The sequence below is a fragment of the Aphis gossypii genome, chromosome X (assembly GCF_020184175.1).
Source record: "Aphis gossypii isolate Hap1 chromosome X, ASM2018417v2, whole genome shotgun sequence".
Classification (NCBI taxonomy): Eukaryota; Metazoa; Arthropoda; class Insecta; order Hemiptera; family Aphididae; genus Aphis; species Aphis gossypii.
Window position 1 is genome coordinate 2,136,127 of NC_065533.1, and position 144,179 is coordinate 2,280,305.

The 144,179-nt window shown below is 35.0% G+C and overlaps 13 protein-coding genes and 4 pseudogenes across 16 annotated transcripts in view; 7 read left to right on the forward strand and 10 right to left on the reverse strand.

Moving 5' to 3' along the window:
* Positions 1-4,229: 4,229 nt before the first annotated feature.
* On the reverse strand, positions 4,230-4,782 carry LOC126552271 (uncharacterized). The gene has a single exon (XM_050206966.1). The coding sequence runs from the start codon at positions 4,680-4,682 to the stop codon at positions 4,230-4,232; it is 453 nt and encodes a 150-aa protein (XP_050062923.1). The 5' UTR covers positions 4,683-4,782.
* A 479-nt stretch (positions 4,783-5,261) lies between these two features.
* Positions 5,262-6,310, reverse strand: LOC126552272 (uncharacterized; annotated as a pseudogene).
* Positions 6,311-16,315: 10,005 nt separating this feature from the next.
* On the forward strand, positions 16,316-30,596 carry LOC126552273 (zinc finger MYM-type protein 1-like). Its single transcript, XM_050206967.1, has 7 exons — positions 16,316-16,453; positions 16,566-16,616; positions 17,968-17,987; positions 19,353-19,972; positions 20,639-20,812; positions 30,334-30,345; positions 30,421-30,596. The coding sequence occupies exons 1-7, from the start codon at positions 16,316-16,318 to the stop codon at positions 30,594-30,596; spliced, it is 1,191 nt and encodes a 396-aa protein (XP_050062924.1).
* Positions 30,597-31,461: 865 nt separating this feature from the next.
* Positions 31,462-34,851, forward strand: LOC126552274 (52 kDa repressor of the inhibitor of the protein kinase-like). The gene is made up of 11 exons (XM_050206968.1): positions 31,462-31,551; positions 31,659-31,757; positions 31,979-32,071; positions 32,132-32,383; positions 32,477-32,595; positions 32,675-32,790; positions 32,895-33,254; positions 33,325-33,824; positions 33,914-34,072; positions 34,148-34,343; positions 34,475-34,851. Exons 1-11 carry the CDS (start codon positions 31,462-31,464, stop codon positions 34,849-34,851), a joined length of 2,361 nt encoding a protein of 786 aa, XP_050062925.1.
* Positions 34,852-40,477: 5,626 nt separating this feature from the next.
* LOC126552275 (uncharacterized) lies at positions 40,478-42,576 on the reverse strand. The gene is made up of 2 exons (XM_050206969.1): positions 41,204-42,576; positions 40,478-41,045 (listed from the first exon to the last, which is right to left on the reverse strand). The coding sequence occupies exons 1-2, from the start codon at positions 42,574-42,576 to the stop codon at positions 40,478-40,480; spliced, it is 1,941 nt and encodes a 646-aa protein (XP_050062926.1).
* Positions 42,577-46,771: 4,195 nt separating this feature from the next.
* LOC126552178 (uncharacterized) lies at positions 46,772-47,582 on the forward strand (annotated as a pseudogene).
* A 161-nt stretch (positions 47,583-47,743) lies between these two features.
* Positions 47,744-48,240, forward strand: LOC126552179 (uncharacterized). Its single transcript, XM_050206842.1, has one exon. The coding sequence runs from the start codon at positions 47,815-47,817 to the stop codon at positions 48,238-48,240; it is 426 nt and encodes a 141-aa protein (XP_050062799.1). The 5' UTR covers positions 47,744-47,814.
* Positions 48,241-55,759: 7,519 nt separating this feature from the next.
* On the reverse strand, positions 55,760-57,896 carry LOC126552276 (zinc finger MYM-type protein 1-like). The gene is made up of 7 exons (XM_050206970.1): positions 57,891-57,896; positions 57,456-57,557; positions 57,237-57,353; positions 57,088-57,164; positions 56,576-56,868; positions 56,124-56,430; positions 55,760-55,976 (listed from the first exon to the last, which is right to left on the reverse strand). The coding sequence occupies exons 1-7, from the start codon at positions 57,894-57,896 to the stop codon at positions 55,760-55,762; spliced, it is 1,119 nt and encodes a 372-aa protein (XP_050062927.1).
* A 312-nt stretch (positions 57,897-58,208) lies between these two features.
* Positions 58,209-61,925, forward strand: LOC126552864 (uncharacterized). The gene is made up of 2 exons (XM_050207956.1): positions 58,209-58,404; positions 60,070-61,925. Exons 1-2 carry the CDS (start codon positions 58,269-58,271, stop codon positions 61,158-61,160), a joined length of 1,227 nt encoding a protein of 408 aa, XP_050063913.1. The 5' UTR covers positions 58,209-58,268; the 3' UTR covers positions 61,161-61,925.
* Positions 61,926-66,561: 4,636 nt separating this feature from the next.
* Positions 66,562-68,115, reverse strand: LOC126552277 (uncharacterized). The gene has a single exon (XM_050206971.1). It carries the CDS (start codon positions 68,113-68,115, stop codon positions 66,562-66,564), a length of 1,554 nt encoding a protein of 517 aa, XP_050062928.1.
* A 1,219-nt stretch (positions 68,116-69,334) lies between these two features.
* On the reverse strand, positions 69,335-71,045 carry LOC126552278 (uncharacterized). Its single transcript, XM_050206972.1, has 4 exons — positions 70,360-71,045; positions 69,738-70,239; positions 69,531-69,656; positions 69,335-69,429 (listed from the first exon to the last, which is right to left on the reverse strand). Exons 1-4 carry the CDS (start codon positions 70,837-70,839, stop codon positions 69,335-69,337), a joined length of 1,203 nt encoding a protein of 400 aa, XP_050062929.1. The 5' UTR covers positions 70,840-71,045.
* An 11,029-nt stretch (positions 71,046-82,074) lies between these two features.
* Positions 82,075-83,024, reverse strand: LOC126551979 (uncharacterized; annotated as a pseudogene).
* A 1,763-nt stretch (positions 83,025-84,787) lies between these two features.
* On the forward strand, positions 84,788-86,143 carry LOC126551980 (uncharacterized). Its single transcript, XM_050206406.1, has 2 exons — positions 84,788-85,706; positions 85,786-86,143. The coding sequence occupies exon 1, from the start codon at positions 84,866-84,868 to the stop codon at positions 85,472-85,474; it is 609 nt and encodes a 202-aa protein (XP_050062363.1). The 5' UTR covers positions 84,788-84,865; the 3' UTR covers positions 85,475-85,706; positions 85,786-86,143.
* Positions 86,144-87,073: 930 nt separating this feature from the next.
* On the reverse strand, positions 87,074-88,765 carry LOC126552279 (uncharacterized). Its single transcript, XM_050206974.1, has 3 exons — positions 87,642-88,765; positions 87,328-87,554; positions 87,074-87,276 (listed from the first exon to the last, which is right to left on the reverse strand). The coding sequence occupies exons 1-3, from the start codon at positions 88,763-88,765 to the stop codon at positions 87,074-87,076; spliced, it is 1,554 nt and encodes a 517-aa protein (XP_050062931.1).
* A 3,368-nt stretch (positions 88,766-92,133) lies between these two features.
* Positions 92,134-96,964, reverse strand: LOC126551981 (death-associated inhibitor of apoptosis 1-like). 4 transcript variants are annotated; one of them, XR_007605846.1, is made up of 3 exons: positions 96,009-96,188; positions 93,009-93,607; positions 92,134-92,844 (listed from the first exon to the last, which is right to left on the reverse strand). XR_007605846.1 is itself a non-coding variant. In XM_050206408.1 (3 exons), the coding sequence occupies exons 1-3, from the start codon at positions 96,600-96,602 to the stop codon at positions 94,803-94,805; spliced, it is 420 nt and encodes a 139-aa protein (XP_050062365.1). In that variant the 5' UTR covers positions 96,603-96,964; the 3' UTR covers positions 94,698-94,802. The 4 variants fall into 4 exon arrangements, 2 of the variants coding, with proteins under 2 accessions (XP_050062365.1, XP_050062364.1); XR_007605845.1 differs by lacking the exon at positions 96,009-96,188 and having other exon boundaries at positions 93,009-93,139; positions 93,243-93,741; XM_050206408.1 differs by lacking the exons at positions 92,134-92,844; positions 93,009-93,607 and adding exons at positions 94,698-94,835; positions 96,233-96,964 and having other exon boundaries at positions 96,009-96,025.
* Positions 96,965-133,184: 36,220 nt separating this feature from the next.
* On the reverse strand, positions 133,185-133,922 carry LOC126552280 (uncharacterized; annotated as a pseudogene).
* A 9,944-nt stretch (positions 133,923-143,866) lies between these two features.
* The window catches only part of LOC114132892 (uncharacterized), a 1,993-nt gene continuing 1,680 nt past the window's right edge, over positions 143,867-144,179 (forward strand). The window contains exon 1 of the mRNA XM_050206397.1: positions 143,867-143,954. The gene's annotated coding sequence lies outside the window, so the exon portion shown is untranslated. The remainder of the gene's footprint in view (positions 143,955-144,179) is intronic.

Sequence of the window (144,179 nt, forward strand, 5' to 3'; positions counted from 1 at the left end):
TTTACCCTTATGAGTATACGGATGGTTGGAACAAGCTGGTGCAAACCAATTTACTAGAGAAAGCAGATTTCTACAGTACACCAACAGAATCAAATAAACAAGAAGAAGATTATGAACATGCAAAAACTGTTTGGAGTCACTTTGGATGCAAGACTTTGGGTGAATACAGTGATCTATATCTGAAAATTGATGTTTTATTGTTGGCTGACGTGTTTGAGAACTTCAGAGACCTATGTTTAACCACATACTGTTTGGACCCATCTTTTTACTATACAGCACCAGGATTCTCCTTTGATTGTATGTTAAAATATACCAGAGTCAAATTAGAGTTACTCACAGAGTATGATATGCTGTTGATGATTGAAAAGGGTAATTATAATAATTATATAAAAAAATTTACATTTATAATATATAAATTTTTTATAGGAACTCGAGGCGGTTTGACACAAGCAAGTATGAGGTATGCTAAAGCTAATAATGAAAAGTCCCCAGATTATGATCCAACAAAGTCCAAATCATGGTTAATTTATCAAAATTGTAAGTATACATATACATATATTTTAATTATTTTTTTTTAATATTAATTTATTTTTTTAGGTAATAATCTATACGGTTGGGCAATGTTGTAACCTAACCATGTCATGAAGGTCCGGCATTGGGTGAGCATCCGACTCCGTCTGCATGTTCAGACGGCGATAGTCAACGCAAAATCTGCGTGAACCATCCTTTTTCTTCACGAGTACTACCGGTGCAGCCCATGGAGATATGCTAGGTTCAACAAACCCCTGTTCCTCCATGTCTCGCACCATCTCGGCAATTACCTCGTTTTTCCTCGGGAGTACCCGTAAGCATTTAGAGCCACCGGATTTGGATCCTTGAGACGGATCTGGTGCTCTATCACCCGAGTTCTGCCTACCTCTCCGGAGAACACCTCCGGATATTGGCATAAGACTTCTTTGACCCGCGTACCGTACTCTCCTTCCGGTAAAACTGCGGTCGTTAAGTCCACTCCTACGGTGACCGGAGTTACTGGATTTCTCCAACTCACGGAAACCCGTCTTCTTTCCCCAAATGGATTATGCAACCACTATAGTCCCAAGCGACTTGTTGCTCCACGAGGAAATCGTGGCCTAGGAAGACATCGCCAATGAGATCGTCTAACACTGCTGCCTTGAAGCTTACCTCCATATCCACTATCCGGGCCCGAAATTCGGAAAACTCCGTAATTTCTCGGGTCCGACCGTCCGCCATCCGGACAATCTCCGGTTTCTTCGGTAAAACTTCGGCCGAACTTCTTTGCTACCCACGGTTTGACATAAGTCCTCGCCGCCTGGGAGTCCAATAGCGCTACTACTGCCCCGAGTGCAAACTCAAGTTCTATGGCCGGTACCGGAACATCCGATACCCTAGTTTTCCCCGTTGACACCGTTGCAATGGCTGGAGACTCAAACGCTTCCGTCCGCAGATCCGAGAAGCGTTGCCGCAACTCAAACTTTGAGTCCGTATCTGAGTCTCTCCTTTTGCACACCTTCCGTGGATAAGGAACTATTTCCTCGGGAAAATCTTCGGATGTGACCGGACAATTAACAACTGCTGTGTTAACTTATCTTGTTCCGCATCACTTGAAATGCTGTTCGCGACATTTTTATCGGAAGGATAACTCACCTCGGTGATATTTTCACATTTGTCCGAAACATTTTCAATCCTGTTCGATTTTCCATACCTCTTGTCCGGGTGGTTCAACCACCTCTCGTCGATTTGCCATTTGCCCGACTCATTGTCACGAACTGTGTTCCTTTTCCGGAACATCGCTTTCAATGAGTTTTCTCGGGTGGCTACGGCGTTTTCTCCGGTGTTTCCCCGGAGGCTCGACGGTTTTCCACCGGACAACTTCTCACTCCGGACGTCCACTTCGGGTAACCGAAGTTTTCCTCCGGAGGATTTCTGTTCTTACCGGTTTTCTCCGGTCCAGAACTCTTTTGATCCGATTTATTCGGATCCTTTCCCGAGTCTCCGGTCCGTAACGCTCCGAAGTTCCATTTCTTCGGGTCAGTTTCTTGTAATTTGTGGTTTCTGTACGAAACGTTACTCACTGACCGAGTTGAACTTCGTTGCTTACCACTCTTCGGACGACTCGTGACTTTTCCGCCGGTTACTTCCTGGCCGGCCGGGACCCGGCGGTCCCGCCGGTCGTCCTGGCGTTTCCCGACTCCGACTTTCTTTTCGGACATGCAGCTTGCCAGTGGTCATGACTACCACATACTCTGCATCCTGCACCCGAAGATAGTCGTCCTCGGCTAGGCACCTGGGATTTGCTAGCATCCAGCTTTTCTCCTATCCAACCATTTTAATTTTGGTGGTCCGCTGGTGCTCTCTCCCGCCTTATCCGGTACTACGGTCTTACTACCATCCAAAATATGTGCAAGCGCACGTAGTTCACTGAACGATTTCAGCCGTTCCAATGCGTGCATGAATTCTAAATTCATCACGCATGAGCCCAATCACCGTCATCACCACCGCTTCTTCAGTCAGACCAAGATTTAACCTCCGATACAACTGGTACTTGTGAAGGACATACCCTCCCAGTGTTTCGGCCTTGGTCTGGGCGGTACTTAACAGTTCCGATTGTAAGCTCGACTGTAATTCGTCCCCGTTGAACTTTTCCAAAAGCTCAAACTTGAACTCTTGCCATGGCAAGTCCAACGCCCTCATGTTCCCCACCATGTACCTCCTGTGCCTTTAGCTGAGGGGCCAACACGGTCACCCATCGAGCCATGTGGATACCAGTTTCTTCAAGTATTGCTTCGGCCTGGAGCAAAAACCACACCGGGTCTTCCTCCCTCTTGCCAGCAAACTCTGGTATCGACGCACGGGCCATATTCAACTCATTTTGAGGATGAGCAGGCTGTCCGCGAAGTGAACACGTTTTCCACCGGAGAGATTACTCCGTAACGCTTCCCCATCACTTCTACCGGACACTTCGCCGGACACTCCGGACAGATCACCGAAGACACCGGACATTTCACCGGACACTCCGGACCGGTTACCGGAAACTCCGGATACTTCCCGATTTCTCGGGTTTTCCCCGGCCAATCTGCTCCGTATGTTCGCCCAACGGCTCTCAAAACTCACACCTTGAGTTTTGACCGGAAGATTTTGACTTTTGCCCGGGCAATTTTGATTTTCTCCGGACAAAATGCTGGTGGAAGGTTTGGGGGAAACCCCACGGCATGCGCAACTTGCTTGCGCCACCCGTTCGGTCGACCTAAGCTTTTCTTCGGCTAACTCCCGCTCCAAGCGTCCCACGCTCTCGCTGAGAGTAGCTATTGTTAGCTGCTGCTTGTCGACCGTTGTTTCCAACCCCTCCAGTCTATCTAACATCTGTTCCATAAAGTGGTTTATCAAATCTCCGTCGGATTTTCCCTCTTCACCACTGTTCTGGACCTCCGATGTATTATCTTCCAGTACCTGGGCTGACGTCCCGTCAGTTACCCCAAACCGTACTGATCTTGGATCCATGTTTTCCTTAGACCTAATATACTCCTCTAGTGCTAAGAGTTTATCGGCCTTGGACCCCCCGGTCTCAATACCACGTATCGACAATTCCCGGTTAATTTCTACAATATTTAACTCACTAATGCATTTCGTAACCATTGTGGAGATTAAATTTAATTGTAATTATCTATCTAATTAAATTACGATGGATACGAAATTACGTAACTCGGGCTATCGCTGGTAGAGATATGTACTTTCCAATCTATAAATAGCCAACACGCAGTTTAGCCCAGTAGGAATTAAGCTAAATTATGCAAATTTTGCCAAAATTTACCACCTTAGATTGGATAAGCCCTTAATATTTTATTCAAAATAAAAAAAAAATATAAATAATTTGAATAAAACTATTTAGGAACCGGTATGATCAGGACACCTATTGTAGGTTCTTTTAACCCGATATGTGCTAATTTACTTTAATTTAAGTAAAATTATTTTTATTAAAATTAGCACTTACCTTACTCCTTTTCCGACTGCGCCAATGTAGGTGTATTAAGGTTCGGAATAGAATAACGACACGGTTGTAACGTCGGAAACACACTTTATTATACTATTAACAATAAACGACGCGAGTGTGTCGGCGACGACGGTTTTGCAAAAGCTGAAGCTCGTCGCCGCCGCCGACCGGGCCGTCGGCCGTGCCTTGAGGCGGCGGCCAGACCGGTTGTCCAGTCGCGTTATCGCGGACGAGAAAAGGCAGCCGCGGTTGTTGCGATAACGACCGCGACAGTAACGTATGTTTCTTCTGTCCGACTTCTAAGAAGAACATACACCATTGGGAACGATACACTCTTAAATGCCACTTGAAAAGTCAGAAAACTTCTCAAGTCTGCAGGAGTTGCAGGAACAGTCTTGAAAGTCCCGTCAATTCCAACTGTTGTAACTGTGGCCAACTCTTCTCTAAATATCCTAATTGCATCCAGGTTTTCAAAAATAATTCCTTCGCTTGATCCATTGACTAGAAGTTCTTGTTGGAAGAAATTTGACAGTGGTGTCTGAAGCGTTTGACTGTAGGCAGCATTCTCTGGTCGGGTCAATGCTTCAGCAAGCTCATGGATGTCTTCGGGAATGCGTCCACCGTTTGGTTGACGTGACCTCTGCATCCTCTTCCATCTTCTCTGTCCTTGCATAAATGTGTAATTGTTAGCAGCTTCTGGATACCTAAAAAAATTCAATAAAATTTTTTTTAATTTGTTCAATACAATTGTTTATTTCACTATAAACTTACTGTCAAACCACATTTTTAACTACTAATACTAATATTGTAAAATAGTTTTAGGTATTTTAAGAGGAAACTGATGATAATGTATAGTTGTTTGACAATTGTACAACGATGATAAGTACAACATAACCGAGACCTAATTGATTTATTTATTATGTAAAGCTTATAACATATTATAATAACTACTAACCCATTAAATTAAAAGAAATATACCAAATAACATATAATATATTATTATTATATACTATATTATTTATATATTATTATTATTTTTTCTATATTATAGAATTGGAAAATTAGTTGTATTAAATTCAACAGTGCCTCTTAATAATAAATAACCAAGTAAATAACTTAGAACAAGGAATGTTTAACAACTTTATCATAATACTTGCAAATTTATCAGTTACCTACCTAACTGTGATTAAAATATATAAGTAAGCGAATAATGTTTAAATAAACGAAATAGTTAGTTAAATAAAATATTAATTCAAAAACTTACTGAACAATGCATTGTTGTATGCAGTCCTAACTGAAACAGACATGTTTTCAGGATCAATGCCCCTTGCACCAATTGCTTCTCCAAAAAGGCACAGTAAATTGATATCTGCAGTTCGTGGTTGTGTCGATTTCGAATTCTAATTCTATTGTCAACAGGTTCTGTACTTACCGATGCTGTACAAGGACAATAATCATGTACCTGACTTTTTTGCCTTTCACATACCAAATATATCCGGTTAATTCTGGCTTCGCGCTTGTAGTACTTAAAACCTAAATTATCAATATAAACCCTAGAACCATGATGAACCCCGGCGGGATCAGTCTGTAAGTAACTGGTACTTGATTCAAAGGATTATCTTCTGGATCTTCTTCTTCAAGCACTTCTTCATCTGCTGGAACTCTTTCATTTTCAAGTACTTTACTTCTTCATCGGTGAGTTCTTCATTCGGGTTGTTCTCGTAAACAACTGGACGAAAATAATCATGATCCAACAAATGAGCTGGGAGACCGACTTCTTCGTGATTGGCTGGAATGACATAGTCATGATCTCTCAATGCCATTTTACTATGCTAAACAAAACTTAAAAAATATTAAACAAACAAAAGAAATATATGTATAAATATAAAGTCGGTTGGTTTTAAGAAAAACCTTTTATATATACTTATAGGCAAGTCACAGAGATTGGTCTTGAGAAAAACCGTTTATTTCTTTTACTTACAGTAAAATCGCAGAAGTTAGTCTTAAAAAAAACTGTTTTTTTTTTTCTCGTAGGTAAGTGGCAGGTAAATGGTAGATATATCAGGCTATAAAATAAATTTAAAAATTTGTGTTAGTATCACAGTCATTCACAGATATGATAAAATATCTAATTAACATAATTATTTGTTTTGTTACATTTACATAATATTAACAACTCTTAAAATAATTCATTAATAATTATTCACTTTACATAAACTGAAGCTATTTCAGTTAGAACACATAGGTACATAATTTAGGTAATAAAAATAGAGATTAATTGTTAATCTTATTTTCAGTGTCTTCCACAGTTAATAATTTATGAATTATTAATAGAAAAGTTTTAAGTTATTTGATATGCTTTAAAATATTTGACTTAACAACATTGCAGATTCTTCCAGCCATAACTGCCATGCAATTTTTCAGACATATTCAATTTTCCTGAACAGAATAACTGTATAGTTATTAAAATATTCATAAAAATATGTGTAACTGTTTAATAAAAAAGACAAAGTTATGGTTAAGTTAAGTATTGCAATTTTCAAGATGTCATCAAAATAGCTATCATTATTGATTATACATAGTATTATACTATGTATAATCAATGCTATCATCAACCAATGATCATCACAACAAAATCCATGGTGTTTACTGCATTCAATATATTTGGAAGATTTTTGTAAGCAGCATTCAGTATTTTCAAATCTGTAATTATAGAAAATTAGAATATTTTAAACATTGTGACAATCAATCTGCAGAATTCTGTTCAAGTAATGATGATCAAAAGCACTGGTATTTAATTTAGATAGTGGCAATAGAAAAACTAAGTGATCAGTGATAGTTTTAAAATAATACATTATGATCTTTATTAATCAATAAAAATAACAATAATATTAATTCTTTTATTTCCCAACTATAGTTTAACAATTTATAAGATAAACAAAATTAAATTTCAGTTGTTAGACATTTCTAAGCCATTGGCTGTGTTCATAAAAATATTAAAAGTCTAAACAATATAATAACAACAATAATATTAATATATAATAATGTTGGTTAATACATATTAAAGAAATAAGTAAAAAGATAATGAGCAACAGAGCATGAAAAATAATTTTTGATTTAAAATAATAGAATGACAATATCTTTAATGTTTAATGTAGTTGGATAAACTTATGCTAAGCTAATTATATTAATAATAATAGTTTTTTTAAGATGATGAAAATTATAAAAGCTATGAGGGTTAATTTTAAATTTAATAACACCTAATGGAAATTGGAAGTGTGTTATTTGTAACATGTAAAGTATTATATGTAACATGTAAAGTATTATATTATTTACATTGTAAAAATAAGGAAATTATTTACTTTATAAGTATAATGATATATATTAAGCTGTTAATGTACAAAATACAAATAAATAATTATGTTGAAATTGTTTTACAAAAACGTGGTATTTGAGTCTATAGTTAGGTACGTAAATGTAGTACTTCCTAGTCGAAAAACTTATTAATTAGGAGTGCACATGCTATTAAGAAATATTTAATATTATCTAATAAACAATAAGAATAAAAAGATATATTACAAACAATAATTCATCTAAGAACATATTATTAAGGTAAAAATTAAAAAATATAAGTTTTACTTACGTTAAGATGAACCAAATACCAACTTCCTAATAAAAGCGACAAAGACAAACGTAAAATGACCGTTAAAGTTATTATAGACGGTTATTTGCTATTTAAAATTTTAACGGACGAAATTATTGATTAAACTGATTAAAACCTAACTTCACCAATATTAAAAGCTAACTAAACAGAGTTTTATTTTATAGGAGATTAAATTTCTCGGTATGAATTTTTGGAAAAATCACGATTGGTATTAAACTGATATTTAAATTTTTTATTTAATCTCTAGTAAACGATATGGGAATTGGAATTTTGTAGGTTGGTATGAGCCTTTTTTTTTTTTCTTATCAGGTTATTGTTTCAGTTATCATTTTCAAAATCGGGTGTAAACCCGCCCCCCCCCCTCAGATACTTGGCCCTACTGCGGACCTGCAGTCGTTGATTCTTTATAATCAGCTTGCCGCCCAGAAGTGTCCTACCCCTGCCCGTAACGAGCGTCTGGAGACAGCACCCTCGGAGCAGTTTTCCTTATCACAATACCATTATCAATCTAACCAACCAAATAACCGGTTACGTACGTTTGTCATACCATTCCTTTGGTTAATACTTTAATCAGTATAAATATTCCCTGGTTAAACTTTAAATATTAAATTATTTAAATTATTCCCATAACCCGCCACACAGGCACACAGCGATTCCCATTATTCCCAACCTCGGGTCTCGACCCAAATTACTAATTAGGATCGCAGAGGTTTTTATGATGGTCGCGAAATCATTACATACGTCTTACAATTTATATATTATTTATTTTATTTAAGTATTTTAGAATAGAATATAGATTATAGATAGATAATCAATAAATATAATAAATAATATATATATTTAACGAATTTGATGATAATAATAAATTAATTAATATTGAGTTTGCAATTAGGATTTTTTTTATGGGGGGGGGGGTCACCAAAAGTTGAATTAAAAATATTAGGGTATTGTTTACAGTGGTGTGCCCAGGAAATTTCAATGGGGGGGGGGGGGATATTTTTATAAATTTTTTGGTAAAAGTACATTTAAATTAATTATGGTTATCCAAATACAAAAATTGCTAAACATTATATGTTCATTCATGCATAATGAGTATCATTCTACATTAGAATTAATTTATGATTATTAGTAACTACAAATTACAATACAATGGCAAAACAGGACACATTAATTTAATTTAATAAGGCGGGATATTTTTACTATGAAATACATAATTATATACATAATTTAATTTTATCCCTCTGTGTTGAAGAATTTTAGTAGATGAGCATATTTATTTCCTCTCTTTCCAATCATTAAATACTACAATTAATTAACAAAATATTTATATATAATGTTATTAGTTTATTACTTCATCATAAATATAATGTACATTGTCAAAATAATCTAAATTATATACCTATATATAATATATTACATACCTATTTCACACTATCCAATAATTTTTAAGGCACGTTTCCCTATATTTTTTCTATTATTACCTAAAATAGTTATGTACTGCATTGTCTGCAGTATTGACATACCTACACACAGCATTTAATTAATACAGGTAAAACCTCTTTACAACTGTTATCTATATTACTTTTTATTACCTGTGGAAACTTTCTGATTTATAAATGTAACATTTTCTATATGAATACTTTGTTGTATGTCTGAATAATATTGGTTCTTAAATATTTTAGTAAATCGTTTTTTAATTTGATAATTTTTAAATATTTTAGCACATTGATTTTTGATATATTTTTTTAATTATGTATTTTGAAAGTGCATACTGTAGTATCCAATTTAAAAAAAAATATAATTTAGCTCGACATATAAAAGTTACCCACTTCACTGGAATTGAGAAAAATAATCCTCAGTTAGAAATAACTTCTCATAATTTTGCTTCATTACAAGGTAAAATATATGATGTACATTATATTTATGATGAAGTAATAACATTATATAAACATTTTTGTTAATTAATTGTAGAATTTAATGATTGGAAAGAGAGGGAAGAAATATGCTCATCTACTAAATTTGTTCAACACAGAGGGATAAAATTTAATAAAACTAAAACTGTAGCTACAAGAAAGTACTATTGTCATCGTTCAGGAGTATTTCATAGTAAAAATATGGGGAAACGTGCCTTAAAAATTACTGGATCGTGCAAAATAGGTATGTGTTATTATAACGAGGGGTACAAATAATTCAATTTATATCCTTAATAATAGATCAGATTATATAGATAACTTTAAACATTAAATGCTTTATTTTTCTAATTGGACTATTAGATCAATCCTGTCCTTCTTTTATTCGAACAGTAGTCACCGATAATAACGTTGTTGTAACTTATTGTAAGACACATCATGGACATCAGAATGATATAAAATTTCTCCCAATTCCTTCTTCTGTTCAGGAAACAATTGCTGGTAACTGTAACATTTTAATTACATTTTAATGTAATATCTACTATTTACTTATAACTTTTCTTATACATTACCAGATAAAATTAAAAATGGAGTGCCTTCTAATGTCATTATTGATCAAATCCGTGACAACTTTGATAATACAATTGAAAAAAAAACATCATAACTAGGAAAGATGTTTACAACATTTCCACTAAGTTTGGATTACTTCACAAGTATAAATTACACGATATTGATGCTCTGAGTGTGGATCTTCAAGTAAAAAAATTTGCCGAAAGTTCTTCAAATCCAATTTTTCTTTATAAAACCCAAGGAACAGAATATCATCCATTAGACTTAACGATTTTATGTTAATAATCCTTACTGAAGCTCAAAAAGCTGTTTTGCATAAATTTAGTAATGGAAAATTGTGTATAGATTCTACACATGGCACCAATCAATACAATTTTAATTTAACTACAATTGTAGTAATTGATGAATTTGGAGAAGGATACCCAGCTGCATTTTGTATAAGCACAAAAATTGACGAAGTACATATGAAAGTTTTTTTTTCAAAAATTAGGGAGGTAATTGGTTGCCTAACTCCAATGTATTTATGAGTGATGATGCGCCAGCATTTTGGAATGCATGGGTTAACACAATGTCGCCTACTCCTCAATATCATTTGTTGTGTAAGTGGCATGTTGACAATAACTGGCGCAAGAACTTAAAAAAAATCGCTGGTTCTCAAAATATAAAAGCTTATATTTATAAAACGCTTCGTGTATTACTAGAAGAACCAAATGAAAATCTGTTTGAAGAACTTTTAACTTCTTTTCTTAATAAATTAGAAGAGGAGCCAACATTGCATAATTTTAAAGCATACTTTGAGCGAACATATGTACATAGGAAAAAGTTATGGGCAGCTTGCTATCGGCATCAAATAATGCTTAATACAAATATGGTTTTAGAAGCTTTCCATAAAATTTAAAACATGTATATTTAAAGGGAAAAAAAATCAACGCCTTGATGTGTTACTATGGCATTTACTAAAATCATTGCGTGATAAAAACTTTGAACGACTAATAAAACTGTGCAATGGTGGAAAAGTTAATCACTACGTAAATGCTATTAATAGTCGTCATCGTTCTGCTGCTCATATTAATCTTCTGGAATTCAACAAATATCTGAAATCACTTGGTCTGTAACATCTGAAACTTTAAATCAAAATTATCTTGTTAAGAAACGTGAACCATGTGCATGTAAAATTATGTGTGTTGCATGTAAAGTGTGTGTTCATTTGTTTTCTTGTACCTGTTATGATTACACAATTAAGAATAATATGTGCAAGCATATCCATGCTGTAAAAATGAATATGGTTGACGATGAAGTTGTAATTTCAACAAGTGATGTATGTAATCCCATGATAACTGATGAAGTATGTATGAAAATTCCAATGACTCAACAACTGACTTCTGTATCCAAGGAATCCATTGGTAACAAACTTCAAGAATTTTATCACATGTTTGTGTCACAAGCAGGCACATTAAGTCCACAACAACTAATGAAAATCAATGCTTCTATTGATACCGGTTTAAGCATATTATATGAAGGAGAAAATAATTTAATAAAAAATGTAGAAAATCAAGAACCTGTTAATAAGAACGCAAAAAAACAGTTGCGGTTTTTTCAACCAAAAACAAAGGATAAAAGCACCAGAAGAACAGAGATTAAATAAACCTACACAAACAATAAAAAATCAAATTATAGATGATTTGAAAGGAAAAAACAAAACTCTCTACGTTCATACTGATTTTGACCACTCTTATACAAAATAAGATTACTAATTTAATAATTTAAACAATTTTAATTTTAGACTTCAGTGAAGAATAATTATTTTTTATATTTTTTTAATGACTTACCATATTTATTAATGTGAGTTTAGTGTTTAGTAAAACAATGTTGAATTATTATACAAAATTGAAATAAGTATTGTAATTTGTAGTAACTAATAATCATGACAAAATGACAAAATAATTATATAATATCAATATGTATTGGTATTTTCAATTTTGTTAAAGTTGCTAAAAACGTTAATATGCCCTTATGCCTTATGGTAATAAATAATAATTTAAATTTAATATCAATTATACTGATAAAGTATTAACCAAAGGAATGGTATTAAACATTGTAACCGGTATCTTGGTTGGTTATGTGATAATGGTATTGTGATAAGAAAAACTGCTCCGAGGGTGCTGTCTCCAGACGCTCGTCTGCCCGTACGCCGCGCTGTTATCTGCGAAATCGTCGCGGTACGAAAGGCAAGTGTTCGGCGGGGTGGTGTTACGTTATGTAATTACTTCCCAAGCCGTTTCACGGTTATTCTCAGTCGCTCGGAATTCCCTGTACGTACTATAATACTTTTTACGTAATCATTAACTTGGGAATCCTAGCTAACCGGAAAAACACACTTCTGGCTAAAATATCTTAATACTAATATAATATAAGCAATTTACCCGAGGTATGTGTCAGCGTTAAAAGAAAACGCTTACCTTTCTGAAGTCTTGCTGACGTTTGACTGGGAAGATTCCTCTTCGGGGAGCCAATTTGACACGACCTGATGATGGTAGTAGCGGCGCAGGTCGGTCGCGACGAGCAATGTGATTAAAGAATGAAGGTAACCCAAAGCCAACAAACAAAACACAACATCGTGGTGGATTCTACGCGTGGTAGAATTTATTATACGCACAGGGCGTGTAGCGATCACGAGTGTGAAATAAAAACAAAAAAACAATCAAACAAAAAAAAACTGTGTTAACACACGAAAATGTAGCCGTTGAAAAACGTGGTTGTAGTGTCGAACGATGACAATAGGTCGGAACAAAAAAAAATCATACGGAACGATGTTGTCCGGGTCACGGGCTTTGCAAAAGAGGCCGATCGCCGACGGCCGGCACTCGTCAGGCCCGACTTGTCTTCCCGTCCCGCCTAGCCTTTGCGGCGTAGAGGGAGAGTCGACGATGTCGCGTCATCGTCACCCGTGGTGGTGGTTGATAAAGTCGTAGACCGGTCGCTGCGGTGCCTGTACTTTGTACTGGCAGCCGTTGCGTACCGTGTCATAGTGCCCATCTGGTTAACTTGGAATTGGTATTTTTGGCACTATTTAGCCATAGCCGAGTTGTCGGTGAATAGGTCAAAGTGGCGGGCTTCTAAGTATGGTCTAAACTTGTCGGTCGCCCAGATTATCACGAGGCACTCGCGTTCTACCGCGGCGTACCTAGTCTGCGTGTCACTAAACTTTTTGTTTGCGTAGGCGATTATCCCTCTTTCCTCCGGTTTGTTACCCAGTTGGAAAAGAACGGCACCTGCTCTTATTTTGCTAGCATCGGTTTGTTGGCAGAACGGTTTTCCGTAATCTGGTGTCAACAGTTTCGGCGAATCGTACAATGTGTGTTTTATTTTAATAAATGCCGCCTGTTCTTTCGGTCCACGACCATTTAGTTCCCGGTTTGAACCTATTCGTTAGGGGTGCTATGGTGTCCTCGTAGTTGTCTACAAACTGGCTGTACCAGTTGCAGACGCCCAGGAACTTCCGTAAGTCCCTTATTTTAGTGGGTGGGGGAAATTGAATGATGCACTCTAGTTTTCCGGTTTTTTGTCTGTACAGTCGGTGTTAACTAGGTGTCCGAGAAATGCGATTTCGGTCGATCCGAAAGTGCATTTTTCGGTGTTGCAAGTTAGCCCTCCTTAGGAAAAATAACTATTACAGATCAATAGTTAACTACTTAAATTCAGTAGTTAACTACTCAAAATGAATAGTTCTTGTATAGTTATTACTAAACGCAAATAGTTAACTACTAAGTGGTTAATAGTTAGCTAGTCGTAAACTACTCATAACTAGTAATTGACTTATTAACTATTCACAATTTATAGTGAACTAGTATTAATTAGCATTAATTAATTAAATCTCCTAGTGTTCTCTTTGTCAATTTGTGACGCAACGCGAATGCAAGAAGAAGTAGTCCACTCTCCTCAGTTGTTACTTGCAGTTACTTAATAAATTATTTGATGGTATCATCTACAAGATCACTATCGTCCTATTACATATTTTAAAAATATGCATTGTAATTAATATGTAATAAATCACAATTGTTATACATAAGGTATTTGTTTACTAATTGTTTTATTACCAAAAATTCTTGTCGTGTATTATCATTATCTTCAATATTTTGGTCAATTAATGTATTAGGTACTTAAAACTCTATCAGAAACATTTAAATCTATTGTTAAAGTATCAGACCCATCTGTAAGATTTTCATTATTGTGCTGTAAAAATATAAATAGGTACATTATTACTAATTATTATGCAAACAAATAATACATAGGTAGTTGAATTCAAAATCTATTGGTGAAATAATTTATTATTTGTATAAACAAGTATTATAGGTACTGTATTTTAAATTAAGTAGGTAGGTACTCTATTTGAATTAACTAAACAAAAATATATTTAGGTATATGTTGTATTTTGTAAGTTGTACGTAACTTACAGATAATAAACAATAATAACTTATTTAATATACCTAGGCATATATCCAATTTCTTACATAGACAATATTTATAAAATTAAATTAATAAAAAAAAAAGCGGGCAAGTGAGTACCGCTCTGCTGTACATTAGGTGCCGTATGGATCATTATTATATATTATAGGAGTGTTAAATTTGAATCCAATGATAGTTATCATCGTATACGAAAAACGATTCTGAACGAAGATGATTTGTCAGCCTAGGATATAATTTCTAGTGGTTGGTGAAAAAGGTGGTTTATGTTTTAATGGCCTGAATACAACAATTTAAGTTCTTTTATAATAATTGTAAGCTAAACTTATGAAAAACCTTGTATTAAATTTTCAACTCTTAGCTACTTATAAAAAAATTTTTATGAAATATACCTACAAAATAATTTGCAAGTATTCATAGTTTTGACGAATTTTTGTCAAATTTGAACTTCAAATGCTAATTAAAAAAAATGTGCCTATGTATTCTTATAATTTTTAATCACTATAAGAATAACATATGAGGAACTTTGTATAAAATTTTCAAGTATTTTGATAAGGCCAAAAAGATTTTATCGACCCTTCAAAACAATTTCAGAAAATTGAAAATTTCAGTTGTCTATAAATACCTCAAAAAACTCAAGTATTTTGAAAATTAAATCAAGTAAATAAAATGCCAATCTAAATAACTGGTAAAATTTTCAAGTAACTACGACTTATACTTTTTGAATTATAACAAATATCAAAAATCGTTTGAGGCTAAATCGTTATTTAGCGCGGTTTTGTAAAAATTTCAAACACTCATAAAAATTTTTTGTCTGAATCCGGTACTTAGAGTTTTTTTACAGATATTTGAAGGAAAATGTATGGGAACCTTGTACCACATTTTCAAAACTTAGTTATAAAAGAAAAAATTTTATGATTTTTCAACTTCAAAATTACTTGCAAATTTTCGCGTTTTCGACAGATTTCGTAAAAATTGAACTATAAATGTTATAAAAAAAATTGGACTAACGATTTTAATTTTTTTTAGCACAAAAAAAGCAACTCATAAGAACCTTGTATTAAATTTTCAAAACTTTTTGGTCATCCAAAAATTTTTTATCCACTTTAAAATAATTTCTCAAAAAAATCGAAAAATTTCAGTAGTCAATAAATAACTCAAAAAAGTCAAAATTTTTTGAAATTTAACTATATACGGATACTACTGACATTAACATTTGGTGAAAATTTCAAGTATTTTCAGTGATTAGTTTTTGATTAAAACCATAAAAAAAAATCGATTTGGTCGAAAACTGGTTTTGCGGTAAATTGCCGTTTTTCCGTCATTTTTTTTTTGTTTTTTTCTCGATTTTTTTGAAAACTGTTGGAAAATGTTAACTTTTTACCTCTATAATGCACCAAGGATATTCACTTTTACATCGGAAACCACCCCCATAGTTTGAAATTGGAGCATTATTTCGACTAGTTATGCTGTACACAGACACAAAAACAAAAAAACACACACCATTGTAAAATCAATACATTCATCACTTCGTTCAGAATCTAAAAAATAATAAATAATATAATTTACTGATAATTCTTGATGATCCACATCAATGATTGAATTGATGTTCAAGTTGCAATTATCATTACCATTATTGTAAACAATTGGAACATTGTCTGCATTTTAATTTCTGCTTCTTTAAAAGCTAGAGCTAATATGTCTTCAGAATCTGTGATATCAAAGATGACTAATAATAATTCAGTTAAACAGAATGTTTGCAAGGTTGCTACTGTGGATTTATGTTACCAAATGTCACAAGAGTTGGTTCCAAATCAACCGTCCAATATACTGAAGGTGGGTTAAGAATAGTATAAAGATACATTTTATTCATTTAATGTTTTGTTTTATAAAGGTTAAATTTATTTGTATAGTTATGTTTTGTTAATTTAATTAAAGGATTGAAAAGGACACAGTTCTTGAAGATATTGCTTCTAGTGTCATTATAGACCAATCTAAGGTATTTGGTATACTAAGTTTGCACTAATATTTGTATGATTATTTATAACTATAATAATAAATATATATAAACTATTAAAATTAAGTAAATTACAATCTTTATTATATTAACTTCATTTTTTATAGATTCAGCTCATTTATTCTTTTATTTTTAAAAGGTTAAATTTATTTATATAGTTATGTTTTGTTCATTTATTTTAAGGATTCAAATGAAACTCGGAAAGCTGTTAGTAGTATAAATATAGGGCGTCTGGCTCCATTTTTCAGCGGAGATGAAAAAAGTTTGAGGGGGTATGGTCCCCTTGCAGTGTAAGAAATTCCCGCTGTAAAATGGAGTCAGACACCCCATAGTTTTTCTGAAAAAACGTGGGGCGTCTGGCTCCATTTTACAGCGGGGAATTTTTTACTAGGTAAGTAATTTTCCCTTCCACACGTTATTTGATTTGATTTCACATGCATTTCAATTTTTTTAATATAATCAGTTTAGTATATAACTATACATGCACAAGTAATATACTTAGTTTATAAATATGCGTTGAAACGATCATATCTGTGTAAATAGCATCTGTGTTTCACGTTTATTTAAGTTATTACATTTATTTCTATTCGTGATTAATTTAAAACATTTAGTTTGTTACTAACAGTTGAACAATTAAGTCGTGTTATATTTTTTTTATTATTTCTCTGGTAAATTAACTTATTGATTTGTTTTTTTAAAGTATTTATCTTGAGCTTTATTGAAACCATGAATTTACAGAGATTTTCCAACGATTTTCCATCTTAAGTTTATTTAGTACGAAATAATTCATATCCAGTACATTCAGATTATACCACATTTATGTCAAGATTAAAAACATATAACTCATATCCATCTACTTCATGTCAAAATAAATATTCGTTATCTGAATCTGGTTTAAAATATACCGGTGTAAGTGATATAGTTGAATGTTTTTTCTGTGGACTTGTCTTACAAAAATGGTCAAACGATGATATACCATGGGTCGAACACGCAAAATGGAATCCTAAATGTATATTTGTATTACTATGTAAAGGAAATGAATTTATAGAAAATGTAAAAACGAATATGTAAAAGCTAGCCATGTTTGTGATTGTAAGTCTAAATCAAATGATATTACTTGCTAGTTTACTTTGATGTTTCTTATTACTTTTATAATTTATTTGTATTTCAAAATAAATATTATAATAAATATAATTATATTATATTTTATTTATTTTTTTAATATATTCAACTTAATTGTGTTAATATTTGATTTTATACCTCGTGAACTAGTTGTCAAGTAAGATAACGCGTCTAATTATAATTAAATATATTAGATTTAAAAAAATTGCAGTTTCGGGTTCGACAGATCAGGTAAGTAATTCTCCCTTCCACACGTTATTTGATTTGATTTCACGTTCACTTAAATTTTTTTAATGTTAATCTTAATCAGTTTAGTATATAACCACACATGTACAAGTAATACACTTAGTTTATAAATATGTGTTGTAACGATCATATATGTGTAAATAACATCTGTGTTTTACGTTTATTTCTATTCGTTTTTAAAAATTATCATCAGAAATCGTCTATATCAAAAAGATCACGTCGTCATACAATCTGATTCCTTCACAGTGGCGTATCCACGGGGGGAGGGTTGGGGGGTTAGAACCCCCCCCGCCATGAACCTAATATATTAAATTAACTTTTATATAAAACACAGGTTTTTCTTTAACACTTTATATTTTTTAAATTTGACTTGGAAATCATATTAAAAGATTATATAAACGTATTATACACAAGCGACAGTGCGACACACACACACACACACACACACACACACACACACACACACGCTATACGCGTACAAATAATTGCTATCGGATTGCTATCGGTCGTCTAGTCCAGATAACGGCGATATCATTATTTGTATTCTAAGTTTATTTATAGGTTCCTATTGCGATTGTGGCTGGACACTCATTTGACAAAACTACACAAGCACATTATTGTGTACAGCTGTAGCTAGTTGGTACCTCACTGTTTTACTTCATTTAATATCGTTTGTATTATATTATACTCTTAAATAATTTTGTTTTATTTTAATTTGATATCATTCCAATAAGACAATATATAAGCAGACTGTGGACGTCTAAACATTCCATCATGGTAAGATATTTTGAAAATTTAATTTTAAATAACATATAAAATTATAAAATAATATAAATAATAAAATATTTTGCATATTATAAATATATAAAATACGTAATATTATTTTATTGATTTCCTAATGGTTATTATTATAGGCAAATTCTCAAACAAATAAGCAGACTAGAAAAATTAATTCTTTTTTTTTACCTGAGTCCAAAAAACTTATGTCAACTAAACATCCAAATACCGAAAACGTTGGAATTGGTTGGCCTATTCTGAAAAAGATGATGGCGCGTACTGTAAATATTGTGTTTTGTTTGCTGAAGAGGGCGGAGGTGTTGGTAAACAACCTTTTGGTAGTTTGATAAAGAAACCGTTTAAAAACTGGAAATCTGCTATTGAAGTATTTAATAATCATACAAATTGTGAATATCATAAAACTTGTACTCTAAAAGGAACATGTGCCAAACAAGTTTTAGAAAATAAAGTTGAACCTATAGATATCCAAATAGATTTGGGAATAAAACGTTAAATAATTGAAAATAGAAAAAATCTTATTCCCATCATTGAAACAATCGTTTTTTGTGGCAGACAAAATCTTTCTTTAAGAGGTCATAGAGATAGTGGTCCCTTGTATTTAACGGAGCCTAATGAAAATGATGGAAATTTTCGTTCATTGTTGAGATGTCGTGCTAATAGTGGTGATTTAGCATTAAAAACACATTTAGAAACATGTTCTAAAAATGCTCCCTATACGAGTCCAATGATTGCTAATGAAATAATTTCAACATGTGGGGACGTTATTTTAAAACAAATAGTCAGTAAAATTAATGAAGCAAAATGTTTTTCGATATTAGCAGATGAAACATCTGATATTTCTGGTATCGAACAATTTTCTTTGAGTGCGAGATATTTTAATAATGGTCAAATTAATGAGGACTTTCTACTGTTTGTTCCGGTTACTGATGTCACGGGAAAAGGCCTTGCTAGCACTCTGTTAGCTACGCTTGATTTGATCGGGATAGATCGCAAATACATGATTGGCCAAGGGTATGATGGTGCTGCCGCTATGAGTGATGTATTTCATGGTGCTCACGTTTATGTTCAAAAAAAATGTCCACTAGCAATATATGTACATTGTGCATCTCATAGTTTAAATCTTGCTATTTCTGACGCGTGTAATATTACTTCAATAAGAAACTGTTTAGGAAGTATTGAGTCAATTTATAATTTTTTCAACTCACCAAAAAGACAAAATATTTTAACAACATCTATTCAAAATATTGTACCTATTTCATCTCATCAAAAGATAAAAAAAATTATGTCCAACACGTTGGGTTCAGCGGCATGATTCAGTAATAATTTACCTAGAGTTACAAGATGCTGTAATTGATGCTTTAAAAAAAATAGCAGTTGGGTCGAAAAAAATACATCTTCGTCAGCAAATCAATTGCATTTTGAGATTAATAACTTTGAATTCCAGATTACTATACACATAATATCAACAGTATTTGCTGTAAGTTTACCACTAAGTAAACTTTTACAAACACCTGGATTTGATTTATCTCATGTTATAAATATGGCTGATAATTCTATTAATATTTTAAAAGAAATAAGAAAAAATGTTGAAAAAGAATTTAAATTAATATTTGAAAGAGCAGAAATATTTTGTAAGAATTCCAATATCAATATTTCTTTGCCTCGTCGAGTTAGTAAACAAGTACATCGAGATAATACACCTGCAAATACGCTTGAGGAATATTACCGAGTGACAATATTTATTCCATATTTAGATAATTTTATAACAATAATAAGTGATCGTTTATTAAAACATAAATCTTTATTGATGAACTTTAATTGTTTGTTTCCGATTAAAGAGAATAATATTCCAGATACTTTTGAAAATAACATAACAGATTTAGTACAAAAATATTCTCAATTATTACCATCTTTTTCTTCTTTAGTAGTTATTGCAGAACATAGATTATGGTGGACTTCTCTACAAAATTTTTCTAAAATTCCATCTAATTTATCAGAATTACTAAATAATTGTAATGAAAATTATTATTCAAATGTTTACAAACTTTTAAAAATCGTGGCAACTTTACCCATTACAACAGCTACTGCAGAAAGGTCATTTTCCACATTACGACGATTGAAAACCTATCTCAGAAATACCATGGCAGAGAACCGTTTAAATAGATTAGCTCATCTGAATATCCACAGGACAATTGAAGTTAATCCAGAAGAAGTGTTGAATGAATTGGCAAAAAGAAAAAGAAAAATTGATTTAGTATTGTAATTAGGTGATAACTATTTTAACCCTCAAATTTTCATTATAATATGTATATGAATTGTATAAATAATTTTTAATAATTTTTATTTGTTTAAACACAATAAATTGATCTATTTAATTGTTTTAACATAATATATTATATTTTTACAATTAAGTAAATTTAAATTAACTGAAACCCCCCCCATAAAAAGTTCCTGGATACGCACCTGTTCCTTCAATTGTTGTCGCAAAATCAATATTCTGTATTGGACCTTTTAACAAGAAAATTGTAACGGTTGGATTTTTGGTTAATAAAACGATTTCTGTTATTGTAATTCTAGAATGTAATGTTACTAAAAAATTGTTAACCTTCGATTTACTTCAGTGGTGTACACTAATGTGTGATAGCAATTATAGTTCAATAACTAATAACCTACATACTAATTGTAAACGTGTGAAAATAACTGATAACAAATATTATTCAGTCAATTTAAATCAGTTAACTATTAAATTGCATGTTAATGATCATTTTATTACCTTATCATATACTGATTTACATCGTTTAAAACAATTATAACAATGTATCGATTCACATATTATAGAAAAGCAGAAAAAGTTGGTTTCATATCAGTCAACTTTTGATACCGTATATTCATTAATTAAAGCAGACATCAATAGAATATTGATACCATCATCTTGTCAGCTAAATGATTTTACTAATCAGTATATTCAAAATTTTGACTTAACCATGTGTTGTATACAGAACGATGATTCTTGTTTTATATATGAAATACTTCAATTCCACAATAATTCACTATTTCACTATCAGATATGATATTATATGATTTAATGACGATTTAAAATAAAATTTGTATTGAACTTTATACCATTATAATTGTTATAATTACTCTAAGAATTGATTTCAATATTATAGTAAAAAAATAAGATTAATTAATTTTATCAATTTTAATAATTTTATTAAATGTTATAATTTATATTATCAATAAATAGTTTTCACTTTTCACATTATAATATATTTGCATTTTATTTTTTGCTGTTTTTTACAATCTTTCGTTTTGGATCTGATGAACATCGATTCAAAATTGAACGAATAAGTTCGTTTATTTTATTTGATATTTCATTATCAGCAGGATAGGTATTGCAAGTATACAACTTCACGCTAGCTTCAGAATGTTTCCATCTATTATAAAAAATCATTATTTAATAATATTCGTAATATGTTTTATTATTTAATCATGTTATAGTTAAATATCAACGATAAAATCCTCAATCTTATTATTTTAATTAGAATTTAATAATTTATTAGTGTTGAATAATAATAGGTAACGGTCAAATTAAAAAAAATAATCTGGTGATCAATAAATGATTGTATCGCTGTTGTTTAACTATAGTTCATCATTTAATCATTGGTTTTTTTTATTATGGTTTTTACCTTTCAAGTGACGGAATGTCCTTTATAGCACTAGTTTTATAATGTTGGATGACGTATTAGTCATCGCATTTTGGCACTACTGAACACCGAATCGTATACGTGTAATTTCCTTCCGTCAATGTTATTGAGTTTGAAAAGTTATCTTCAATATTTCCTTTCGAAATTACACTAGCTAAGGCATCCTTGTACGTATTTCTTTTATCTATTGATTCTGTTCGCTGCTATACATTCATATATATTTATATTAAAAATGAATGTGTGTGTGTGTGTGTGTAAAAAAATAATACAATACAAATTATTACCTTTCCAGCCTTAGACATTTTAACTTTTGGTTCAGTATCATTTTTTCTTTTTTTATTCTGCATTTTTACCGGTTTTAAAGAAGATGATAGTGTTAATAGCATATTACTTTCGTTCTATTATCTCCTTATATAATAAAGCGTGAAGAAGTTCGTTTCCTTATAAAAAGAATGCGCCTCGGTCGCCGTTTTTATGCTCCATGGCCCGCCGCCGTCGTTATCGAAAACGGACGGTTCTCCCGCCCCCGTCTGGATAACGCGTTTTTCTTACGTTAGGTTCGATTATTACGCGGGTTTTCGACGATTTTAACGTTTTTTTTTTTTTTTTTTTATCGGCTGTTTGTTATATTATAAAACGTTATATTAAACAGACAATTAATATTAATATAAGCTTCATTACACACGAATTATACGGAATTTTTTTATTTATTCACACACACACATACATATAAAATTGATATGTTTCTTAATATAAAAGCAGTTAGGTACAGGTATAGTCAAAGTTGTAATTGCAAATATTCTTAATCATACCTAAGAGTTTATGACACTTTTCTTATAGTATTTTATTATGCGTGTCCTTTAAATTGATTATGATGGAATGTGTAATACGTTTTAATGTATACTGTAACAATTTCTCTGAATAAATTATATATATTTAAATATTGTTATATATTGTATTGTACAATTGATACCTATTTGATTTGTTTTAATGTTTTGCCTAATATATTGGACTATGATGTAATATTATAATAGATACCTACAACACACTGACACTATACATAATATGCGGTGTTCTCTGCGGTCCGGAAACGGCTTAAGGGCTCGACGTTCGACTCGATTTCCCTTCTCAAACTGTAGTCGATGGGTTTAGGCGTTAGGTCCCCGTGCTGGATTGTCAGGTTCGAATCCCGCTCCGGGCGGTTTCGTGGTCGATCCGACGGCGGCGCTTTAAAACGCATGGCCGCCCGGACTCACTCGATTTTTTGCATTTTTTTCCGATTTTTTTTTTCGTTCTTTCGTTTGATTGTCGAGAGTTAAACACCGTTTAATAATATATTACACATACCTACGTATATTACTGGAATATTATATATTTTATAGTTTCCCATATATTTACTACCTATACGCTATTTATGTATATTTATTATTTTTTGAACTCTGCAATATTGTATACATGGGTAATTATATAATTTAGGCGGATTTGTTATTCAATTCCGATATTCCACTCATTCGAGTGTATGTTGTAGTTGGATTTAATTTTACTTGATAAATTATACTTACCCATATCATAAATATAATTGTGTTTATATTATATACGTAAAGGTTTATCTCGAGTTTTTGCACACCGATGAAATGCAATTGTTATTACACATTAAAAAAAAAGGAGATTTCGATTTTATTTCACGTGGCTTTATATTATGTTTATATTTATATTGTCATCTTCGCAGTCCGATATTAATTGGACGTCAACGGCGGCCGTGTTAGATTTAATCTTTGGGTATAGTAATACTATCTTATCGTCGATAAGATTTCGACTTGACGAATTGTAAATCTATTTATTGTTGGTAAATTCGTTATACTCAATTCCAAATTAGTATTTATTAATTATCAGTGTAGGTACATCATTACTATACGCCTTCACTTCCACAGTCGGCGTATTATTATTAAATACGTACAACTTTAAATATGCGAATGTATTTAAAAATTTTGCTTATTAGGTATATTTGTGTTCATAGAAGACCAATACCTTATTGAACCCCTTAAATACATATATTATGTTTGGGAAGTATTAAGAACACCAATATCATAGACACGGAAAATACGTATATAATAATAAGATGCAATTGCACAATATACAATATGAGTAGGTAGATATACCACAACGTTATACAATATATAATATGTATATATATGTATTTATGTAGTGGTAAGACATAACGTACCTAATTAAAAAAAAATAAAAAAATTCCAATGTATGGTACTACAGCACTAATAAACATTTATTAACATAATATGATATACCTAGGTATACAATATATTTAGTTGTACAAAACGTATGAAAATATAAATGTATAATACCTATAAAAATGAAAAAAAATAGGTACGTGTTGTATGCGATTTAATGAATGTTTTACGGTGCGTAAAAAACAATTTTTATTATATACAATAAACATTTAAAATCGTTCAACAAAGTAGATATACAACGATATATAACATAAATAGGTAAATGCTATGTGTACGAGATAATGAAATTTTGAATTTGAAAAACATTTAAAACCATTTGACATTAACAAAGTAGGTATATAATGATATATAATTATATGTGTTTTTATTATAAAAATGTTCTCAATATTAATAAGTGGGAAATGTTAAAAATATTTATTATTATTATTATTATAATATATAATATAATACAATATTTGATCGGTTTGACTCTGTGATATTGTAATTAATTTGTACATCACAAAACATCTGTCATCTATAAGCACCATGTATGTTTTGTACTACTGTTTTTTTTTTTAACTTATATATTATGAGACGTTATGCTTAAAATGCTGGTTTAATGTAAACCAGTTATCTAAACATTATACTTACTCATTCATCTTTTCACTTACAAAGCATTATTGCTTTTAATTGGTTCTGAATAAACCAATACATTTTATTTCAATAAATTGTCTTATTTTTATTTAACTACTTATTATATTTGATTAATGCTGAGTTATAAATTATAATTATCAAACAATTATACCTATACTGTTTGTTGTTAATATTCTTTATTTTATTTATCTTTCCTTCACATATATTAATAATACTGACTATATAACGAATACGTGACACTGGTCAATTATGTAAAATATTATTACATTATTTTAAAATTTATTATGTAAATGATGATGTATTTAAAAGTACATACTACAAAGATTTACTTTAGGTGATGACCGATTGCTAGACCCCCCCTCAAATACTTAATTTCTATTCTATCGTGTAATTCTTTTGTATTTCAAAATTAATTTGAATTCAAATTTCAAATATTTCAAATACCTACAATAAAAAATAAAAAAATAAATTAAAATTGTAGAAAAGTCAACTCAAATACTTATTGTTGTATTCATTATAACTAATGCCAATTTTAATTTTACTTCATAATACATATTATTATAATCTATCCTACTGCGGCGATTTGATAAACACGGCCACCCGAACGCTCTAAATTTATTGCATTCTTTTCAAGTTATTTTTTGATTTTTTAATTTGAATTTTGAAAATTAAAGCTATTGCTTTCTCTTATACTAGCGGTTCTCAGAATTTTTTTTTTTGCGTACCACTTAGGTGTATTATTAATCAGTCACGTACCACTAATGACTAAAAATACAAATTGTACAATTTAAATACTTTACTTTTTAGTTAAATACATTTATTTTAAATAATATGGCAGTAAAATATTGCAACATAATTATTTTTATTCATTAGTTTTTACTTTTTTAAAATAAAATATGAATTAAATAACAAATTTTCAATGAGATCAGAATCGAATATTTATTTTTAATTTTCCGTTCTACCACCACGTGGCCTTACGCGTACCACCATGTAGTCTTTCACGTACCACTAGTGGTACGCGTACCACAGTTTGAGAACCGCTGTCTTATACGATAAAATACATACGTCTACGATTTTTTTTTAATACCATATTATTACGATTATTATTAGTATAATATAAAGTGTAGTACTACAACGCGTTAATGGAGTACATTTTGAATTTTTATGTTTTCAATTTTTATGACATTTGATATGTTTTATATAGTTTCCTACATATCAAAAATAACATCTGTTATATTCTGAACTTTGACATTAAGAGGTATGAAAATTATGGATTTAACTTTCGGACATCGATTTACATCATATATTATGATGACTGATAGCTAGACATTCAACTACCATTTTCACTAAATAAATTTTATAATATGAAAAAAAGAACCAGGCATGCGATGGAACACGGTATCAGATTGTTCATATTATACTATATTGGCATTATAAATCTACTATTCACGCATTGTCCGCGATCCGACGCAGTCGGATTGCCTACGTGGTGGGTGGGTTTAATGGCGTTTAATTCGATTTTTCCCAATGATAACTGACAACTCGACTTGAATGCTCACAATATGTTATTCGACTTTATACTTATAATCCTACAATACAACATTAGACTTTCGACGTCGGAGGCGCAGGCATCACGTGATGTGATGATTGATAGCTAGACACTCGACTATCATTTTCGCTAAATACATTTTTTTATATACAAAAAGAACAGGGCATGCAATGGGAAACGGTATTACACCAGTTAAGGACTGATAGCTAGACACTCAATTACCATTTTTCGTATTTATTTACTCGGCTTGAGTACTTTTCTTACTTTTTTAGTGTATGATTTCTTTTCTAGACACCCGATTACAATTTCCGACCGAATTCCTGATAGCACGATTTTCTCACGACCCCCTCGAAGGCGCCGAAGGCGGCTTCCACCAGCCCAAAAATCGAGGCACACCGACCCTCTCAAAGGTTAGGTTAGGACCCCCTCGGCTAATTCCAAACCACCGGAGGTTAGGTTAACTAAAATTGTGACTACTAGACTTTTTACGATATTTTCTTTACAGTCCCGTCTCCGATCTAGGGTACTCACTTAGACCGAATATCACTTAGACCGAATTTCACTTAGACCGAATTTCACTTAGACCGAATTTCACAGCAGAGCGAGGCACACCCGGCTAGCAGGCTGGCCTGCTAGTTTACTAATAATACATTAATATCATACACACACGTCACACATACATAAACAAATAGGTATTGGTACTTACATCATCATTTGAAGAGCTTTCGCCTGCAGACACATTAGTATAGTACGACATATAATTTTATATATATATATATTTTTTTTTTAAATATACCTTAAATAAAAATGATAATCAGTATAAGTTTAATTTGTAATATAACAGATTGTTTAAAAAACATTTACCTGATCAAATTGTGTTACTTGGTTTGTTATCGACTTGTTGCAAACAGATATATTATGGTATGAAATGACGAAACATAAAATTTATAGACAATGTTGAGATTTAACACTAACTATAATCAATGTCTACTGATCACTTATATACAGATTTGTAAGGTTGTGGTATCATATGGCGTGATCATAGTTTTACCTATTCTATAAAAAAATAACTGTAGTCAAAGTTTAATATAGCGTGATCATATTTTTACCTAATCTATAAAAATATCTGTGATCAAAGTGTAATATGGCGTGATCACATATCACACCATTGGATCAGACTATAAATCTGGTTCATAGTCATTCAATATTTATAGACTTATAGTAATTTACAAAGTGCTCTTGAGTTGGTTAAAGCATTGATTTTATAATATACAGATGAGCCTATAGGAGTTATTGGAAACATGTTTTTAGTTTAATTAAAATCCGAGAGGTATCGTTATTATATTTGTAAACATGACACGGTCGTGTCGCACGAATACCGCGATCTCACCCGCTAGACCCCCTTGCCTAGGTATCACCACTCGTTCGATAATCAATCGGGACACCCGAGCGATTAATCGAACCAGTTTCTGAGTCGGCGATGAGCCCCGAAGCTCCCGCGGCGTGAGTGACGACCGCCGAGAGCTTCGGTGGCGTTTGTCTGTCTTTAACCGCGCGTTACGCTACGTCTCCGTCCGCCGATCATCAAACCGCATCTAGTAGTGACAGTCGCATATTAGTTATTATATATTATATATATATATATATATATAATATATAAGATATATATATATATCTTCTTTTCTTTTATCCGTGCCTCCGATATATGATATTGTTATTCTAAACGCACAGTTTGTTTTTTTATTATTATTAGTATTATTATTATATTAACTTTTCCTTAATATCGTATATACTTTTTTGTTGTTTTATTTCTCTTTCGTTTTCTTTTCCTATTATTATTAATATTATTTGTGCTACGTGACAAACAATTATATTATATTATTAATTAAGAAATCTATTTATATAGACAATAGACACCTTGAAACTTGTTCAGGTTATACCGGCATGTCACTATTTATGAATTGGCCGGTTTCGCGTATTATCAGTTTATTACAACCTGTAATATTGTATAAACAGGAATAATAACGCCAATAAAGAGTATATAAAACAAAAAAAGTAGGTTATTCTTCAAAAAAATACACATAATCAGTTTACAATATAATTTGTTGTAATTTGATATTTTTATCGAATTACAATACTGAATACAATAATCAAATTAAATTTACTATACATACTTATAATAATAATATTAATAATTACTACAAATTAATTTAAATTTATAATTAAACAAATAACAATTGTAATTCGTAGGTATATACAAAATATTGATGGACTGCTGTAAATAATATTGTCATTTATTAAAATTATAATATTTGTCATATCTTGTCAATACAAAAAAAAAAAAACTATCAGTTGCTATAATCAATAAAACAAAAATTCTATCAACATTACTTTAAAATATAATCTATGAAAATAAGATCAAATTTTTACCAACATAAATTTTTATAAGTTTACAAATTATGTACACAATTTAAAATTATAACATTAAAAATCTTAAAATATGTATTGTATTATTACAATGTTTATTATAAAATAATAAAATAACAATTGAGTATAACTTTGACAATTAATAAATATAAAATTTAACTTTTTTAAACATGACTTAAAATTTTTAATTTTTTAATCTTTGCTAATTTAGATGTTGTTGCATATAGTTGAGTTTTTTAAATTATAGGCATTTGTAACGAATATTCTGATATATTCTATTTAGAGGGAGACCTTTTGACCGTGACGGATGTGGTTACGCAAGGGTGACCAGACGTCCTCTTTTACGAGGATTTGTCCTCTTTTTATGAATGTCCTCGTTTGTCCGGGCTCTTTTAAATAAAAAGTCAAAATGTACTCCTTTTTAACATATATTTTGTATTCAGTACTTCAGTGGGAAAAATTATGATTTTGTATTTTTTTTTAAATAATTTTTAGATGTGGTAATAAAATATTATAAGGTAATTCTCATGGTTATAGATAACATTCTGATTATAGGTTGCCGTAGATCACAGATATTAATTATTATATATCTGTGCTATAGATAGTATATTGTGGTGATTAATGATATGATATTGTGATAAGATTTAGAAGAATTATTCTGTGGAAGAATTTTCTTTAATATTATCTTTATCACAATATTGAATATAGTATTGTTATTAATAGAACTAACTATAGAATTGGAATATTATGCTAATATAATCCCATATTTTATAAAATATATTTATTAACCAAGATTTTTTAATAAAATTGCTAATAATTAATACCTATACATAGTCATTATTATTTATTTTTAAAAATGCCAAAAAGAAAATGTTTCTTGAATGATCGACTAAAAACATTATATAAATGTTTTGTTGATGACCGTGACGTTAGCGAAGCCAAATGCATCATCTGTGATTGTTATGTTTCAGTTGCAAATAAAGGTATGTTTTCCAACAACTGATTTATATATTTTAAATTCATTAATATGCTTAATATTAATATTACATTTTTGTCAGGATCTTATGATTTAAAAGCTGATTTAGACACAACTAAACATAAGTCAAGAATAGCTAGTTCTGCGGTTTCATCATCTGTCAATTTAGATAATTTTGTTATTAATAAAAATACACCTGAAATTTTGAAAGTTAGTGCAGTGGAGGGTACACTTGCATTTCATACTAGTAGTATATAATAGGGCATTCTGATGCCTGAGCCCTTGAGCCCTTGAGCCTTGAGCCGCTGATCATCACACCACACCACCACACCATGACCCCCTACCGCTACCCGCTCCCACACGTACATGACGTATTTTTATCTCCCCCTACCACCACCCGCTACCACACGTACATGACGTATTGTTACCACCTACCACAGACCCCGCAACTACGTGTGTGACGTATTTTTACTCCGCCGCCGTGGTAATCAATTACGCTTATCATTTTATTGTACACGCACCATATTACCGTACACGCACTATATTACCATACTCACACCATATTACCGTACACGCACTATATTACCATACTCACACCATATTACCGTACACACACACACACACACACAGTGGCGTAGTTATGGGGGGGATGATGGGGATAGATCTCCCCCCAGAGCCTTTTTTTTAATGTTTAATGCATTGACATATAAAATATAATATATTATAATTATGAACATAATCCACCATATCCTTATCTTGGCTCTCAAATTATTTATTTCGCCTATCATATTATCATACATGATACAATCATACGCGAAACGCAATACCATAGATCAACCAAGTGTTTTTCCTACAAATTTCTATTTATAGACATCTGTGATTTTTTCGATACGTAATTGTCATGATTAACTGATAACCACTGACGCAAAACGACTGTTGTTTGATGTGACGACGTCTTTTACTATCCACGTAACATTGTTAAAATTACAACACTGAAGTTATAAGTATTATAATATCAAAATATTATAGTTTTACATAGTTTTCTGTTTGTTGACTTTGTTGACGCCTCTGTGACTGTGTATGTTTAAATTTATATTTCCATTACTGGTGCTACACGTTTAATATGAATGAGGATAAAACTAACAAAAGAAAGAATACTATTCTTTCTTTTTTTGTGAAAAAACCAAAAGCCAACAAAGTAAATGAAGATGAGGTAAGATCAGTGTTACAAATTACATTAAAAAATGAACTTTTGTAATATTATTTATATAAATTATAATTATATCAATTTGTTCTATTTAATTAAAAATATAAAACAAGAATAAACCGAATGAGCCTTCAGCTAATAATGAATCCATTGAGTTAACTTCAATTGAGGATAGTGATGGTCGTGGTCTCCCATCTCAAGTTCCAATTCATGTAAGTACTTACTTTCTCTCATTTTGATCAAAATTATTGGTGCCTACTAAATATTTGCATGTATTTATGATTTTATATTTTTATATTTGATAACCAACATATCCACATAATGTATTGCGCTTGAGCTTGTTGTAAGCATATATTTTAGAGTTGAGTTATTAATTTACTAAACATTTTATAATATGCTTATTGCCTTATGTGTATTTATATACTCGTAAAAGATTGAAGAACCCTTGAACATACAGCAATATCACAAAAATGATGTAGGTTTATTGGTACAAAGAAATTCAATTTCTGATGAAGATAAACATCTTGTAAGAATAATAATTTTAAATCAAAAATTGTATAACTACATAAACAAAAATTTATTTTAGATTCTAACTAACGTGTGGGTTCCTCCATCTAACTATAAATTTCCTATAAGTGAAAAAAACAAAAAACGTGGCTTGAGGTTTCAGTACAAGTGGCTTACAGAGTATAATTGGCTGTCATATTCTGAACTTAAAGATGGAGCTTTCTGCAAATATTGCGTTATTTTTGCTAAAACTGGCGGAACCAATAGTCAGCCATTAGGACAGCTTGTAATTAAAGCCTTAAATGAGTGGAAAAATGCTAAGGAGATAATTGTAATACGCACTTATTGCATGCTTTTTTATTTATATGCCTATGGTGGTATATTGTACACCCAATATATTTATTATTGTTTATTTTTATTTCAGATTTTTCGTACACATTCACAAAGGAGTTATCATCAGTCTGCCATTTTGGATTCTGAAAATTTTTTAAATATATATTCTCATAAAGAATTGTCAATAATTGATCGACTGGATTCCGAAAGGTATACAATGACATGAGTCATGTTAATTATTTATTATTTGTCAATATATATTTATGATATTTTTTTAAAATTTTAATAGAACAAAGCAAATTAAGTCAAATAGGAACCGCCTTGTACCAATTATTGATTGTGTAATATTGTGTGGTCGTCAAGAGCTAGCATTGCGTGGACATAATGATTCTGGGAGCATATACGGTTAGTATTTGTTTTAAACATTTATTTATTTCACCATAGCTTTTTGTATTTAATATATTTGATATATTTTTGTATCACTTAACTGTAAGTCATTTATGTTACAGATTGTGATAATATAAATCAAGGCAATTTTAGAGCCATTTTAAAATACCGCGCTGATGGTGATGATTATTTAAAAAGTATTTTACAGAAAGAAGGCAGAAATAAATTCATTTGTCCTCAAATACAGAATGAAATAATTTCAGTGTGTGGTGATGTAATTTTAAAAAAGATTGTGAATCAAGTCAATGACTCAAAATGTTTTACTGTGTTGGCTGATGAAACCAATGATATATCAGTGGTTGAACAGTTAGCCTTATGTGTTAGATATGTTGACAAAAATAAAAATTTGAATGATAATTTTTTAAAATTTATTCCTGTTCAAAGTTTGACAGGCAAAAATTTAGCAGATTCAATATTGAATGGTAATTGAAAAAAAATATGGCTTACATTTTTTAAAACAATTTATTTTGATATTTTAATTTGGTATAATAGGATTGATGAGTTGTGGGGTTGACTGCAACTATTTATATGGACAAGGTTACGATGGTGCTAGTAATATGGCAGGCCACATGCAAGGCGTTCAAGCCCACGTTAGAGCAATGTATCCTAAAGCATTGTACATACATTGTGCAGCTCATTCTTTAAACTTGGCTGTCTCAACAGCTAGTAACATTAAACCTATAAGGAATTGTTTGGGAATTATAGAAAAGTTGTACGTTTTTTTCAATACACCCAAACGTAACAATGTTCTGCTGTCTTGTATTGAAAATAGTGATACTGATATTAAAGTGAAAACTCTTAAACGTCTTTGTGTCACAAGATGGGTACAAAGATATGATGCGGTTCATGATTTTGTTGAGCTATTTGAGTTTGTCTTAGAATCATTAGAGACTATTTCAGAATGGAATGATTCATCAGGTTCTACTACAGATGCAAATTTACTACTGAAAGCAATAGATTCTGAGTTTATAGTGTCAGTCTATGTTGTTAAGGTATTTTTTTTTTTATAAATCTTGAAATTAAAAAAAGTATCTGTAGGTAAAAATTATGTAATTAAAAATGCCATTTCTTATGTATTTAGCTGTTATTTTCATTTGGTCTTCCTTTATGTAAGCAATTACAAAAAGAAAGGATTGATTTAAAGGAAGCAGTTGACTTGACAAAAGACATTGTTTCAGAATTAAAATCTATGAGAAGCGAATGTGATAACGAGTTCAATAAAATATTCCTACAAGCAAAGGTTAAAAAATTACATAAATATATGTTAAGTATATAGTATATACTATTTATTTATACAAACATTTAAAAAAAATAGGCAATGGCTGTTAAAATAGATATTGAGTTGACAATCAAACGGTTGAATAAAAGACAAACAAATCGAGCAAATCCATTGTCTGATCAAAAGATGGATGCGGAAACTTACTATAAAATAACTGTTTTTATTCCATATGTTGATTATTTCATAACTAAATTGGAAAATAGATTTTTGGCACACTCAGACATTTTCAAAGGTAGTATAATAATACAATATTATGTAGTCTAATATAAAAGATTAACTTATGTTTAAATAATATCGTAGTATTATATAGTAATATTACAAATATTATTTATTAGTGTATTTAAAATTGTTTTAAATTTTTAGGGTTTGAGAGTTTATTTTCTTCTAATACAATTTTAACCGAAGTTGAAGAAACTTCATTTATGAAATTAGTTGAATTTTACCAACCAGACGTGGAAAACTTAGACATTCTACTGGTTGAGCTAAAGTTGTGGAGGCGCAAACTAAGCAGATCATCTAATAATGTACCAAAATCAGCTATTCAAGCGCTTATTGAATGTGATGCTAATATATTTCCTAATATATTTATAATAATCAAAATTTTATGTACATTGCCTGTATCCACTACAACACCTGAGCGGATGTTTTCATCCCTAAAAAGAATAAAAACATACTTAAGAAATACCACGACTGAAGTAAGACTAAAAATCATTAACTTTTTATTCATTGTCATAAAATGATTGTCATTACATTTTCAATATAATCATTATTTGTTATTAAACAGGATCGATTGAATGGATTAACTATGTTGGCTGTCCACAAAAACTCGAAAATTGGATTTTATTTTATAAATTATAGAATTTATGAAATTAAATTTTTGTATTAATGTAACTGTGTATATAATTATGTTTAAAAAAAATAACCTGTTAGAGGGGTGTGGGGGGCAAAGCCCCCCACTTTACGTTTATCCAATTAATTAAATATCCCCCCCCAGAACCAAATCATAACTACGCCACTGCACACACACACCATATTATTGTACATATATTCGAGCCACCACCGTAAATTTCATTTAATAATATTATTTGAAAATAATTTCGTATGTTTCTCCGACTATCATACAATTCTCAGTATGTCATCATCTATTCTTCAAAGGTTTTACTGAGCAGCCATTGTGTATAAATATTTAGGTGGGATATATTTTTAAAATCACATAAGTTTTAAACCAGACGTGTTATAAAACGCATCACAAATTATTTTTACCCACACAGTATACTATTAGATTTATTCAGATACGTTTGTAGCGAAACATTATTTTATTTGACATTACGTTTACATAAAATATTTTTTTATATTTATTATATCGTTCGTGAATACTTTATCTATTATGTCTAATAATTCAACACCAAGTTTTGACGGCTATGAATATCGAAGGATTCTAGAGGGAATACCAATCGAAGATGACCTTTTCGCTCAAAGAATGGACGATTACGAACACGATGAAAACGGATATGGGGCCGTAGTAAATTTATAATTTTAAAATAATAAAATACACAAATAAAGTTAATATTATTTATTATTTATTATTTAGACTCCATCCGAAGATAGTGGGTACTCCACTCACCGAGAGTCGCAGATGGGTATTTGGTATCGTATGTTTTCACCAATTCATTCACCCGCATCACCATCATTACCACGGTCACCTCAAAACCCTTTTCGATCTTTGTCACCGATTCAGTCTGAACCATCCTCACCCGACATGTTCGTGGATACAACGCCGAGACTGGTTATGCTTAGAGTGAGAAACGATTTGTTCCCGGAAGGTGAAACACAGTCAACTATCTCACCCAGCATGTTAAACCCGCCTTTGCTAAGACCACCTCGGGTACATAATTTAATTCCTGATACTTTGCAACGAAACATGAGTCCCGCTCCAAATGAATCCGATGATGGGTATGACATACAGTTGATTGAATTTATGAATGCGTACGAGAATAATTGGGGTGAAGACGGTAATAATGAAGAGATGAATCGGCATATGGATGCATACGAAGGTTCAAAAAAACAAATGTAAAAAAAAATAAAAAAAAATAAAATGTATATAATAATAATAATAATAATAAATTTTTCTTTATAACCATACGACAGATTATATTATTTCTTAAATTTTATTTAATAATAATATTATTTGAAAATAATTTCGTATGTTTCTCCGACCAACATACAATTCTCGGTATGTAGGCATCTATTCTTCAAAGGTTTCACTGAGCAATCATTGTATATAAATCTTTAGGTAGACTATATATTTCAAATCACATACATTTATAGCCAGTCGTGTTATATAACGTTGACCAGTCGTATAGTGTTATTAAGAGATTAGTTTTACTATATTATTTTACTTGAAAATTGAATATGTGTCGTGTTCACGAAGATGACCGTTTACCGACACCTGCTGGATTTACTACAACAAACGAAAACATTTTTCTCAATGGGTAAGTTATAATATTTAAATTATATTGATATATATTTATATTTTTAATTTATACATAGTGAGATAAATGAAAATAATGTTGAAACGTGCCACGTACAATCAGTTGAATTGATGTCGAATCGGAAAGGTTGTTTTGAAATAATGAAAACTCTCGAAATTATTCTAAGTGTTTTTATTTAAAAATTATTCTAAGTCCAATTAATTGAACTTGTGAAAAATATTCTATGTCCAAATGACAAAACTATTGATCTGGGTGACGTGAAGGTGCTCGTTCTAACTCTGGTGGATCACGTCTGAATTGTGCCTAATCTGGACACCCTTTTATATCGTCTAGGGACTCCCGCGGTACCCTCAGACTCCTGTTGGTCTTCTGCACCTGCATCCGCTTCTGCCCACGCTTTGCGTCATCCGGCCGATAGCGTGCGTCAATTATATGACTATAATATTCTAGCGGGTGAGTGATTCCGCAACTAATATACTCTACCGGGTGGCAATTACGTATCCATAATATGTCACCGGATAGTAGTTATATATTATTATCTCCCAGCGGATAAGAAGCACACGGGCGATGATACTTTTGATTGTTTTCTACTTTTGTTTATTAGATCCGGTCCTAGTCCAACCACACCCAATCATTGCTTGCCTGGTTGCTCACCCTAACATAACTATAAGGATGTCCTTTATGTCCCCATGGTTTAGAGTATTGTTGGCTATGGTAATTTATATATTACATTTAACTATCAGAGCACGTTGCAATGTTACTCGCCGCATAAATACCCCTTTGAGAGAGGTCTACTGTGTGTTACTACAAGCGCGTGTATCTGGTGAGGGGATAAGGGAATGGACTTACCGAGTTAGAACGATGTCTCGGCAAATTAATATCGAATACAGAGTATTAACGATGCTGTTGCGTGAATATCATTATGATCGTTCGATTCCGGAAGATACAAGCATAGTAAAATAAAAAAAAATATTTCGAATAATATATCACGATTTCTAATATAAGGTAAATCATTATGGATACAGATTACATTTCATGAATTATTAACCTCTCAAAGTAGGATCCGTCGTCATACGCAATATTATATAATCATGCAGCTAGTGTATGGTCATCGAAGAATTGTGGCTATAGACTCCGAACGAATAAGGGGGAATATGAGCGTAGATTGGACGTTGAATGCGTTAACGATATTATCATATTTAGATTTTGATTTTGACACAGCTAGATTTATACTACAGAGAATAAGAAATTTAGCTAAATATAATTTAAATAAAAAAATATATACCTATAATGTATAAATATGTAGTAATAATAAACTTTTCTTATTAATCAAACGATAGTTTATACTATTTCAGAAATCCCAACAACCTGTTTAATTTATAAGTATTACATTTAAGAATATACTGTGTGAGATAAAATACGTAGAATATCGATACCTTGAAATACGTCTTTAACATCTTTGCCGAATATTTCACCTGAATCGTTTGCACTTGTATATCATCAATCTATACCCTGACGCGGTGACGACGGTAGTGCGATTGTTGGCGATCGCGGTTCACCGGTCTCGGTTAAGTGTAGGAGAGACACAATGCACACAGAAAGAAATAACACACGGTTTCTGCTACACGGATGTGTGGGGGGTGTGTTTTATTACAAAGCACAAAGTAAAAACAAAAGAAAGTAAAAAGAAAAAAAACAAGAAGCAAGCCAATAATGTGGCTGTACCGTTAGGTGAGTGGTCGAACTTTTGGGTGTACGCTGTTCGACGGTTAACGCAAGAAAGAGACCGATCGCCGGCGGCCAGTATTCGTTCGGCACGACCTGTCTTCCCGTCCTGCCTAGCCTTTGGGGCGTTGGTGGGAGAGTCGATAGAACCGTCTTGTCGTCGTCCGTGATAGCGTTTGATAAAGGTGCAGACCGGTCGCTGCGATGCCTGTACTTTGTACTGGCAGCCGTTGAGTACCGTGTCAACCCATAAAATAATTTTTATTAAAATCACAACGCGATCATCATTCCTCATAAGCACATCTAATTTTTGATTATAATCAGTCCTGATAAGTATATTTATTTATTTCTATATCAGACATAATATAAAATCTTTTCAATTCATTTTCAAAAAACGAAGACCAAGTGTATTATGGATACTGAATCATGTAAGAATATTTTATATTATATTATTTTATGTTATATTAGATTGTAATTTTTTTTTTTATTTAGTCAATGAAGTATTAAACATTATTTTCGGAGAATCGTATGAGGAAAGATTTGTAGCTACATGTGGTGTGGAATGCTCGATTTCATTTTTATGCAATGATTGATAAAATAAGAAAAAGGAGGGTTTTGTAAAAATTATCATTTAGTTAATAATTCAAAGTGGTTTTCAATTATAAGTAGGAAATTTAATAAGACTAAATTAATATGGTTAATAGACGAGCTTGCGAAATTTTCAGGATATGATTTCGAGGTATTATTACGTGAGCTATTTGAAAGCGTATATGAGATAAAATGTGACAGAGGACATGATTTTTGGAAAAAAAAAATTAGTCTAAAAAGTATCACTCAACGATCAAATCCGGTTAGCTCAAATTATTGGTGTAATTTAATTTTTAAGATATTAGAATTAAAATGTAAAGATGTCGATTTAAATTGTATTATAAGTAAAAATAATTTAATTATAAGGAATAAAATTAATGAAAATTGTAAAAAAAATATATTTTTAGACGAATTAGATATTATATACGATGTAAAAAATATATCAACTATTGAAGATGCATGTAATGCGGAATTCGGAACAAGTAGATCTGAAATGTGGTAGTACTTCATCAGTTTTTATTATTTTAATACTTACGTATCTACTTGATGTATTTTAATTAAATAATCTTTCCTATCAATAAATATATCTATATAATCAAACAAATTTTAAAATTCTTAAAGTATAGCGATTCTCAAAGCGGTATATGTCGGTATTATTATAACAACTATTTTTATGAAAGTTAGCTCGAAATAATATAATAATCATAATTTTTGTCAAATGCTGCGTACAGGGCCGTTCCTAGGGTTTTCGGGGTCAGGGACAAATTAATGTGGGGGCCCTTTGACCATCATAATAAAATATGATAAAAAAAAATATTCATTCACATCAACAAAATTCCTGCAAATGTATTTATTCAAATCTTAACCACAACCTATTTCAATCAAATATACGTACTGGTACATTTTTTAGTGTTATAGATACATTTTAATTAACTTTTCAACTATACATATTATCAAGTATACTAAAAAAAAAAAAACAATTTATCTCTGGTAATCTTGGTATAAATATTTATGGCAAACAGTATTTTAAATAAAATATTAATAATTACATTAGAAAACTTTTTTCCTAGCTTTTTTTTCAGCAAAGCTGTCTATTACATCATCATAATCTATAGTCTTTGCCAACTTGTGTTCAATGGAGAGAAGTATCAAATGATTAAGACGATTCTCTTCTGTGGTTGAACGTAAATAATTTTTTATTTATTTCAGTTTACTGAAAGATCTTTCTCCTGTTGAAACTGACGTGGGAATGGTAGAAAGTATTCGAAGACAAATACATGTTTGAGGCAGTATATTTTGAAGTCCTTTTTTATATATTTGATTCAAAATAGAAATCGATGCAGTTTGACTATCATCAGTAATAATTGTTGATACTTTGCGTATTTTGTAATAAATTCGCAGTTCCTCTTTTAACACATTAGCACACACGTCATTAGGATACACACTTGAAATAATTTCAGCTTGAGTTTTCAAATATTCATCACTTGGTTCTTCTATACCCGGTGGATTAATTATTGAAGAAAATATGTTTGTTATTTTTGCTATACTTGCTTGAATGCTTTCAATATCTGAAAAAAACTCTATCTAATGCGGTTATGAACACTTCAACTTTAAATTTATTTTCTATATCTCGGAAAGGCTGTTCATCATCTAAAATATCATCATGAAAATGTTTTTTTCTTCGAACTCTTGAAGTTATTTTAAATTCTGTTGTTAAATTCAAAGTAGAAGCTACTGATTTTGATTCCAGTAATAAATCATTCCAAGAATCTTTTATCTGTTGAATTTCTGTAGCTAATTGTTGAAAATGCATAGAACTTTCATCCATTGAAAGATTTTTGCTCTGAAGAACTTTATTGCGGTCATCAATACATTGAAGAACCTTGTACCAGATAGTTGTTAACAATATAAATTCAAAAGAATGTAACCATGCAATTAGACCAATAGCTTCTGCATAATTGTCAGCTGGTAGAATAATTTCATTTTTAACACGAATAAGTGAACTTAGAATACCTGAATAATTTTTAGATAATGGACGAACAGCATCAATTCTGGCACTCCATCTAGTGGTTGATATTGAATGCAGTGAAAGATGAGCAGTTTCTTTAAGTATCTTCCATCGACTTGGGCTACAAGAAAAAAAATTGAATAACTTTTGAATGTTTCCAAAAAATGTTTTTACTTCAGGGCTGGTTTCCATTGCATGTACTCCACATAGATTTAAAGAGTGAGCACTACACGGTGAGAACAAAGCTTGAGGACACTTTTCTATTATCTTACTCTTTACGCATTGTATTTGCCAGACATGTTTGATGCATTATCATACCCTTGACCCCTACACAATGCTAAATCTAAATTACATTCGTCCAAAATTTCTTTAATTTTGTTTGCAATATCAGTTCCTGTTTTTTTTTCATAATCAACCATTGTTAGAAATCGTTCTTGTATATCCCAAGTTCCACCGTTTTCAAAAACATATCTAATAACAAACACCAATTGCTCCTTGTGTGACACGTCTGGAGTACCGTCTACAATTATTGCATAATACTGACATTTTTTTATTTCTTCGATAATTTTTTGTTGAACTTTTTTAGCACAAATTTCCAAAAACTCATTTTGAATTCTTGGAGATAGATAGTGAGTAGACATTTTTTTATGACTATCTTGATATTCCTTAATATTATCTAAATGATTTTTCATTGTTTCGCTGTATTGACTAACTAACTTAACAGTTGAAATAAAAAGCCCACAGTCATCATGATCAATAGTCGAGTGTTTACCTCTAAATGGCAAATTATTTTCTGCTAAAAACATTGTGATATTAACCAAAATACGAAGGATTTTTCTCCATTTTTCTTTTTCTGTGTTAATAGAAACTTGCATGTCTTTGTCGATCCCTTTTCTACCATTTATTGCTTCTACCAAGACTTTCCATAATAAATATTTTTCCAAGTGTTTTTTGTTCCCTTCGTGGTGATCGATTTTGTCATAAAGTTTCCTCCAGTTATTTCCAATACCATTTCTACAGAAACCCGACTGCTCAAATTCATCGTCTCTTAAAAAAAGACAACATGGAAAGCAAAATAAAGCTTTTTTTAGTGTACTCCATACAAGCCAGTCGCGTTGTACTATTTCTTTATTCGGTAAAGTTTTTTGGAATATTGAAATAGGAAAAGAGCGATTTTCGTGTTCATCGTGGGGAAACTTTGATGGCTTAGTAGGTGGACCAATTGCAGCTAAATAATCGCGATCTAACAAACTAAGTTTTTTCCAAGTTGCTGGATCGTTACTTAATTTAAACATTAACTTGGTGTCAAATTGTGTGTTAGAAATGGTTTCAACAATGGCTTTTGGATGAGTTATATTTTCAATAACATGTTTATCAACTTTTTCTACAGTTTTATCCACGTTAATTTGTACATCTTCAACTATATCGTCAATTAGAGATTTTTTGGACTCCTCTACATGGATGGCTTTTTCATTTTCTAATACCTTAGGGTCATCAATATCACATTGCTCATTTATATTATTTCGAACCAAGGTTTTACTGGATGTAAACCAATCTAAATCCTTTAAACTACGTTTTCCTTTTTCTTCTTTTAGTTTTTTTTCATTACTTGCCTTCCTTTTCGCAGCACCAGATAAGTAAACACGCTTCATTTTAATTGTTTTAAATATAACAACTCTAAAATTATAAAAATATCAAAGTAAAATACACAAAGAATAGTGTAAGTAGAATATATCAATTTAATTAATTTGCTTTAAATAAATCAATATAAATGAATTAAGTGATATTATACATGACGATTTAAAATAAATAACTCTCAGAAAAACAAATATAAATAATTAGTTTTTATTATTTTTTAGTTCATTACATAAAAACACGCACACAACCACCCAGGCCCTAATTATAATTCATTAATTAAAGAATTCATATACCTAATTATTTGAATTTATGGTATTACTTAATTATAGTATTATTCTATGTCTAATACTTGTTATACATAGTGGCGTGGAGTGAAGTTATCAGTGATGTAAACAACTTATATGCACACCACGCCACTGAGTCTTATACTACTTTAAAAACTTATTGCAATCTAATAATTAATTATTTTAATAAAAAATAAAATTAATATGTATATATTTTAACACAGGCGTAGCCAATGGATCGCAGGGTAGTGACTGCATACCCAGAAACCATAAGATTAAATACACAATAAGTGTCATTTTGGTAGGTAGCAGTGTATTTTGTTATCATTGCAATTTTGAAATAATTGTTTTACGTTACTGTATGCAATTTTGACATAATAATTACTAATCAGGTTGTAGAATGCTGATAAGCAGGGCTAAGATTTGTGTGCAACAACATTTTTTTTTGTTAATTAAATGAAATTTAAGTAAGTAATGTCCGCGATTTATATTATTGTGAATTTGTGATGAAAATAGTACTACTTTTATTTTGCATGTTTTTGCATATTTAGTATGATCGTATTTATTGTATTTAAGCCGATAATAACTAAACTGGTCAAAGTCTATAACTTGGTTTTTTCGTCAAACATAAATTTAATTTTTATAAATTATATATACAATAATCCTATGATACAATAAGCTATGTACGTTCGCCGATCATTTTTAAGTATTCGAAAATTTAAAAAAATATGTGGTCGTAGCATAATTCACATATTTCTACTATTGAGTAAAAATTATAAATTTTATTGCTAAAATAATAATTAATGCATTAAAATAATAAATAAATAATTTATTTTGTAATCTTAATTATAAGTATTATATAACAATCAGATAATTACTTATGTATTTCAATAAATAAATATATTTTTTGTAATTATATTTTTGTGTGTATATTTAAAAAATTAAAATGCATATTTTATAAATTTTTATTGCATACAAATCCTAGCCTTGCTGATAAGTATAGAACAAGAACTTAAAATAAATGTGATGCTGTTAGTGTAATAGTGTTGTTGATGATTTCAAAAATAAGGTAAATTTTACTAGGCAAATGACTCTATAAAAATATAAGATATTAAAACAATGATTCTAATATAATAATAATTAATAATGTATTATTATTATAAAAAATATATTGAAACTTGTTTTTTTTTTTTTTTTATAAATAATTATTATTATTTATTAACAGTATTTTATTATGATTGTAAATCTCAACACTCAACAGAAATTTTAATCATTTGACTTCCAAGATTGTATTAAAAAATTAATTGTAAGACCTAGCGAGTTAAAAAAAGGGGACATATGAGTTTAATTTTGTATGTTAAGATTAATTTTGAGTTGATAAGTCTGTAATATTATTGAATAATTAGATATTTAGGTGTGGGCCCCCACGGTTTACTGTGGTACATAGACTTCTTGCATATACCCTGAAAAAAAGTCTGGCTACGCCTATGTATTTTTATCAATTATTACTTACGGATATTGGTGTTAGTATTCGCTATTCTTCTTCAGTAGTTCAGTATGCAGCACGGACTAAGATATAAGCTATAGCGAGTAGCGAGTAGCGACACTACGAATACGGATCATGGGTAAATATTATAATATTATGAATTTATTAATAAATTTACTTATTATTTTTTATAAATAACCCGTCTGGTGAGTAGCACGATAACGAATTTCTACAGAGAAATATTACCATATTATTCTTATTTCATCGCACTCGTCACTCTTGCACTACGATGTACGACAACAATAGTCAATAATATTTTATTATAATTATTATCATTTAGAATAACTGAACATAATATCTCTTGTTTATTTCTATATATAATTACAACAGAGTAACAGACTAGTCTGACTACAGACACAGAATATAATATTGTATTACTGTCTAATTGATATTTCATAAATAAAGTTTTAGAAATAATGGATTCGAATGAGTTATACGGGTAGAGCCGAGTAATCCTAAAAAATGATATATTTATTTTCACATCAAGACTTAAAGGGGCCCCAAAAAATATTACAAGCTCGGGGCCTGGGGCAAAATGGTCCCGTTGCCCTCCCTTTAGAACGGCCCTGGCTGCGTAAACAACACTATTATTGTTGACGGCGTGGTATGCGTTATATAACATGTTCTATTGTTAACGAAATGGCTTATCCCAGCCGGTCTTTCGTTCTATTGTGCTCTACACGCGCAAGTCAGTTTCTAGAATCGGTAATGAAACTCTGTCCAATACATTGATACCCAAAATAATTAAAAATCTATAGCGATGTACACAATTATCATGGTAAATACCCTATTAATATTTTACCTAGCCCTGGTTTAATTTGTCTTCATCACCGCAAATGCTAAGACACTTGCCCCGTTGTCGACCGATGTACAATCAGCCTGTTCTAGTCTTCTATAGCGTTTACTTTGCCTTTGCTCTCTCCATGTTTTCACAGTCCTTACATAACAGTATTATCAATTTTTCTCAGTGTAATTTTTTCCAAGTGTTTAAACACTTTATTTTCATCCGTTTTATCTTAAACATTTACATCATGTTTAATTACGATCAGTGTCAGTCAGTTTTTAACATGAAACATAATTTGGTGACACACCAAAAAACACACACCGGTATACGTTTCCCGTGCACTATTTGCCCAACGACATTTAAATACAAGTCAAATCTTAATAGACATCAAAAAAATCTTCATGGTACGTATTTATATAATATTATTTTTAATAATTTATATTATTAATTTATAATTATTTTCCCAAGGTATAATTAACGTTCAGGCTCACTTCAGACCATTGCCTGCTGTACCGATCATCGATCAGCAAACACGACCAAGCGTGATACAGTTCGCGCTTCCTACCACCACGCAGATTCAAATAGCGCCTCAAATTTTTGTACCGGATGTCCCGGCTGGCGGTTCGTACGTGTTAACTGAAGATGATATTTGTATGTTCGCAATGGATGCATATGAAATGCAAGACGCCGATACAGGTTAGTTTTATTTATTAGCGCTGAATTTATTAGATTTTTAAAAGACCCACTGATTTTTCCTCCGTAGATTATTTTTTTTTTGAGAAATATCGTAAGATTTAAAATAAATTTTTAAAATTACATGTCATTAAATTAGTTTTATTAAATTATAAGTCCGATAGTTATATTTATCACTTGTAATAATTTTTTAAATAAATACATCAGTAGATTTTATTTATCAGACGCGATGTTAATTAGAAATTTAATAGATTCAACATTAAATTTAACGCAATAGGTATTAATTAGATCTTTTTTTTTTCGTTAAAGAATCTTACACTACTGGTGAAAATGGTAAACGCGTTTCGACGGCCAATATCGTGTCGGCTGCTAGGGCGAAGAAGGCGCTTATGGATCTCGTTCAATCCCCCGGGTTTAATGAAATTTCGTCGTCCGAAAATAGGAAAATAGTTTGGTACTACGCTAAAAATATTAATAATGAAATAATTTATTCTGACTTTCTCCGTCCACTTGTACCTGAGCTAATAAATTTATTGAAAACGCATGTACAACACCATGCGATTAAATTTAATTTGAAACTTGAGGCTACCTATAACCTGCCGAACGTACCAAATTCGTCGGAGAATAGAGCGTTCAAGACAATGGCGGTTGAAATTTTTTCTGACAGTGATATTAGAACGATTGTAGAAATAGCGTATATGAAGTTGATGAAAGAGCAAGATGAGTACAGCGGGAGAGGTAGCGGTTTTACTTTGGAGTCGATCGATGGGCTGTTGCTGGCGGTATACAAATATACTCCGATTGGTGGATCATCGTATTCAGGACTGTAAGTATAATTTTTACAACAAATTTTTCAAACTTAATTTTTTTATTTTATAGGTAACAACTTGTATGGATGGGCGATGTAACAGTACATGCCGTACGGTGGGTTCAACTGGGTCGAACCCAACTTGAATGGATTAGATGATTTAAACGATACCTCACCCATAAGACGGGTGTATGAGGTAGACGTGGCGTATCCTGAAAGTTTGCACGATCAACACAATGACTTACCTTTCCTACCGCAAAATAGTGTACCAAGTGGTTCGAAAGTGGGAAAATTGATGGTGACATTTAAGAGGAAGACAAATTATGTTATACACTATAGGAACCTACAGCAGGCTATTAAAAACGGTCTTATAGTTGAAAAAGTAAAAAAATAAAAATATATTTGTAATTATTAAGTTTCATTTAAAAACATTTTTTCTTATATTTATAGGTACACAGAGTTATTCAGTTCAATCAGTCGGATTGGTTGGCTGAGTACATTAATTTGAATACTGAAATGAGGAAAAAGGCGAAGAATGATTTTGAGAAAGACTTTTTTAAACTTATGAACAATGCTATTTTCGGTATTTTTAAACTTTTATAAACTTATTAAACTTTTTTTCAAAAAAAAAAAGATTTTTTAAAATTTTTTTTTAATTTTTTTTTCTAGGGAAGACTATGCAATCGAAAAGGAAGGAGATGAAGATGGAGTTGGTATCATGTGAGAGGAGGTTGCAGAAGTTGATTAACAAATGCACATTTAAACATTGTACTAATTATAATGAGAACCTTAACGCTGTTGCTTTAGAAAACAAATTGATTAAATTTGATAAACCTATCTATATTGGTAAATATACTTTTTTAAATTACATTTTTATCATTTATTAACACATTATTAATTTATAGGATTTGTGGTGATAGACATTTCAAAAACTTTAATATACAATTACCATTATAATGTAATGAAGAAATTCTACAGAGACAAAATTGAGCTGACACAGGTAAATATATTTAAAAAATACTCTCTTGTAATAGTATATTAATTATTAACATTATTTTTCCAGATTCACTAGTGTATCATATCAAGACACATGACTTTTATGCAGACTTGGCTGCTAACCCTAGCTTGTTGAACCGTATGGACACTGCCAACCTTCCCAGTGCCCATCCATGTTATGTGGCAGATAGGAAGAAGAGCCCAGGGTTCTTCTCTGATGAAGTTGATGGTAATGTGATTACTGAGTTTTGTGCCTTGAGGGCGAAATCGTATGCATTCAACCTTTATACAGGGGAGAACAATGTTGGAGGAGGAGAGAAGATCAAGGCGAAGGGTATCAGGTCTCGTGTGGTTAAGAATCACATGACGTTGGAAGACCATAGAAAGTGTTTGTTTGGAGAAGCTGGTGTGGAGGCTTACCAGGATTATGTTTCAATACGGTCATTCAAACATAATCTCATGACAATCAACACAAAAAAATTGACATACAACAGTTACAATGACAAGAGGGTGGTGTTAGAAGACAAAATAAACACATTAGCCCATGGTCATTATAGTATAGAGTAAGTTATTACAATATATATTTATATATATTATTTTACTAACATTTTCTCTTAATTTTACAGGAGAGATGAACCAGAGGACGATTAGTCCAAATTAGATGAAGAACAGAACTGAAACCTTCTACATTACTTTTTTTGATTTTATATATTGTATATATATTTTATTATATAGTTTGTTATATTATATTTGAGATAGATTATTGTATATAACCTTTGTATATTTTTTTAAATGCAACACATAAAATTGAAATTATTGTAAATACTGTGTATTATGAGATCTACGAGAATAAAGATGCTTAAAAGTAAAAAAAAATGTTGATCTTTAAAATAAATTTACTACTTAACATAAAACGTTAAACTGCGTAAATATGCTATAGATAACAATTATATTGCCAAAATTGGTCAAATATGCATTTTTCCTATAAAACGGCAAAATATGCAAAAATATGCAATTACTATTTTTGTGTTTCAATCCGTTATGTCTTAAAACAAATTTGTATCTTACTTAGATTATTCTGCAGTCATTATTAAAGAATATGCAAATGCAACAAGTCCCGAACCCTAGTTATAATTGTTTTTCAAGTTTCTTCAAAATTGGTAAATTCTAATACTAGACAAAATATTATCTCTTTAGGAAAAAATCGATACTCTATTAGCCAGAGCTATTTTTACAAGCGGAATACCACTATCTATTGTTGAACATAAATCTTGGAAACAATTATTCTATACTATTCGACCATCTTACAAATTGCCAAACCGAAAGGCTTTATCGACAACTTTGTTAGAAAAGGAATTTTTATTACAAAAATTTAAAGTAGAAAATAAAATAGCTGAGTCAAAATGTTTGAGTATCCAATGTGATGGTTGGTCTAATTTAAGACAAGAAGGGATTATAAATTTTGTTATTACTACTCCAGAGCCTTTCTTCGTGGACTTTATTGATACTGATGGGAAAAGGCACACTGCTGAGTATTTAGCTAGCCAAATAATTACAGTAATAAATAAATATAATCCTAAAAAGTTTGTAGCTTTCATTAGTGACAATGCTAGTAATATTGTTAAGGCTGCTGAAATAGTTCAAAATAAATTTGAACATATGTTAATGTTAACATGCGTTTTTCACACTTTAAATTTATTAGTTAAAGACATATTTAAATGTGATCAATTACAAACATTTGTACAAAAGTCGTCTCAATAATAAAACTATAAAATATAGCCAGAGACTTTCACACAAAATTCTGAAAATTTCAAAGGAAAAAAATATAAATGTATTTGTTCAATTGCCAGTGAAAACTCGATTTCAGAGTCACTTGATTTGCTATAAAAATTTATTTAAACTAAAACAAGTATTAAAATTGGTAGCAATTGATGAAGATGTAGCAATATTATTTAAGGATCACATTTATACTATTTTACTGGAATCTTTTTGGAAAAATGTTGATTCAATGATACAACTAATAGAACCTATCGTCAATGCAATTACTCTTCTTGAAGGCGACAAACCCATTATTCATAAAGTTTATCCAACGGTTAAAAATTTAAAGTTACGATTAATCGAAGTTGTTGAAAAGATAGATTTAGAAGATTTAAACGATAAAAAAACCTTTTTAGGTAATATATCTAACAGATTAAAAAACATAGTTAAACCCGTTCATATTACAGCACATTTTTTAAATCCAAAAACACTTGGTAATGACTTAACTAATGAAGAACATATTGATGTTTCTGAATTTATTAACAATTTTGCGATGAACAGTTATGATTTGAATGATGAAGATTGTCTTACTGAGATTATATATTATAAAAATAAAGAAGGATTATAATCAAAAACTTTTCTATGGAAAACAGTTTCTAAGTTGGAACCTTTAATATGATGGAAAAGTTTTAACTCAAGCTTGTCCAAGCTAGCTCAAAAAATATTATCAATACCAGTTTCTTCGGCTGCAACTGAGAGATCGTTTAGTTCTTTTGCAAATATACATTCTAAAAAACGAAATCGCTTTGTTAACTGAGCGTGCTGCGAAATTAACGTATATTTCACACAATTCGAAAACACTTGATCGAAATAAAAATGACGAAGAAGATAATGATTCGGAAATAGAAGATTTTACACAAAATGAAACAACCCCATTTATTCTTCAACATGGAAATTCATCGCATCATCGTGAAAAAAGTTTCAACTTGAATTTTACTCAAGAAGAGAGTGATTTGGACTTTGAAAGCTCTGGAACAGAAATTGAGCAATTTTCTCTCCATGACACTGACACAAGTTTGGGATTTAGTTGCACTGACCACGATAGTGACCAAGATTTTTAAAAAGAGTAAAAATACTGTATTGAAATATTTGGTATAAATTATATTACATTACAATTTAAGTTTGTGAAATTATTCAGTTTAATAAAAAGTTAAATAATATCATGTAGATTATTTTATTTTTCTAGTTATTTAATTTATACTTATAAAACAGCATATAAATAAAATATTTTTTAACTATATATTAATATAGAATTTGAGTTTTTACTATTTTAAAACTTCATAAGTAGTCAATAAGAAAGATAATTTTACGGAAATATTTGATGAATGGGTGAAGTTTCCTAGTACTCTGAATGAGCTGACTGAAATCCGCAATGGGTAACTTTTAAATTTTCTTTCGAATATTTTTAATAATTGTTTAGTAAGATTTTCAATATTATTACCGTTTTTATAGAGAAACTGGATTTCCAGGAGTTATAGGATGTATTGACTGCGCCCAAGTAGCGATTGTACCTCCTTCAACCAGTTTAAATTTAAATGAAAATGAAAATCCAGAGTACATTTATGTGAATCGTGAAGGATATCATTCCATAAATGTCCAATTGGTAATCTTTCAAACCTAATTTTTTAATTATAACTATTTATTATCTTTTATTATTTTAGATATTACATTTTGGAAATCAAGTATTAAGAAATTGTAGGACAGAAATAAAAATATTAAAATTATATCTATAGTATACAACATTAAATATGAATAGGTGTATAATATATTATATAACTTATATATTCATGATTTTTAACATATTATATTTATACAAAAACGAGCATTTTAAGAAAAATATCAATGATACATTATAAAAGTGATTTAAAAAAAACTTTTACTGAAAAAAGGGTATTTATAGACTTCCAAAATAAAAAAGGTTCTAGTTGAAAAGTGATTTAATGGCAGCCTTATAATGTATTTTATGTTGCGAGGTGCAGTGTATATCTTATAGCTTGTTATGGGCTATGAGATATCTGTAAGATATCTACGAGATTACAAGGCTAAGTTAGTATGACCATGCCTCGTGTCAAGGGTAATGCGGATGCTACTATGACCATGACACGTGTCGGGATAGTAAGCGCACCAATAATTACAGTGCACTAATGACGCATTTGAGATGTTATTGCACATTCTCAAATTCGTGTCCGAATTTGCAACAACAACAACAAGGACACCTGGTTTTACCCAGAAGGCGAAAACACGACGTAAACAAGAGACGCACCACGATATATAAGGGAGCCCGAAGACCAGCAACGGCAGATGTACCAAAGCTATCAACAACTGAGCACTTTCACGTCACTCAGCCACTTATTTGTTACATGTATTTTGTTTGTATGCAATAAAACATATTACGTTATTAAGTTTAACTTTCATTCAAATTAACCATTTGGATTCAAATCTGATACTGGCACGCAACAAGCTTAACTAAATAAATAAATATTTAAACTCAACTTTAGATTAGTGATTCAAAGTTAAGGATTTTAAATGTGAATGCACTATTTCCTGGCAGCACCCACGATACACATATCGCACCCCGGCGACTATAATGACACAAGTCAAAAATTTGGCTTTTTTAGATAATAACATCATACAAATTATTTTTTTTCGTTTCATATACTGTTAAAACGACACAACTCTAAACAGTATTTATCTATGTGTTTTGATGACTTGTGTCGCTATAGAATATATTAAACCAAACTAAAATTTTTCATAAAAACTACATAACTCCAATATCAACCATATAATACCTGCTATTTTTATTTTAGATTAGGAATTACATAATATTATCTTAACTGTGCATCATTAGGTATTGAATGTAATTTATATTAAGTAAGAACATGCTGTGCCCCTTGGTCTGTTTATTAGGTTTTACTTTGATTATCCCAGGGCCGTATTTAAACTTTTGACGCCCCGGGTCAACGAAATTATTACGCCATCCTCCTCATTCAATTAACTTTATTAATTAGGAAAAAATATCACATTTTTTTTTCAAAAAAAACTTGTTAAAAGAATTTTATTTATGAATTATAACATAACATTTTATATTATACTTATACACTATTAAACTAAATTTTTTTTCTTGATTGAACACTGGCAAAATCTTCAATCACATCGATATAATCCAGTTGTTTTGTAAGCTGTGCTTCAATATTGAGTATAGCTAATAAATTAAGTCGATCTTCACTCATGGTGGACCTCAAATAAGTTTTGACTCTTTTCAGTGTTGAAAAAGATCGTTCAGATGAACAATTTGTGGCATTAGTGCATAACATCATCCTTAGAGCAATGTCAATATAGGGATAAACTTCAATAAGATATTGATTTCGTAAATAAACACTCATTTCTAAAATAGTTTTTGGAAAATACACCTTTTGTTTCTTTAAACTTTTTAGATGAGATTGAAAATGAATACATTCAGTAGGAAATGATGGTGCCAAGTCATTTTTATAAACATTTTGAAGAAATTGAGCACTTTCTTTAACTTCTGTTGGTGTTAGTTCTATAAGATGGAAAAAAAATTATACTTGGATGTTGTATCATCATTTTTCTTTTTTCTAGTTCAGTTTTTATCTGATCTATAATTAAAAAGTAGGTATTGACCTTGAATTTTTCAGATTCATCCAAAATTTGTTCTTCATTTTATCCATCAAAAAATAATTTTTGTTTTTTCTTACATTGAGTAGTATTTTTGAAATGGGAAATGCCACATTTTTTAACTGCATGAACTTTGTAGTCAACAAACATTTTATCAGTCCGAATATCACTTATATAAGTTATTAAGGACTGATAAATTTCAATAACCATATCTAAATCAATTTGTATAGAATGTATGTAAAGCGTTCTAAAATATCTCCCCAAAAATTGACATAAATGATGATTCCAAACTTTTAATTTTTTTTAATATACCTTTAGCTTCACAACGAGTAGATGAATTTTCTGCTGTATCAACAGCTATTTTAGATAAAGCATTTATAACTGAAGACCAATTTTTATTGAGAGATTTGCAAGCGTCATCTCTTGCTGACCATCGTGTAGCAGAAAGACTTTTAATTGAAGCATTTAAAATGTTCCATCGGTGTGTAGAGATAGAAAAAAAGTTATAAAGATTTTGATTAATCCAAAAAATGCATTAGCTTCATAACAGCAACTAGCTGCATTTTTCCCAACTAAGTTGAGCGAATGCGCTGAACATGTCACAAAAGTGTATTTATTGATTTTATTCTAGCTTGTACATCGGAGTATATACCAGACATGTTTGAGGCGTTATCATATGACTGTCCTCTTAAATAATTCATATTTAAGTCATATTTTTTAAACATTAAAATAACGGCTTCAGTCATTTGTTGTGATTTATGTCCAATTTTATCAATAAAGCACACGAAACGCTCAACGGGTTCTCCTTGATCATTAACATAGCTAATGATAAATGAGAGTTGGTCAATATGTGAGATATCTGGTGTGGAATCAATTGAAATAGAAAAATATCTGGCTTTTTTAACTTCTTTAATAATTGTTTGAACTACATTTTCTGCCATTAAAGAAATAAATTGCTCATATGTGTGAAATTATAAATAAGATGTATAGCCTTTACCTGGGTTACCATACCTTTTAATGTGTTCTGAAAGAACTGTATCAAACTCAGCAATCAATTCAATTGCCATCAAAAAATTTCCATTATTTTAGCTACCAATTTGAGTTGTGTCGCCTCTAAAAGATAAACCTCTTGATGACAATGACTTTACCACAGCTACTACCCGTCTCAAAATAGACTTCCAATAATTTGTTTCGAATTCCATTTGTCTGACAAGCTGTCAAATCATTATCCTCTTCTCCAATATCTACTGATTAAATTTTTATCATGCGTTATAATATATAATAATATGATAACGACAGTATCAATAGTTAGTTTCAATCGTTCAATCGTGTGTATGTGTAGTCGTTGTTTGTACCTAATAGCCGTAGTTACCGCCGTTAGTTTTTATTTTTTTTTAGTGATTTGTAATTTAATTAAAATATTATATAATTATTTTTTTACTCAAATATGGCATCTAAAAATGTTAATGAGTATCTTGAAGAAGAGTTAGTTAGTAGTGATTTTGAGGACAGCGGTAGTTCTGATTGGGAACAGTATAAAATACATAGTAATATTCTCGCATATGATACGGATGACGAAGAAAATAATCATAAAATTATTACAAGTAGTCACAACAATATGAAGTTGAACCATAATATCAATAAAGACATAAGTGTAATTTCTAATACGTCATCTTCATATTCGGATTCTGAAGTAAAGGTTCATAAACGAAAAAAAAAAAAGAATGAAGAAACATGGGAAAAAAATAAAAGACGACAAAATAGAAATTCTGGAGCGCAATATAACAGTGTCAATGAGAAAATTTTTCTTGCGTATTTTTCTTGATAAAAATTTTTGAATTGTATCAGACCAGTCTATATTTCTAAGAATATCATTTTCAATGTATAATAGCGTCAAGGAAAAAGTTTTTTCTTGTGAAAGTGTTGATCGTAGGTAATTTTTAATTCTTCTGAGAACAGAGAATGAACGCTCACCACTTGCGTTGGAACATGGCATATATGCATATATCCTTAAGAGAATTAAAACATTAGGAAAAGTTAATGCCAAAGGGGAATTAGATAATTTTGTGAATAAACCGTTTATTGTTAAATATTCTTTTGAAAATGAAATAGCAATTTTTTTAAATTGGACTATTTCTTCAATAAATGATGTTTAGTTATCTTGGTTGTATATATTTACAATATGCAATGCCTTCCTTAGTAGTATTAAAGAGTCTAAATTAATTAAATTACTTAAGAATCCAAAATTTGAATGGACATTTATATATGCTTTTTTTCTTTCACATAAATTCGAAGATAAAGTGTCAATTATAACGTAAAAAGTATCAATCTTCATTTTATCCTCTCCATGATGTATAATATCTACAGAATTTGAATCATCGAAATGTCTTTTCTTCTCTATAGCTCTTGATTTTTCCCATGAAAATGTTAATTTTCCACAGAGTTCTTTAGATTTATTTAAAATGTTATCAAATAGTTTTCTATAATCTTGTACATATAATTCTAACGATTCATATAATGAAACAACAATAGATAAATTTATATCTTTAGACTGTAGTGTTTTGCTTGTAGCATCAAATCTCTGCAATATTGGGGTCCATACATTCAACATGAAAACAAACTCTAATTTTTCCTATTTCTTCCTTATTGAATTTGCTTCGTTTCTAATTGATGGTGTTTGAGTTATATCTTCTGATAATATTTTTAAAACTTCTAATATTTCTTTATATCCAGATAATATTCCTTTGCAAGCTTCATGCCGTGAGGACCATCTAGTAATACATAAATTTTTTGGAACAGATGTAGATTTTGATGGAGATTTGTCAATGATGTTTTTAAGAAGTTCCCATCTGTAGGTTGATGATAATAAAAATGTATAAACCATTTGAATAGTATAAAAAAATTGTGTTCCTTTCTTTGAAGATTCAGCAGCATTAGAGCCAATAAGATTGAGAGAGTGTGCAGCACATGGTACAAAAACCGCATTACTGGCATACTTTTTTATACGAGCTTGAAGTCCCTTATATACACCAGACATGTTGGAGGCATTGTCATACGACTGTCCTCTGCAATTTTTTAATTCAATGCCCAACTCATTGAATTTTTTTATTAATGCATATTCCATTTGTTCTCCTTTATGTCCTACTGATGGTAGAAATGCTAAAAACCTTTCTTTAGACTTGCCAGTTGCAGTTATATAGCGTATGACCACTGTCAATTGATCTGTTTTACTTATGTCAGGAGTTGAATCAATAATTATTGAAAAATTTTTAGATTCATTGATTTCATACACAATTTTATCAGCTACAGAATTATTCATAAGTTGAATAAATTCGTCACATATTATTGAAGATAGATATGACACATTACCTCTCCCTTTATTTTCATATTTAGCAATATGTTCACATAAAAATGGATCAAACTGAGCAATTAGCTTCAATGTAATTACCATTATGCACAGAACCAAATTCACTATTATTACCTCGAAATGAAAGTCCTCGTTCAGCCAAGAACGTAATTGTTGATACGACACGACGAAGAACTTGGGTCCAGTATGAAATTTTAGAATACATTTCTTCTTTTAAAACTGTATTAATTGAATTGTTTTTGGCCCCTTCTGTTCTTAAATACCAAATCCTCACAGATTCACAATGAAGTGGACTTTTTTCATGTTTTTGAACTTTGTCATAACATTTGGCCCAGTTTTTTAAACCATACTGTAAATTTCCTAATAAAGATTTTCTTTTGGAAAACAGAACACAATGAAAACAGAATAATGCATTTTTTGAGGAAGAATATAGTAACCAATCTCGAATTTGTGTTTGTCCATTATGTAACTTTCTTGAGAATATATCTCGAGGCAGTTGGCGTAAGTATTTTCCATAAATCCGACGGGTTTTATTAAAATCAATTTTACTTATATCCTGACGAGGTTGGTTTAAAATAAAATGTTCGACTAACAATGAACTGATTGACCATTTTGCCGGATCAATAGCAGGACCACTCACACCTTGTATTTCCAATCCAGTAGTATACTCCTAAAACAGATAATTAAAAAAATAAAGTGAAGAATTTTAATCAGCAATTTACATATTTTATAATTTATTTACCTCAACATTACTCATTGTAGAACTACAGGATGCTTCATTAACTAGCTGAAGCTCATCATCAATTATATCAATTGTATCTTTTACGTTAATTTGATGTTCTGAGGATGGTCTCATAATCTAAAATTTAAAAGTTAAATTAAAAACAACTACATTTTATATTTTTTACAATCATTAATTATATTTAGAATGAAAATGAATAAAAATAATAAACATAGGTACCTTAATTGAATCATCACATTCTTTATTAGTATCATTTTCAACAGGGAGAACTGTTTCATTTTCCACTGATTGAAGTGGAACTGCTGAAAACTGTTCTACACTCTATTGACACGTAATACTTAAAGATTAAATATTCTCATACAAATTATAATATTATATATGGTACTATGATCAGTCGAAATTGGGGTAGAGGAGAAATAGGTAAAAAATGTAATAATATTTGTAACCATGTAGGTATAACCAAGGCTGGGCAAGTTAACGATTTTTTTTTAAACTTGTTAATTAAAGTTATTTTAAAATTATAAAGTTAAGTTAAGTTTTAAGTTACTCATATTTTTTTCGTTAAATCATTAAGTTAAACGTCAACTATGGAAAAAAAAGTAACTTAATTTAAATAAAAGTTAAAATTTTCTTATTTTCAAAATAGAAAATTGCAGACATATAAAGGTCTATTTACACATAACCGTTCCGTGTCCGTTCCGTATCCGCAACGTCCGTTCCGTATCCGTCGCTTAAAGTTTGTTTACTTATTATATAATGGGCATGTTTATACATGTCCGTTCCGTGTCCGTTCCGTATCCGCACCGTCCGTGTCCGTATTTTAAAATTTGTCGGAGACAATGTTTTTGGGGATTTCACTGATACGGATATGGAAAATACGGAACTATGTAAACAGCCGTCCGATTTATTTTTGTGACAGTCTGCACTTGGTAAGCTTCAACTGCACATGTCCATAAGTGACTTATTTAAATTTTACAATTTGTTTTAAATTTATTATATTATAATAATTTATATAACTATTTATACGTCATAATGAGTATTGATGAAAAACTTATTGAGTTGGTTCGCTCTCACGTGGAGTTATATGATTTATCACATGCCAAGTATATGGATAGCGGGTATAAAGATAATATTTGGCGTAGTATTGGAGATGAAATAAACCTAACAGGTAACTAAAATTATGATACCAAAGATTGAAAATTTAAAACAAGGTTTTTCATAAGTAGTCATAAGTAGTATTATAACCAAAAAAAATTTAAAAATATATTCTAATTTTTTTTAAGGTTTTCTTAGGATAGTAAACATAAATTAAACAACAACTTTTTTTATAAGCGTTTAAATTTGTCGAAAATCATAAAAATCACGAAAAGCTGTATACTATTTTAAATACCTAGTTAAAAATGTATAAAACAATCAATTTAAATATTTGATAATCGAAAATCAAAAATCAAATAACAAAATACCTTAAAATGTACAAGTATACTTAAATACTTAAAGTATATAAAAACATGTTTTTATATTAACATAAATGTATTCATAATTACCTATAATAACATTACATATAACTACATTCAAAATTCAATAAATCAAGTTTAATGTCATAGTAATTTTTTTTTTTAACAAATCATATTAATTTAAATATAAATACAATTAACTTGATAATATAGGTATATTATTTTAAATAATATTAGGTATTATATACTATATTTTTAAATTAGTTTACTTTATAGTTAATAATATCAAAGAAAATCAAACAATATATACTTAATTAAATTTTTTCATTTTGCCATGGCACTGAACCAGCCGAGGAATTAAAAAAATGTTTGTATAGTTCTCGAGTTTCAAATGCTGCTCGCCCAGCCCCACCTCCTTGCATAGGTATATTATTCAATGTTATGTTTGAAGTTAGATCATTCATATTTTGAACATTTTCAGTGACACTATTATTATACTTTTTTATAAAATTATGAAGAACACATGTTGATAATATAATATAATCTACATTTTCTGGCTTCGATTGTATTCTCCTGTTATAAACACGAAACTTTTGTGCTAAAATTCCAAAGCAATTTTCCACTACCCTACGAGTTCTACAAAGACGATAATTATAGATTCGTTTTAATGAATCATCTAGTTGCTTCCCTGGATATGGTCGCATCAAGTACGTTTTTAAAGGAAACGCTTCATCACCTAATATAACGTATGGAGCAGAAATGGTGGTTCCAGGTAAAAATTCATCTTTCGGAATATTTAGCAAACCATTTTCTAATAATTTTCCCAAGTTGGAGTGTGCCAATATTCCACCGTCACTATTTTTTCCATAAGCGCCCACGTCTACGGCTATAAAATTGTACTGTGCATCAACTAATGCAAGTAATACGACAGAAAATGTTTTTTTATAGTTAAAAAAATTTGTGCCAGTATTTGGTGGTGCTTGAATAGTGACGTGTTTTCCGTCCAACGCACCTATACAATTCGGAAAATTCCAATTGGTCCAAAAATCATTTGCGATTTGTTTCCATCTTTTTTCCGTAGGTTGTGGCATTACTTCTGACATTACATTTTTTATTATACTTTTACAAGTTTCAATTACAATTCTATAAACAGTTGCATGACCTAGACGATAAGTAAATGAAATTGTCTTAAAGGAATCTCCCGTAGCCAAAAATCTGAAACGTAAAATATATAATTTTTTTGATAACAGAAAATAGTATAATGACAATTTAATAGTTAATTTTAGTACATAAATATTATGATTTAAATGTAAGTGTGAATATATGAATAAATACGTAATAAAACATTTTCTTTATGATATTATTACATGATATTATAGGAAAAATGTGCAAAGCTCGTTGGAATAATATCCGAGACAATTATCGAAAATCCATCAAAAAAACAACAAGTGGGCAAGCCGCTAAAAAATTAAAAAAATATAAATTTGATGACCAGCTACAATTCTTAAAACCACATCTACAAGAAAGAGAAACTATGGGTAACATAGCAGATGTAATAGTTGACAATGAAGACGTAGATATTTTCAATGAAAACGTGGACGAAAATGATAATGAAAATGAAAACGTTGCAGTTCAAAGTGAAGAGAACATGAACGAAATAGTGTTAGACGGTGGCGAGCAGTTGAAAACTGTTGAACAAACTAGGTTGTCTAAACCAGCTCAAAAATTGACCAAAAAACGTTCAATTAATACACCAGATTCGGCTTCAACTACGTTGATGAAGTATATTATGCAAAAAAAGGAAAGTAATAATATGTCCAATGCCGCTCAGAATAATCCAGTTGATGCTTTTTTGGCAGGCCTCTCACCAACACTTAAGACATTCACGCCGTATTACTTAAACTTAGTTAAATCCAAAATATTTTCAGTAGTACAAGAGTATGAAATGAAAATGATCTTAGACGAAGAACAGAAAAAAAAATGTCAAACGGTGCCATATTTTAATGTATCATCCCCAACATATCAAAATAGTATTCCCAATGCAGCTCAAAACTACAATAATGTACCATACAACCATCATGCCTATGTACAAGTGCCAAACCATACAATATCACCAAATACATCGTATTGTTCATCTGCGCCACCATCCCCTGCAGATTTAAGTCAAAATATTTCTACTCAGAACCTTGCTTATAATATTCCAGCTCAAAACAACCATAATGTACAAGAACCAAGAGACGTCATGACATCTACATCACATTACCTGTCCTCGTCACCATCTCCACAATTTTCTAAAAGAAATGCTCAAAACCATGCTTATGTACAAGTACCAAAAAATACAATATCGCCAAATACATCGTATTGTTCATCTGCGCCACCATCTCCTGCAGATTTATCTCAAACTATTTCTTTAAACGCTACTCAGAACCTTGTCTATAACATTCCAGGACCTACAGACATTTACCAATAATTTTATATTATAATATTATGTTAATTTGTATTTATTTACTAAGTTGTTTTTAATGTATTAAGAAAATATTCAACATTTGATTATTTTACAAGGAAACATTTATTTTAAAAGCAATTTTTTTTTATTAATTTTATAAAAAAACATATATTTTAAAAAAATTTAAAATTTGTTAAGTTTAATTTAATTTAAAAAAATAAATTACCATATATACATAATAAAATTGTACACGTACCTTAAACAAACTGCCAGTCGTTCTCTTGGAGTTATTGCCTCTCTCCAAAAAGTATCTTGTTTTTTAATATCATTTTCAATTTTATGTAACAATACGTTGAAACTGTATTGTGGCATTCGAAAATATTCAAAAAATTTCGTTTCATGATCAACTAGGTCTTTGTATAAAGTGGCAAATTCACCTTCTGTTTTTCTTTTTTTCCATACGTCGTGAACCCAAAGTCTTTTTTGTTTTTTACTCTTTGTTTTTTCTTCTTCTTCGTCTAGTAACAACGCAAGTACAGCTAGATCTTCTATTTCATCAAAATTATCAATCATATTTGTAAAACGTAGGTACGAACGTGCACTTCACACTGACGTATAGTACTATACTGAAGTAAGTTGGTAATGAAAAGCTCAAAAATAATTTTCACTGATATCTAATACTGAACGGACATCACGGATACGAATCGGTTAAGTGTAAATACACTTGCACTGATACTGAACGGACGTTGCGGATACGGAACGGATACGGAACGGTTATGTGTAAATAGACCTTAATAATGTTTATTAGATTGTTTCTCTTTACGCACAAGAAACTTACTGGGGATATTTAAAATGATACATCAAAGTATTAACTAGCTATCATAAAACCTACTTTTCTAAAAATACTATTCAAAAATTTGCATTATTCTTTAGACTAAAATTAACTTTATTTAAATATTTTTGAATAAAATTAACTTATTAACTTAAAAGTTAATTTAAAAAAAAAGTAACGATTTAAGTAACTTAATTTTAACTCATAATTCGTTAATGTCCAGCCTTGGTTTTAACTATATTAATATTATATTACTTTAATAATTATTAATAAGCGTTCCAATTGTGAATTGAGACCAATATTATTGGCAGTATTATATTTTTGTAATTAAATAATCAGTTACTTTGTAAAAATACAATTGAAGCGAATAAGCGATAGTTATAAATGTACACTTACCTTTAATTTAAAATAATTATCTAATTTCTTGGTTTTTTTGTTTAATTGTTCTTCTCTTTCTTTTTTGGCTTCAGATTTTTTTTTATATTGGGAACCGCTTAACCTTTTACGTTTTAAGTTTATATTTGGCATTTTAAAAATATTATTATTAAACACAGATTTACAATCACAATTCGCAACAGTACGTCAAAACTACACCGTCTACACTGTCGTCTGTCAATACTATGTAACCATAGATTATAACGATAAAAGTTTAAACAATATTAAATATTATAATCGAAAATGAAACTACAGAGTACAGAATCACAGCACTTGGCATCATTGTATGCGGGCAACGCGGCGACTATAACATGTCAATATATGTTATATGTACATAGTGAATAGTAATAATATTAAAAATATACGTACTACGTACGTTCTGGGTATTACCCAAACAAAGTCCATAAACAGCGTTCTCTCCCAAAAGTACCCAATAGTTCTAATATTAGATCCTATTATGATTTTAGATATTCCAACAAGTGACGTCGTAAATTCGTATCTAAACTAAAATAATTAATATTTATTCTACTAAATATTTTATTTTTATTATAATACAAACGGCATTATCGACTTTTTTTAGCCGCCCTTAAATATTTGCCCGCCCCTGCCGCCTGGAGCAACTGCTCCTTTTGCCCCCCCCCCCTTGATGCGCCTCTGTATGTAAATACAGACTATCAAACTATCAAAGTAGATATAATAGTATTATTTACTTGATTAAAGTATTTATTAAATGTTTTTTTTTTTTTAATTTTATTATTTATTTATTATTTTAGGTAAGACATGATTCTCATAACAATAATGACATTATGACAATGCAAACTCTTTCAAGAGCGTATGAAGTTCGGCCTGAAATTTCAAAAGCCAAAAAAGATGACTTGTTAGAGCTCTGTAGGCAAAATCTGATTCCACCTCTATACCACGAATTTTATAACTCACTGTAAGACTACCTATATAATGTAATATTTTGTAATAGTTATAATAATTCTGAATCCTGTTGTTCAACTCAACAACTTGTAAAATATTATAATATTTTTTTTTTTAATCAAATTACATAAACTGACACAACTCAGATTTGTTTTTTTAATAATTATGTTTTTAAATTTGCAGTTATATTAATAAAATGTAAAAAATAAATAAAAACAGTTGGTAAAATTTCGGAAACTATTGAACGATTGGTTAGTTTTTTATTTACATTATAAGTTACAAGCCAATTTAAAAATCTCTCTCCTGGAAAAATACCGGTTTAGACTTGTGTCATTATAGTCGCCGGAGTGCGATTTATGGAACAATAGTTCTGTTTTACCAGTTTTACAGGAATTACACAGACGCAATCATAATAATTTTTATTTATTAGGTAAAATACACTCCAAATATAGTATTTAAATTACAAATTATAAATTGTTTCTTCTTAATAATATCTTAATTTAAAAATATTATAAGGTGATTCTGGATATCCCTTAAGTAAATGGCTTCTGACACCAATAGCAAACCCTACAACAGATGCTGAAAAATATTACAACCAAAAACAAATGTCAACCAGAAGCATTGGCGCAACTAGACATTTAAACAAGGGGGTGCTTAAGCTCCAAGTTTTTTTGTAATAACCTAACCATTATTTACCTATATGTAAACAAGTAAACACAACCACTAAAACAAAACAAAACCATAATTTATGGTCTTTACCTAAAGTATAGATAGAAAAAAAAATGATAATTTAGAGAAATGAAAGAGTTTAATTATCTATACGAAGGCGAAATCGAATTTAATTGATTATTTCTTTTAATATTATTTTTGATATTTTAAATCATGATAAGTGATGAATGATGATCATTCAATATTAATTTGCCGTATGTAGTACCATTGATTATACATAGTACATACTATGTATAATCAATGGTAGTATGCAGTACGCACGTATATACCCACTATCTATTTTTACAACTTTCGCTGTAGCCTTTTATGTCTTCGACATGGAGTATTATGTCTATATTATATTATTATGTATAATATGGACATCTGTGGTGTACGACAATATCTTATCGGTTTATCGCCTCGCTACTATCGAATTAAATGTACATTACTATATTTTTTCGTTATTTTGTCATTAGATAGAATACGTTGCGAGTGGTACTTACATTTATATTTCATACGTATTAAAAAGTTTTGTTTTCAAATATTATATTCATTTCAACCTAAAATATTCTTTTCTCATCAAAATGAGCGATAATAAGAAAAAAAAAGTGGCGCTGAAAGAAAGAGGGAAAAAAGTAAAAAGTTATCGATGTTAAGTGGAAAGCAATGTATGAAATTAGATTCATATTTTGGTAAAAGAAATCCAGTTACACTTTCAACGGATTCTGAAAATATCTCTGATCATAATTATTTATCATTTGAAACGGATCATACTTCCCAAGGTAAGCTTATCAAATAAAATTATTTTTTATATAGGTACCATATAAGTTATAAATTATTTTATAAATTGTATTTACTTTTTACCTACTATACAACAGAATGTTACCCACTTTACCACCTTTTTTTTTTTTATTTAACAGATATTAACGAGTTAACTAACGATGAAAAAATATTAGATTCCGAAAATAGTAGTTCTGCTCTAATGTAACTTCAACATGATCCTCCGGTTATCAATCCAGAAAAAAATATAGAATTAAACAAATTTAAAAACTAAATTCTCATAATTTAATGTATTTTTTTCAAATTCATCCGGTACAACCGTCTGATGATTTAGTTTTACCATTTTTGAGTAAAAAGGTATTTTTTCGCAACAACAAATTAAATAGGAATTGGTGTACATACAATGAGCATTCAAAACAAATATTTTGTTCCGTTTGTTTGGCTTTTTCGACTGACAGTAATACATTTACTAATGGTATGAGCGACTGTAAACACGTTTACCAACGTATTTCAGAACACGAGGCAAGTAAATGTCATATGCAATGCTCTGGAGCTTATTTTATGCATGTTCAACAAAAAAATATTGGAAATGTATTATTAGATGGCTAAAAAAGAATACAAAGAGAAGAAGTTAAGAAAAATAGGGCAGTACTTGAGAGAATTATTGATGTTATCAAGGTTATTGGAAAACGTGGTTTAAGTATACGTGGTAAAAATAATGAAGCTGCTTATTTACTCAATGACCCTACTTAGGTCATGGTAATTTTCTTGAAATTATTATATTATTTAGTAAATATGACGCTGTTTTAAATGAACATTTGAAAAAAATTATAAATAAGAGCGAAAAAATGCATAAACGTGGATCTCAAGGGCGTGGAAGTTTTGTTACTCTTTTAAGTGACTATTCAATCGATAATGTAGTTACATCAATCTCTTCATTAATAAAGTCTACTATTTCAAATCAAATAAAACAATCAGATATGTTTTCTGTTTTAATTGATACTACCCAGGATATCTCGGTGATGGACCAGTGTTCAATTGTACTAAGGTACGTAATAAATGGAGAAATAAATGAAAAATTAGTCGCTGTTAAGAGAACGCTACACAGTACACACCCATTTTAAATGTAATAAAACACGTTTAGGCTCTATGCTTACAGATTCCTTTGTATTAATCCTAGAAACAAAATTGTTACGGATTATGAAAGAAGAAAATATTTACAAGGTCCGAGCGTTGAGTTTTTGTTTTTTTAAACTTTTTTAACATTTTTTTTTTATATATCAAAATTTTAAAAATGTAGCTTTTAACCCCATATTTTTAAATAGTAACTAGCAGACCCGGCGAACTCCGTTTCGCCACCAGATTCGTTTTATGTAACATTTCGTTGGTGATTAAAAGATAAAGAAAAAAAAATTTTTTTGTTATATATTTGAAAAGGAAAATATTTTTTCATTTCACAACAGTAATAAATCATTTCAATTACCTACTAAAATGAAGTGTTATATAATTGTTTCATTGTAGTGCTCTTTGGTAAACCACATTTTTTGTTTTTTGGTCTGACGTTAACACAAACAAAGCGGATGGTTTCCCAACTCGTGAACACGCAACGTATAACTGTCCATGTAAAAACAATGATTTTCCAAATTTATCCCTCAAACACTAAGCGATTGGCCTTGCGACTTATTAATTGTCATTGCGAACGCAAGGCGAACTGGGAATTGCAATCGTTTGAAGTCAAACGGAAGATCAGTCGGAATCATTGGTATTCGAGAGAATACATACATTTTCACCTGCGTACTTTCCGTTAATAATGGTTGCCTCAATTAAATTCGGCATAAGTCTCTTTACCGAAAGTCGAGTACCGTTGCAAAGTCGAGGTGGATTCAAATTACGCAGTATCAAAATAACTGTACCAACTTTCAGTTGCAAGTTATGTGGTGCAAATCCTGGTATCTCCAGAGAGTTCAAAAACTCCGTTGGATAATTTACTACATCATCGGGATTTGTTATTGAATCAACGGATTTGTATGTCACCAAATCGCCAGCAATTTTTGATTGAATGGTGAAATTCAGTGCGTGGACATCATTATTCTTTGCTGCAAGAATTGCTCGTTGACTTAACCAAGCATAATTCTTATAATTCTCACTAATGTTTGGGAAAACATTTTCAATAAGAACCAATTGAGTGTCTACAAATCGGCAAAAGTCGTTGGTAAGAGTAATTAATCCAGATGTCGCATCAACTGGGACTTTTCCATTTCCAAGATCTAACAATTGTTTGGAAAATTGTGCAGCACTTTGATCATTTTGAAGTTGAACTCTCATATTAGCGGTTAGCGATAATGTTTTTACGTTATTCCATAAAGGTGATGCCTTTAGGCAAGCATTCAATTCATCTGCAGGCGTTCCACGGGGAACTACTGGCAACGTCTGCCTGAAATCGCCTGCCAACAATATCATCAAGCCGCCAAAGATGTTGTTATTTCTCCGAAGATCCTTCAGTGTGAAGTTAAGTGCTTCAAGTGATTTCTTATGTGCCATTGTGCACTCATCCCAAACAATGAGCTTGCATTGCATTAACAATTTTCCCATTGCACTGGATCGGGAAATATTGCACGTTGGAGTATCAATTGTGTTTAAATTGAGTGGCAACTTAAGCGCAGAATGTGCAGTACGACCGCCATCTAGAAGAGTCGCCGCAATTCCAGATGATGCTAACGCCAAAGCTATGTCACATCTTGATCGAATAGTGGCCAAAATCAATGAAATGACAAATGTTTTCCCTGTTCCTCCAGGTGCATCCAGGAAGAATAGACCACCAGTATTATTGTCCACCGCTTGCATTAATGTTTTGTATACTTGTTTTTGCTGTTCATTCAGCAACGGAACATTATTTCTAACGAATTCCTGCAATGTATCAACATTGTATTGCAGCTCTCGATTTAATTCTTGGTTGAATGCATCGTGCATCGATCGATTTGGCGCAATCATTCCTACTTCAATCAGTAGCTTGTTTGCAATAGTCAAGCATTGATCCTCAATCAGAATCAATTCTTCATTGTAGATTTCATCGGTTATTTGGATGTCAGGATTATTCGTTTGAATACGCAAGCGATGCAAGATATCTTCACATATGGCGTCTTTGTATTTGTTCCATAACTGAATTGGTTGTGAAGGAAAACATGTGGTGATGATAATTGCGAACAGCGTTCGTATTGGTACGCATTTGATGAAACAACTGAATCTGCAAGTGTTAAATCCCAATGAGAATCGTTCTCCAGCAAACCCAATAGTTGACATGCTTCTCGATATGTTTGGCATTGGTGGCCATTCACAGTTTTCAAATGCGCAAATGATTTCGGTCCACGTACATTTACTAACAGCAGTCGCAAATAAAAACATTCATCGTTTCTAGGATGAACAGTGTACATACGACCTAGTGCATCAGTTGAAAAACCTGTGGCCAGTCTGGAACTGGGGTTCCTTGTTTGCGACGTTGGAATTTCTTTGTTGATTGATTCCAAGTGTAATACTGGGCATTTCAACGTACATCAGCGTCGCTGCGAATGGATCTGCTTCACACATTGCAAAGAAGCTAGTCAATGTTGTCGATGGTGGTCTCTCAGCTCGTTGTGCCGCATTAGCCTCAGTGAAGTAAACTCTTTGGCCATTTTCCAAATGCACTGCTAAATGTACAACTGTGGGATATCTTTCATGAATTTGAAATGACAATAATCGCCACAGTGCTTCATTAGTACTGACGTATCTGCCCATTTGGAAGTTGCTGATTTCGTCATTCACATTTTCCGACGCAATACCAAACACAGCCATGTCGCTGCCTTTTGTGACGTACTTGCACAAATATTTGATTGATTTGGCCGAATGACAACTCTCAACGTTTGCATGTGTTTCGAAAATTCGTGATAGCAGTGGGCAATATGGTACAATGAATTCATTTCCGATCTCAATCTCTTGATTTTGAACTTTAACTTTGATAGTTCGACCGTTATCTTCTTTTGAACGCCGACGATAAACTGGATATCCATCGTTCCCTGTGACTGTTTCAGCAACTAACGGTCGCGGATATCGTTTTGTGCACTTTCCATCAGCCATGCAAGGCGATAATGGATTTAATGCACCGCACGGTCCATGCACCATCTGTGTCGTCACAATGTCGTGTAGACGGGGATCAGTGACTGGATCAGGAATTTCAGCTGATATGATGTCATCCACTTCATTTGAATGTAATTGTTCAGCAACCAAATTAGGATATGAGCATGCGGTAGTCCACGCTTCTGCCATTCCACCGAGTACATATAACAACGTGTGTCACCAAAAACTCGATACTTAGTAAGCACATCCATCATAACCTTGAGTTTTTGCTGAAATACTCTGGCGATTATGTCATGGCGATCTTGCGGTTTTTGACCCGGTTCCAACTCGCGTTCAATTTCCGTCCACTTCGGATTGCATGTGACCGTAATAAATAAATCCGGAGTTCCATAATTTCGCACGTACGTCATAGCGTCTTGAGCGTATTCGTGCATGTGGCGTGGGCTTCCGATATAAGTTGATGGAGAATCGTCAGTCGTCCAATATTCTGAACATCACCATCTGAATGAATAGCATCACGCAAGTGTATATAGTCCTCAGATCGTAGCTTTGGCTGATTGAATCTGATGAACGCTAAACGTTCGGTCTCGACTTTGACATACATGTCGACAGCGAATGCTGGAATAGCCGACCGCACTTCAGAATGACATTCTCCTCATGTGTACGAATCATCATACGATACGCATAGTAATTCATTGCGCTTAGATTTTTATTATTCGTTGATACTCCTGAAAATGCAAAATTAAATGAATTGTTAATGGAAACCAATAAAAGTAATAATGGAAATAATTAGTGTGTGAATATTGTACCTGTAATTGGATCGACCATCTTCAACGTGATGTCGTATCCGTCTTGCCCTTGCCAATAAATGATTGGATATTGTAACGCATCGTACAAACGATGTGTCTCGTTTACACGATGCATGATATTGCTTCTTCGCTGAACGACAATGTCTCGTGATTTAGTTGGATCGCCAACAATAATTGCAGCAACATCATTAACGGTGGGTGCATTGAATCTTCGCACATGTTCACCTGTTGGAGTACAATCCGCTCTTATGACAAATTTGTGCGTATCCGATGGCATTCGTTCCAATGCTGTTTTGAACATATTAACCACAGCATTATTAGCGTGAAAAAATGCTTGCAACTGTTCAATAATTCGTCTCTTTAACTGTTGTGCTCCCTGTATATTGCACCGCACGTTCAGCTGATCCACCATCGACGAAATGAAATATATTTGCAGAAATTGATGCGGTTCATCTGGTGTTGGCACCATTGAACCATGCAAATGATATATTTGACCTTGTATCTGTAATTGCAAATAATCATTAAAATTTGTTCATGAATACATTGTAAATCGTGTGATGGTGTAGTGTGTGGTGTATATGAAGTTGTTATGTGTTGCAATTATGTGTGTTGTATCTTTTACCTTGCAAGTCGGCATGAAGCCGCCTTCTCGAATGATATTAGCTCCAAAGGAAGTCATGCGAAAGCAGTTATTAAATTCAAGGATGTGTTGAAGAAAATGGCTGGAATCGGGATCACTTCCATCAAACAATGTTTTCAGTGGCTGTGGTGGTGTAAGTAATGGATCCAGTTTGACTTTTCCACTTGCGCAGCACAATCCAACCGTTTCTCTTTTGAACTTTACCGCATTGCAATATCGGCATATAGTCGTCATTCGTCCAATATCCAAATTTTCATCATCACTGTAGTTCGCAGTGGGATCATATTGGAATGCCAAGCGATTGTATGATGCCAATGATCTTCGTGTGCTCACGCGATGTCTCAATCGGTCATTTTCTCTTATTATATTTTGTCTTTCTTCTCTTAAGTTCCTTGAATAGACTTGTTGCTGGCTTGCATGTCTTGTGCGGCGGCCGATGTTCGCACGTCGTTCTCTAGGCATTTGGGACTATGGACAGAGTGTTGAATTTAACTTCAAATGCACGATCCACATAATTTACACTGAGCTTAAATGAAATTAACTGAGCAGAGAATAATGACTATCTGTCACACACTTTATCACGCACCGTTGCTATTGGTTTGAAGTACATGCTATGTATAATAGATGGCGCTGTATGTGAAAAACGATTTCCCCACTTTTCTGTTGAATTTTTCTGAATTTTCCAGAATTTTCTTTGCTATAAACCTCACGGAGCCCAAGACCTTTCCAACGAATGCAAAACCGTGGAAATCGGTTCGTGCGTTCTGGAGTTATAGCGTCAGGGAGGAAAACCGGACTTATTTTTATATAATAGATATTATTATTTTAAAACAATTTTGATTACATTACGGTGTTATAAATATTGATTAGTGGGAGACTGTTTAAAATTTTTAAAAATTGTTCTTTTTTTCCGTGTTCTTTTTTTCCTTCATCTATTTTATCGATTACCCCTGGATGATATATAAGGGGGCCCGATTAGGCACATTTTAGACGTGATCCACCAGAGTTAGTGCGAGCACCTTCACGTCACTCAGTTCAATTTTCATGTCTCCTGGACTTAGAATATTTTTTAAAGTTTAATTTATTAAATCATTTGGACTTAGAATATTTTTCTAATAAAAAACACTTAGAAAATATTTCACAGTCTTCATTTTTTACAATTATTCCATTCGATACTACATCATTCAATTGCTTGTACGTGGCACGTTATAATAATGTAATCTCATTTTCTTTGTTATCTTGCACTTCATTTACCTGACTTTTATTAAACACATGTCTGGTTATACACTTAACCGAAATGATTTAATTTACCACAATTATGGCATGCTGCTCCATAGGCAGGACACTCATTAATACCATGACGATTAGCACATCTATTACAATTAAATAACTTATTACCTTTATTTACACTAGGTATTGTTTTGATAACCAGTCGTATTGCCTTGTCTGTTGTTACTCTTCTCCATCAATTTTCTGTTAGCTTCATTATTCCATTTCTTTAACTTATTATTGTCTTGATAACTTCTTTCAGCTTGATCAAGGTTGGGTTTTTCATTTTGAACTAGTCCACGATGTAGCTCAGCCTGTTAAACTGCTTGACAGTATTGTATTACTTTACTTAGAGATAAATTCTCTCTCAACAATTTGGACTGAAGTTCCTTATCAAATACACCCAATACGATCTGAGTACGTAAAAGTGCATCTTCGGATTCACCAAATGAACACGACTTGATAAGCTCACGAAGATCAGCGTAGAACTTGGCCAACATTTCATAATCTCCTTGTTTTCGAGTGAAATACTTAAAATGTTCCATAATTTCATTTTTGCGAGGCACGCAATTATCTTTCAGTGACTTCAGTATATTCTCAACAGAAACCACTTCAATGCTAAAAGTGTTGTAAAGTTTCAAACCCTCCGGCCCTAGTAAATTCAATAAACGCGCAACTTGAATATCTTTACTTTTCTTATTGGTTTCAGTAGCCACAAAATAGACTTCAATTTCCTGCTTAAATAATTTGAAATTGTCATTTTAATTACCACTTAATTTTAAAGTCGCTGGTTTATTGAAATCCATTTTTCATCCAGTTGAATCTTGCAGTGTTTTCTTCGTAAGTCAATATTAATTAATGATTCGACTGCGCCATGTTTTATATTTAATATTTGAGTTTTAGTATAAAATATTTTATGAAGAAATAATACACATCTTTATAAAGTTTTAAAATTATATTTTAAAGATTCAGGTGTGTGTGTGTCTTTTGTGCTTGTGACTGGCTGTGTATGTCGTGCACACGCACAATAACGACGGTGAGTTATCAGTCACCACAGTGCTGCCACATAGTAGCTATATTACAGACTACCTACCCTTTACAGGGATGTTTTTTTTTTATAGCTGTAGGGATGTAGGTTTTTTTTAAGAATTTTCCAAACTTATAATACATCTTACGGTTATAATAACTTAATATAATAATGATGAATAAAATCACGTATTGTTCTCCGTATGGATCTGAATATGTTCTTTTATTTAGATTTTTCGAAAACGTGTTATTTAGGTTTTTAAAAAAGCATCAGCAGTGCGTTGCCGCATGATGCTGCACGTACTTGTACTTGGGAAATTGTATAAAATCAGGCTTTGGACTTAGAGCTTTGAAAAGTTATGAGTGCATTCATGAGTGCATTTACAATCGTTCAGTAGAGGTTTTGAAATCTACAAGTCCAAAAAAAAGTTCGTCCGATATCCCACAGACTTACAATTATGATGAATATGATTGTTTGGAAAATCACGTTTACGAGTTGTTTCCCGAGAAAACCGTGGAAGATATGTCGAAAACCATTTGAGATTAAATTGTTCTTCGTATGGATCTGCATATGGTCTATTATTAAGATTTTTTGATAACGCGTTGTTTAAGCTTTTTAAAAAGCATCAATAGGGCTTTGCCGCATGATGCCGCGACACTCATAACCCATGTAAGTCGAAATGCCACCATGTGCGCTGCATCCGGTTGCTCACACGACGCGTCTGTAGCTTACCGGCCGCCGGCGGTCAGTCAATCGTTCATGACTCTCAGTGGCACCTATTCCATTGTCAGCGAGCAATAAACGTTTATGGAATGGTTTCCCAGTTGTACACCAATCATCTTAATAAATATAAGTAATTAATTTACTAGCCATATTACTATATTTATATTACTATAAAATGTTTTTCCTATGTTTATTTAGTACCTACCTTCAATAATTAAATCATTAATATGAACAGGATCTATAGGATTGTTTTTTGATCGTTGATTTCTCAATGTCCTCTTAGTGATATCTTCAAGTGGCATTTTTGATTAAGAACTTCATCTAACTCGGGGACACCTTGAGCATAAATCTCGACTGGATTTGTACAGGATGTCTTAGCCATTAATTTCATTTTTGATACTGCTTTCATAACATTTACTTCTGATTGGCTCGCAGGATGATTGTGTTCTGTTGTCACGGTAGGATCAGTTTTCAAAATACTAGTCCTTAGTATTCCAGCACAATTTGTCGTATTTTTGGTTGAACATTTCCATGTAAAATTGTTTTTACCTTTGTACTTTGTTATATAAGTATATCCTTCAAAAGCTACTTTTTCACCTCCTTTATTAGATTTAAAAATTTCCATTTAAAATGTATTTAAAAAATTGAAGTATAAAAATGTAATGAAAACACTTGAACACTTCAATGACTGTCAATAGACTAAAATATGTTCACTCAAATTATAGCTCTAAAGTATGAAAAGTCTACATGGGAAATCTCCAGTAATAAAATGTTGTTTTATATTTTACCACTAGTTATATTTTATGATAAAGTATGAAAAGGTCACCTATAGTCAACTATAAAGGCACTAGGATTACTTAGGGAATTTCCAGTAATAAAAATGCATCTTACTCTATATTATTATACTAAGCTTTATTGTATTTAATATATATATATATATACATATATCTTGTATTCTTGTATCTTCTATCAGTTGTATCTAGATACACTAAATGCAAGTATCATGATACATGATACTTGCATTTAGTATCTTGCCCAACCCTGGTTCTATGCTATATTTTAAAAATTTAATTCATAGACACTTGCGCCACATTTTTTATTTTTTAATACTAAAAAAAATTACCATACAAATATTTCTCCAAGTAAGATATACAATTTGACAATATTGAATGTTTCGGATTTTTTTTTTATCAATTTTTAAGTTTTTTATTTTCAGTTATAAAAATTAAAAAAATATTGATTAGTGGGACACTGTTTAAAATTTCTAAAAATTGTTCTTTTTTTCCTTGGTCTTTTTTTCCTAGGTTCATCATCCAGGGACTCCCGCGGTACCTTCAGGTCCCTGATGGTCATCTGCACGAGCATCCACTTCTACCCACGCCTTGCGTCATCCGCGTGACGCCGTGCGTCAATTATGTGTCTATAATATTTTACCGGGTGAGTGATTACGTACCTAGTATATTCTACCGGTGGTAATTACGTATCCACAATATGTCACCGGATAGCAATCATATAGTCATTATAATTATTTATCATTATTTTCTAGCGGGTAGAAAGCATACGGGCGATGATACTTTTGATTAGTTTTTACCTTTTGTTTTTAGGTCCTAATTTATTATACTCGATCATTACTTGCTTGGCTGCTCACCCTTAGCATAATTATAGGGATGTTCGTTATGCCATTAGTGTTGTGGTTATTGTTGGCTACAGTATGTAGTATTTTATATATTATATTTAATATAAGTATCAGAGCACGTTGCACCTCCCCACGGAAAAAAAGGGTTATGTCTCAAAGAGAGAAATCTTTCAAAGTTTACTACAAAATGGTTAAGTTACAAATTATTACAATATTATAGTGTTTACAATGTTTGGTTACAAGTTATTGAAATAAGACATACATTACAATTATATGTATGCTTTTACATTTAAAATATTTTCGTTATATAATATGATGTATATGTTATATATATAGTTTCGAATAAATATTGGTTAAACAGTTTGATTAGATAATTTGATTATAATATAATTCAATGATTAAATATGTTTGTTAGTTTTCTTATAATTTATAATTGTGATTACTATAAAATATAGTGTTAGTAAATACTATAATATAATGATTATAGTGGGTTTAATAATTGATGATTACAATAATTCCTTATATGGTTAATTTATTAGTACAAATAATATTTGCTTATTATAATATGTTAGTAATATAAAATCTATAAATTCCCCACATTTCAAATTTATTTCCATATCCCAAATTTACAGTATTTTTTTTTTTAGTTAAATCTAAGTGTATATATTATATATATATTTTTTTTTTCTTTTATCATTTCATTTTTTATGTTATTTTTATTTTACGTTTTTGTTTATTTATTCAACTAAGATTCGCTGCCAATAAAATGACTTACTTATTATTTGAAGTACGTCATCCACATTAACAACAATCTTAATTGATTAATACGTTTACTTGATCAATCTCTTTACTCATTTGGAATGTCATGGAAAGCACTCTATCGATCACGTGTCAAATATTATGTCGATAGGTGTTTCGTACAATTCCAATCAGTTTTCCCTATTTGATTGATTCATTATAGACATATTTTGTTTTTTTTTTTTTTATCTACTGTAATTTAATATATCCCGTGGATTCTGTATTAGTTCGAGGTAATAGTCTAATTCATAACAGTATGGTTCACCAAATTTTCTGTCTACCGCCATATCAGATAAAAATCTCTTGGCTGCCTCAATCATTTCCAATATAATTTCGTCCTCGTTGTTAAAATATTTATCATAACATGTTATGTTCAGCATTGAGTAATGATCTGAATCTAACATTTTTAGAATGTTTTTATCTGAATGTCCGTTCCACACTACTAATACGTTCTCCTTATTACCTCTACGTATACAACTGTCAATGTATCCTTCTGTTAAATTATTTTTCGTTGAACTCAAACTCTGCTTTAATTGGTCCAAACAAGCATCTCTAAGATAGGTTTTAATCCTGAAAACTCTTTATTTCTCTTATTTTCACCTGAAGCTCTGTCTCACTCATAGGTCGAGCTTCTTCGTTAAGTGGTCGTCCTTCCAGTTTCCTCATCTTAAAACGGTCTAAGCTATTTGATATAGCCAGTGGCGCAACTAGCGGGTAAGTTAGCAAATTGAAACTTTGGGGCCCCTGGTTTATCGGTAAAAATTGTTTTTAGTTTTTTTTCACATTTTATAATTATTATTTTTATTTCCGATACTTTATTATAAACATCTACGTATAGGCGTTTAGCTTAAAATGAGATGGTTATACTTATTCCTATAATTATTATAGCCTATAGGTACTATTATTTTAATATTACACATTTATACTACAAGGTATTAATATTTATAAATATTATAAAATCATGATCATGGTTAATTAATAAATGCAGTGTTGCGTGCCAGTATCAGATTTGAATCCAAATGGTTAATTTAAATGAAAGTTAAACTTAATAACGAAATATGTCTTTATTGCATATAAATAAAATATATGTAACAAACAAAATAAGTGGCTGAGTGTCGTGAAAGTGCTCAGTTGTTGATAGCTTTGGTACATCTGCCGTTGCTGGTTTTCGGGCTCCCTTATGTATTGTGGTGCGTCTCTTGTTTACGTCGATTGATAGTAACTTATAATACACTTTGACTTATTATAATACTTTATACATAATATATTTAATTAATTAATTAATTTAATTTTATTTATTTTTAACAAACTATTTGTAATAATTTATACCTATAATTATCATTGGATTTCGCTTTTTTTTCCAATATGCTTTTTTTTCATTCGATTTTTTTTCCATTTGTTTTTTTTTCCATATGCTCTTTTTTCACTTGCTTCTTTTTCCTAAACTCCTAGTAAATAGGGACATATAGAGTTCCAATAGTTGACTAGGGCCTACACTCCGCAGATTAGGTATATGAGACAGTGCTAGTCCCCCAATAAACAGAGGCATTTCCCTTTCCTTTTGGTCCGGGAAGCATCGCCGAATGAGATCAGCCTAGAACTAGGCCTTTCATCGATTTCGCCCAGAGAGTTTTTACACCCTTCTAGTTTAGTATTGAGAAGTATCATTTCTCTTTACCAACCACTGGTAAGGCCGCGGCACTATCCAACCCGCTGCTTAATATGGTTTAAGCAACCGCCAGATGATATACTCCCACCGGCAGAGTGACTAGGTTCCCGGGAGAATGCTCACCGTTAACTTTCGTCTGATCAGCATTCGATCATTAACCACATCGTCAGATAAATCCGACAGCCACTACGAATTCGATCCCAGACGTCCATGCCGAGTTTCCCCGACACTTGGATCCAGACATCGTTCCCGTAGTACTTATCCTCAATAGTAAGATTGAGCGTCTAAAGTGCGACGTTTAGGCAAGAGATTCATCGTAGCATAGAACTAGGACATTGCCTCCCTTCTATTTTCTTTTTACAGATACCAGAGGGCTAGAGGTGGGCCCTTTACGCCGCGCTCGCAGGTAACGCGGTGGTCGCGACCCCACATTTTTTATTTTATAATAGAGTGAGTACTCTATTCACCCGCCCCGCCGGCTATCATCAACGCACCCCAGGTTAGGGGTAACACGTAGGTCACTGGAGGAGTGTCCACGGTACTTTCCCCAAAAGGTAGTTTCCGCAGATCTCTATCCATCTAATCCGTCAAAACTGCACCCCAGCATCCCAGATGCCTACTCATCTCATTGGAGTGAGTCACGGCCGCCGGGAATCGCAGACATCGCCCCGTGGAGTTTATTCCACGATTCCCCGTCACCGAACTTTTGCTACTGCCACACGTCCCAGACGCCCTCAGCTCTTACGAGCGTGAGTCTACACCTCATCTAATGGGCGGCCAGCTACATGACCACGAGAAGCCGAAGCCCCCCGCATGAAAAGACGAAACTCCTTCCAGAGCTTCGGCGATCCCACGAGGAAACTCAGCTGACATGGCCAAGGCTGTCCACCCACCTCCACTAGGTATCTCAGCGCCCTCCTCGTGTCCGAAAGCGTGTCACACTCAAACACGACGTGTTCAGCCGCGTCTGGACATCCACACTGCTGACATTCGAACGGTCAGCGGAAACTACAGACGAGTTGGCTGTGGTTTCGCTAGGAAGTAGATAGAGACATGGTTATCCTTGGTTTGATGCCTCACGGCTACAACTATGGACACCGTGTGTTAGCGCTGTGCGCTAGTTACGAGCCATAGAGGTTAACCCGTGTGGGGCGCCGAAGCGCCCTCGCCTCGGGAGTGTCGTCTAAGGACCACCAGCACCGAAGCCGAAGCCCCGTACCAGACAGCACCGGCCTGGAGCCGCCGTATGCCACCTCTGGTGAGGTTGTGACCTATCCAATCACTTCCCGTTTTTGGTTACGGGCAACCTCCGCTGATTTTATCTAACGGTAGACCGGCTGGGTGCCCAGGAGAAACTGTGACGCCTGAAAGGTTCAAAACCCTTCCCTAACCTAAATGCAACCAGAGTTACATGCCGCCCGCTTCCGCGACGCCAGCCTTCTGGTCTACTCACCTCTGTTTTCGACCACCACGGCGCCTCCGGTTGTCCATGTACAGTTGTACGCGTCAACGCCGCTCTCGTCCCCGACGAACGAGTGTCCCCTCAGGACGGCCCCACACGTGAACCGCTTCTGCCAACTCGCTCCTTGATACTCGTCAGAACACGTGCAGGGGTTTAGCACTCTGGCAAGCAGAGTGTTTTGTCCGTCCTTTTGTCGTCCCTTTTCTGGGCGCTCCACGTAGGCTGCCACTTTTGCAAATCTGGTAAAAGCATTATACAGCTTGCCGCTCGAGACTAAAGTTGTGAGTTCGCTCGGCCATAGATATCCCGCTCTATGCATCGCAAGTTCAAGATGCGCCCTGTGCTCATCGTGTAAGACACAGGTGAACAGTACGTGTGCCACATCCTCTTCGTCAGTACCGCACACCTACATCGGTGATGGTTGTAAGGAAAAACCCGTTGGCTCGAAAATTTCCATGGCCGGTCAAGAATTGCACTACCTCGTGCCCTAGTGCCAAAGGTAATTTGAGCCTTGTACGAACGTTCGGAAAGAAACCAAAGGTCCACCTTCCCTTTGTTTTTTGCGACCATCTGTTCTGCCATTCGTCCAGTAGGGATTCCCTGCAAGCATCCAATGTTTCCTGACGCAACCGGGTGGGAATTATGGATACCTCTGTCTTAGCTACTCTCCATCTCACTTCGATGTCCAGCGGTGGTACACCAGTTATTACCTGTAGGGCATCTGTAGATGTTGTGTTGTACGCATTGGTGATCCCCAGCAGAGCTTTTCTCTGAATAGATCCTAATGTCTTTATTGCCTGTCTCGATAGGATCCTATTTCCCCAGAATCGCACTCCTTAAGAGATCTTAGGCAAAAAGACGCGGCGGTAGAGGACCATTATGTTCTCCCTCTTAATTCCCCATCCCGCTTCTAGGGTGCCTCTCAATCTCGAGAACAATGTTTCCGACGAGTTTCTTAGGGCATCAATATGTTGCTTGTAACTTCTCTCCTGGTCAAGCCATATGACCAGATTTTTGGCGTGTTCGACGGACACTATTCTCTCTTCTCCGAATCTTATGGTAAACCCTGGGACGAGTATGCCCTTTGTTATCATTAACACTTATTTCTGTGCCGAAAACTTCAGGCCTCTTTCATTTGCCCATGCCAGGACTGGTACAAGCGTTGCTTCTGCTCTTTCAATGAGGCTGCGATGGTTCGAAGCGGCCACTAATAATGCTATATCATCTGCGTACGCTTGTATAGCCACAAACTCCGGGAAGGCGATCCTTAGAAGCGCCTCCATGGTCACGTTCCATAATACCGGTCAAAGTATAGAGCCCTGAGGACAACCCTTCGTTACTCTCACCACAAATGGACATCGTCGCCGTACGTCGTTCTAGATAGTCTTCGATAAGACATCTCATTCGTTGACTGGTACCCAGACTCTCCAGATCGCGTTGCAACGCAGGCCATTCTAAATTATCAAATGCACCAGTAGTATATATTTGTATGTTCTGAGCACCTTTTTTACAGGGAGATTTCTTCATTTCAAGGGGGCATTTCTACATGCTCCACCGTGTAACAAAAATCTCAAAAAACCTTAATGTATGTTCTGAGCACTTTTTTTACAGGGAGATTTCTTCATTTCAAGGGGGGCATTTCTACATGCTCCACCGTGTAACAAAAATCTCAAAAAACCTTAATGTATGTTCTGAGCACCTTTTTTTTTACAATGAGATTTCTACACACGTTCACTGTGTAACAAAAAAAAAAATCTCAAATTTTTTTTGTTTAAATGTTACGCTAACTCAGATTTACCGTGTAACACAATACGGTGTTAACATATATATATTGTTCACCTACTGAAATAATTATTTCAAGAAAAGAACGCAAAATTATTAAATAAACTTTTTTATTATTATAAATTGTATTTACACAAGTTTTCTTACTTCTCTAGTAAAAGGTACATATTCTACAATACGATCATGAATCAATAAACAATAAGCAGTTACACCTGTAAGCGATTCTGAAGCTTCAATTTCTAATTGTACATCCACTGCTGAGGCTGTGGCTGAATCGTTCTGTTTCGAAGTATCAATGACTATAATTGGAGCGTTTGAAAGAAAAGTAGAAGGACTCAATATTGGATTTCGTATACTTTTTTCATAGTACGATTCTTGAAATGATGTATACATATCATATAATAAGGTAAAATTATTTTTTGTAAAATCTAAATTCAAATTATCGTACGGATAAGCTATTGAGTTCAGAAATACTCTAACGTTTGTTAGATTACAATGATCAAAAACTACAGTCTTTTTCTAACGTATTTTTACGCCCTTTTTGCAATCCGATTATTATAAATCGTGGTTTTTCTAATTTCGATGCAGTTTTCAAATTCCATACAACTTTTTTAGCGGTTCCTAGTTCAGGATATTCAAAAGTTTCAAAAGATCTGAAAGGAATAAACAAACTTTTTTCTTTTTCTACAAGTTTCAATAATTTCAACCTTTCTCCATCGTCAACAGTAATATGCGGAACCTTCCATACTATTTTGTTTAAAGTAACTTTGGCTGTAGTAGTATTTATACCACTTTTCAACCTTAATGCATTTAAATCACTATGGCTTCGAGTTAATATTAATTCCAATCTAGAATTAACTAATATTTTTCTATAGTCTTCAAAAAAACCTAGCCAATATTTCAATGGAATGCAAGCACTAAATTCACCTTTATCATTTGCTGATTGTGTTGCGTTTTTAAAATTCCAGCCAGAATTTTCATAACAATTATAGTTGTCTGGTGTACCGGATAAGTATCCTTTCAACGAGCTAGTGATTCCAAGAACACGCGTGCTATCAATTTCTATACCATTCATTTCCAACCGTATTTGTTCAAAGAGATAAGAGTAACCGTTATTAGATAGTTTAACTTTGTCAGGTTCCGAAAACATTCCTTCCAGAAAAATAAAGCTTTCGTGTAGATACGGATAAACATCTGTTTGCTGAATTGATATACGTATTTCGTCGTTATTATTAAATGATGTACGGTGTGTATGAATGATATTCAATTTTTGTTATTTTAGAATCCGTTTCATACCGTGAACTTATATCTAAAATCACTCATTTCAGGCATTTTGCTTTAATTGATAACCTAGAGCTTGTAAAATTTTTTTATTTGTCAACGTCAATTTTTTTACTTTATTTGATGTTACCGGTACCACTTTAGTCTTATGACTAGTTGAACTGATCCGAAGTAGCGGATTTATATTGAATTTTAATCCCATATTAAGATCCGTAACGTTTAATATGTAACACGATTGTCAATGCCTCACCAAAATTATCAATCGGATTATGATCTTGATCAACTAGCTGAACGGTTATCGAATCAATATTTGTTTTATTCAATTTGTAATATATTAAATTTGGCGGTGTCTGAATTACTTTAGATCCTGTCCTCTCACTCGGGAAAAACTCGTAAATCGAATGACTTTGTAGATGGTTGTTGAATGATCCTTGAGCTATATTACACATTACTTTTATAGAATTAATTGTGTTTAATTTACTACTGCTTTTTCCGATCGATGAATTGCATACTCTGGTTTATATCGTCTTTTTTCAAAACCAAATACAGATGCCATACTAAATGGAATCTCAAAGTGTAGTATCCCATTACATTTTATATATGATCTGAAATCATTAGGATCAACCGAAATATCGAATGTTAATTTGGTTAAGTTTTCACTATTATAGTCATCTATTTGCTTCTTAACTCGTTGATTAATATCTTCAATTTCATAACATCCCTCTTCCAATTTAATATAACACATCATAGGAGTATTATTGTTTTCATCGTCAACTATTTGTATAGAAATTTATTATTATTTTCATTAATATTTGGAAATGAATTAAATGACTGTAAACATAACAAAGCTATTTCTGAATCCTCGTAAACATTTAGAGATGGAAAATAATTTGCAGTCAATACAGTCGAATTTCCAGTTAAACTTAGTGTAAGAGATTCATGCATTGTAAAAATTCAAGACATAAATGTCCACAGTTGAATGTATTAAAGTCTTGATAGTTAGAATAGTTATATACTATTTTAAACTTTTTAAAATAACGTTGTAATTCAATTGGTGGAGGTAAATCGCCAAAACTATCGAAATATATGACTTTATCTTTTTTTTTATGAAACGCTACCCAATGGCTCCCGTCGCCTGAAGATATGTCTAAGTTTAATATGCCACATTCAATGACGTGCGGTTTTTTAGGTAAGCTATCACGTGAAAAGACTCCACGGAAATGATTGATTTTCAACTTTCTTACGTATTTTATAATATCTTGGGTCGAAAGCGGTCTGTCAGGTAGCGTAATCATTATTATTTTTTTTTTCTCAACCCATTATTGTTTAAATATAAACCATTGCCTTTTTTACTTTTTGAATTTTGAATTGCGTTGTACACACTAGCGCCTCCAGACATTAAGCTACCAAGTGCTGACAATCCTGCAAATATAGGTATTAAGGGAACTACACCTCCTGACTGTCCTGGGATGGGAATCAACCTTTTACCACTATTCTTTTTCTTCGAGGTTCTTTTTTTCTTCGCAGCTAGCATACTATTGTTTTTTGTAACACGTTTCCGTTTACCTTTACAACCCATACCTATTTTTCTTTTAGCTTTCATTACGTTTGTTACCGCGTACGCAACCAATTTCTCTTTCTAGGAGTGTCTTTTGCTTTAAATTTTTCTCAAGCACGATTTTCTAACACTTTATCAGCTTTATGTCTATTGTCTAATTTTTTACTCCTTTCATACACAATATCGTGATCACGATAAGCAGCATCCAATGGGTTTATTCCTTTATCACCGCGATCTTGTCTTTTTTTTAATTTCGTGCCAGGACCACAATACTGATAGCTTGAAACATGCTTCAACTGAGAGACTATTTATAAGAGAGTTTACAAATCTTTTGTCAGTCTCGTTTGATTTTAACTTACGAGTTGAACGCGTCATCAATAACTGATTAACAATTGAAAATTCTAGAGTATATATAAGAAAAAAAATGGATTTGATCGATCAAAAAGATAAATTAGAGGTTATAAATGTAGATGTTCAGATGGTAAAAAAACCATCAAGACACGGCTCGTTATTACCTGATACTATACGTGCTATACTAGTCGGTCCCAGTGGTTCAGGAAAAACAAATATAATGTATAATCTGATCACTCATGCAAATGGGTTAAGATTTGAAAATATTTATTTATACTCTAAAACCTCGAATCAGGAAAAATATGTTTTATTAAAAAAATAATAGACGATGTAGAAGGTGCTAATTTTTTCATATTTACAAGCGTTGATAAGGTTATAAAACCGAACTTAACTAAGAAAAATTCTATTATAATTTTTGATGATGTTATATGTGGTCCACAATCTGTAATCAGAGAATACTTCAGCATTTGCAGACATTCAGGTGCTAGCTCTGTATTTTATTTGGCGCAAACGTATTCTAAAATACCAAAACAGTTAGTAAGAGATAACTCAAACTTTTTAATATACTGAAACAAGATGATACAAATTTACGACATATATTTAACGATCATTCGTCTGCAGATATGGATTTCTCAGAATTTCGGAAAATGTCTCATTTCTGTTGGAATCACAGTGATTATGGGTTTTTGGTTATCGATAAAACTCGGGAAATGAATGAAGGAAGATATAGATGCGGTTTCCATACGTTTATTAAAATAAAATAATTTTTATATATATATATATATATATATATATACTGTAGTACTTTTCCGTACATAGTGCTATCAATAGTCATCCGATACAGTTGTATTGGGTTTATAATTTACAATGAACAAAGAAAAAGCTTTGTTAGAAAATTTAATAGCATCAAAAAAAATATTAAACGGAAAATAATGGAAATGAAACGTGGTGTTATAGATTCTGACAACTATTACCGTGATGTATTTAAGCCAATAATCGAACCATTAAGTACACGGACAGAAAAAAATACTTTATGTAACTCACAACCAACTAAATTAAAAAAAATAGAAACCATATGCTCTAGTAACGAAGATGATGACGATGAATTAAATTCATCATTTGAACATTTTTTCAATAACAAACGTTCTACAATAAAACGATACGATAAATCCTACGGTATGTATTATGATAAAGTCAGTGATTCATATAAAATTGGAAAACATACTATAACTTTTAGTCATGGTAACTTACAGCTGCTCGATAAATACTATCCTTGGACTATAGGACTATGGTCTTTATTATGTGAGAAGAAACCGAAAAAAACAACTATAGAAGATATAGAAAACTATTACAACATTTTGAAAACTACTGGAGTTCATTTAAAAGAAGATGGGAAACCTAAAACCTCAAGGTATCATAAATGGTCAGTCGTTGTAAAACCTCTGTATGATCGAATGAAACATGAAGAAAAACAGTTAAACGAACATATAGCTAAAATTAATAACCTTAGATCTCCTCAAATTAACTTAACACCACATTAAGGATCATTTATCTAGTTCGAACGCTAAACGTAGTAATGTTAATGATGATACGACTATGAAAAACGAACCATTTTATTTTAATCCAGAAGCAAACAGTTCTATGGTTACAGATCCCGCAGTTGAAAATATGTTTAATTTTACTTTAACACCGCAGCCTAAGAAAGGTTCAGGTTTATATAAAGATGTAATACCGCAAACACAATTAGTTTATTATGACGACCCAAATGAACTAGTAACTAGATTAAATCTTTTAACATCATCACAAAGTGTTGGTAATACTGGTGTTAATAATGAAATAATATCTATTTTAGAAGAATTACGCGAAAGAAATATTATAGTTTAATGACAACCTTAGAGAGTATAGCTAATGAGCTTCATCGACCAGCGAGAAAAATATTTCCTAGACGTAGTGTAGTAACGCGGTTTATTGACGACCTCTGGCAAGCTGATTTAATGGATATGCAATCTCATTCTAGACAGAATTATGGTTTTAAATATATTTTAGTTGTCATAGACACATATAGTAAGTACGTTTGGGTGGAAGCGTTGAAAAATAAAACATCAAAGGAATGTACAAATGGTATGTTTAATATATTGAAAAAAGCTCATCCAAAATTGTTACAAACAGATAATGGTACAGAATTTTATAATATTCAATTTCAAAATTTAATGAAAAATATAAAATTAAACATTACAGTTCATACAGTGTTATTAAGTGTTCGATGGCTGAACGTGTCATACAAACTCTTAAAAATAATATATATAAACATTTTACTGCAACAGGTACATGGAATTGGTATAATACAATATCGAAAATTATGTATAACTATAATAACACAAAACATAGAACAATCAAATGTACACCGAATGAAGCTCGAGCGGATACAAACAAAATTAAATTTAATACACAATTTAATGATACATTATACAAACCAAAATTAAAAGTTAATGACAAAGTAAGAATATCTAAGTATAAACATATATTTAGTAAAGGATATACACCAAATTGGACAACGGAAATATTTACAGTTTCAAAAGTTTTACAGACAAATCCAGTAACTTATCAACTAAAAGATGGATCAGACAATATAATCTTAGGTGGTTTTTACGAGCAGGAAATTAAATTAACTGATTTTCCAGACAGACTTTCCTCGTTGAACGTATTATAAAAAAAGTTGGTAATAAAATGTTTGTTAAATGGCTAGGTTTCGATTCGAGTCAAAATTCATGGATAACATCATCAGATATTTTAAAATAAAGATTTTTTTTTTTTTTTTAATGTATGACACATTTTTATAATAAAAAAATATTATATTATACAAATTTTTTTATCAAGTAAAATTAATTATTTCACATGCTCTCCTAGTACTCCGTAGTCTATTTTTAAAAAACTTAATATATCCACAATTGATATAAACAGAAAGCGCTATATAGTAATAAATTTATTCAATGAAAAAATAATAAAGCTGTTGTGTAATACCGCTCCTAGTGCTAAATTTATTCAATAAAAAAAATAAAGCTGTTGAATTTTGTATAATATTTCGCTAAATAACGCTGTATATACCTACTGATTGTTGAATCATTAAGTTTTTAATTAAATTATCTTGTGAGTTTGTAATGACCATACGCCAATGTATTTATCCCATCATTCATTATATATCTTTTATCGTCATTAGCACTGAGAACAAGCTTGTTCATTGTTTTTGAATGAACAACATGTTTATTCGATTGAATGAAATTCATGTTTCTGTGAGATTGTTTTTTCTCAACAGGTCTATGGTTGATAAAAGCATTTAATATCTCTATGTAATCAATAAATTTCATATGATTTTTTATTACATATTTTTTTACACCTTTTGCTTTTTTTTCTACAGTATCATCTATGGTTTTATAAGCGTATAATTTCGGTCTCAATGAAATGAATTCTTTAAGAATTATTGATTTAAGTTCGTCTTTGAAGAATCCTGGTTGGCTTTTATGAATTTCACTAAAGCAATAATGGTCTTTAGGATAATTAGATGTGTCAAAATATGGCAATAAATCATTTTTTAAATCATCGAAAAAATTTTTCGTTTGAATGCTATATACCAAGGAATCTGTATCCGAATATAAAGAACTAATTTTTCTACCATATTTCTTTTTCATTACATTATAATGAAAATCATACATAAAAGTTTTTGAAACGTCTAAAATTGCAGATCCTACATAAATCGCCTTATCGAATTTAATAGTTTCCTTATGTTGATGAATAGCCATAAGATTCCTAGAGTATATAGTTCTATCTTTAAAATTAGTTTTTGCCATTAATTTATTAGCTTTTTTTTCTGACGAAATCAGTTTTATAGAAATTCTTGTTCGAACATTCTCCATACATTTTCCAAAAACACTATTAATTAAAAGCTTCCAGAATTCTTTTTCAAACTCGTTTTTAGCTTCTGTTCTCATTTTAGTACATAATTCAATGTACGATGCCATCCATTTCTTTTGAGAAAATCGGATAGCTCGATGAATTTTTACAAGTTTAAGACCGTGAGAAATCGCTTGTTTTAAATTTTTGTAATGAACAATATAGTTTTTTTTCGGTAATAGTGTAGTTAACAATTTCTTAACATTAGAATTTGGTGGACATTCGTTTAACGGTAAAAACGGGAAATCATTATGAGTTTTATGCAAATTTTTAGGGTAGTCGACATCAACTTCTAATATATATCCAACTTCAGAATCATCAGCAATTTTAGTTACGTCTATATTTAAGTCATCAACCCATTCAAAATCTTTAAAAGGTAATTCTGTTAACATAGACTTTCCATATAAATTTACACAATCAAGATATGTTAACCATGTAATCGGTTCGTTAGAATTATAATTCAATCCTTCAATATTTGGTATATTTGCTTTAGCATACCTTTTAGTTGATTGAGTTATTCCCCCACGAATTGAGTTCTCGATAAACAAAAGCATGTTAGGACATTTTAACCTTTCTAATTCGATCTTAGTATATTTAAGCATACAGTCATACGCAAATCCTGGAGCAGTCATATAATAAGCAGGATCTAGCTCAAGAGTAGATAAACATAAGTCTCTGAAATTTTCAAACACATCAGCTAGTATAGCAACATCAGTTTTTAAATAATGATCACTGTATTCACCTAATGTCTTTATATTAAACACGTTCCATACATTTTTCGCATGTATATAATCGTCATCAGTAATATTTTCATCGGTTAGAGTGCTATAAAATTTAAGCTTTGAAGGTAAAAAAATCATTAAGTTTACTCCAACTATCAACATATTCATAAGGGAAGACTCCTTTTCGTGTAACTAAATCTAACACTTCAATAGAAAATATTTTAATAGTTTCTCTAAACCTCGACTTATCTTCCGATAAATTTTTTGCTAGTTTACTTAATTTTTCAGCCATAAAACGGTATGTATCAACAAACTTTATGTTAAATTTTGGTGCGATTGCTTTACTAAATGATATATATTTTTCAGATGAATTAGGTATAACATGAATATCTTTATCGTTACATCCAAGTTCTCGAATTATAAAGTGACTGTCATATGCTAGATTATGAAAGAAGATTGGTACAAATGATGGATTAGTTAGCTGAAAATTACATTTTACACAAATACATCGTCTATAATTTCCAGTTATATGACAGTGATCTCGAACTTTTAACAAATTATTATCTTTAAAAGTTAATAAACATTTTTCACAAACCTTAGCTTTTTGAAAATTTTTTTCTTCTTTTAAAGTCAATTCGTTAATTGGTAAATTAGTTTTATAAATATCATTAATTTTATTTCCTATAATTATCATACTATTCATAAATTTTTTTGCAGCATTTTTACCTCTGTATATTACTACTTTTCTAGGAATTTCAAACTTTTTTATTAATTTTTTCGAAATAATATTATAGTCAACTTTTACATAAAACCCGTAACTCATAAGTTTATGTAAATGTGTGATATGAGTTTTTTTTTTTTTTACCATTTTGAAAGAATTTATCAGGTTGTTTAGGGTTTAAAATACATTCGAAGTCAGCGTATATAACAATTGGGATTCGTTGAGTATTTTTATAGTTTTTGAAATATATGAAATCGTCATCTCCTTTTTCAAACATTATAGGTCTTCCTAATTTATTTTTAATACACATTTCTTTATGTCTAATTAATCCTGTTTCACCCCAAAGTTTGCTTTTACACGGTTTATTTCCAAAACTTGTAAAACATCTCTTACATATAATCAATTTTGAACAATTTTTAGTTCTTTGGCTTCTAATAAACCTCGAGAAGTTGTTAATATAACAATAATGAGCTGTATTATTATCACCAAATAGAAAAAGATCAAAATGATTTTTTTTTTTTCAATATTAGTTATACGTAATGGGTAAATTACATTATTATCATCTAAGCTGTAAATATTTATTGATACATTGTTTATTTTTTCAAATTTTTTAACTGAGTTATAGGTGTTGGAAAATCGATGCATTTAAAATTAAACCCACTTTTTTTTTCTAACATACCAAAATATTTTTTTAAACCGAGATTTATTCAAACGATTATCGTACTTACTTAGTATTGAATACTTGAAACATTCGTTATCGTTATTTTTTACATTAATAACTGCTTTTTTTTTTTAATATGACTAGGTAAATCTAAATATGTTTTTCCTCCTTTAAGAGGATTAACTGTATTAATTCGTAATTGTATACAATCTATAGATTTAAGTGACCAGCCTGATTTTTTTGATATAAACTGTTCTTCCTCAGATAATAGTTTGTTAAACATTTTGTTTAATAAGCTATTAAAATTGGATGATTTGCATGCTAATACGTTTGTTGTTTTAAATGACATATCTTGTACTTCATTCGTTAATAGTTGTTCATACATGCTATCAACATGTAAATTAAATTTAATTGTTGACTGCTGGCTTGATTGTGTTAACCTAGAAATTAACATTTCAGAAACATAACTAAAAAATACATAGTAGTCTATTATTTCTTCTTCTTGTTTTTAACAATAAACGTTCTCGAACAGTTTTTAAATCGTTCAATTTCAACAAGTTCACCCTTAACAGCTGATTCCATCCGTCTACGTTTAGTAATTGTATTTCTTTTCATTATGTAACTGTAAATAAATTATATTAAAAAAAAAAAAAATAATAATAATAATACATTAATTGTTCATATTCATATTCATATTCATATTCATTTCATTATATTATTTAATGTATATTATTATATGATAATATAGCAAAGTTTTAGAATAGTTTTAGTCTAGATTCAAAGATTCTAATTGTTTGTGCAGCGAATTTAAACAATTGCGTATATTTAATTCAGATTTAAATAATGCATATTGTGATTTTTCATAGTTAAGTTTAAGTTGTTTTTTTTCATCTTTTAATTTTTTAATAATTTGGTTTATTATTCTTATTTTTTCTTTGTGTATCTTTTCTTCTTCGTCTGCATCGGTAAAATTTGTTTCACGCCGTTCATACATTTCTTCAATTCGTAGTTTGATGAACGTAGATGATTCCATTTTATTATTTTTATTTTTGAAACTGTAAATGGTAATATTTTATTCAATAATTAATATACAGTAGAAGCCTATTATTAGAAACACGGATTATTGATACAATCACGTTATTGAAACAAAATATACCGGGACGGATCATCCGTATATTAGAACATTTAAAATAAATCGAATTATTGAAACAGTACATCGGTTATTTGAATCAATTAGACGAAGGTTAGTTAACCTGTTGTTTCCGCTGCGTGTGGCTAAAACATGCGGAAAACATGTATCTCTGGTGATCTTTGAACTATGTAAATATAACCAGGTGTTTCCGCTGAGTCAAAGCTAACATTTGGCGGAAAGAACATGTTTTTCTGATCTCTGGTCTATTGCTTACAATGCAGGTGTATTACTTAAATTAATACACATTTTCTACCTGATTTAATAATATAATGTAATAAAAATATAATGCAGGTGCATTGGGGGTTTACTACAAATCTAACAAATCGCTTATTAGAAACAATCGGTTAATTGACACATTTCACTTTGGTCCCAAAGTGTTTCTTTCTAATATTTATTTTTATTTATTTAAAATAAGCGGCTTCTACTGTACTTTTGTAATTCAACGATAAATCACAGTCATCAAACGTGATCGGATTTGGTTTATACGAACGCTTGTTGAACGATAATAATGGTAAACGATACGATATTATTTTCTTCCTTTATATGTTATATTCAACTCGTATTATGCGATAAATTTTTACAGCACAGTTAAAATATTAATAAAGAATGTTGAACGTAAACATAGATACAAGTACCTACATAGTATTTTTTCAAACTTATGTGATTAAATGTATAATCACGTTCAACATTAATTGTATCTTTCACATTATAGATTTCAACGTTAATAATATAATCATATGAATTCATGGTTTTTGTAAACATAATAAGTTTTAATAGTTGTCATTTCATTCTTTTTTTACGAAATATAATACATTATTTGAAATTTATACAACATTTTGTAGGTAGTAATTAAAATATAATATCTTGTAAGAATTATATTAACAATGTTCGTATATATAAAGCGTATAATTATATAATAATAATAACCTTAAAAGTGTTTAAATATAATAGGGGTAGATAAATATGGTTTCGATTAAGGAAAAAAAAAATAATAATAATAATAATAAATGTTATTTTAAACTGTGTATAATTGTTTATCGTTAAAAGAATAGTAGCGATTTTAATATTTATTTTACTATCATTATTCAACAGCGTTTTTACAATAAACTAAATAACAATATAATTAACGTTTTAAAATGTATACATCTTAGAAAAAATTGTTTTATCGTTAGTTAAAATTTTAATGATGAGATATATTTCTCATCATATCTAAAACAAAAAAACTTGAATATGTTACGGGTACAGGTACGACGTCAATACTAGCAGGGAATGGGTTACTTTCTAAACAAACTCCTTTTGTTAAAAACCGACCACATAATATACATTTTGTATAATAACAATAATCTTTAAACGCTTCTATATCTTTAAATCGAACAAACTGGTATATAGAATTGTAATAAGTTTGAAAACCGCCAGATCTTTCATCATGATAACATGCACTGCTACACCACTTTTGGGTTCCTACATTTTGTATACACAGTTCAACTAATGTATAATTTCGAAGTGGATCGGTTAAAATATTTAATATATGATCCTTTACCATAAATGGGTAATAATCTCCTACATATCTAAAGGTGATTTCTGGGTTAGTACGATAATATTCTAAAGATTCTAGAATATTGTTGATTTTTCTATCCCGTGTATTGTTTGAAACGATTGAAGACATACTGTAATTTATATTTTTAAAAAACAGTTTTTAATTGAATATTGTACACGTATACCTACAATAATAATGTGCATGTATTCGTTTGAATCATTCTATATGTAACGTACACCTATCTGTCTATATTTTTTTTTAAAAATAATATCTATACTAATGATATATACTTACATTGATATTTTGTGAAGTTGAAATATTTGAAAAAAAAATGAACTTTTTCCGTGTGTGTTTGTGTTGAGCGTCGTGATGTGGTATGATATATTATAAGTTTGTGAGACCGTTGTTCAATGTTTACGATAAAACTGTTGATATTATATAAGTAAAAAAAAAAAAAAAAAAAAAAAAAAGTTAACTTAGATTTATAACTACCTATTTTATATTTTACGTTTAATGATATATACTTACAATGTTCTTTGAAAAGTTGAAATATTAAAAAATTTCCGTGTGTCGTCTATGTGCTGAGCAGTGTGAGGTGAATGATATGATACGGCACATTTACTCTCGGTACTTTTCGAAATAATAATTATTATAATTTAGGTTTGATTTAGAGTGGTGTGATCTCATTATAATAATCTACATATTATTTCCGTCTTATGAAATAATAATCATAATTTTGATTTGATTTAGAACGGTGTGATCTCATTATAATAATTAGCATATTTATAAAAATATTATATTCGGTGTCAAATAATAAAAAAATATAGTCGCACATAATTTACCATCTCTATCAAACAATATAATTTTACCCTTTCCGTTTCAGTATGCTTCAACTGAAATGTATAAAATATATCACTAAATACAAATAGCAAGTCACTTTTAGAGAAAGTACGTAAGTCCATTTAATAGCTACAAGTTATAACTGAATAAAAAAAATAAAAAAAAAAATGTCATTTGTTAGCTCAGTAAATAGTAGTAACGAAGAATCGATGAACGATAGTGATGTAAGTACAAAATAATATGTTTTTTATATAATTTATAATTATTGGTAAAATTTGTAAGATGACTAAGTACAATTTTTTTTATTTTGTATAATACTGAACTATGTTGGTTCGAGGTATTATACTCGTACTTAAAGATATAAATAAATAGGTGTAGCGTATATATTTTTATTAGATTTTTAGTTACCAAATTTTATTTTATTTCAGAACGATTATAACAATATGAGTATAAATGATGAGGTTAAATCATTTAAATCGACGAAAAAAGACATACGTAATAAAAATATAAAACAAGTCAAATCAAATAAGAATAAAACAATGGCTAAAAAGTAAGTAAAACAAAACATTTACAGTAAAGTAAATTTTACATTTTTTTTTTTTTTTTTTTTTTTTTTTTTTAGAATATTATTTTGGATAATATTGAAAAATTACTACAAAATGAAAAGATTGAAACTGATATCATAAATACTATTACGGTAAAACAAGATGATGATCTGATAAATGTTAAATCTCCAACTGATGAAAGAAGTTCCGAGTACTGGACCATCAGTCACTATAAGATCAAAAATATTAAGAATGTTGATAGCAAGAACAGGTAATATAATATATTATATTATTTATATACGGAGAGACCAGGACTATTTTCGGATAAACGCTTTTATAACGAATGTAAACTAGTGAATGATATTAAATCATTATCCATACAAAGACGATACACATTGCTGACAACTTATATGCTCTTTATTATTTAATCACCAATATTCAAAAATGTATTAACATTATTCACTATGTGCAGTTATCCGCTTTACCCAGAGTCTAATATAATATACTTGTAATACATTTTTTTTTTAATAATCATATTACAGTAAGATTAAAAAAATAAAAAAAATAAATTTATTTATTTTTTTTTTTTTTTATAGATGGAAACATGCTGAATGTAGCCTTAAAGTAACGATAACCGATCAAACAAAAGATCAAGAACTTAAGAATAATTTAACAGAGGTTGTACAAAAAATATTCACGCGCTTTATGACTGATCCAAAGAGGAAGATAACAAGATCTAAATTATCAAAGACATAATAATGTATTTATTAATGACAGTAGAAAAAAAATTTGAATATAATAGGTGGTACTATGTAAAATAAAAAAAAAAAAAAATTTTCAGTTTAAATATACTTGTTTTATTTTTTTTATACCATCACTCACATTGTATATCAATTAAATATTATATTATATTATATTTTATTTATGTATATAAAACAAAAACTATATATAAATTACTGGTTAACAGCTGATTGAAAAAAAAAAAAAATTAGACTACTAAGTCTTGTAATATCATATCTGATAGTGAGTTATAATGATACTGTAATAATTCATACATAAAAGAAATATCGTTAGACTCCATATTACTATAACTTAAGTCATAATTCTGAATATATTGGTTTGTAAATTCATTCCGACGACAAGAAAAAGGTAACCCATTTACATCTGCCATAATTAGTGAATATGCCGTGTCAAAAGTCTTTTGATAACTTAACAATTTTTTTTGTTTTTCAATAATATATAAATCAATACAGTGTTGCAATTGTTTCAAACGGTGTAAATCGGTATGTGATAAAGTAATAAGTATATAATTTTCATTAGAATAATATAATTGAAGACTGTTTCACATTAACAGAATAACTTAAATTGTCAGTTATTCTTACACGTTTACATCGAGTTTGCAGATTATCGATAATTGTATTGTAATTATTTTCACACATTAATGTAAGCCATTGTTCAAGATCAAGGTTTAAAATCTTTTTAGTTATTTTACATTCTAATAATATAACGATTGAAATCTTTTTGTTAACAAGCAATCCAACTGTTACACTTTTTTTACCATACGGTCGAATTTCGAATACTGACTTTGAAACAACTGGTGAAATCATATTGTAGCTAGCGGTCTTTAAATTCTTATAGATTTTTTTTTTTTTTTATTCTAATGAATTACGTTTGTTGAAGTAGTGCTATGATTGTTAGAGTGTTTATCATATACTGATAATATTGCTAAATATAACAACATTTTATACTAAAATCATAGAGTATATAGAGACGTCCCCCCTATAAATTATACTCTATGACTAAAATTATTAAAAAAAAAAAAAAAAAAAAAAAAGTAAAAGTAAATACGTGACCTAATTGATAAGTGTGGAGGGTGGGTGAGAAGAATTATTAATTATTATATACTTACATTAATTTGCATCAAACCTGAAATTAAACCTTATATTATTTAAACAGAACTTCACGCCTTATCCATTAGGTCACGTATTTACAAGATAAAGGATTGAATAATAACACATTTAAGTTGTTTAATAGAATTCGATAATTTATTCGATACCTATTATATAACATTTTTTTTTTTTAAAATCTTAATATACTAACAAGTGGTATCATATGATTCAATTTCACAATTACATTTAGCTTTTCCGCATTTGGTTTTTACATATTCAACAAAGTGATTTCCTTTTGATAATAATACATATACACATTCCGGATTATGTCTCGAGTGTTCAATCCATGGTATATCATCTTTTTTCCAATCGTGTAAGACAAGTCCGCAGGAAAAACATTCTACAACGTCTTTTACTCCTCTGTATATGAAACCACAATCAGCCAATAAATATTTATTTTGAGGTATTTTTGATGGTAATATATCATACGTTTTTAATCTGGATGTAAATGTAATGTATTCCGGATATGTTGGGAATGATTTGTTTCGTACTAAAGAAACTAATGAAGAAATGTCATTGCTAGTTTTTTGTAAGTTCATTTTTTTAAATGGCATTGAAAATCAAAATGTATTACTATAAAAAATATATTCTTAAGAGATAGAAAAAATAAACATAAAACACAACTTGGTTTAACGATGGTTAATTAGTTACTAAAATGTAAAGAAAAAATAATTTTGTTACTAAAGAATTACAGCTCAGTGTAGCCAACATGTATAAGTAATAAATAAATTGTAAATTGTTACTTTTAGTAGTCAGATTGTTATAGGTACCGTATTGTGTTAACACCGTATTATGTTACACATTAAATCTGAGTTAGCGATATTATTCCATCTAAAAAAAAATTGACTACCGTGAAAAAGTGCTCAGAACATACATTAAGGTTTTTTGAGATTTTTGTTACACGGTGGAGCATGTAGAAATGTCCCCCCGTGGAAAAAGTGCTCAGAACATACATTAAGGTTTTTTGAGATTTTTGTTACACGGTGGAGCATGTAGAAATGCCCCCTTGAAATGAAGAAATCTCCCTGTAAAAAAGGTGCTCAGAACATACAAATATATACTACTTGCACCTGAGATGTAGAGAAAAATCGATATGGCATGCTACTCCTCTCTGAGATCGCTCCACGACAGCAAATTGTGTATAACGTCCATTGTGGATTTACCCTGGGTAAAGCCAAACTGCTTCCCCTTGAGCCTCGGTTTTATTTGTTCGTTAAGTCTGAGATTTATCGCTTTCTCCACAATCTTACCCAGGACTGGAAGCAGGCTAACCGGCCTGTACGATTTTGGAACTCTTGTATCTCTGTCCTTATCCTTCAGTATGGGTACTACCTGAGCAGCCTTCCAGCTGTCAGGGAAACGTGCGGTTATTAACCTAATGTTCTTTATCCTGGGGCCTAACGGCATCCATAAAATTCGCACCATCGCTCCCGTGATGCTGTCCATACCTGGAGCTCTGTTCGGTGCAATGATGCACGCTAGGGTCTTAAGCTGTTCCTCCGTAAATGGCTCCAAAACATCTCCGCCTGGTTCTGAACGCCTAACTTCCGGCCGTAACGGGTAGTTTGGTATCAGCGCATTCAGGAGCAGGGATACCGATTCATCTATATTGCGACACATTGTTCCGTCCGGCTTCCTCATGAGGCCAGGTGCCGTTAAGGACTGCTTTGCTCCCCTTAGCCATTTGTAAAGCTTGCCACATGGGAACTTCCCTTCCATGGAACAAAATTGTCTACACGTATAAATCTTGCTGGTTCGCAGCAGACGAGTGTACTCGTTTCTTTTCAAATTGAATAGTCGTCGGTCGCCCGTTAAACCAGCCTGTCTCGACGCTACTCTAACTGCCTTTCTTGCCTCTGTTAGTTCCGGCGACCACCAACTTTCCTTCTTCTTCGGCGTATAGTGGCGTATTTTCCGGCTGAAGCCGAAATAGCAGCATAGAAGGCCTGGGACATGGTCTCCAGATCTTCAGTGTCCTCGAGTCTTTGGGCAGTCCTTGCCGCAACTCCTGCGAAAATTTGTCATAGTTCCGTCTGTGTAGATGGAACCTGCCGGGTCTGTGTACAAACTCCCTAAGATGAAGCTCAAGTGTATAAGAGATCACCTGGTGATCACTGGACGTAACAACAGGAATTACCGCTCACTCATGAACTCTGGAATGTATGCTTTCGCTGGACAAGGTAATGTCTATGTTCGTGCTACCACGAGGGCCGTTGAACGTTGTGAACGCGCTGCGCTTGTTCGCAATTTGTAGGTGCCTATCATCCGCCCAAGCAGACAATGCCTCTCCACGTCTGTCATTAATCCTACTGAACCAACCACCTGGTTGAAAAAGCGAACGAATCCAGGGTAATCAGAGTATCGACCGAGGCCTGCCGCTGTACACCCTCGAGTGCCGCAACGTGGACTTGTGTGGGTACTCTATATTTGAAATATCCGCTTGTCAGAGTGACTCTTCTATCTTCTCCGCATTCCAAGTCAACAGATACAAAGTTTTCAACTTCCTCAGAGTTTCTGACTACCACCACTAGTTCTGTATTGAATACCACAATGGCCGCGCCGTGGTTAATGTGCTCTGGACCTCCTCTTCGCCATATTCCCTAAGATAAATAGCACCTAATTGGATTGACCTCGAAACTTGTGAGCTTACCTTTGTTGGTATACGGCTCTTGCACCATGGCAATATCCACTCCGGTTTCCTGACAAAAGGCTAAGAAATGGTCGCTAACTGCAGCTGCCCGGCCCATATTCAGCTGAACGATCTTGAAGGAGGAGGCGCTTATTTGGCAGTACCGTAATCGGTCCTCCTAACCCGACTGATCAGGGTCGACGTTCTCGATGAGCAGGTCTTGTCCTGGGCACTGTGTTTTCCCCCATAGTTCACACAGGTGGGGTGGGCCTCAGCGGCGGGACAGTCCGCAGCCTTGTGACCCTTGCGGCTACAGTGCGCGCAGACACATTCTTTTTCGTTGAACTTGGCTGCTGGGTGTCCGTACCTTAGACAAAGGTGGCACTGTGTGACTTCGTCATATAGACTTGTGCTGCATCTCATGAAGACCAGGTAGACGGTGGTGTTTTCGAGATTCCCGTAAAAGTTTGGGTTGACTTCCACAACTCAATTCGTGTACGCTCTGTCCATTGGACCAGTCTTGAACACAGGCCTTACCACCTCCTCATCGATGTCCTCACTAATCTCCAGTTCCGGTTTCTGGGCTAAAATGTCCCTCTGGGTTAACGGCGTGTCCGAACTCACGCCTTTGATCAGCACGCGGGGCCACCGGAGGCTGTCTGCTTGTAAAAGCGATGGGCACACTTTGGACAAATGCCTCAGGACATCAGACGTCTCTTTGTCCGTTGGCTTTAATATGATTTTACCAGTCTAGGTCGTCACCGTTTGAAACTTTGGCCGGAATTTCTTCACGACAACCTGAGTCCAGATCATCTCACGGACCTCCTTGGCCGTCTTATCAGGGCATTCTTTCATGATGAACGCAGGCACGTGTTCCTCCTTTCCCGCTTCCTTAATCTTAATGTTGCGCTTCTCCACCCTCGACCTGGAGCGGTCAACCTTGCGGTCTTTGTTACCGGTCTCCTTTCCCTTGGCTGTCACCGCCGCATAAGAAGGCACCTCAGCCCTCTCCATGGGCATGTCTGGTGTGTTCTTCTCTGTTTCAGCCTCTTCTAAGGACCTAGCCGTCTCCTCTGGCTACTACTGCCTCGAGTGTTTGCTCATGCGCAGCTTCGCGTAGCCGGAGCTCAGCCCCGAAGTGCGCCACTGCCGCCGACACACAGATCTCTTCGAGTTGGCTCTGGCACTTCAGGTTATCCATAACAAAATCGTGATCTGCAGTGTTTAGCTTGACTAACATGTCGAAAATGTTCCTCTGCAGCTCCACGGTCATACACGTCTTTTTAGTGGCCTGTTGCTACATGGCGTGACGGATCCATTTAATGGCATCCCTTGCCTCAGGAGGCGGATTTGGAGACTTCTTGGTTTTCTTAGAAGCCGGTGATCCTCCCTGGGACACCGGAGACCTATCTCCCATTTTTGAGGGGGGGTTTTCAGGGGAGGGGATCAAAACCCCGGTTTTCCCCGTGGGGGGGGGGGTCCTGATAATCGTCCGAACCGGTTTCCCCTAAAAAGTACAAAAGCCAAAAAGTAAAAGGGGGTGCCCCGTTCCCGATCGCGGAAATTGATGGTCCTAGACCCTTAGAGAGGGTCAGCGTTGTCCCCGGGTCCCAGCGGCTTTTTCCTAGGAGTTAGAAAAAGAGTTTTCCCTTTGTCCGGGGTCTCTAGAGTCAATTCCTGTTGCGATCTGGTCACTCCAAAATAACTAAGGAGGGAAGAACTGCTCGGAATTGATAACTTCCAATCTATGGGAAGAACTGCCCGAATATGATAACTTAACTTTAATACACTGACCTTGGCGAAAATATCCTCCGTGCAGCGATGGTGAGTCCGCTGATCTGAGTCTAAAGCCTACACTAGAAAGTTCGGCCGAACAATCCTTACCCAAACCTAATCCTTACGGGGAAAACTAAAGCGTTCCCCACGAGGTGGGTTTTGGACAGACCGACTCAAAACCGACACCGGCCTGTACGCGAACTTTTTAATAACCTTTACGATCAAAAAACACAAAAAACGGATCAAAGTTTCCGAAGGTACGACTTCTGCAAGGAAAAACCGTAAGAGGGAGCTGCGAACCACGTCCGTACTACGCCGCTGTCAAGACGGCACTAAGTAGATAGGAATATAGAGTTCCAATAGTGGACTAGGTCCTACACTCCGCAGATTAGGTATATGAGACAGTGATCGTCCCCCAAAAAGCAGAGGCACTTCCCTTTCCTTACGGTCCGGAAAGCATCGCCGAATGAGATCAGCCTAGAACTAGGCCTCTCACCGATTTAGCCCTGAGAGTTTTTACACCCCTCGGGCTTTACCGGGTTTTCATTCGGCTTCCAGTTTAGTGTTGAGATGTATCATTTCTCTTTATCGACCACTGGTAAGGCCCCGGCACTATCCAACCCGCTGCTTAATATGGTTTAAGCAACCGCCAAGTGATATACTCCCACCGGCAGAGTGACTAGGTTCCCTACTTTTATGCGAGACGAGTTCCAGATTCTTAAACCATCCCGTTGCCAGAGTCACAGAACTTTCAGTTTGCTCTTTCAACAACACGGCAACTTCTTCGTCCTTGACCTCAATCCCGGCCCCATGTACTATAATATGAGGATTTCTCTCGCCCTCCCGACGGATGTCGAGTGAAGCTTTTTGGAGAAGTGTTCTCGTCTCCTCTTTCTCCGGTTCCACATATAACCTGTCTTTCCCCAACTTCTTCAACCTCTTAAACCTTGGGGCACACTCTTCGCCAGCTCGTCCCAGAGATTCTTGATCATCTGAGTCTCAGTCACTTCTGAAGTGACCTTCGGCTTTTCCGATTCCTCGTCCCTTTTCGGAGCCCAGTTCAGAACATATCCCCCATGCTTTTTGTCACGGGCCTTTTGTATATCCTCTAGAAGTATTCTAACTTCATTCGGGACGACCTTCTTCTGACTTTTCTTCTTTCTCTCCTTTTTCTTCACTGTCGTCCATTCCGCTGCCTTAGGTTTTGGCTGCTCAAGGGGGGGTCTTACCGGGGATTCCACCCGTTTTCGCCCTTTCTCCTGCGGCACCGGTTTTGCCACCTTTTTAGGCTTCATAGACTGCTTTTCAACAGTCTTTTCGACCACCAAAGGTAAATCTGCTGCTGCCATCCCCTCTTTCTTTTTACTCTTTCCTCTTACTTTTTCGGCCCTCTCTTTCTCTTTCTCGGCCTGAATCTCTGCGATCACCCTTTCAATCACGTCACCACCCGTAGTGAAGTTCCCCATGGTCGTTTCCGACACCAAGGACTCTCCCCAACGAGAAGCTCCGGCCATTACCGAGGTTCTATCAGAGACCGTCTGATGAGAGTGTTGGTATCTGGCCTCAATCAACCTTCCCTGGAAAATCATTTGCGCATAGACGAGCTCGTCTATAACGTTCATGAAGCCAGATCTGGTTTTCTTGAAGGCCTCCTCCCTCGCTTTCGTCATTGACGCCTTCTCGGTTTTCATTTTCATGATCAAACGGAGAAGTTCATCAGACAACTCCCTCCCACGGCGACCGAGGTTGCAGGTGTAATCCCGCAGCTCCACGGTGTCCACTATGGACCCAGCACCGTAGGTGAATTTGTCAACGCCCTCACCATCCTCGTCCTTCTGCCTTTTATTGGATCTCTGGGGAGTTTCTTCCCCGAGCGATCCCGTAAAGACGAAGGGCGCTCCCTCTCCTCCTTCTACCAATTGTCCTGTTTTTCCTTTTCCGTTACCAAATAATCCTGTTTTTTCCGTTCCTTTTTCCACCTTCCCTAAAACACAAATTTTATCAATTTCATACATTGAGTTCCCACGAGTTGGACGATCTATAAAGTCCATCATGTCACTGCGCCTCTCTGACATGATAAGGTATTTCCCCAGACCTTCCCAGGGGGGTGGGAGATCCCTATGAGCACGGTATATTACCCTTCTCCGTGCCAACCTAATTCTCATAGCTAAGTACCTGAGCTTAGGAGGTATCTAGAAGGTCCAATCAAGGACCCTCTTTGCCATTGTATGTCCGCAAGGCAGATCCGATGCAGGACCCCTCAGTTATCTGACATATTCACGTTTTACAACGATCTGACAGGCCGAGCGCGTCTGCCCCAACTATCCAAAGTCAGGCCCGCTTTTGACCCCAAACAAATAAATGTTCGAGGTCAACCCCCCTCGGCGACATTTTAATGTAACCGAGGGTTCTCTGACTTTCCCAAGTTAATGGGTAAAGCCACCCGGGAGAAAACTAAGCTTTCTCTGGTATTTTTCCCTGGGAGTGTCTTTCGAAGTTGCAAGTGACAAGGGTCGAACGCATTTTCAGCTACCTCCGAACCTAAGGCGACCGTTTAAGGTAACTTCCAGTTATGACCAGTCCTTTTGGGAGAGGTCCCCAGATGATTTATCTGGTCTAATGCCCGATTAGGGCCCGTCTTTGCAGAAGTAGCAAAGCCGTTGTTGTCGGCGGGTTAGGTTAATCCTCATGGTTGAACCATGATATAATCCGTCGGAGCGTGTCCATATATATTCATAGTAATACTTGTAAAGTATCCTCGGCCGGCCTAGGCATCGGTTTCATCCCGAGCCCTTCGCCTCCGCAACCGGTACGCCAACAAAAACGCAAGCCGAAGTCCGCGCCCGAACCCCGAACGAGTCATGTCAAGACCGGGGCTAGGTCGACCAGAGGAAACCGCCCACGCGCGCAGCCGATGGATCAACTGACCTAAGTCAGAAAAATCCTAAGTCGGCGCGTAACGGCCCTCTGATCGGCGACATGAGAAAAACCCGATGCTACGCCCCCTGGAGGGGACGCAACGCCGAGTAGAACCCGTCTGCGCAGACATCGACCGCGTAATCGATCGGCGCCCCGGAAGCGTCGACGAAAACGAACCGTCCCGGACACGCACGTCTGCATATGATTATTTAATAGTTTTTCGTCAGGAAACATAAGCTTCGGACGCATAGCTAACGATCGCGTACGATCGAGAGCCGACGGTTGAAAAAAATGTGCTTTTAGCCGAACGCGTACCCGGAACCTTTTACCGATTCGGGACGCGTGCGTTAACATCTATCGCTACGGGGAAGCATCGCACACGATACGAGCACGGTTCCAAACGTACCCCGCAGCGAGAACCACAAGTGTATAAGTCGGGAGCGCTCAAGAAAACCACCGCGGACGGTATCAGGAGCGGGTCGCGGTCGCGGAAGAGGGTCTACCCGAGCACCCGCGCCCCCGTCATTGCAATGACGAGGGCGCATAGTGTAATCAGCCGAAACGTCGCGCCTAACACTCTCTAACGAGGCCTGGTCCGTCCATCGACGAGGACGCAACACCTCAGTTGCCACTCAAGATTGACGGGTAGCCGAGCGAAAAGGCGCGACACCCGCCAGGAGCCGCGCCTCCCGCACGACTAAACGTACCGGTGACAAGGACCGGACCGACAAGTCGGCTCGGCGCACTCTAACGAATCCAAGGCTGTGGTTTCGCTAGATAGTAGATAGGGACAACGAATAAAGGTATCCACCTCCAACTTAGCCGATGGCTAGTGGTCGTTTCTAGCAAAACCACAACCCCAGCGAGTCCAACTCCAGAGGCCCACGGTGTTGTTTGGCCCTAGTGTCGGGGCACGAACCTTACGGCCGTGGGGCTCCCCGACCCCGCTCTACGGGTTTATGGTCGGGACTGGTATTTAGACGCAGTCCAGACCTCACCCCCGGTCGGTGATTGACTCAGGCAGCGTGGGGTCGTCATGCCCATCCCAGCCGGAACTAGGCCCTGCGCGAGGGGATGCTGCTTATCAGCGATGTAGGTTGTTATTACTGTAGTTGCTATTCAGCTCCTCTGTAGTCCATTCTTTCTAATTCTTTATCCTTTAAATAGCTTGTGGCGAAACAGGTGAGGGTTTCCCAGGATTCCCTGTTTTTAATATATTCTGTATTTTCATATGGCCAGTTGGCTCCAATCTGCTCCATTGACCTACGCAATCGATCCCTTTTGGACAGTCTTCCAAGATGTGCTTCGCGTCTTCAATTGGATGGCCACAACTGCATGCCGGGTCGTCAACTAGGTTGAACTCGTGTAGCTTGTGATTGAAGTCACCATGCCCTGTTATTATTTGGCTAGTATAGTCGTCACAAATGATTGGCATCACAAGTCTTTGCCTAATGTCCGGTAAGAAACTATGCGTCCATTGGCCCTTCGACGAGTTGGACCACACAGCGTGCCACTCATTCAGACATCTTGCTTTGGCCATATCGGATGATAGTCCATAGTCGATGTCAATCTTACTTTTTATATGCAGGACAATGGGTGGAGTCCCTGCGATGACTTGGGGTGCATGAGTGCTAACCGGTTTATAGGCACCTGTGATAGCCAGTAGTGTTCTTCGTTGAGCGCTGGTTAATTTCTTTTTTAAGTTCTCCTTATGTTTTATCTGGTTGAACCAGGTAGTAACGCCATACATAATTCTGGGTATATAGACCGCTTTATATAACATGATGGGAATTTCCGGGGATGTACCCCACTTTGACTTTCTGATGCTTTTCAGTCTTGAAAACATCCGTACTTGATTCTAGCAAATCAATTGCATCCAAATCAAAGTAGAAGTTACTTTGCAGCGTGAGGCCAAGGTATTTTGTGTGATCCACTGATCTGATAATGCTGCCACTAAATCGAGCCGTGAATACCGGAACCAAGCCACCCTTCAACGGAACCATCACCGATTTTTCTTTGGTGAATGTTTAACCTCTTATATTTGCCCAACCATAAATTATATCGAGAGCTCTTTCAGTGTGCCTTATCAGTTGATTCCTAGTGTCTACTAAAATTGCGATGTCATCGGTGTATGCTTCAACGTTTGTCGATTCCAGGGACATACTTTTCAGGAGAGGATCCATTGTGACATTCCAAAGCCGAGGTCCAAACTTCGAGCCTTTTGGGCAACCTCGGGTAAGTTTTATTGTACGTTGGACACTGCCAATATTATATGTTGCTGTTCGGTCGGAGAGGTAGCTTATAGCGATGTCGATTAACGACTGTTTGCAACCAAGAGCCTTCATATCTAGGGCAAGTTGGGACCATCTAACATTATCGAAAGCGCCATTTATGTCTAGGAATCAACCCAGTACATGTTTGCCATTATTGTCCGTCCATTCAGCTACTTCGTCGAGCGCTGTCTTTGTCAACTTCTGTGGCCTAAAACCATGTTGGTTACAGCTCAGCTTCAAGCCCGAGTCCAACTCTAGCAGATCGCACACCACTTCTTCCAAGATTTTACTCAGCACCGGGAGTAGACTAACTGGTCTGTAACTTTTAGCCCTTAATGGATCTTTGTCTTTGTTCTTTAATAAAATAACTACCTCGGCATGCTTCCAACAAAGCAGGAAATATCCTTTTCGTAAGACAACCATTTATAAGTTTTAGTAAACGTATATCAATGGCTGGCCACGCTGCCTTTATAACTTTGATTGTAATACCATCTGCTCCTGGAACCCGGTTCTTTTGGCGCTAAACAATGGTTTTTAAGTCGTCATAGCTAATCTTAAGGCCACTAGAGCCATTTTCGTGGTTGTGCTTTTCTGTTATCGGTGGAGCCGGATCACCAGGAGAGTTCGGTATCAGTTCATCCATAAGATACTCGATAGTATCCTGAATACCAACCGTATATGATTTATCCAGTTTCTCAAGGACCGTTGGTAAGCTCCGCTCTTTAGTCCCATGGACAAGCCACTTTGTGAGTTTACCACACTTGTTGCTACCTGTGGTAGACTGTTGGTGAACAAAATCGATCCAGAATCCCCTTTTCACTGTACGCATTAAAGCAACATGACGGTTTCTTTTGGACTTAAAGGTGTCCCTGTCCTCTTGGGATCTGGTCCTGAGCATCCCTCTGTGTGATCTTTTAACTTCTTGTCTGGAGCTATGTATATCGGAGTTCCACCAGGGAGGGAAGGTAACCTTACTCCTATTCGTCTTAGCTAGAACCTGATCGCACGCATCGACGATGGCTTCTGTTAGCAAAGTAGCTTTGTCATCCCAAGATGTGGGTTGTGGACCGACTTCGTGGGACAGATGCCTAGACTCAAGTTCACGTTCCTTTATATTCAAGTACTCTTTAATTTTGGTCTGCAGGCGTGTTGCGTCTACTTTCTTGTTGTCGTATACGCCGATTGCTCGAACGTATACCAAAAATAAAGTAAAACCAAAATTACGTAAAAGAAGAACTTTATTCACATATGACGTCTAGTGGTAATCGAGTCACACGATTACCACTACTGGCATCCTTTGCTGTCTTAGCCATCTCTCTTATATATTAAACTTACAATCGAATTACTATCGATTGTTTTACATTTTTCTATTATTTCGTTAAATTTACAGTTCATAGACACTATGACACTATGACTATTATGTAATTGTTATTTTAACCCGATTAATAAATTATTAAACAAATTTATTTACATTTCTTATTATTATATCTTGCTTACTATGCTAACTGTAATATAAAGTTTACTGACACTGAATTGCACAATTGTTATTTTAATCTATTTGTGTGAATAATTAAGTATTGCTTAACTTATTGAATTTCGCCGTTTTACTTATTATCTATAGTTTTTTTCTTAACTTATTTCTTACGTACTAACATCTCTTATAAAATATTCATTAAGGCTTAATACAACAGTCCCCGAAATTACAAAAAATATGACCTCATATTTTACACCTGTGCCCCGTATATGGAAAAGTTTAAATTGAATAGCCGCATTTGTGTCTGTTGGTCACGCTGTTTAATTATTGATGACTACTGACTATGGAATTATGTAGTTGTGTTGTCTGAAATATGTTGACGTAGAATATGCTTGTTCTTTGTTTATTGTTTTTGTATTTGCTGAAGTGTTTTTGATGGTTTAGTAGCTGTTTTGACTTCTCTCAAGTCACTCCACAACACCGTCACAGTGTATCTTTGATTTTTATTGAACCTACTTCTTTTATCATGCCAGAAGTCAATGAAACTGTTACAAGCATAGAGAATGTGTTTTTTGGTATGTTGTATTTTATTGTTTTTCTTCTTTTTTTTCCTTTTTTTTTATTCTGTATATTTTATTGGCTGGCCTTATTCCGATGCGGATTACGGTAGATTGGCCGGTCGGTGTTGAGGCACCGCCAAATCACGTGGTCGTGGCTGCCCTGGAGGCGGAAGAGGAAGAGGAGTAAACCAGAATTAAAAAAAATATTTTTTTTTTGCTTTTTTTTTTCTTTTAGATAAAATTTTCTTTTTTCTTTTAAAATGACTTGTTTTGTAATTTAGTAACATATTCTTTGGTAAACTATGGGTCTGGGGTCTTCTGTTGTTTTAAGTATGAATCCCGATCGGTTCCATACATGTGTAAATAAATCTTTCTATAGATCTTATACAATAATAAAATTTCCACATTAGGTGCGTCAGCTCGAGTTGCCGTCTTTTTATTCCGGCGAACATGCCGGTGCTGATTTTTGGCTATTAACATTGTTGGCGAAAATATCATTCAAGTGTAAATTATGATTTTTTATTTTTTAAATATTGTTGAAAGGGATAATTACAAGTTTTACTTACATTATATTATTATATTATACAAGTGTAAATCATTTTTCTATAAAAAAAAAAATATATTGTGTCGAAAAGGGGGAATTACAAGTTTTACTTATATTATGGTTTTAAAATTTAAACAAGGTTTGATACTTTTACACCTCTATCAGTATCATTGGTATTACAATTTTATCTTTACTTATTACAGAACTATGATACAAGGTACGTTGTTGGATTTGTACGAAAAAAAAATATATATATTTTAGGTCGAGAATTATGGACTTGCGTATCTTTGCTGTTCGTCTTTGTTTCGCAGATCACTTTTCGTTTACTTACTTATGGATGTCCTGTGGAACGTTTTCACGTGCAGCGAAAATTAATTAATTAAGTTATTTTTAGTTTATTTTAAGTATTAGATTTATTGTTTTGGAGGTATAGGTGGGGGTAATGTATGTGCTGTCATAAGCAATTGTACTGTTATGACCACTGGGTATATCTTATAGCAAATAAAAATTATGCTTATAGTTAGAATGGTTAGCGCCAAGTTATATAAATAATGTCTCCTAAAAAGTCATCTATTAATCTGTTAATTAATAAATTAATCTATTAATCTGTTCGGCATCCCGTCTAATGTAATGTCTTTGAAATATTGGTCATTATTTTTTAATTTGTTTGTTAATGTGGAAATTTGGAATATCTTTTGTCCAGTCTGTGTTTAATATTTCTGTTAGGTTAGTAAAATAAATTTTTTCTTTTTGTTCTTCATGTATTATTTTAAGTGATTTGATGTTTGTCCATGATATGGGTAGCACTCTTTGTATAGTTAGTTTATTATTGTTGCTTAGTTCACAAGGGTACATTTTGGGAATGAGTATCTGGTCATTTCTAAATAATTCGTGATTGCATGGCAATTTTATTTTAATGAGTCCGGGGTGTTCATAGTTTATGTAAATTTGTTGTGACGTTGTTGTGTTCCCTACTTCTTTCCTAATAAATAATGTTGGTTGTGGGTTAGTTATTGCGTATGTGTTAACCCCGATTTGTTTAATAAATGTTTCTTCATTGTTTATTTGCGTTACGCATTGAAAGTAACAATATTTGTTTATTTCTTCCAGAGGCAAATTTTTGAAAATTGATTCTACGCATCTCGGTGTTAGAGTTAAGTCTGAGGGGAACCTGGGTGTGTAACATAGGTCTGTTAAGGGAGGGTCACAATGTTGAAGTCCTATCCCAGATATTATCCTATGTTCGTTATTGATTGTATTTACTGCCATGTATGTTTTCTCAGAGTGTATTATGCATGTTGCATTTTTATATTTGAAATGGGCTGGCACATATTGAAATAATTTCCAGTCTGACTTATATTCACGAATTGGAATTTTTAATTTTATTAAAACTTGTGTTTTTGAGAACTGACATTCAGTTATTGGTATATTGTAATATAATGAGAGGTTATCTATTTTTATTGTCAGTTCAAATCCATCTTTCCTTAATATTTCCGAAAGTTTATGTAAATCGGCGTGTAGGGTATCTATAGTGATTAGTCCTGGGGGTATTTTCCCAATTTTACAATGTATTTGTGTACTTGTGTCTCTTTCATAATTTATAATTTTCATAACTCTTGTTAGTGTATTAAAGATTATTTCCTGCATCCCTTTTATCTCTTTATCAGTTTTAGTATTTTCCATTAATTCATTTTTTTTTCTTCGGTAAGGTATGTTTTAAAGATATTTTTTAAATTTTCGAGTTTGTTACTAGTTGCAGTTGTGTAGTTATTTAATTGTGATGTGATCTGGTTTAGATCTTTGTGATCTGATACAAATACGTCCCTTAGTTTGTCAGCTTGTTGTTTTAATTTGTCTTCGTTTGTATAAAATTGTTTTATTTGTTTTTCGGTTGCTATATCACAGCAAAAATTGTAAAAATCTCCTATGAATTGTATGCCTCTTTTCTTGTTTTTTTTTTTTTACTATCTCCTACTATTTCTGCTAATTTCTCCAGATTCTTGTTTTCGTTAATATTTATGTTAAGGGTTTTTAATAAGATTAGGGATTGTTGTACAATGTAGCAGTAGCTATTTTTCTTATTTTCGCAGTAATTTTCTACTTCTAATAAGTTATCTACGTTATTTTCCTCTTCTATTATTGTTTTTTGTGTATATATAAGAGGTATACTTATTTCATATACTATTACTTCTGGTACTTCATTGAAAAAAGCTCCTGAGGATATTGTTATGCTTATTTTTTCCTCTGCGATGGCGCTTGCTATTATCAATATCATGAACTGAAATATATTTCTAAAACAAACTATGTAATTATATCATTTGGTTATTATTAGTTTTTATAGTTTTACTTTTTAATATATATTAACATGTTTTTTTTTCTGTCTGTAAAAGGTTTTATTCTTTGTACGTGTATGACGTCCGTGGTTGTTTTTCCGTTTAATATTAGTTCTATCTCATAATTTACGTCAGATATATTTTTAATTATTTTAAAAGGTCCTCTATACCTATATGCTAATTTTTTTGATTTGTTTGCTTCCTGAAATTGGAATTTTATTAATACTTTCAGACCGGGTAGGTAGCTAACAGTTTTATGTGTTTTATCGTAATTTAATTTTTGTGTTTGTTGTTCTTTTTGTATTATATTTGGTATTTCTTTCCTAATTTCTTGCAATGTTTCTAATGATTTTGCTAGATTAAAATTGTCAATGTTGGGTATAATTTTATTATCTAATGGTTGGTTGGCCTCAATGCCATGCAATAGAAAAAAAGGGCTTACTTTTAGCCTTGAGCTCGGGCATGTATTGTATGCGAAAACCACTAATTTATAATACAATACCCAGTCTTTTTGATTTTTATTAACATAGTGAGTTAAACTATTGCATATTATTTTGTTCATTAGTTCTGTCATTCCCTTCGTCTGTGGGTGATATGCACTAGAAAATATTTGAACAATACCTAAACTTTTACATGCTTCCTCTACTTCTTTATTTTTAAAATGTGTGCCTCTGTCGCTACAAAAATATTTTGGGACCCCGTATGATGTTATTAAATGTTATGAAAATTGATTGTTTCTGCTCCCGTTGCATTTGCTACTGCTTTTGCAAAAGCCATTTTTGTTGCATTGCATGTTGCCACAATTAAGTATTTCTTTCCGTTGGATGGTGGTAGTGGTTCTAAATAATCGAACGTTAATCTTTGTAACGGTTTTCCTGAACCTAGAGGTATTGGTTGTAGCAATCCTGATGTTTTACCGACCGGTGTTTCTAATAGTTGACAAGAAATACAAGACTTAATAAAATCTGTGGTGTCTTTTATCATTGTATTCCAATGATATTTTTGTTTTAATTTTGCAATTGTCTTGGTTATTCCGAAATGCCCACTAAAAATTGATTCATGATATGACTTTAGTACAATGTTGACTAATTTTCTTGGAATTACTAGTAGGTTTAGCTGTGTATTTTTATTCCATTGTTTGTAGTATAGTATATTATTTTTTTCACAGTATCTTCGTGATTTTCTTTTAAATTTTTCTTCTCCTTCCCATTTTAGTGTTTTTAACATATTTGAGCAAAATTCATCTTCTGCTTGTGCTAGTTCAATATCCTCCATACTGATTTCTACATTTGTATTTAGTTTTTCTATCTCTGTTAAATTTATAGGAAAGCTGGAGAGGTTGTCTGCTGCTAAATTTGCTGATCCTGCTTTATGTTTAATTGTGAAGTCATATTCGATTAATTTAAAAATGCTTTTCGTTATTCTTGATGAAGGATTTTTCATTGTTTTGAAATATTGTAAACTAGAATGATCACTGTTGATACGGTTCGTCTGGATGGACGACCCGTTTCGTAAATAAATACACTTCTTTGTTTTGAGTATTACGTGTTTCTATTTCTATAAAATAATAATTATATTTGACAAAGAAGGGGCCGAGTAAAGCGTCGATTTGTTCCGACCAGACTTGCATAAGTGGGTCGACACAATCGGGGGCGCTTGGGTTTTAGCCGGGCAATTACCGGGCTCTAACTATACAGTGGGTTAGTTTATATTACAAAATATATATACATAGGGCGTGGGATCCGGCCGATGTCGGTACAAACTTATGTAAGCGGTATTCCGATAACGAGCCTGTATCGGATAGGACAGCTTAATTAAGCGCCTAGGTGGGTAGTGTGTTGGCCCTGAAAAGGGCCGTTTTATTGAAGCGTCGCCGGATTGCACGTCGACACGGGTCTTATACCGTTGAACGGTAGCCACGGGGATAGTCAGCGCCGGGCGTCTGGACACGGCACCGTCTGTGGATCGTCGTCGCCGGATTACACGTAGACACGGGTCTTATACCGTTGAGCGGTAGCCACGTGGATAGTCAGCGCCGGGTTGCACGTCGACACGGGTCTTATACCGTCGAGCGGTAGCCACGTGGATAGTCAGCGCCGGGCGTCGGGACACGGCACCGTCTGTGGATCGTCGTCGCCGGATTACACGTCGACACGGGTCTTATACCGTTGAGCGGTAGCCCCGTGGATAGTCAGCGCCGGGTTTCTCCAGACGATGCTGGCAGCCGTAGAGCGGCGTTTCGTCGTTGTCGGTCAGCCGACACTGCAAGTTAATGCCGTGGAGCGGCAGTTTCGTCCGTAGTCGGCTGCCGAACGATGATTGATGTCGTTGAACGGTATTTCGTCGTTGTCGGTCGGTAGTTTCTATGGTGGTCCGGGTCTTCTTCTGTCTGGATTCTTTGGTTGATGTTGACAGTTTGAAGGTTTGGAAAAGACTGACTAGATGGTCGAAAGTGTCCGGTATTTATACCGTCTTCGGCCATCTAGTCCGTTATTGATTGGTCCGCGTGATTCGTTCTGACAGATAAAAATCACACCGTTGTTCTGCTATTTGTATTTACCCGGTGTGGTTTTTATCTGTCAGTCTTACTTGTCTTACCCAATTGATGTTGTTGGTCTTGAAAAAGACCTTTTTATACAGTTTATTCCGTAACACTGTATACAATGAACTCTCTTCCTAATAGGTATTCTCGAAAATAGTTAATTACAAAAACAACTGCTGCCATTTCTAGCTCTGTAGTGAAAAAAAATTTCCCCCCCCCCTTTTAATTTTCTAGAAGTGTAACCTATGGGGTGTTTTTTCCTTGTTCGTCCTCTTGTTCCAGTATTCCTCCTAGTCCTTCTAATGATGCGTCAGTTGTTATATAAATTGGTCTTCCTTCTTTAAAATGTGCCAATACTGGGGCTGATATTATTGCATGTTTTAGTACCTCAAAGGCGTTTTTTTGTTCTTTTTCCCATTTGAACCCAATGTCTTTTTTTGTTATGTCTATTAAAGGATTTGCTATATTTGAAAAATTTTTGATATATTTTCGATAGTATGAACATAGTCCATTAAATGCCCTAACATCCTTGATTTTAGTTGGTTTGGGAAATTTTTTTACTGCTTCAATGTTTCTTTCTAATGGTTTTAATCCGTGTTTAGAAATTTTGTGCCCTAATAACTCAACTTCAGATTGAAAAAAAAAACATTTATTCGTTTTAAGTTTTAGTCCTGTCTCGTCTAACCTGATGAATATTTTCTCTAAATTATATAATGCTTTTTCGAATTCGTCTGCGAAACAACAAATATCGTCCAGATAAGCTACTATTGATCTGTATAGGTATTCGCTAAAAATTTGATTAATTGTTCTTTGAAAAATTGGTGCTGAATTTTTCCAACCCTGTGGTATTCGTTTAAATTGAAATAATCCAAAATCCGTTGTAAATACTAATTTTTCTCTATCTTCTTGTCTTACTGGGATCTGAAAATAACCTTGAGCCATGTCAACTGTTGAAAAATATTTTGCCCCTTCTAGAGCTCTGAATATATCTTGTGATCGTGTAATAGGGTGCCTGTCATTTATTGTTTGTTCATTGAGTTTCCTAAAATCTACTAGGAACCGGTATTTCCCTTTTTGTTTTTTTGGTATGAGAAAAACGGGTGCTGCGTAGCTACTTTTGCTTGGTTCAATAATATCTGCATTAATCATTTCATTTATTATTTTTTTTAACTTTTCTCTTTGCTTTGGAGCTACTCTTGAAAAACCGGATCTTTCGAGCTTAATTTAACTTCACATTACTCTACTCTGGCACAGTTTAGATTCAGTTGTTCCGAAGTAAATAAATGTTGAAATTTCCTTATTAGAACCTTTGCTTTTTCGGCCTGTTCATTTGTTAGGTCTTTAGAAATTTTAATAATTGTACCTTGGTTATCACATACAACGTTATTTGTTTTATTAATTGTGAGTGAATTGTCTTTTTTAGTATAATATTCTGTTGTTCCTATTACGGTACCTTTGTATACCTTTGTATATAAATTTGAAAAATTGTATAGTTGAATTTCTGTGGTCTTTTCCCCTACTTTATTCGTTTCCAGTTTTAGGTAGTGTTTCTGACTTAAACGGTCCACCGGGTGAATGACTGACTGTTCAACAAGTGCACCTATATTTGTTTCAATTTTTATGTTTGTAATATTTTATTTTGGGTGACATTAAGGTGTCTTCTGTTACTATTATTTTCTGTATAATATTTTCATTTGTCATTTTATCTACTTCCTCTGTTTTATACAGTGTCGTAGGTGGTCCATTGTGTTCGGCCCAAATCTTGTCCATTTTTATATTATTTATATTATCTCCTGTATAAAATCTTATTTCTTTTTTTTGAAATGTATTACTAAACCGTATTTTAGACAAAAATTATTTCCTAATAACAACCTGCATGTTAAGCCTTTAAGTACGTATGCTTTTATTTCATAGTCAGTACCTTGAATATTTATTTTTAATAATATCGTTCCCATGTTTTTTAACTCAGAATCGTTTGCACTAGTGATAATTGTTTGCTTCTCTGGAACAATTTCTTCTTTGTTTTTTATTAAGGAATATTCTATACATGAAATGTTTGAACCTGTGTCTAGTATTGCATGTTCTATTTTATTTTCAAATTGCGTTTTTATTGATAAAACTCTATTTTTCCTAATTGTTTCTTCTTTTTATTTGATTCATATTTTATAGTTTTATTTTCGTACCATTTTTTTACAAAGTGTAGATATGTATTATTTTCTTTATTAATTGTTTTTTTTTCTTCCCGAGTTAATTTTCCGAAATTTTCATCCAACCCGGTAGGTTTTAGTTTTTTGTATTTGTACACTTATCTGCATAATGACCTTTTTCGTCACATCTATAAGTATAACATATAATTCTTTCAGCTTCTTTACTATAGCTATCTCCCCTGTATCGTTCTGCTGTTTTTTCTCGACTATGTTCTCTGCTGTATTGATGTCTGTTGCTGTAATTGTACTCTCTATTATTGTCTCGATCTCTGGAAAATGATCTGTTTCTGTAACCTCTACCGTTGTTTGTATTTATGTTAGGATCTCTATCACGTGAATTATCTCTGTGTTCATAATTTTTTTGAACGTATTTATAACTTGGTTTCCTTTCATAATCTTGATTTGTGTTAGTCTCGTTTTGTATATTATTATAGTAGTGTCTCTCTCTAGAAAGTGATCTGTCTCTACCATATTGTCTATTTCTGCTGGATTCTCTACTTCTGTAGTTAAATATTTCTGGGTATGGACTCTTATCTCTGTATTCACGTCGTTGTCCCCGATAGTTTGTTTCTGTTCTATAACTTCTTCCCCTGTCTTCATTATAGTTATAATTGTTATTATTATATCGATTATTTATTTCTTCATCGTCGAAGTTTACTGATTTATTTTTCCTTCCTGTAATGTTGATTTGTTGAATATTTTCCCTTAGCTGGTTTATCTCTCTCTTGTATTCTCTATCTCTCTCTATTAACTGTCTTTTTAGTTCATCAATTTACATTATCAATTTATAACCTAACCTTTTCTCTTGTTTTTTGATTTAGTTGAGATACATGTTCATTAAGAATTTCAGTATAATCACTTAATTCTGTTCCTCGATTATTGATTCGAAATTGCATCAATTCCAATTTTTTTAGATTTTTTTTTAATGCTGTTAAATTACTATTGTTATGTAATGAAATCGCGTGTAAGACTGTTTCTTTTAGTCCTTTTAAAATATATGTGCAAAGTTCGTCTTCATTCATATTTTTATTTAATTGTCTACATATATTTTCTATTTCAGTTACAAAACTCATTATAGACTCTGTATCTCCTTGTCGTCTAGTTTCTAATCTAGCTTTTAAAATTGTATCGTACCCAATTGGTTGAAATTCGTCGAGAAACTCCTGTTTCAAATTATTCCATGTCCAATTATTATGCTTGTCCTCCAAATTCTCCAAAAATGTACTAGCTGTACCTTTTACGAAGGCTGATAAAAATTTTACTTTATCCTCGTCCTTCCAACCATTTACATCTGCTGCTTTTTCATATTGCTTAAAATATTTTCTCACATCCTCATTACCCGAGAAATGGTCTGGTCTGACCAATAGGATTTTATCGTTCATTTTTTGTGTTGTTTTATTCAATGAAATAGAATGAATATCGGAATTTAAGTTATTGTTTGTTTGTTTATTTGTTATTATTATTGTACTATTGTCATCGAATATTGTTGTTTCACTTGTTTCATTAGAATTAAAATTGTTTGTAGATTTATTTAAATTTATTAGTTGTCCCTCCTTATTTACACTATTTTCTGTTTGATTGAAAATTAATTTTTCATATATAGTATTAGAAGTATTATCGGTGTTAAGATCTTTAAATATATTTTGATAGGTCTCAGGTTTTTCTTTTTTTAAAATTTTGATAAGTTGTATTTGCGTTTTCTAATATACTTTCAGTTTTATTTAAAAATGAACTTGTACTGGTATTTAGGTTATCATATAATCTTAAGTTATCTTTTGTTATATCTGAAAAACTGCCTGGAATTGATTTATTGTCTTTACTTATTATGTCAGGACTTGAATCGCTAGATTCGGATATTTCTGCTGCTCTTTCTAATTGCTTAAAATCGATTTTATTACCCTTTGCTTCAATTAAAATTAAGTTACGTTCCTCTTCACTTAAGGTATTATCTATGTCGTTCAATGTTATAGTGCCTTATAAATATCTACTAAGACTAGCTCTCAATTCATTAGTGTTACCAGTTGACTTTAATTTTTTATTGATACAATATTGTATCAGAAATGGTTTCTTTTTTGTATATATTTCTGTTGCTATATTAATTGTAATTGTAAGATCGGATTTGGTGTTTTTTAAATCATTCATTTAAAGGTATGAAAATAATTATATATATATAATATGTACTAACCTTGCTGCGTTGTCTGAAAACATGTACTGTAGATCCAGACGAAATTGTGTATGATCACTCCACACACAAATGCTGGATTGAGAAAAAGAAAAAGAAATCTGTTTCGTATATATCGCATACTCACATTTTGGAGAAATCCCCCCAAAAAAAATTCACCTGTACTTATTACACACATGCACACACTTTCGGTCTCTCGAAAAATTGTGTATCTATAACGCACACAACTGTAGAAATCCAAAAAAATGTCGCGTGTACTTAATACTCAACACACACACTGATCTCTCGAAAAATCGTGTATAATCAAAACACACACACACACAAAAGAAAGCCGTAGATTAACGAGCCATGAGTTGGGCGCCACTTTGTCGTATACGCCGATTGCTCGAACGTATACCAAAAATAAAGTAAAACCAAAATTACGTAAAAGAAGAACTTTATTCACATATGACGTCTAGTGGTAATCGAGTCACACGATTACCACTACTGGCATCCTTTGCTGTCTTAGCCATCTCTCTTATATATTAAACTTACAATCGAATTACTATCGATTGTTTTACATATTTCTATTATTTCGTTAAATTTACAGTTCATAGACACTATGACACTATGACTATTATGTAATTGTTATTTTAACCCGATTAATAAATTATTAAACAAATTTATTTACATTTCTTATTATTATATCTTGCTTACTATGCTAACTGTAATATAAAGTTTACTGACACTTAATTGCACAATTGTTATTTTAATCTATTTGTGTGAATAATTAAGTATTGCTTAACTTATTGAATTTCGCCGTTTTACTTATTATCTATAGTTTTTTTCTTAACTTATTTCTTACGTACTAACATCTCTTATAAAATATTCATACATATAATACAACATTGTCAACTTACCTCCATTTTAGGATCGGGCGTACTAGTATGAACTCATCAGAGAGTGATCGCTTGTGACACTATGAGCATCCATATCCCATTGGCGAATTCTACCTGCTAGGCCTCTAGACAGGTTGATGTCAACATTACAGTTACCGCGTGAACCGCGGAAGGACCATCCGCTATTGGGGATGTTCTCTATCGTAAATTTTTAGCTCTCGAGCTTTTGGATTTGACGGTTACCTTACCATTTGTCTTGGGCTTATCAGCTTTTTTGGTAGTCTGACCTACTATAGGGGGAAACTCTGTCCTGACTCTGTTTAATAGAGGTTGTTCCCGTATATGTTTTCTTTGGTGACAGACATTTATCTAATTGGGCCTGTTCCCCAAACATAACATGAAGATCATAAATTTGCCGTTTCGTATCTCTGAGTTCTTTGGTCATGTGTTCGTTTGCACCAATTATTTCCACTGCCTCGAAGGCCATTCTTTTTTTACTAATTATTATCTCGGACAAGAAATTGTCCATTCCACCAGCCCATTTATCTATTTTGGTGCTAGTGATCATATCTGCCATGTAAGATCTTATACCAGCAAGGGTGGTTATCTGGGTTTACTTCAGGACTATTCGATTTAAATCTTTTCTGATTGTTTATTATTTCCTGATTATCGGTATCTAATTCCATATCCGTATTATGTTCGTCATCACCGCCTCCGCGGAGTCCTACCGTTATTGTAAAGCGAAGACTTTGTCATAGGAGCCCCAAATGGGTTGTCTTTGTATGCAGGGTTTAGCCCTTTGTCAGTGTTTTTGTTTGTGGGACCACCACTTCGATTGCCCTTGAGCGCCAAAGAAGGGTACGGTGGGGCTACAGGCACCGTCCCAACTAGCCCTGTAAATTCCGGGTCCACTGGGCCGGTAACAACTTTGTGGTTTACCAGACCTTTCATTGTTGTGATTTAAGGTTATCTCCTGCATTTTTGACCTACTGCCAGGTTCCTGGTTAAGAGCCCTGCTCCCTCCGGCGCACGACGGGCCCAATCGTGCGTTGCGTTCAATAGTCCAGCCTGGTCAGAGTCTGATCGCATCGATGCTTGGCTGCTACGACCGTAGATGCCAACCTCCGGAAATCCGTTTTACACGCAGACCGCGGACAGTTAAGGCAACGGCCAACCTGGTTACCCCACAACCTCTTAAGGTCACTAGGCAGCCGCCAATAGTGTGATAGCCTCTTAGCGACCGGACCCGAAGGACCGGCCGGGCGGGGTCGCCACGACAAGGCAGGCTAGAGAGGAGAGTAGATAGGGACAATGTTACATGTTACGGGGAGACGTCATAAAGCATGCTCGGCTAGCGAACAGCCTACGATCCACTAACTTTATATTGTCGGGCGCGTTACCTCCCCCATCGCGAGCCCTTGGTGAATCCCCTAGGATCAGGCGCCAGTTTTCCCGCGACAGCATCCCCGTTTGGACGGTCGTGAGCGACGCGTGCGACCAGTAGTGCGGACTTAGAGTTCCGAGTCAACCCCTTCTCCTATCTTGCTACTCCCGGTGCCACCACGAGTCCATCCTCTTATACCTCAGACGCGCGACGCCCGACGCGGAGCTAACCGTGTGGCCGCGCCTCGAGGCATGCCGTCGGAGTGTCGCTCGGGTGTTCGGCCAGTTGCTGCGGCCGCCGAGCCAGGGGGCTTGCTTCTCCGACACCCGTGGTACAAGATTCGGGCTAGTCCCAGGAACTCGCAACTACCTAGCTCGCAAGCGTCCTCTCGCGATCTGGTCGAGCCTGACTGCAAGACTTCCTTTATTGCGCGGTACGGTTTTCATGATAGGTTTCCGTTCCTACACCGTGTTAGGGATTTTTGTGCGTCAAGCACCCTCACTTCGAGCCAGCCGGGGTTATGCACTTCGTTTCGCCGTAGAGAGGGGACTGGCCTCTCGTTCGTTTACGGCTCTCGGACTGGGGTCTTTCGTTTTTATGAGGTCCTCCAATTCGCCAGTTAAGGTAGCCCTGGACCTCAGCGCCTCACCCCAGGGATATTCGATAGACTTGTGCCATCTTAGTCCCCCTCGCAGGGCTAGCACCAGTGACCCCATCCGGTACGCGCAACTTGTCTTTGGACTTATACTTTTGTCCGAGGCGTCACTCGGGCCATTTATCCCGCACGGATTGGATGAACTTTCCCGAATTCATGGTCGTCACAGCCGCGCCCACCGGGGCGGAACTGTGTTTACGCCACGTGTCCGGAATCTGAATTATCGTCGGAGTCACGCCCTTGGGTGGCCCTTCATCTTAGCGTTTAGTGCTCGATGAGCGAAGTCTCTAAACGCAAGGAACATAACTTTTGATGAAGTTATGAACTCGTCGCCGCACGGCCAGTCTGCTCCTGCCGTGAGCGCTTCAGCAACGAGTTTTTCTCTTTCCTAGGAGTCGAGGCAATGGTATAGCATGTGTTCCGAGGTATCCTCTGGACCACCACATTTACAGCATGCTTCGCGTGCAAGGCTAAACCTGTGCAACGACGCGGCAAAGTCCCCATCCCCGGTCATGAATTTAGACGTGTAGTGGTCAGGTATGACCCACACCCGTTCCAGACGCGCCCGAACGCTGGGGAATCAGGACACGGTGCGTCTGCCCTTCGAGCTCGCGGCCCTTCTTCTCTCCCAGAGGTGCATCGCCTCGACGTTATATTGTTTCTCTTTGACGGCAGCCTCCGTTGCCTTAACATCGCCTCTCCTCACGGCGGCTTTTCACCTTTCGATCCTGGCTATCCTTCCAAGTTCCAGGTCTAGGGGGGTACTCCGGCGAGGACTTGTAGTACGGCGGTCGATACTGTTTTATAAGCGCCCGTGATTGCAAGCAGCGGGCGCCTCTGAGCCGTTTGTGCTCTGTTGCGGTGACGGTAGTGCCTCATGCACTCTATCGTCCAAGTTGAAGCGGTGTAAGACATATGAGGTATGAAGACGCTATTATAAATCAACTTCGTCACCGAATATCCGAGACCCCAGTTCGACTTGGCTATAGATAATAGCCGGCTTTAGAGCCCCACCGAGTCGCTCGCCTTTTCGCCAAGTGATCACTGAATGTCCTTTCCTGGTCGAAGGTGACCCCCAGGTTAGGTGTCATCTTGACCTTCAGTTCCCCAATCCTAAGATCCAGAGGCTTCTGGGGTGTTAAGGAGCCCTTGAGACAGAGGGTCTGTGTCTTGGCCGCCGAGAAGGATAGTTTTCTTTCGTTCGCCCACTGGCGTGCCCGCTCAAGCATATTATTAGCTCTTTCCGTCAGTTCCCTGCGATGTCTACCCGCAACTAGGATCGCTAGATCGTCTGCATACGCGACAATCTCTGTACCAACGGTCGGCTCATCACTCAGTAGCGGGTTCACCGCTTGATTCCATAGATCAGGCCCAGGTTAGGTTAGGTTAACCTAACCTAACCTACCGGGTCGCCACTCGGGGTAAGTCCAGGTCACACCGGCGCGAAAGAGCCCACAGAGACTCCAGTTTCCCTACGAACCGCCATCTGTTCCGCGGATTCGTTTCGCTCACTACCCTCAAGGACTAGCTGTTCAAGTAGTCTTTCACCAGGGAGCTGGCTTGGGTCTAGCGAACTTTACCTTGCTCATGTGGGTTTCGCATGCCGTTGCGAGCACTTGTGTAAGTGCCCGCGTGCAGGTCTCTACGTCCGGACAACCGAGGTCGGCCGACCACGTGCCTTTCAGTACTCTTAATGTATTTCGGAATTTCGTCCAATCAGTCGATCTCCAGTCGTACCTGATTCTTTTTGGGTTGTTCAAAGTCCCCGGGGTCGCAGGCTCCCCTCAATTTGAAATGCAATCACTGCGTGATCGCTCGACGTAACATCGTGAGTTGCCTTTCATTTTTTCACCCTACTTGCCATGGTAGGCGAAGCAAGGGTGACGTCCAGGTTGGCAGACCCACTGTTTCTAAACGTCGGATTCCCGCCTTGCTCGTTGAGCACACTCAAATTCTTTTTACGGATAATTTTGACCACAATGTCACCGCGCTCATCTGGTGACGGGTCGTGCCATGCCGCAGCTCTGGCGTTTACATCTGCGCCGATTAGCACGGGGACGCCGGTTAAATCCAAGATGGACCCAAGTGCGTCCGCATGTACTTGTGTCGACTCCTAGAACTGGAAGTAGGAAGATACCACCGTCCATTGGAGTTCGCCCATTTTTAGCTTGGCTGCGGCTATGTGCGGTGTACAGAGATGTCTCAAGGCAAGGACACATATGGCAGGGTTAGTGACGACAATGGCCGACTTCGCCGACCCAGCTAACTCAGGACTCGTTTGGGCGGGCGTGTGTATCAAGAAGCCGTCAGAGTTGGTCGTGGTTTCTGCACCTGTCTTGGTCATTTCTTTTATAGTTTCGCTGGACAAACCAGTTTCGACTATGGAGGTCCGTCCGTCCCTCCTCTTTTTACTCGCGTATTTACGCTTTTTCCGTCTTGCCCTCTTAATAGGTGGTCCCGGTGCAGCACGTTTGGGCATTTTTACCTGTTTAGTATTTAAAATCCACACAACGTTTGGGCACTTTATATCCCTAAAAAGATACCACGTTTGGGCACTAAAATGTAAAATGTTTATTTCTTTGTTTAAGAAGTATATAAAATATGTACATACATGCATAATATATAAATATCAAAATAGTATAGGTAACAAGTTTTATAAAGTGTTAGTTACTATTTATTTTGTAAAATAATTGAAATAAAATAAGTACAAATAAAATAAATAATAATGTAGCTACAAAAAGTTATAAAATACGTAAGTTATATATACTCGTGTTAAATAAAAATAGTAATAATCAAAATAATGAAGGTAAAAAAAAAAAGTAATATATTAGGTATATGTAATTATAATATTTATATTTTATTTCCTTGATAACGAATTCCCATAATTTTCAAATATTCAATAAGTGTTATGTCTCCTTTGTCATAAGCATTCCAATTATCAATCAAAAATTTTCTTTTAAGTTCAGCCTCTTTTCTAGTGTAATTGAATTGATTTTTTTTTATACTATTTATTTTTAATGTAGTTTCTGCCTGAATGTTAGTTAGAACGTCTACTACATGGTGTATGTTTGGATGCGGATGGTAAAATTGTGCATTGAAATGTTTATGGAAAGCTTCGGGTCCATTGGTTGTCCTAGTATTATTTATGGGAGCTTCTGCCCAAATATTTGGTGGAAATTGAGACTCTTTATTAATATAATTTTCTAAAATATAATCAGTAAACGTATGGTTATCTGTAGGAGCTATAGAAATGAGCTCAACAAAACCATCATCAACTTGTTCAGGTGGTAAGAATGCTAGACCAAAAAAATATTTTAGCCATAACCCTATTTCTGTGTTATTTTTATACTGATTAAGTAAATAATTATTTGATTGGATTTTACGATACCAGCTTTGACCCAAATGAAATTGACATGCAATAATTTGTGCTGTTGGAAACGATTCTTCGATTGCAATATGTGCACTTTTTTCAAAATCCAAATGTATTTTAATAATTTGTAGTTCTTTGTTAATTAACTTCTTACAAAGTTCTTTAATTAATGTCCACATTTCCTTATATTTATCAGTTGATTTCGAATTTAAAAAACAATAAATTATAGGCAGATAATAATTGTTTTGTAATATATGGATTGTATATAGTTGATAAAAATATGACGGACAATATGTAAAAGTACCATCAGCAAAAATTTCACGTACTTCACATAACATAACTAAATTTGTATAACAAGTGAATATTGGTATGCTTTCATTATTTTTCATAAAACAAAATTGTTCGTTATTATTAGCAATGATATCATTTTGATTTGAAAACAGTTGATGCTTAGCCTCGTCTATTGATTTAGGAATAGTTAATATTAGTTTTCTCCTAGCTTCATACATAGATTTTCTAAATAAACGCACATCTGAATGACTTATATTAACAGTAGTTTGATCACTTTGATCTTTAAGTACTTTTCTAATTATTTTATTTGGTTTAGTAAATACATCATCAATGGCTTTTCGTTTAAGTGTAGACATTATTTTTTGTCGAGTTAAAATATTTTCAGAAGTGGCCGGATGATTATGATCATTTTTTTGTGAAATTATTAAATCAAGTTTCTCACCAATGATTGCTGTTACGTTACATTTACGATTTGTACATCTAAAGTGAAAAGTTCGGTCCTTCAATTGTTTATTTTCACTTAGCTTATATCCCTGTATCAGAACACATCGTCTTCCTCGTTTTGTTACAAATATATCATCTATGGAGTTCATGGTAAGAATATTTCCTTTAGCACTACACACTCGACAAACGACTACGGACTGATTGTCTGATATGGACTTATGGTGAAATGAATATGAACCTATTGCATTTTGTTACACTATTAATACAACTTTGGAAATTACAGATGAGTAGATTTTCGATATTTTCGATAACGTCTATGATTACGCATTTTATCGCTTTCTACAAGAATGTTTATTATCGTAGGAAGTACGAGAGTCGTGCGTTTTGCTCGCCGATATGGCGCGTGTGAACTTAATCAATGTAAACTAAAACCGTTAGGTATATATTTATATTTTATACATCTACCTATATACATATATACTTACTATATACTACATAGAGTACCTAAAAACTATAGTGCCCAAACGTGTAGTAATATCAGAATAAAATAGTGCCCAAACGTGTTGTGATTTTGTGCCCAAACGTGTCGCAATTTGGGATAAAATGCCCAAACGTGTTGTAGCCGGTGGTCCTGGGGAATCCGCGGTGCCATCGACAGAAGTGACGACAGCGCAGTCCCCGGAGCGGGATTTTTCAGACGGCCGGCTCGATACCGTCGATGTACCTATAGTAGTCGAACATATGGGTCGACTCCCAAATCCGAATGTCGATCCGGGATTCGTAGATCTATTCGTGTCTTCCATAGGTTTAGTCGACTACTCATGTCCGGGACGACCAGTCCCCAGACATCCCCCTGTAAGAAGCCAAGGGGGGGCCTAAAGCCTAACGCACGCTCCAAAAGACGCCGATTATGAAGCGGGGGACCCCTAGCCACGAGCAACAACAAGTGTATACTTCCGACCTGGTTTACTTCTCACAGCAAGCCCGCCCGCCAGCGATCGGCGCTGGCATTAGCGCCCCACGCACCTTCGAGCCGGTGTATGTGCCCTGGGAAAGGGTGGCCGGGTGCCCAGCCCATATTCCACCGCCCAGCTCTACCAAGCTCGCTTCCCACGGTCCCAATTCCCATTAGAACCGGCCGGGTACGCCTACTACCTTACCACCCGTACATCATATAGCTTTATCGTCACTAGGCACTAACCCAGGGCTTGGCGACCCTGCTTAGAGACCTCTGGCGTCAGGCAGCCCTCTTTCGGCTATAGTACAGACATGGTCGGTCTTTCAAGTTCCAAAGCCTCAGGGTAAGAGCGATACCCCGTTCAAGCTCAACATGGCTATCGTTAGTTCTCTAGATCCTCTAGATCGAACAGTCTTTCGACGTGATCGTGCCGGCTTCCGATAGATAACGAGCGCCTCTGTTAGCTTCCCTGGCCTCACGCAGTTCCCGCGGGCAGTCCAGCGCATGCCCGCGTTTCCTTGCGCAAGGTGAAGTATGCACGCAATGATTGACAATCCGGTCACACACCTAACACCGGCGGCCCCGCGTTCTCCTCACATTTGCTTTAGCCATTCGAAGGCGGAGGCGCCATCATCAGGCGATGCGAGCGGATTTCTTATCTTTTGAGCTAAAACGTCTCCTGTGCCCGCCCGAGCTACATGAAGAGTAGTCGTTGTTCATAGGTACTGTACCTAACCTTATCAAGAGGCGAGTCGAGAGTTGTGACGCCCTTTGCCATTCGGGCGGGCCGTAGGCCATATGCGTTCTATCCGCAGTGTCTTTGCTCACCCCGCCGTTAGCTACTTTGAGATTGGACCAAAAGAACCACCAGCCAAGATCGGACAGCCAGCAAGACGTCATACATCCGGCCAGCTTTAATCTTTCATCGCTCTCCCCGAGCATTTCCCATTCTCTGGGGGTTCCCGATTCCGCCCATTCCGGAGAAATGCCGGTTTATGGTTTTACCGCGCTCATGCTCCTTCGCTCCCGCCAGTGTCGGATGGCAAAGTTACGGGAAGCTTTGGTGAGCGGATATGGTCCCTTCTCATCAGTCGTAGGGTCATCGTGGAAAACAAGTCAAAGCAGGGCGGCCGCAGTTTATGTAGTCGCCCCGCCCGTTGATCCGGCCTACCTTATTTCTGATGTCCGAAGACCAGTTTCTGGACCTGTGATCCCGCCGAAGAGTACCAGTACTGTCATACCGCCCTCCCCCGCCGAATCACCTGTGTCCAGGCAGCGTCTGAGCCCCTGACCTACGTTGGATCCACCCCGCAAGCAGGTTAATCCAGGCCGTGATAGCTCAGCCGTATACAGGCCTCTTATGCGCCCAGACGTCCGTGGCCCGGTCGGAGACCGGGCCGTTGCCAATCCTTCGCGCTTGTTGAAGCGTAAATATAGTGCTTTCGAACCATCGGACCCCACTTTCCCGGTTACCCCCGCTGGACGGGTGTAAGCGGCTGGGGATCCATCTGGCGCCTTGAAGAATTACCGACAGATCACCGCGGCGTTTACACCGGTTGGACGGCCTTCCGAGTAATGCCCGCGGGTCTTCCACCCATGACTCCTACAGGCGTTATGCGTTCAAGACCTTGGCCCGGGTGACCAGATAAGAGACAAGTGCGAGGAAGGCGCGGCCCCGAACACCGCCCTCCCCAGCGCAACACTCCGTCCCGATACCGAATCCAGACTTCACCCGGGTCGCTGGCACGCTTTCCCCTCGCGATCAAACAAACTTGTGTTCGAAGGGCACGCTCGGACGCTTATCGCGACAATAGTCTGCCGCGACGACCCTGGATTACGGAGCAATTATTCCCAAGGGGAACGCCCCAGTACCACAAACGAAATGTGCTCCGGGGGAGGCAGCGACCAAAGGCCGTGCCCCCTCTTGCCAAGTCCACCGGCCAAGCTCCGGCGTATAGTCAATCCCGGACCAGCCGTTCTGGCAAGGATTACAGTCGTGTCGCCGCGGGCCCCTTCCGACCGTACCCGCCCGAACAGTGCCCGCAGGTTATCCGTCTGTATTTTATCCAAGCGCTCTGCGTTCGATAACTATAGAGAGCGCTATCGTCGGTCCTTCCTAAAGTCCCATCTCGCTCGGCGAGTCAAGCATATCATGGAGTCCAAACCAGCTCTAAAGGTGTAATGCATTCGAGAGCCAAGAAGGCCCAGAAGAATGAGGCGGGGAGCGCGATCCAGCCGGCCGCGCCCGAGCGGGCACCGACAGAGTCCATACCCGCGTTTCATCCGCCTCCTCGGTCCGGCATCCGCCGCTAAGAACAGTCGTACCTAGCACGGACGCACTGTCATTTGACGCACGCCATGGTGCTGTCGCGGCTGGCAACGGACGCCTGCACTACCCTACTAAACTTCGGCGTCAGCGCGCGCGTCCCGGTGACGCCTGACTCCACGGACAGACCCGGCCCGACCCCAACTGGGTTATCGCCAAAAGCAAGCTTCACGGTTACTCTCAGACCCTGGAGACCCGTTACGCCCAAGGCTTCCACTGACCGGACGACACAGCTGGGCGATCAGTTTATTCCGAGGGTTCCTGGGGTGACGAGGTATAAGTCACCGTTCCAACATGCTATGACTTGACCACCACGTACCACCGCATGCGGGACCTGGGATATCGTACAACTTGTTTAGGTCCGAAGAGCCCGGCCGTAAATGCGTTCAAAATAATGGGAGAGGTGAGTCACAATTGGCCGGTCGAATGCACGACCGTTTCCGCCAACCGCGACCGCCTCCGTGCCCCATCAACATCCACCAATGTCTACCGAAGAGGGCAACCGGTCTATGACGATCGTGGCATTAACGCAGTGCCGCGGACATTCATCGCTGTACCCCGGAGACATGCCCAACTCCGGCTTATATTAACGCACGACCGTCTTACTCAAGATCATGCAGCCGCACCACCAGCCTACGGCTGGTTAGGCGCGGCTCTGTTCGTCACTCTTGAGATCGGTGGTCCCACGTAGCGACATTGAAATAGTCAATGAGTATTTTGCCCAAAACAAGGATTTTTGCGTAGCTGTTCGCGGGGTTTTATTATTTATTCAACTCTACCCAACCCACCGAGGGGGGGGATCCGGGCGTTCTGCTATCCACAACGGGCGGATGCGTTCTGTACCGTTCGCCAACGGTCAGCGAAACCACAGGCGGGTGGCTGTGGTTTCGCTAGATAGTAGATAGGGACATGGTTATCCTTGGTTTGATGCCTCGCGGCTACAACTATGGACCGTGTGTTAGCGCTGTGCGCTAGTTACGAGCCATAGAGGTTCATCCGTGCGGGGGCGCCGAAGCGCCCGCGCCGCGGGAGTGTCGTCTAAGGACCACCAGCACCGAAGCCGAAGCCCCGTACCGGACAGCACCGGCCTGCAACCGCCGTATGCCACCTCTGATGAGGTCGTGACCTATCCAATCACTTCCCGTTTTTGGTTACGGGCAACCTCCGCTGATTTTATCCAACGGTAGACCGGCTGGGTGCCCAGGAGAAGCTGTGACGCCTGAGAGGTTCACCCCCCCCCCCCCCCGACGAGTTAGCCCCGAGTTTGAGGCTCGGTAGCCTTTGTAGTAAACCGTCATAGTCACTTCACTAGCGCATAATCGTTTTACTATTTATGGTAGTTAAACACGTAGTACAATAATTAATTGGCTTGTTATTTATGCATGTAGAAATATGGAATAGGTGAACCAGTTTTCAATTCTTCGAAATTAATAGTAAACCAATTATCCGAGCAAAATAATATTACAACAGTAAATCACAATTTTGACAAGTTACTATCTTAGTATAATTTCGGCTTCCTTGATCCACTTTCATTCTTTACCGTGCAGTCGTCCAGCGGAGATTTAGTATATATACAGGTCTCTACACGCTATACGATTAGGATTAGTCTACTATCCCAGATCACCGGACTTAGCTTAGTCGTTGGGCCGCGCCCTAACATCGCCGCTTGTACACTAAGTCTAGATCCCAGTCTTAAATTAACTATTTCTCGGGCAGAGTCATTTATACTCTGTCCTCAAATTTATTTAATAGTATTAAATATTAAGTACAATTATATTTTTCTTAACATAATAAACTATACATTATACTAACTCAAATTGTTGTGTTCTACTCATTACTTATCCGACCTCCATCTACTGGCGTACGACCGACAAGCGTTCCAGAGAATATCTATATATAATTGTGTGACGAGTGCAGAACCTACCGCACTTGGGGTCACTGCCAATTCACTACACCTTCAACGCCCTATTCTCCGAAAGTTTCGGTGCGTCCGCGCCCCTGACGCCGGCCCTCCAGGCCGCTCTTTAGTCGCCTCGTACGACGAGTGAGCACCCTGATGCCGTATTCTGATCCCCGGCAACAGGGAATTCGTGGCATGCAACCGAAGTCACATGCCGCCCAAGTCCCCGACGTTAGCCCTCTGGCTCGATGTAGGTGTGTCCTACTCACCGAGGCTTTCAGCCACCGCGGCGCCTCCGGTTGTCCGAATACTGTTGTTCGCGTCAGCGCCGCCCGCATCCCCGACGCACGAGTGTCCCCTCAGGACGGCCCCACACGTGAACCGCATCTGCCAACTCTCGCCTTGACACACGTCAGAACACGTGTAGGGTTTGGCACTCTGGCGCGCAGAGTGTCTTGTCCGTCCTGTCCGTGATCTCAGTCGATTTGCTAGAAGTAGGCCGCTACCCTCGCGAACCTTACAAATGCGCTGTAGAGACTTTTGGATGAGACCAAAACTGCCATGCTGCACGGCCAAAGGTATCCTGCCCTGTGTACTGCCAGCTCCAGTTGCGCCCTGTGCAACGCATGTCTTCCGCACCTAAATAATACGTGGTCGACTTCCTCATCCTCGATTCCTCAACGGCACAACGGTGAGGGTTGCTTGCCGAAATATGCCAGCTTGGCGCCGAAATTCCCATGGCCCGTAAGGAACTGTGCTACCTTGTGCCCCATTGCTAATGGACAATTCAAGCGTGCCTTAACATCTGGAAAGCAGAGGTACGTCCATCTTCCTTTGTCAGAACTTGACCATCTTGCTTGCCACTCATCAACCATTCTCTCGTAGGCTTCATTGATGGTGCCCCGCCTAGCGTTTTCTGGAAGTAATTTCAAATCCTCTTTAATGGCCATCAATTTCAATTCCAACTCCAGAGGTAAGACCCCTGCTAGGATTTGCAGGGAATCAATGGATGTTGTTCTATAGGCACTGGTTAGCCCCAAGAGAACCCTGCGTTGTAGCTTTTTCAGCTTCTGCCTGTTGACACTGGAGCTCGCTGCGTGGCCCCAAAAGCTGGCGCCGTAGTCTACCCTTGGGAGGAAAACACCTCTATACATGAGCATAAGGTTTCCTCTATTGATGCCCCAACCTGCACCCATGGTACCACGCAGTCTCGAAAACATATCATCTGTTTTCTCAGTGAGTTGGTCAATGTGGTCATTCTATTTCCGTTCGCAGTCAATAGTCAGACCTAAGTACTTGGTGTGATGGACTGAGACGATTCTCTCCTCGCCGAATGCCAGGGTGAATTCAAGGACTAGGTAGCCCTTTGTCATCATCGCCATGGATTTCTGGGCCAAAAAATTCAGACCCCTTGAGGGCGCCCATTGAAGGACTGGTTGAAGCGCCTGTTCTGCTCGCTGAATTATCGAGGCTCTCGTGGGCCCCGCCACACTGATCGCTATATCGTCTGCATATGCCTGAATGGCCACATATTGAGGGTACTCTACCCTGAGTAGCACTTCCATGGTGACGTTCCAGATCACTGGGCCCAAGATAGAGCCCTGCGGACAACCCTTGGTGACCCTGACCGTCTTTGACATCCCGCCAATTGTCATTGTCGCGGTTCTTCCTTGGAGGTACTCCGAGATTAGAGCTCTGATGTACTCGCTGGCCCACGAGGCCACGAGATCCTCCTGCAGCGCTGACCATTTCAGATTATCAAACACTCCTGAGATATCAAGGAACACAGAAATGACGTAGCTCTCCTCCCGCAAGCTCGACTAGGACAGCAAGTTCCGGATGACGTCGTGCGTCGACCTGCCTGGCGTGAACCCACATTGCCTGCCCGTAAGTCTTGGGTCAATTTGTGACCTTAATTTTTTGTTTACCACTTTCTCAATCACTTTGCCCAGAACTGGCAACAGACTCACGGGGCGGTAGGACTTTGGGTTTCTGACATTCCTGTCAGTATCCTTTAGAATTGGCACGACCCTTGCAGCTTTCCAATCTTTTGGGAATTTTGCATTCCTTATGCAGTTGTTTACCAGGTCTAAAATCCTCGGAGACAGACTACCCCATAGTGCGCGGATCATTCTACCACTGATGCTGTTAGCGCCTGGAGCCCTATCCGGGGCAATGGACCACGAAAGGGTTCTTAATGCCTCCGCGGTGATGTCCGACCAGCTCTCGTCCACAGACACGGTCCGCTCCGGGACTATTTGAGTTGGGTCATTCGGGATCAGCGTATTGAAGAGACTCTCTAGTGACTCCTCTAGGGTCTGGCACTGGGAACCATTAGGGCACATGAGAAGAACGGGCACTGACTGCGATCTTCCTCCGCGTTTTATCCACTTATATAGTTTCCCCCACAGAAGTTTTCCCTCTGTCGTGCAGAATCTACGCCAGGAACTTATCTTGCTACTTCTCAGCAGCGCAGTGTAGTTGTTTCTCAGTGAATTGTATTCTGCCCTGGTTACCGTAACATCAACATATCTTGCCGACCTGCGTAGGGCTCGTCTGGCCTTGTGAAGTTCATCCGTCCACCAGAGAGGTTTGACTTTCCTTACGTGGCTCGATCTGGGAATGTGCAAATCTGCAGCTGCGGTTATATCGTTGGCCATGGCGTGTGCCATATCATCAACCTCGTGAACTGGGTACGGACCCCTTTTGATCTTGTCTGAAATTCCATCCGGAATGACTCCACATGAGCTCTTTTGATGTTGTATCTGGGCGGGCAATGTATGAATCTTCTTGGCTGTGCGTCCACCTCGAACTTAATCAACTGGTGATCACTGGACGTAATCCCCGGAAGAACAGCCCATTCCCGAACCCGGGTAGAAATCTGCTCGCTAGATAGGGTAACGTCAATATTTGTTTTGCCCCGAGGACCTCTGAAAGTAGTGTGCATCCCACGTCTGTTGGCTATCCGTGTCGGTGGGAACCGATAAACTCGGCTAGTACCTCACCTCGTCTGTCGTTGATCCTGCTGAACCACCTGGTAGAGAAAGCATTTGCATCCAAGGCCATTAGCAGACAGTTATTGTTCTGGCTGATGAGGTTTTCCAAGGCATTGACGTGGATAACAGTTGGCACCCGATACTTGAAGTACCCGCTAATCAGTGTCCACAAACCATCTGTACCACAGTCAAGATCGATGCTGACGAAATTTTCCACGCAACCCGAGTCCCTGGATGCCACTACCAAGTTCGGATTGAAAACAATTATGACGGCTCCTACGTCCAAATACTCGGGTCTGCTGGCTCGACTGGTTCCTTTTGACAGGAAACATCTGTAAGGGGCCACTTCAAAACCCGATAGTGTTCCCCTATTTATGTATGGCCCCTATACAAGAGCTATATCCACCATGGAGCGCTGGCAGTACTCGAGAAGCTGGTCGCTGACTGCAGCTGCTCTGCCCATATTGAGCTGCGCTATCCTAATGGAGCTGGCCGTCATTGAGAGATCCCATAGTCCGTCGTCCTAGCCACCCCCAGGAGGTAGGCAGTTCTCGCCGAACAGGTCTTGTCACGTTCGTTTTGTTTTGTATCTTTTCGTTGAACATTAATAATATTTTTCTTTATTGAATTTAATTTTAATTCTGATTTTGTTTGAATTTGTAATATTGTGTCGATAACTAGGTACATGTTTGGATGTGGTGAGTAAAATTGGCTATTGTAATGACGATGAAAACTTTCTACACCGTTTGTTGTCTTTGGATTATTACTTGGTGCACTTGCCCACATAACTGGAGGAAAATCAGAGTCAGGCAAAATATAATTTTCCAAAATATAATCTGTAAACTCGGTAAACATATCCGTAGGTGCAAATGATAGTAAATCAGTAAAGCCGTCAGAGATTTCATTAGGTGGTAAATAACTTAAACCGAAAAAACATTTTAACCATGTGCCAATTTCTGATGATTTATTTAAATATTCTTTTAAAAGTAGTTTATTTTGTTGTATACGTCGATACCAACTTTGACCAAGATGGAAATTACAACAAACTATTAACAATTCGGAAACTTTTCTAATACAGCATTATGAGCGACTTTTTCAAAATCAACATGAAAAACATTTATTTGAAGTGGTTTGTTGGTCAGTTGTACACACAATTTTTCTAACATATCCCATAACATCGAATAACTCGAAGTTTGTTTGTTACGTAAAAAACAATAAACAAGAGGAATATAAAAGTTATTTTTGTAAATATGTAACGTATATAATTGCATAAAAAATTTTGGAGCGTAAGTAAATGTCCCATCTCCAAAAACATGTTCTGCGTTTGAAATTGCTTCTAAATTCATTTTACATGTAAACACAATTATATTTTTATTATCACTCATACAACAAAATTGTTCACCCTTGTATTGAATTTTATTTTGCATTTCATTTAACTGTTCAATAGCAATTTCGATCGATGTCGGTAAATTCGTAAAATGCTTTCTTCTTATATCATATATAGAACGCCTAAATAATTTCATAACTGTATGAGATTAATTTATCGAAATATCTTCCATATTTTGTAAATCACGAGGTATTAATTTACTTGGAAGTATATGTAAGTCATCGTTTGCTTTACGTTTTAAAGAACTTCTAATAATTTCTCTAGAAATTAACTGGTCAGTGTGTGCCTCGTGGTTGTGCGTGTTTGATGTATTAATTACCTTTTATTCTTTATTCACTGTAATTCTTGATGCACATTTTTTATTGGTACCTACATCTAAACAATAGATCACCCAATTTTAATACACGAAACTCACTAAATTTATAGTTTTCTACAGTAAAACAACGTTTTCCTCGGCGCGTTTCAAAAACATTTGATATTTGGATATCCATGATGCTACGTTAAATGAAATGACTAAAGGACTGACAACTCGTTAACATTACACGTTCAACTAAACCATAGGCATAATAGTAATAGGTATAATGGTATATAATAACTCAAAAAGTCAAAACGTAGCCGAATTATCACTAGCTAAAATTATAACTTATACTCAATTCAATTAGTACGTGTATCTTATCGATAAATGATAAATCGTATCTACTATATTGCATTTGGAACTAAGACTAAGTTACAATATAAGTCTAAATTGAGTACGCAAACGAGTCGTCATTTTACAGATTAAAATATGTATTAGTGGGTTTTCACATTTTTCGTTGTACGCAAACGAGTTGTTAGTTTACAGGTAAAAAATTGTGTACTGTGCGCAAACGAGTATCACCGGTCAGCGCCACCCGCGTCCCCGACGCACGTGTGTCCCATCAGGACGGCCCCGCACGTGAACCGCTTCTGCCAACTCGCATCTTGACACTCGTCAGAACACGTGCGGGGTTTGGCACTCTGGCACGCAGAGTGACTTATCCGTCCTGTGGTGACGGCCTCTCAAAGTAGGCTGCTACCTGCCAAATTTGACTAACGCCGCGTAGGTTGCTCTGGACGACATTAGATCCTCCATCATACATGGCCACAAAAAGCCAGCCCTGTAGGCCGCCAGCTCTAGATGAGTTCTGTGTGTCTCGTGTATCGGGCATACAAAAATGACGTGCTCTACGTCCTCGATCCCATTTCCACATGCGCAAAAAGGTGATGGTTGCAAACCAAGTTCCTCAAGTTTGGCATTAAAGTTTCCATGCCCTGTCAGGAACTGTGACACCTCATGTCCAAGGGTTAACGGCAAAACTAGCCTTCGCCGGATGTCGGGAAAACAATTGAACGTCCATCTACCTTTTGGCGTTTCTGACCAACAGGCCTGCCAGGAATCAAGCATATTCTCAAAAGCCATACTCACTGTGGCTATCCTCAAGTTGTTCGAAAGATCTCTTGCCTCTTCCTTGACTGCCAACCATTGCAGCTCGAGGTCCAACGGTGGAACACCCGCAAGAACCTGTAAGGCCGCCGTCGAAGTCGTTTTATATGCTCCAGTGATGCCTAGCAAGGCCCTCCTCTGCAATGAGCCGAGTTTCTTGACCACTTTTAACGATTTTGTCGCATGTCCCCATAAACGCACACCATACGATACCCTTGGTACGAAAATACCCCGGTATAGGATCAGGAGATTGGATTGTCTGATTCCCCAGCCGACCCCATCGTTTCACGCAACCTGGCGAACAGAGCGTGCTCTGTGGAAAGCAGATTCTCTATGTGCGGTTTGAAGTTCCTGTGGGGGTCAAGCCACAAGCCCAGGTACTTCACACGATCAGTTGTGGCGATCCTATCGTCCCCAAACGCCAAAGTGAAACCAGGGGCCAGATAGCCTTTTGTCATCACCGCCTGCGACTTGGCCACGGAGAACGCCAGCCCTCTCGTCACTGCCCACCCCAGGACCGGGACTAACGCCTGCTCTGCGCGCTGTACTAAAGCCGTCCTGGTGTTGCCTGACACACTAATGGCTATATCATCCGCGTACGCCTGGATGGAGACATGTTCCGGAAACTCAACGCGTAGGAGGGCTTCCATGGAAGCATTCCACAGGGTTGGACCGAGGATGGAACCCTGAGGACAGCCCTTTGTGACCCTCACAGTCTTGGATACCCCGCCAATTACCATCATTGCCGTCCCGCCAGACAGGTAATTTGACACCCAGGCCCTCATGTGAGGAGACACGCCCAAATTTTCCAGGTCCTTCTGAAGGGCTGGCCAGGCCAAGTTATCAAAGGCCCCCGTAATGTCCAGGAAAACGGTCATCGCATACCTCTCTGGCCTCAGGCCGTTCCAGGAAATTAAGTTTTCCACCGCGTCCATTGTTGATCTCCCCTTAGTGAAGCAATATTGATTGCCCGTGAGATTTTGTTGTGTTTGTTCCAGCAACCGCAGGTTCATGATTTTTCCCAATATTTTTCCCATCACCGGTAACAGACTCACTGGCTTTGTAACGAGACAGACTAAAACGACACTAAATTCCGGTGAATAGTTTATCGATGTTACCCGCGATCGACACGCCACCAGTAGACCGGTTGCCAACCAATCTCACATACGCGCTCGAGAGCGCATGACAACCACGCGCACTAGATGGCGCAGAATGACAAAACCACTATCTGATGTGTATATCAACAGCATTTTTCTACACATTTAATGATATTAAATGTTAATCGCAACAAAATATAAATGTTACATTAATTATTAAGCGAGTCAATGAGAACACAAATGACCACTAGTAAATGATATTATACACTATTACGAAAACAACACATGAAGTAATTATGCTTCTACTAATCGACTAATCGATCAATACACTATAAGTATGCCCTGTGAAATAGCCTGCATAATCAGTAGCGAGCATTTGACTCGAGACCGTATCTGGTATTTACCGACGAGGAAATACAAACAGTGCGGCCGAGTCAAATAATTGCATCACCGTATCGCCGCTATAATTGTTACCGTGTTTGGTGCTTATATAATAAGTACAAACAGCACGGACAAGTCTTGTTCTTTTGCGCCGCCGAGTCCAGCAATCACGGTCACACACTCGCCGCCGTAAATCGTGCATTCGCCACTACAAGCACCGACGTTAAAACGCGTATTCGTCACTACCCTTGTTACCGTGTCTGGTGTTTATGTATTCAGTACAAACAGCAAGGACAAGCCACGTTTTTCCTTACTACCACCGTCCATACAGATACTACTACGGAAAGCTGCCAAACCACGATCAACTAAAGCTGTGAGTTCAAATTCAATGTTATATATATATATACTATTCAATCCTTGTTATATGTATTTTTAAATGTACATCACCTCGAGTGATTAATCAATAGGCAATAAAGAAAAGAAAATAATGTAATTATAGTAAATATTATAATGTGAAGAAGAAGAATAATAAAAAATCAATAAACTAAAAAATAAAGACAGTGTTTATTCATTTTATATTACAACCTGTAAGATTTGGGTAGTCCTACGTTCCTGTCCTCACCCTTCAGAATCGAAACAACCAACGCCGACTTCCAAGGCGCCGGGAAATGGGCCTCCGATCTGCATATGTTGACCAAGCTAAGTAGCCTACGAGACAAATGTGGCCATAACACTCGGATCATTTTACCGGAAATGCCATCCATACCAGGTGCCCTGTTTGGTGAAAATAGACCACGCGAGTTCTCTTAGGCATTCTTCACCAACCGGCTGTACATCGCAGGCTGTTCGGGGAACAACTTCAGGCTCTTGTTGTTGGGGGTCATTTGGTATTAAAATGTTCAATAGTAAGTCCAGGACTCGTCAATGGTTTGGCATCGAGTTCCATCGGGCCTCATCAGTAATCTCAGGGTGGGATGGTTTAACCTAACCGACTCTGAGCCAACGGTATAGCTTGCCCCAGGGCTGCGCACCCTCCAGCGTGCAGAAGGCCCTCCACGAGTTCAACTTACATTTCCGTAAGAGTGAGGTATATGCGTTTCGTCTCGCGTTGTAAATTTGACGGCCACCAACCACAGCCATGTTTCTTGCCGCTGGCCTGACTGCATTTCTCGCATCCTTTAGCTAGGGAGTCCACCAATGTGGTGTGACTTTTCTTTGCCGGCGTGGCCTAGGCGCATGTTTCACCGCTGCAGCTAAAATATCCTCGACGATCTCACTCGCGTCTCGGTTTGGATCAAGAACATATGTCATCCGCTGGGTTATTAGTACCTTGTAACGTGCCACGTACAATCAGTTGAATGATGTCGAATCGGAAAGGTTTTTGTGAAATAAATGAAAACTCTCGAAATTATTCTAAGTGTTTTTTATTTAAAATTATTCTAAGTCCAATTAATTAATTTAATTGAACTTGTGAAAAATATTCTATGTCCAAATGACAAAACTATTGATCTGGGTGACGTGAAGGTTGTTATGGGCTACGAGATATCTATAAGATATCTATGAGACTACAAGGCTAAGTTAGTATGACCATGCCTCGTGTCAAGGGTAATGCGGATGCTACTATGACCATGACACGTGTCGGGATAGTAAGCGCACCAATAATTACAGTGCACTAATGATGCATTTGAGATGTTATTGCACATTCCCAAATTCGTGTCCGAATTTGCAACAACAACAACAAGGACACCTGGTTTCGCCCAGAAGGCGACCACACGACGTAAACAAGAGACGCACCACAATATATAAGGGAGCCCGAAGACCAGCAACGGCAGATGTACCAAAGCTATCAACAACAGAGCACTTTCACGTCACTCAGCCACTTATTTAATTTGTTACATGTATTTTGTTTGTATGCAATAAAACATATTACGTTATTAAGTTTAACTTTCATTCAAATTAACCATTTGGATTCAAATCTGATACTGGCACGCAACAAGGTGCTCGTTCTAACTCTGGTGGATCACGTCTGAATTGTGCCTAATCTGGACCCCCTTTTATATCATCTAAGGACTCCCGCGGTACCCTCAGATTCCTGTTGGTCATCTGCACCTGCATCCGCTTCTGCCCACGCTTTGCGTCATCCGGACGATAGCGTGCGTCAATTATATGACTATAATATTCTACCGGGTGGTAATTACGTATCCATAATATGTCACCGGATAGCAATTATATATTATTATCTCCTAGCGGATAGGAAGCACACGGGCGATGATGCTTTTGATTGTTTTTAACTTTTGTTTTTAAGTCTGGTCCTAGTTTAATTATACTTTATCATTGCTTGCCTGGTTGCTCATCCTAACATAACTATATGGATGTCCTTTATGCCCCCAAGGTTTAGAGTATTGTTGGCTATGGTAATTTATATATTATATTTAACTATCAGAGCACGTTGCAACCTCATGCTTCTGGCAGAATTTCAGGTAATTTTTCTTGTGCAGGTTAAATCTGCGCTCCCTGTGAGCGAACTCTCTCCTGTGCAGATCCAGTACGAATTTGATCAGTTGGTGGTCACTGGAAGTCACCCCCGGTTCCACCAACCATCCTATGATTTTCTGTCGAGTCCACCGGTCAGCCAGGGTGACGTCGATGTTGGTGCGTCCTCTGGGGCCGTTGAAAGTGGTATGGGGGCAGCGCACGTTTGCAACTTCTAGTGCGTACTCGTCGATGCATGTGGTCAGTATCTCACCCCGAGAATCATCCACACGGCTGTACCATCTCTTTGAAAATGCGTTGGCATCTAGTGCAATCAGCGTCTTGTCCGGAGCATCCTGAAGAAGGCCCTCTAAAGCCGTGACATGGATGGCAGTGGGCACTCTGTATTTGAAATAACCACTAATGAGGGTTAATACTCCGTCGACTCCACTGTCCAAATCGAGGCTGACAAAATTTTCGGTGGTTCCAGTGTCCCGGGGAATTACCACCAGTTTCTGGTTAAACACTATAATGGCCGCGCCATGGTCGAGGTACTCCGCTCTTCCTCTGCGCCTCGTGGCCTTTGACAGGAAGCACCTGAATGGGGCAGCCTCGAATCCCACCAGTCTACCTCTGCAGGTGTAGGACTCCTGTATCAGAACAATATCGATTGCGAACATCTGACAATAGTTCAACAACTTGTCGTTGACCGTAGAAGCCCTACCCATGTTCAGCTGCACAATACTCAATGATGCGACACTCATTGGGATGTGCCGTAATCAGTCCTCCTAACTTGGGCAAAAAGATAGGCCGTCCTTGCCGAGCACGTTTTATCCCGGGCACTGTGTTTGCCCATATAATTTGCGCATATGGGGTCACCTTCCGCTGCCGGGCAGTCCGTTGCCTTATGGCCCTGCCTCGCATAGTGTGAGCACCTGGCCTGCGTCTCACGGCACTTGGTCGCAGGGTGTCCATGCCTCAGGTAAAAGTAACACTGGGTCACCTCCTCGTATGCCCGCGTTCGACATCTCATAAACCCTATGTACACCGTGCTGTCTTCTAGTTTCGCGTAGTACATCGGATTAACTTCCGCGATCCAGTTATTGGTCTCCATGTCCCTTCTACCTTGCTTAAAAATCGGCTTCAAGACCGTGTCCACCGTGCCTTCAGGTATGCCCAATTCGTCGTTTTGTCGCAAAATGTGATCTTGGATTTCTCCTGGTTCCATATCAGCCTGAACCCCACTAATGATGATTCTCGGCCATCTGAGACTGTCCTCAGATATCAGCGCTGAGCCTTTTGATAGCAACTTCAATACGTCCGCTGTCTCCTTGTTTAGAGGCTTTATAATTACTTTTCCCTCCTTAGTAGTCACGCTGTGACATTTCGGCTTCACCATCTGCGCCACCACCTTCCAGACCAGATCACTGACTTTTTTTGGTTCTTTCCCCTCGCAATTCTTTATGACGAAGGAATGTGTTCCTTCTGTCTCTCCTCCGGTTCCGCTTCATTTGATCCGGTAAATAATATCCGGCGACAAAAGATCCGCGACATTTGGTCCGGTGAAAAAATATCCTGTATTAAAAATATCCGATAATTTATTTTTCATTTTTTTAATAATTTAATTAGTTAATAAATGTAATAAATAATTTAATATTATAATTGAACGTTTTTTAAAAACATGTTTATATTTAAGTAAAAGTTTAGTAAAAATAAAAAATAAGTAAAAATATCACTATAAGTCTTTAAACTATAAAATTAAAAATTAAAATTATGAGCAATGCCTTTTAAATAACTTAGCAAATTGGTATAATCATAATTTTGTACAACATTTTTAAAACGTTTGTCAAGGTCCTTATATTTACGTTTTTTGGTTTGATTAATCGCACCTAAATTAATTTTCTCGATTTTTCCCTCTTGCAGCCCTTGTTCTTTCTTCAAAAAGTTGATAAATTTCCATATCGTGGTATGGTGAGATCCCAAACTTGTATTAAAACCATGATGCCAACCCTCAACAGCGTTAGTAGTCCCAGGGAAATCCATAACTACATCATTGTAACAGTTCCACATTTCTAAGGGGAACATTGGATTTTTTCTCCTTCTACGCCCAATCATTGTTTCTTCGAAATAATCTGTTTTTGGTTGAAGAACTTCTTCATTATCAACAAAATATTGGGAATTCAAAAGTTAAAAGTAAACCATTAGTCTGTATTTTACGCCAAACACATTGTCCAAAATGGAAAAAACATCCTTTTATTACTGCATTAGGAAATATTTCGCCAAATGCAGAAATAAATGGTTGCTCAAAGTCTATGCGGATCGATAATGGGTTAAGTTGTTGATTTAATATTAACAACTGTCTTAGAAGTTCAATGTAACTATTTTTTGTACGATTAGTCATCAAGATATAAACTAATGGAACAACACAATCACTTTTATAACTATGTATAGTATATAACTGCGAAAATATTGACGGAACTGTTTTGAAAGTTCCGTCACCTAACCAATTATCCGATTCTTGAAGCAAGTTTAAATTAGATTTAGTTGTAAAAATTAAAATTTTATTTTCGTTATTTCCACTATCGTATGATAGGAAAAGTTCATTTTTGTTTGTAAATTTATATATTTCTGGTATTAGAAGATAATTAGCGTTACTAGGATTTACTGGAGGATTTTCTTTAGTTATTCTTGTCCGTTGAATTGTTCTCGACATCGATTTAATAGTAGGTAGTTGGCCAATTACTGAAGCAGAAGCTTCACCTAACTTTTTATCTAATTTTTTATTTTTACTAAACTTTTACTTAAATATAAACATGTTTTTAAAAAACGTTCAATTATAATATTAAATTATTTATTACATTTATTAACTAATTAAATTATTAAAAAAATGAAAAATAAATTATCGGATATTTTTGCACTGGATATTTTTGATACAGGATATTTTTTCACCGGACCAAATGTCGCGGATCTTTTGTCGCCGGATATTATTTACCGGATCAAATGACGGGTCACCCTCTCCTCCTTGAGCCTTGTGTTCTGGTTTGCCGCCCGTGACCTAGAGCAGTCGGCCTTTCGGACTTCAACAGTCTTTGGTTCTCTGGGCCGCCTCACCACTTGCAAAAAGGAGGGCACCTGGACCATTGGCTCCATGTGTTTTGAGACTTAATGGCCTGTTCCACAATTGCTGCTGACTCAGACGTCCTGACTACATCTTTCTCATCATATCTCGCTACAACCGCCTCAAGCTTCCGATCGTACACAAGTTCACGGGCCTGCAAGTCCACTGCAAACTGCGCCGCCACCGCCTTTACACACTTGTCCGCAGTATATCTCGACTCTTCAAGCTTGCTCTTCAGGTTAAGGTTTGCCATGAGGAGTTCGTAAATGGACGCATTCAACGTCTCCAGCTTCGCCAGAACCGACCTCGTGACGTCCACCGTCATGTGCGACTTCCTCGTCATCTCTAGGTTGAGGGTGTGTAGAAGCCACTGGATCGCCTCCCTGGCCACAGGTGCTGGGTCTGAAGAGCATCTGGTTTTCTTAGCCACCGGGGATCCGCCCTGAGATACAAGTGATCTCTGAAGTTGATCAGATTACAGATACAGATACAGTAGATCTCTCTACTGTTGGGGACGCCGTTCTGGATGAATTATCCTCCATTCCATCGTTGTCGTTCTCCATCTTTAAAGGTCGCTAGAGGGGGGGAATTAAAACCCCGAATTTCCCCGCGGGGGGTGGGTCCTGGTGACCAACCGAACCGATTTCCCTAAAAAGGTACTAAAGCCCTGGGGGGTGGGGGAGGTGCCCTTGTTCCCTATGGGGGGGGGGAATTTGCCCTTGCTCAAATAACGCCGAACGCACTTTACCCTGGGCCTAGAGAACCAATTGTGGCTGAGATACAGCTGATACAAAAATGCGGGGGGGGAGAACTGCCCGACTTTGATAGCTTATCAGCTAAGGGGAAGAACTGCCCGAATACGTTGAGTGATAATAAAATGCACTAACCTTAACCAAAAATAGTTGCCGAACCGCATTCGTCGATCCTTAGACCGGTCAAGAGCCTGACGCACAAAGATCGCACAAAAACCCGGGCGGCCGTGAAGTCCTTACCGGGCTACGCCTAATCATCTCCCCACGGGGGGTTTTTTAGAAGGCTGACTCAAAACTGACACCAGTGTTAGAGCGCACTTGTTATACACCCTTAGAGTCGAACAACACAAAAAAAACGATGAAAAACTCACGGAGTTATCGCTTCTGCAATACAAATCCGTCGGAGGGCGCCCCTCGGAGCGAAGCCAATACGGGCAGATAGTGATGACGTAACATTTCTTATCAGTACTATCAAAAATTTTGTTTTGGATCCAAACAAACTATTTTGCTTATACAAAATTATGTACTTTTTACTTTTTTAGTTTAAAAGTTTAAGACGTTCTACTAAATATTTAAAATTATAACAATAATAAGAGGTAAGATCATAAAACATATATTAATTATTATTTAACCCTACATAAGATTAAAATATAATGAATTATTAGTACTACTTACCAGTTAGGCCCGGCACAGGGCACATTTTGGAGCTGCGGTACACGCTTTGTTTCATAATGAAAATCAATTTTAGTAGATAAATTTAATTAAAAGCTTAGATACTCATAACTTATTTTTCTTATTGCTTATTTCGCTTTTGCTGTTTT

What these genes read in the sequence shown, in the direction of transcription:
- LOC126552271 (XM_050206966.1), bottom strand. Translation starts at nt 4,682, where the DNA reads ATGCAAGGACAGAGAAGATGGAAGAGGATGCAGAGGTCACGTCAACCA.
- LOC126552273 (XM_050206967.1), top strand. Translation starts at nt 16,316, where the DNA reads ATGTCTTCAGAATCTGTGATATCAAAGATGACTAATAATAATTCAGTT. An exon ending in TCATTATAGACCAATCTAAG is followed by an intron (nt 16,617 to 17,967) that starts GTATTTGGTATA and finishes AAAAAATTGCAG; the next exon opens with TTTCGGGTTCGACAGATCAG. An exon ending in AATAAGAAACTGTTTAGGAA is followed by an intron (nt 19,973 to 20,638) that starts GTATTGAGTCAA and finishes TTCCGATTAAAG; the next exon opens with AGAATAATATTCCAGATACT.
- LOC126552274 (XM_050206968.1), top strand. Translation starts at nt 31,462, where the DNA reads ATGAATGAGGATAAAACTAACAAAAGAAAGAATACTATTCTTTCTTTT. An exon ending in AGCAGATTCAATATTGAATG is followed by an intron (nt 33,255 to 33,324) that starts GTAATTGAAAAA and finishes TTGGTATAATAG; the next exon opens with GATTGATGAGTTGTGGGGTT. An exon ending in TGTCAGTCTATGTTGTTAAG is followed by an intron (nt 33,825 to 33,913) that starts GTATTTTTTTTT and finishes TTATGTATTTAG; the next exon opens with CTGTTATTTTCATTTGGTCT.
- LOC126552275 (XM_050206969.1), bottom strand. Translation starts at nt 42,576, where the DNA reads ATGAAGCGTGTTTACTTATCTGGTGCTGCGAAAAGGAAGGCAAGTAAT. An exon ending in ATGTCTGGCAAATACAATGC is followed by an intron (nt 41,046 to 41,203) that starts GTAAAGAGTAAG and finishes TTTTTCTTGTAG; the next exon opens with CCCAAGTCGATGGAAGATAC.
- LOC126552179 (XM_050206842.1), top strand. Translation starts at nt 47,815, where the DNA reads ATGGACACTGCCAACCTTCCCAGTGCCCATCCATGTTATGTGGCAGAT.
- LOC126552276 (XM_050206970.1), bottom strand. An exon ending in AAATGGTCAATCAGTTCATT is followed by an intron (nt 56,869 to 57,087) that starts GTTAGTCGAACA and finishes GTTTTCCAAAAG; the next exon opens with AAAATCTTTATTAGGAAATT. An exon ending in ATTTGGTTCTGTGCATAATG is followed by an intron (nt 56,431 to 56,575) that starts GTAATTACATTG and finishes ATAATTCTGTAG; the next exon opens with CTGATAAAATTGTGTATGAA.
- LOC126552864 (XM_050207956.1), top strand. Translation starts at nt 58,269, where the DNA reads ATGAGTATTGATGAAAAACTTATTGAGTTGGTTCGCTCTCACGTGGAG. An exon ending in AGATGAAATAAACCTAACAG is followed by an intron (nt 58,405 to 60,069) that starts GTAACTAAAATT and finishes ATGATATTATAG; the next exon opens with GAAAAATGTGCAAAGCTCGT.
- LOC126552277 (XM_050206971.1), bottom strand. Translation starts at nt 68,115, where the DNA reads ATGTCAACTATTGGGTTTGCTGGAGAACGATTCTCATTGGGATTTAAC.
- LOC126552278 (XM_050206972.1), bottom strand. Translation starts at nt 70,839, where the DNA reads ATGCCTAGAGAACGACGTGCGAACATCGGCCGCCGCACAAGACATGCA. An exon ending in GCTTCATGCCGACTTGCAAG is followed by an intron (nt 70,240 to 70,359) that starts GTAAAAGATACA and finishes TTGCAATTACAG; the next exon opens with ATACAAGGTCAAATATATCA. An exon ending in GATGGTCGATCCAATTACAG is followed by an intron (nt 69,657 to 69,737) that starts GTACAATATTCA and finishes TTGCATTTTCAG; the next exon opens with GAGTATCAACGAATAATAAA.
- LOC126551980 (XM_050206406.1), top strand. Translation starts at nt 84,866, where the DNA reads ATGGAAATGAAACGTGGTGTTATAGATTCTGACAACTATTACCGTGAT.
- LOC126552279 (XM_050206974.1), bottom strand. Translation starts at nt 88,765, where the DNA reads ATGTTGATAGTTGGAGTAAACTTAATGATTTTTTTACCTTCAAAGCTT. An exon ending in GACGTTTCAAAAACTTTTAT is followed by an intron (nt 87,555 to 87,641) that starts GTATGATTTTCA and finishes CTTGGTATATAG; the next exon opens with CATTCAAACGAAAAATTTTT. An exon ending in TGTAGAAAAAAAAGCAAAAG is followed by an intron (nt 87,277 to 87,327) that starts GTGTAAAAAAAT and finishes TTGATTACATAG; the next exon opens with AGATATTAAATGCTTTTATC.
- LOC126551981 (XM_050206407.1), bottom strand. Translation starts at nt 96,602, where the DNA reads ATGCCATTTAAAAAAATGAACTTACAAAAAACTAGCAATGACATTTCT.